The following is a 144,179-nucleotide window of genomic DNA, read 5'->3' as shown; positions in this document are numbered from 1 at the left end:
AGCCACGAAGGGCTAGATACAAACTTGCCTCATTGTACAGGGTGAGAATCAAGAATCAAAGGATGGGAAAGAGACTCTTCTCCTCCAGCTAATCGCTCTTTGAGGAGAAGGCTATCTCATATAGGGGGAGGGGGGGAACAACCACACAGGTGAGGAGAAGGCTATCTCATACAAGGGGAGAGGGGCAACAACCACACAGGTGGTTTGTAATGCCAAGTGGGGTCACCACGTCTAATAGGGAGAAAAGAGCTAGGCCGCCAGAGCCTCAAGAAAGCTTCCCACCACTTTTGCATGTGGTCAGATCCACCGTGAAACTTCCCACCACTTTCTCATGTGGTCAGATCCACCGTGAAACTTCCCCCACTTGTCGCATAGAGGGTATGTATGATATCAAGCCAAATGCTTCTGATAGACTCAGCTGGCAAAGTGTGGGTACCCTCAATGGCTTTGTTGCATCTAGCACACTATATGTGCCAGGCTACAACGCTACTGCAAATCTCCCATCTTTAGAATGAGCCTAGTTGCCAATGATATGTAGGTGGGGATATGACTAGTACCACACCAAAATGCGGTGGTGAGAGGCCTGAAGGGCTAGACCTCCCCCATCCTCCTCATAAGCCTTGACCACCTTAGCCTCTGTGGCCCAAGCGATGATGCCCCATGTAATGATCCGGGTCGATGCCCTGTCCATAGTGAAGATGCAAAGAATCCACTGCCAAACCTGCTGAGCCTTTGGGCAATCCCAAAGACAATGTCATTGAGACTCTTGGGGTGGCTGTGCACCTTAGGCAAGGTGCTAGCCTACCTCAAATTGCCAACCAAGTGCCGATCACCAAGCTTCTGTGTGCCACAATCAAAGAAAGAGGGTAATCTTTCTATGTTGAAAACTTTCCCAAAGCCTCCTCTTCCAAAAATCTGAGAGAAAATGCTATCACGTAGCCTGTAACACGGCATGCGTGAGTCGCTCGTAGCTTGGAAAGGTTCCCACCATAGTAATGTCCTTGTAGAACCTACTAGTTGCAAGGCACTAGGAAATGAGTGGATCATTACCAGTATGTGATAGGGTTACCTCCTAGTTAAAGTGAGCATGGTTATTTATTGTCATTGGATCCAACATAGTTAAATTATAAACCATGACTGTGTTTGTTAGAAAGAATTCTAAGCCAAAGAGCTTATTAGAGCATTCTAACATGTCTGTCGAGTTTAGGACTGAACATGGTGGTGGTTCAAAAGTAAACTCAAGGTTTTAAGCTAATCCAAAGAGATTAGAGGTGAACCACACTAGATTTGGCATTAATCCAGAGTGGGTACACAAATCTTGATCTTGATGCTAGTACGAAATGCCTAGCAGTTATCTTGATCGTTTTTTATACTTTGGCATGGTATCATTGTATGCACGCACACTTTCCAACAATCATCGCCTTCCTCATTTAGAAAGGTGTGCTAATCTAGAATGATTAGTTAAGGTTTCTACGAGAAGAAGAGTGAGTGCTAATCCGGAGTGATTAGGCAAATCTCTTAGGATATGTACTGAGACAAAGCACTCAAGGGTGGACCCTTCATGCCTGTTTGACCTTGTGTTAAGGGGTGATAAATTTATCAAAAGAAAGCGATAGATTCATTTAACCGATATAGGTGTTGACCTCCAATGAGCTCAAATTTTGTGGAAAGTCACAAACCTTAGGTGTTTGTTATTCTAGATAAAGACCTAACATTGTTAATTTGGTGCTAAATCAAATTGCTAAGAGTGTTTAGTGTGTAGTTGAGTATGCATGAAATTGTTTTGAGATTATGCTCAGGCATGGTAGATGGCCACCATGAGGTGGTACCACAAAGTTTTGAGCAACTTCTTTAGGGAATTTGCTATTTATATTCACATTCAAAGTTGAACTCTAAGGCTACGTGTTTTACCTCTGCCTTGGGAACTTTGGTTTGCTCAGTTCTGAACCTTCCCACTGTTAGGGCTGGGTATATTGCAAAATTTACCTCTGAGGTGAGGGAGCAGTATCTATCGATTTTGGAGAAGGGAGAGGTGATCGTGTCTCTCTCCGAACTAGAAACAATGTGCGGCGATCCTAAGATTATTGAAGAATTGATCACACGACATTACGTAAGGTTACAGCATCGAGATCTTAGGGACACTTGTTCGGGATTGATTAGAGGAGACCTTGTTCCGGATCTTTTTCGAGCTTGATCTCCACCTTCCCTAACTCGCCAGAGATGGCAGTGACATGATAGATTCCGATTTGGAATTGTGTATGGGTAGTATAACGCTATGGAGCACCCCATCCAATTGCTTGAGTCATGGGGGCCTTCTGATCCCTAACTATCATGGCCTAGGTTAGATGCTAACCGTAGAGTTTAGAGAAATGGGTGCTAGAATGCTCCATACTTCATGCCATAGTGCTAAAGGTTTTGAGTCAATCTAGACAAGCACTTCATAGCAAGTGGTGCAAGCGTCTTGTTAAATATGGTTCTATGGATATTCCAAATTGGGAAGGGTATATCCATGAGTACGAAGTTGCTTGTAAAGAGTACGGAGTTATATCCATGAGTACGGAGTTACTTAGGCAAATCGAGAAAGAATTTGGTCTTTAAGATAGACGGGATAAGTGGCAAAGTCCAACTTTACCAAAAGACATAAGTGGCGAAGTCCAACTTTACCAAAAGACATAAGAGGATTCACTTGTACAAATTTGTGTTTTGTAATATATTTATGAAGTGCGTATAAGAGCGGTTATTTTTTTGTTGTCATCGGTTACAGTTGGGTAGTATATTACCACCTACTATAAGTAGGTAATGCATTGCCACTGTAATGAGGAGGCAACGAAGATTTGTTATACGCTGAACTTCATATTAGTATTGAACACAAATTAAATGTTGTGTTATTCATGTCAACACAATCTCAAAGTACAAAGATTGATTTTGTTTGTCTATCAATGTAAGGTGTGTTGGCTAATTCACATATCGTAGCATATGTACATACAAACTGAATAAGTGATAAAAAAATTCTCGTTTATTACTTTATAGAGTAAATTATTTCCCATAATTGAAATGGTTTACGATATTGTTTCACATAGTAGAGGTGTCTAGTGAGGACACACTTGTAGAGGTGTGTCTGGATGGTGCTATTAGCTTTTGGATGTGACCATAGATAGCCCATAAACATGTCCGTAGAGACATAGATATGTATTGCCAAGCAACCAAAGTGGTTGTAGGAGTAGACATGTGGATAGGCATGTATCTACTCGTGGACTGGGATTGGTACTCTTATTGGCTCATGTTACTCCTGATTTTCTAGTAGTGCGTAGACACTGTACAACACATAGACGGTGTCTATGTGGAAATCATCTTTGTTGCAAGATGTGTAAACTATTCTTAGAAGAACGCAAGAACTTTTAGAGAGAGGAAAGTGTAGCTTTCCTTAAACTATTTATAAGGCCAATTAAACTTTACCACATTATAAAATAATTAGCTAAAGACTTGCAACAGTTACACAACTTTCTTGAATTAAAGTCCATGTGATATCTTTGTTGTCGTAGAACATACAAAGGAATTCCTTGAATGTCGGAGCACATTCATGGGATGAGGTGCTTGAGGATATGAGAACTTCTTACGTATATTAAAGGCGTGATGTTATTCGATGCCTTAGTAGCAATTTGTGTTTTATTTACATCTTTCATAGTTTTGGGCAGCTATGGTTTGGTGTTCCAGATGAAACACGAGTGTTACATGTTCCCTTGGTCATAGTACTTAAGGAAAATATGTGTTGTGTGTCCTGCTTTCCTTGTTGTAGTACGTAGGGAAGCTACAGGTATAGATGACCATATGATCTACACACAAACACTTGTTTACAACTTTCTAAGCCGTTTTTATGGATGAAAACTCTTCTTGAAGGGAAAGGTAAAAAGGTCAACATTTGACCAACTAATAAGATGTGAAAACATCTGAGTTTGAAAGGATCTTTATCAAACATCTCTACAAACTATATGGCGCTTGCCCGACAGATATAGTGTTGGGTAGAGATAGAAAGTTTGATAGTTATCTTTGAAGGAAAATCTTCAAAGCTTAAATACCACTCTAAGTAAGAGTGAGATTAACCATCCGTAGATCGATGGTGGTCAAACTAGAGACCCAACGAGGTTTTAGAGCATATGATTATGCATAGATGAATAATTTAGTGGAGAGGAGTACCTCTCACCTTTGAAACCTATTTTTTGTTGTTCATGACGAATTGCTGCATTTACGTTGTTTTATGGACTCTAGTCTAGATCTCCTATGGTCATAGAGCTATGCAAGGAGAAGAGTCAACAAGTTGGTAGCATAACATGGTAGCATAGTCTATATATATTTAGTAGCATATTCTACAAATGCTTGGTAATGTACTCTATAAACTAGAGTTGTCGGAGAGCTCTTGAGTAGTACACCTAGTTTTTCATGTCAGTGGTATGTGAAAACAATGTATCACCAAGACAATGTAATTAGTTGTAGTTAAGTCCTTGGAGTTATTTCACTTCCACATGAACCAACGAGAATTCTTAGGTTCAAAGACCGGAACACGAGGTGTACTATGTGTATCGATGAGAAATTGTTAAGTGGAAGGATAGGTTAGAAAAGGTCTCAAGTGAGAACAACTATATATGCTTACCAACAACTTTTCCCAGTTTGTTGTCATGAAGAAAACTCTTTAGAAGAGGGGCTAATGTCACGTAGCTTGTAACGGCATGCATGAGTCGCCCGTGCAGCGGCAATGCTCGATCAGACATGGAGTCCACATATCGAAACGCCTATGGTGAGTGTGTCCGGGGTTTAGGGGTAAGGCACTCGAGTCAGAGGACCGTAGGTGGCTAGGCTAGTGTGGGTAGGCATACCACTATATAAGACAATAATGTGGACACTTATCCACATTTATCTATGGTTGGGTGGTGACCAGAGATCGGAGCCCTCCTTAGCTATGGCAGGCAACTATGGTGAGACATAACAAATGCTTTAAGAGGCCCTGTGTGACTGCCAGTGTGCTGCTTTACCGGGATGCCATCAATCTCTAGTATCTGGATCTTGCGGCCTAGCTGCATTGTATATGCAAAGAAAGGGGCATCTAGAGTCTCCTCTTGATCAGTGGGGTCATGCCAAGTCCACTTGCTTGGGTCCCATTAGAGGCACGTGAGAGGTCGGCACTCCCATATCCATAGCCTAGAATCTCTCCTTGGCAACCTTGGTCATCGGTAGTGGGTCTGTGTCACTCTCGAGATTGAAATCTAATCACCCTCACCCTCTATAAGGTGTAACCACTGAAATCCTCTAAGGGGAGCTTGGATCTCTCTAATCTGCCATGGGATCCAATAGAAAAGTTGAGCAGACCACTACCCTCATCTGCTCCATAGACTGCCACAAGAATATTATGCTTGGTAAACATGCCTAGCCACACTAGGGGAGTTGGGTCTGGGATAGGAGTTGGCCACTCCTATAGTTGAGTCAATGTCGATGTTGAGCCTGTCTCTACCCCGGATCTGTGTTAGGTCTCTCGCTTGCACCTCCGAGGGTAACTATCTGTGTGTGATCTAGTCTCCAAGGGACCTGGCAAGTCCTATGCTCAACACTCCTCATGATACATGAGGTCGGTCCCCTAACATGTGGCCACTGGCATAGGACCTGGCAAGTCCTATGCTCAACGCTCCCCGTGATACATGAGGTGGGCCCCTAACATGTGGCCACTGGCATAAACAAATCACGAGGTTCCAGATCAATGGGCTACCGAAGTTGATCCTCTGAGGCTACCAGAGCTATCTGCCTAAGGGCCAGCCTGAGGTGATCCCAAGCTCAAAGTAAACTAGTTGCAAATTTATCATCAAAAGTTGGACTAAAACCGCAGGCCTGCATCTCTATGAAGATTCATCTAGTACTCTGCGGCCAAGGGCCCCCTACACTCGGGGGTGCATGCTGAAATCCAAGCCAAGAGGAAGTCCTTCCACAAGGCTCACCACCAATCCTCAAATAATCAACTTGCGTAGAAGTGCACGGCTCTAAATAGTAGGGTCAATCAGGCCTAGCCCCCCTCTACATTGTGGGCTGATTGATCACTCTCCATGCCACCTTGGCCTTGGTAGGCCTCCCATCTCTGCTAGCCCATAAGAAGTTCCAAATCAACCATCATACCTGGCCAATACAAGCTCGAGAGAAGGCCCAACACCAAGTGATGTACCACATAGTGACAAGAAGAACTTGGTGTCACGTAGGCTGTAATGCCTGTGAGACCGACGGCAGACCGGATGGCCATGTCCGGGGTTCAGTGGGAGAGGACGCCCATGCGGAGTCATGGGCGGCCAGGCTAGTGTGGACGGCAGGTCACACACTATATAGCCTGGGGGATGAGGGGCAATCCTCATTCTTCCTCTATGGCTGGGTGGTGAGCCAGAGGCCGTCCCCTCTTGTGGTAATGCCCGTAGCGGCGTTAAGAAGTAAACTCAAATTCTGGGGCTGAACTGGAGTGTTCAGAGGCAGACATATCTTTTGTTAAATCGGAGAATTTAGCAAAAAATGAGCTTGGGGTGAACCATGGTACCCAGGAAAAAAGCTCTTTACACTAAAATAGTGCACAATGATTTTAGGGTGATAAAAATCCATCGAAAGGAATGTTTTACAACTTTCCATAGATGATAGATGAAGACCATGTACTTTACGGAGTTAAAGTACATAGGTGGTGACTTCGGCGCCACATTTTTTGTAGAAAGTCACCAATGGTGTAGTTAGGTCAGCCGAGACTCCACAAGACCTATACACTAGTTTTTAAGTTGACCTCTATGATAAGGACGTCCAAAAATTCGTGTTGTAATACCAGAGATTGTACTGCAATGTGCAATGGAGGGGTCAATTTGTGTAGTCACTTCTTAGCAGCAGCAAGTGACTTAAGCATATGGTACTCCCATTGGGTACGGAGTTACTCACAGACTAGTATGGAGCTACTAGTGTGATGATAGTGGGTACGGAGTTACTCACAGACTAGTATGGAGCTACTAGTGTGATGATAGTGGGTACGTAGTTACTCACTACTAATACATAACTGCTAATAATTAAGATCCTCGAGTGAAGATACTCTAGATCAACATTTTAAATTACCGAACCACAATACATGAGTATCGAGGTACTCATAAATATGTTGACGTTGCTCAAATCGAGGGACCGATTTGTTCGATGGTATGGAAAAGCAAGGAGAGTGGAGTAACTTAAAAGTTACACATCACTAGTCCTAGTGAGTTGTCGAGGTCATCCGTAGTTTGATGATCCCCTCTACCATTCAATTTTGCAAGCCCTGGCATTTAATCCGTAGTGATTATGAGTTTGGTGTGAGATATGGTTATGAAGTTCTTACAAGAGTACTCGTTTATTTGCTTGTCATTGGTTATAGCTTGGTAGAGATTGCCACCTGTGATGGGTAGGTAGCTTTGCCGCTATAATGAGGAGGCAGCAAATAATGTTCTCATAGTTATACTTTATACCAACACCAAACAGGGATAGGATGAAATTCCTAAGTTCATCATCACGAAGTACTGTGATGTTTGCATTTATATTGAATGTATGATGTAATGAGACATTGGGCTTAATCAATTATCTAGCAACCTATGGCTTCGCAGCAAGCTCAGTCATTATCTGTGGATTGATAATGTGGTTATTAGTAGTTTGAAATTTTCTTGATAAATGGTACAACCCACCCAAATGATTCATAAGTGTGTAACCGCTTATGAAGGGTAATAATATGCAACAAGGAAGCACTTTGTTACAAGTGTGAAGCCACTGATCTGTTGCAAAGCAGTTTATCAATAGTACCACCATATGTGCGTAGACACTATACCACATCTTCGTTGCAAGATGTTTAAAAGTTTCTTGGAAGGACTCGAGATATAACATATGATATTAAACATGGTCTAGATTTGTTCTTGGACCTATGACACTAGCGCGTAGTCCGCTTGACAGTAGAGTTTTTGAGGACAAAAACCTTTCTTGAGGGAAAGGAGGGATATCCTCAAATATCACATAAACTCGAATAGTTGTGTGAGTCCAGACAATACTTGAAGGGATGTGTCTGGTAATAGCAACAAAGAGTTGTAAGTGATTGGATGTAACTCCAGACACTCGTAGTGGTGCAAGAATCTTTATCAAACATCTCCACATACTATATGGTCTACCCGCATATATAGTATGGCATAAGAGATAGGAAGTTTGATTGTTATATTTGAAGGGAAATCTTCAAAACTTACATTTACTCTGAGTTAGAGTGGAGTTTAACCATCCGTAGATTGATGGTAGTTAGAAACTCAACAAGATTCTAGAGCATATGCTTGTGCAAATGGGTTACTCTAAGAGAGAAAGTATCTCTCAGCTTTGAAACTGATCCTTGTGATGCATGATTAGATTGGCTCTAGCTTATTTCTCCTATGGCCGTAGAGCTTTCCAAGGAGAAGTTTTAAAAAGTTGGTGATGCAACATGGTAGCGTAGTCTACAAATATCTAGTAGCATAGTCTAAGAACTTGCGCTACTAGAGTGCTCTCCAGTACATTAGCTTCTGTGCTAATGACATGATGCAAAATCAAGGCATGAAATTTGCCTTGGGGTTTTGGTTGAAATACCATATCACGGCTTGTGTGAGCATGATCCTGTCTTTACAGAGGTCTGGCGCGCTGTACGCGTACGCACTTTGTCACAGCCGCGCCCACCTTCCTCGCCGGCACGTAATGCTAGTCCGGAGAGACTGGCCGTAGGTGCGGCGGATAGCGAAGCGAGAGTTAGTTCGAAGAGGCTAGCCGAGTCTTCGGGGTATAGTTTTAATAGTCCAAGTGCGGGTCACCCTGGGATTCAGAAGACCTATGCACTAGTAAAAAGACAGTTTTATTGGCCTAGTTTGTTTAAGAACGTCCAGACTTATGTGCTGAAATGCAGCAAGTGCCAAGTCAATAAACAGAACGTCTTAAAGTTGGAGGACTACTCCATCCGCTAGACATTCCTCAAGGGAAATGGGAAAGCATTTCCATGGATTTCATTACCGGTTTACCCAAGACGAGTCGAGGGAATGACTCGGTGTGGGTAGTAGTGGACAACTAAACTGGCAAAGTTTATTACCACGAAGAAAACTGTAAAAACGCCAGAGTTGGCAAAACTCTTTATTGAACATCTCTACAAGCTATATGGCCTGCCCGCAGATATAGTGTCAGATAGAGATAGAAAGTTCAATAGTCATTTTTGGAGGGAAATCTTCAAAAAGTTGGATACTACTCTGAGTATGAGTATGGTAGATCATCCAAAGTCTGATGGTCAAACTGAAAAGTTAACCAAATACTCGAGGATATGTTGCGTTCTTATATTAGTAAGAAGCAATCTAATTGGGAAGAGTACTTGCCCTTATTGGAGTTTGCCTATAACAGCTCCAAACACTCAGCGAGACTGGATTTACACCATTCATGTTAATGTATGGATTCCAGTCGAGATCTCCGATGGCTGTAGGCCTGGAAAAGGAGAAGATTCAATCTGTCAAGGAGTTCCTTGATAAATGAATGATATGCTCAAAGCTGCACGCGAGAGCATCCGTAGCGCACAGGATCGCGCTAATACATTTGCCGATAAAGGACGCAGACAAGTGACCTTTGCAGAAGGTGACTTTGTATTTTTAAAGGTTCCTGCGCAGTCAGCAACCATGCAAACGGGAAAGTGTGATAAACTTTCTCCTAGATATTGCGGTCCTTTCAAGGTCCTTAAGAAGATTGGGGACGTAGCCTACAAACTTGAGTTACCGGAGAGTTCTCAAGTTCATCCTGTCTTCCATGTCAGTAAACTGAAGAAATCAGTTCACGGGTTAGAGAACGCAGTTTTTCTAGATATTTGGTGGAATTGATCACTCCACCAAAGATACCACATGAACCGGAAAGGATTCTTGGGTATCGAGACAGACAAACCCGACATAAAATATACCAGAAGGTACTTGTTAAATGGACAGATAGGGATGAGGAGGTAGCTACCTGGGAACGCCGTAGTGCAATTTCCAAAAGGTTTCCCCAGTTTGTTTTCGAGGACGAAAACTCTTCTTAAGGGGGGGGTAATGTCACGTAGGCTGTAATGCCTGTGACCGACGGCAGACCGGATGGCCATGTCCGGGGTTCAGTGGGAGAGGACGCCCGTGCGGAGTCATGGGCGGCCAGGCTAGTGTGGACGGCAGGTCACACACTATATAGCCTGGGGGGTGAGGGGCAATCCTCATTCTTCCTCTATGGCTGGGTGGTGAGCCAGAGGCCGTCCCCTCTTGTGGTAATGCCCGTAGCGGCGTTACGGGATTGTAACACTTGGTTTGCCACCACCACTCTACCTACAAGGGAGAATCTCACAGAACTCCAGCATAAAAGATTCTTCCGAATACTCAAAAGAATAGGAGTGAGTTACTACTCAGGAGAGATATCAATGCCCACCTAGCATCCAAGATAGTAAACTAGAGTGCCCCTTGGGATCCAATGGAAATCCTCAACTAGGCGCCAAGTCAGGTGGGTGCAGAGTCTACCCAAAAACCACACGACTTGTGCTAGTTGATCAATGCTCCTGATGCACGACAAAAAAGAACTCGATCGCATCCACGAATCTTTAGAGACTCCCCACATCTCATGAAAGGTAAGCTGCTTCATCATCTACAAACTCTGAGTCAAGTAGCTGGAGTGAGTTACTACTCAGGAGAGATATCAATGCCCGCCTAGCATCCAAGATAGTAAACTAGAGTGCCCCTTGGGATCCAATGGAAATCCTCAACTAGGCGCCAAGTCAGTTGGGTGCAGAGTCTACCCAAAAACCACACGACTTGTGCTAGTTGATCAATGCTCCTGATGCACGACAAAAAAGAACTCGATCGCATCCACGAATCTTTAGAGACTCCCCACATCTCATGAAAGGTAAGCTGCTTCATCATCTACAAACTCTGAGTCAAGTAGCTCCTTTTGAGGGTGTAGGGGGAGATGCGACCCCTAAAGCCTAGTCTCCTGGGCTGAGAGAAAACTACTCATGGCCTCGATGATGAATATGAAGAGGTAAGGTGCCATAGGATAGCCCTGTTGTATTGAGCGGGAAAGGAGTAATCTGTCGCCCACCATAGGCTCCCTGAATGAGAACTTGGTTATGCGAGGCTGAGTAGAGTCTTGAAACCCCACGAATCCACTCCATGGGGAATCCCATCCAGCTCATCGTGCCCTCAAGAAAGCTCCAATCCACCCTATCATAAGCTTTCTTAAAATCTAGTAGTAGCACTATGAGTCTTGAAACCCCACAAATCCACTCCATGGGGAATCCCATCCGGCTTATCGTGCCCTCCAGAAAGCTCCAATCCACCCTATCATAAGCTTTCTTAAAATCTAGTAGTAGCACTATGAGGTCCTGCTGCCGCATCATCCTGGCCGACACTGTTGCCTCTCCCAAAAGGTGAAGATGCTGTCTAAGATGCTCCGATCCTGAACAAACCGAGTCTAAGTGTCATGGATCAAGTCAGGGAGGAAAGGCTGAAGTCTCCTACTGTGTGGCTGATGGCCTTGGCCAAGATCTTATAGGCGGTCCCTAGAAGAGTGATGGGTCTTCATAGTTGGATCTCTAATTTGTCACCAACCTCCTTAGGAATCAAATGTATCAAACCCTCTCAGAGCCTCTTTGGCATGGCACCTATGAGCATAATCTCATTGAAGGCAGCTTGAAGGCTGCCTTCTATGAGGTTACAATGACGAAGAAAGAAAAAGACTGGAAGCCCGTTTGCCCCTAGGTAATGCCATCAACGCCTTCGCCAACGCCTTTGTAGTGAATCGAGTGAATAAGAATGACCAAAGAGATGGGGAACCACTTGTGTGCCGCTAGAGACCCTCTTGCGTGCGTCCATCACATGTGGGAATAATGGGGCACTAGTGAGAAGAGATAGAAAGACGTTAGTGTGGACGATGGCTCTCACATGGGGGGGATAAAAAACAATAGCTCCATCTTGGCCACACATCTTCTGAATACCATCTCTCCTCTTGTGGGGGCCGACCATCTCAAAGAAATCCCCTGTGACTTTGTCTCACCAGCCTGGGTCAAGAATGAAGCTCTCGCGTTGTGAGACCCCCGCCCCCTCTAAGGGCGTTGGCGGTGGAAGCAGCCTCTCGCACGGGGCAGGGATCCACACTCGGGGCCTCGCCCACGTATGTCCGGACAATCGAACCTGGAAAAACTTCCCTCGCCTAGAAGGCACGGGCGATTCTTCCAGGGAAAATCTTTGAACGGGAGAATTAATCTAACGGGTCAAAGTCTTAACTATTCAAATTGATCCGATCGAACCTGAAGTCACATGGCCAGATCAAAGAAGAGAATCACCACTTTTTTCTCCTTTAACGAGGCACTGATTCCCTCCCATAGAACAAGGGTCTTCTCAGGACTTAATCTATCTAACGTAACTAATCGTAACTTAATGGTATCGCAAGAATCCCCTGATCCAGCCTAACCCCAACCGGCATGGGTTAGACCACTGTATTGGTGGGATTCCTTTATAAGGATTTGGTTATGTTTTGCTCGGGTATCGAGGAAAAGAGTTCCCAGGCCCCCTAGCCAGTGTTTCATGCAAAAATTAAGGTAGGCATACTACGTACACACCCAATATGAAATTTCCATTATAACAAAATCGGCTGTCTTTAAAATAATCCTTCAATGAAAATCATAATATTACTGATCATCATCCTCCAAAATTCTGAGTCCATTGTATTACAAAATATGTCATCTGGACTCTCCGTTGAAGACCAGCTGGCCAACCAACGAGATCTAATATCAAAATTTAATTCACAAAAGTCATTCTTTTTAGTCCATCCGAATCTTTCTCGATGCATGTATGGGTGTCCTAGCAACCGCGAGCCCGTGCATCACCTGGTCAGAACTCTCTAGGATCCTGCTTAGGTGTCCTAGCACTTCACTCAGGGACCGCTTCGTCAGTCCTCGCCCATCGTACTGGAAGCGCACCATTCTAACCGTACCAAGGCTACTCAAGACCTCGGCAGGCTTTGCCGCGAGTGGCGTCCCTGGACGACTCCCCACCAGTAGCTGTTGTAAACGAACCTCCTCTTAGCAAAACACATGCCAAATGCTTCCTCCAGCATTCTGGCATAAAACCGTCCTTTAAATGAAAACAGAGATTCTATGCAAGTAAAATTCCCAGTTTGAGATTGGTTCCACAAAACCCTTTTTCCTTAATCCATAATTTCATAATGAGAATCCCTAATCTCTCATCAGGGTAATCTACCCATCATTTGATTGACCGTCCAACTAGATTCTTGGTGATTTCAGTCAAGGAAAAACTAGTTAATTCAATGGTAGTCTATTCTTTGTATTAAGAAGTAGAATTGGTCACACGAAGTTTTTGCTTGATTCAAATCGAGAGATGGACAAGTAGATTTACTGACCGTCCCTCTCGTGGTCTAACCAAAATCATTCGGTTTAGTTCTAACAAGGATTTTCTTCAGATAAACATCTACTGAATTTCTAATCGTAAGGAAATTCCAACTTTGTGGATTTCATTCCTTCTTTTCCATAGTAGATTAAGAAATGGTTTTATTAGAGAATATTGGATTTTAATGAAAATACTCTTCTTTCATTTAATCTAATTTTGGATAAATACCAATTTGGTGATTTAACCACTTAAAATATCTAAAGATTTTCTTTCTTCCAACTTAATTTATCAACCCTGATTCTCTAGGAGGAATTCTGGTGAAAATTCCTCTTTGCCACCAAAAAGCAATTCAATTCTTTCTCTATTTAAATATCATAAGAATTCTTCTTTTAACTAAATACAAATATACATTTTCTTGAATAAGCTTAAAATTCCTCTTTTTCTCATTTAATGATTGGATTCCAATGATCATAAGAATTCCTCTTTTATCATAAAAAGAATTTATCTAAAAATTCTCTTTAAATTAAAAAAATATGCATTATTCCAAATATACCAAGAATTCCACTTTTACCATTTAAATGATTGAATTCCAAATATGATGGAAATTCCTCTTTTATCATTTAAGTTTTTTCATGCATAAAAATAAATTTAACTAAAATTTCTCTTAAAATCAAATAAAAATATCCATTAATTTAAATATGATAAGAATTTCACTTTTACCATTTAAATGATTGAATTCCAAATATGATGGGAATTACTCTTTTATCATTTAAATTTACTCATGCATAAAAATAATTTATCTAAAAATTTATCTTTATTTTAAATAAAAATATTCATTATTTTAATATACCATATTTTCTCTTTCTCCATTGAAATACATGGACCTCCATTATCATGGAAATTTCTCTTTCTGCATAAAAATGAAATTACTAAAAATTTCTCTTTTTCTCTAGTTAAGTTATTTATGCATAAATACTAAAATTTAGTTTTCCATGGATGTGATGAAAATTATTCTTTTAGCATAGGATGACTAATCCTAGAATATGGTAGGAAATCCTCTTTTCACATTATGCATAAAAATGATTTATGTATTAATTTTCTAAAAATTTTGCCATAGCTCCGCTGCTATTACTAATAATTTTTAATATTTTCTAAAAGAATAAGACTTAGTAATACGATTATGATAGAGTGACTATCATTTGGACCTAAATCCAATTTATGGAATTAATCATAAATTTTTTTTATAAAAGCATAAAAAGCCATTTTCTAACCTCTAGCTTATAGAGTTTGATCTTTGAATTGAGAATTTATCAATGAGAAGCATCATTTGAATAAGAATTGGTCATAAGAATGACCATTCTTTTGGGGAGAGAGAGATATACATAAGCATAAATGTAAACTTTTTGTGATTAATCATTAGAATTCTTTAGAAAGCTTAATTTGCATTAAAGAACCATTCATTTGAAACTTCTCAAGCTTGACAGGGATTGAGAAGTGAAAACATTGAGAATATTAGAGAAAAAACCATGAAATTACATCTTACCTCTTGATTTACTTGCTTCTCTATCTTAGAAGGAAGCCCCCAACCAATCAATTGGTTAGTGTGTTGAGAGGAAAGCTCCAAGGATGGTTGAAGAGAGAGAGAAGCTCCAATCTCTCCAAAATGTAGAGGATTGTTAAGGGATAATAGAAAATATGCTTATTTTAATGTAATACTGGCATGGTCTAGTTCACAGATGAGAATACAAAAGAATGAGGGTCTATTTATAGGTGAGGGAGGCCACTAACTGAGTCTAGCTAAGTTCTAGAATTTTCTAGGTTCAGTTTGGCTGAATTTGGACAAGATTTGGACCAGTTTGGCTCCCATTTTGATCCAGTTTGATCCAGGAGAGAGGAGAGATAAAAATATCTTAATATTTTTGAATTAAAAACTCATCCACATGTGTGAAATAGGCGCCTACCTCAAAGTCTCCCCCCTCCTTATTACCAAGGTGTCAAAAATGTATCATTATTCTAAAATATCTCATTTTTTAGTAATATCTCATAGTTTTTAACTAATAAACCTTGTACTCAGTCAACTCTTCATCTTATATGAGCATTTACTCATTTTTGGGTATTTTTTTTTATTCATTAGATTTATCTCATCTCAACACTTGGATTAATCTTATTGGCCCATAGGAACCTTAATTGGACCATAATCCAAAAATTTCAAAAAATCTTGACCCTTAAGCTAAGGTCTTTTAAATCATTTTTAATTGATTCCTAATGCACCTTGGAGAATTTATTTTGAACTTCTGTTTCAGGGAAACATATTTTTGATATTAGGAGAATTTGTTTATCCAAAAATATCTCAATATTGAATTACCTCTCTCTAGAAATTTTTTTCTCTCTAGGTAAAAACAAGGAAATATAATATTTTCTTGTGTTCAGAAATAGGGAATGATTACAGGGGATTGAAGTAAAGCTTATTCATTATTCAGGCTGAGGAGAAATCTTACACGCATGGAACCTGTACTCCACCCGCCTGTCCTCAATGGATATAATCTCCGTGTGGGTGGCAATAAGCTGACTCTCAATCCATAGGCTATCTATGGAACTCTCCTGAAGCCATTGTAAAGAGGCTAGACCTGTCCTTAGACTCCTCTCCTACTCCCAAAACCCCTCCAATCTGCTATGGGATGCCTCCTGCAAGAAACTGTTGATCTCCCCTAGCCTAATGTGCACGTAGCAGAGCAGAGTCTGAGATAAAGTCTAGTCTCGTCCATATCTGCTCTATCCTACCGTAGATCTTAGAGTCCTAAATGAGGCTTTCTAGAATCCTAGAGCTCGCATGCCTGTCGTGCCTCCCGGGGTCCTCTAGGGATAGAATAACCGGGGCATGATCTAAAAAGTTAGTGTCTGCCAAGATACCGATCATGCCCCACAGCAGCAAGCCCACTCATTCAACATAAAACCTGTCTCACAATACATCCACATTGAAAGTGTTTCAAAGCGTAAGAGATATAAAAACAAATACATCGACAAGGAGGGGAAAAAAAGTTCATTTTGTGAGTGCATATATTTGTTCAATGGGAAGGCAAAAAGGTTATCGTTGTAAATTAGTATCTTTGCCAAGGCATGCAAGTAAAGCCCCTCTCGCCCAAGAGGGTTTTTCTAGTGCAGGTCAAACAATCATGTCTGTTGGAGCTGCGCAGACTAAGGGCGAGAACTAATCTGCAATTGAAGGCGTGATAAAGTTAATTATCCCTTGTGACAAGAAGGGGTTTCTCTTCTCTCCATTACCTCCCATAAAACCTTCAATCTCTCCCCCCCTTTCAATCAGACTCAAGGACCAGTGCTATTATTGTCATTGGCTAGGTCATAAGCATACAGAGCCTGCAGATCTACTCAACTTTACACAGGTATAATCTACTCAACTTGCAGATTATATAGATACTGCTCAAGCAGAGCCTGTTGTTGTTTGTAAAGCATTAATGCTTCATGCCATGCTTTCTTGCAAAGCTCACACAAATCTGCTGCATGACATAGAATACCTGCACACAATAGAACTACGTTGCTGAAGATGGCCCATGCATTTCACAACCACAAGCATAAGTAAAATAGCTCTGCATGCATTTCACAACCACAACCACAAGCCGATTATTATGTAGCCCAAATCAACCTGCTACGCTCATATAAGGTGGCACAGAGAAGTATTGGACTAGGTGTTGCTACTACAATCGAGTACTCACAGAGGAGAGTTGGTTGCTCCTATCAGTTACTTGATGCTACCCAACTTTTTGGATTCATGTACAGATGTTTCCTATTGTTCTCATTGTTTTCCCCTTTATGCATGTTTGGTTGCTGGTTCTATTAAGTCAAGCCCTTGACAATACGAAACCATCATCTTTGCTTTCAATGTTTCTAAATTGTTTACACATAAGAGAGAGAGAGAGAGAGAGAGAGAGATATGTTGATCGAAGGTTTTGGTTCACATCCATAATCAAATAGGTGTGCAAGAGAAAATTGACTCCTATTGATGAACTCGTTCATCTTCAATCTTCTCAACTGCCCGAGACCCAAGATGTCTAGTCCCTTAATGGTTATGTATAGCCAATCTATTAACCACACTGGTTAACATCATTTTTCAAAGCGTGGTTATGCTTCTTGTAATCTATTGTTAACCATGCTAAGTGCTTAATGAAAAAGATATATGGGATGAACAAGCTTACGACTTGTGTAATTCCGGTCATAGAAATGAGCCTAGATGTAAATAGAGCAAAAAAGTCAATTCTGGGTCTCCAATTGTAAATGGGCGGTTGGCCATTGTAAAAAGTGAGCTCATGCATATAAGTGATTTATGAAATATGAAAAGGAACAATCTTATTATCACAATTGAGTCTTACCTTCTCTCTCCCTCTCCCTTTCTTGTGGCTATGGTGGTAGGCTTGTATTGGTTGATGCATGCTTGCTTGATTGTGGTGTGGGCATGAAGGAGATGATTCTTGCCTTGTCTTCTCTTCTCTCTCTTCTTGTCTTCTTCTCAAGATTTCTCTTGCATACACAAAGGCATTGGGTGGAGGTAGAGATTTCTATAGCTCCTTTCCTCTTTGCTCTCTACCTAGCTTGTGAAGCTTCATTTGAGTGACACAAGCGAAGGTGGAGTGATCCCCTAGCGGCCTCTTCTTCTCTTCTGGCTATGGTGGTAGACTTGTATTGGTTGATGCATGCTTGCTTGATTGTGGTGTGGGCATGGAGGAGATGATTCTTGCCTTGTCTTCTCTTCTTTCTCTTCTTGTCTCTTTCTCAAGATCCCTCTTGCATACATAAAGGCATTGAGTGGGAGTAGAGATTTTCATAGTTCCCTTCCTCTTTGCTCTCTGCCTAGCTTGTGAAGCTTCATTTGAGTGACACAAGTGGAGGTGGAGTGATCCCCTAGCAGCCTCTCATCGGGAGTTAATTCTCATTAGGGTTAGTTAAGTGCTAGTCTCCAAACCGATCCTTACATGGTCTTCTTCCTCTTCTTCCCTTCCTCTTTTGTGTAAGGTAGTATGTTGATTTGGTTAACATCTTTGGCGCCACTCTGCTACTGGAGATGGGCATTTAGCTTAGGGTTATCCACACTCTATCACTTGCTAGAGTCATTGCGTGGCCTCGTTGGAGAGAAAATCCATTGGTGGTTGTATGTTTGATACGTTTATTTGTTGTTTGATCTTGTCTACTTCAACCATGGAGTTCAATGGAGCATAAGGAGCTTGGGAGTCTTTATTGAAAGCAAGAGACACAAGTTAGTGTCTAAACTTTGCTCTTAAAGTTCATGAATTTTTGGTTTCTTTAACATTTATTAAACTTTGCACGGATAGATTAAACTCTTGATTAGTCTCAGGTAATTAGGTTTTATTAAGAATTCTAGGTATCATTGTGTAGTTGGAGATTAGCTCTAGTCACTCACAAAAAGAAAAACATAAAAAAATCATCAAGGAAGGACCCAAAGTCTCAGAAATCAGAGGAGGATAGGCACATTTTTTACTTTGTCTATCTTTTGAGAAGCGTATGGTCATACGCTTCTCAGAGCCATGCCTATGTCTTCTTTAGCCACACAACCATCAAAAGACACGTCTACCCTACACAATTAAGAGATCTAGTTGACCTGATACATGTATGATCGTACCTTTAGAAGCGTACGCCCATACCATTCTCTTAGCCACATCATTGTCTTCTTTAAGCCACGCTCGTGTCTTTCTCAGAGCCATGTCCGTTCCTCCTTTCAAGCGTACGCCCGTATCGTTGTCTTAGCCATATCCATGTCTTCTTCAAGCACACGCCCGTGTCTTTCTAAAAGTCGAGCCCGTTCCTCCTTCCAAGCGTCCGCCCCCATACAATTCTCTTAGCCATGTCCATGTCTTCTTTAAGTGCACACCCTTGTCTTTCTCAGAGCCACGCCCGTTACTCCTTCCAAGGGTGCACTTGTACCCTTGTGTCTAGCTACGTCGGTGTCTTCCAGGAAGTGTACACCCGTATCCTTCTATTAGCCATGTCCGTGTCTTTCTCAAATGCTCGGTCGTGTCTTGATCAGCCATGCTCGTTCCTTCTTGCAAGAGTACGCTCGTATCTTAATCAACGTACGGTCATATCTTCCCACCTAAAAAAAATAAAAACTGTCCAGAGGGGGGTCTAGCACTACCACTTCTCACATTCATGCACTTATGTTTAGGGAAATTGGTTTGAAACAACCCTCTGTTTGATGACATAAATCCTCCTGACACTCCCTTGCTTATACGATCGGACCCTTCGATCAACATAGCATGGAGCCAAATGGTGTTGGTCTCTGACAACACTAGTGAGAGTGAGGAGTATCCTATCTTACGGGGCACGCTATCCCTGACTTAGAAATAGGAGGACTGGTAGCCCAGTGTATGGACATACCACCTACCTTGGAGCAAGACCCAGAGTCCCCTATACATTCACAAAGAAGTCTTGCTTCAAGACTCCGAAACTTTATCCTGGGAAACACACAATCAGACATTCCGCACCCTAGCGATAGAGGCATGGAATGCCAGTCCAAAAGAGAGTCCATGCTGCCTCTAAACCATGGACCGAAAATGGGGCAAAGTGAAAGTAACCCAACCCAAACTAATCCACTAGTCTGGTGGGGGGTAACTGGAATGGCCAGCTCATACCAAGAGCATAGGCCAGTGCCAAACCTAGGTCAGGAACCAGCTCTCCAGGGACGTGAAACATCCTATCAAAGAGAGAGAGAGAGAGCCTACTAGGCCCAATCATATCAACCCGCTACACCAATGTACCAATAGTACTCGCCTCGTCTCGTGAGGCATAACTTGGATACCATATGGAACCTTACGAAGCATAAATCGGTCCTCCCTTGAGACAAGGGCCCTCAATGGTATATTATCCACTTGGCCTAGCTCCCCCACCTATCTTATCCCACCCAGCACCAGCACCAGCTCCAGCCATGGCATGACTAACTCGTAAAATGTTGAGTACAACCATGGAAATATGAAGGGGGTAGCTGCCGGAATCGCACCGCCAACACTAGTTCAGCCCTGGAACAAGGGCCGAGACAAGAGCGAAACAAACATGCCAACATCTCTAAGTTGGTCACCAAGTTTGTTGGAATTGGAGATCCCATATCACACTTAGAAATGTTTAATCGGATCTGTGACACATTCGGCCATGTGGATGACCAAGTCAAGGTGAGTGCCTTTGGCCGCATCCTAGATGGCAAAGTTGACCAACGGTTTGGATCCCTAAAGGTAGAGGATAAGGCCACGTTTGATGCCTTAAAATAGCTCTTCAAAATTGGATACTCTCACCAAGGAACCCGATGGAGTTTAATTGAGCAACATAATGTAAAACAAAAGGATGGGGAAACCATCAATCGGGTGAGGTATCTCCATTCCCACTGTAGTGACAGAGACAAGTTCTCTAACGAAAGGCTAATCGAGAGATTCCTTGAAGGCCTCGATGATGTACCCTTGCATAATTCCTTATACGCTCTAGCCCACACTTTCTTTAAGCAATACTGTAGAAGTGCTATGGACTTTGAGGATAATTTCAAGAAGGGAATGCATTTCCGAGAACTATATGAAGGCACGTTCGAGGCATCCTTCAAAACGACCAGCATAAGATTCGACTAGAAAGGCAAGGAGTGCACCTTAGGACATCAAATTGAACAGTTGGCCATGGCATTGATGCAGCAGATGATCCAACAATGGAGAACTGGCCAAGGCTAGGATCAATTTGGCCAACCCCATCTTTACCCCAAGAGGGAACTAGTGTGGTGCCTGATTTGTTAAGCTAACCATACTAGCACGGAGTGTCCACATTTGAGACCCCTTCCCACTCTCTATTGTGCTTATTACCAAAGATGGGGCAGTCACGAAACTGCAAATTGTTACCAACAAATAGCTACTCAAGCCTGAGTCCTACCCCAAGCCTTGCTGGTAAACCCCAGGCAACCGTTGGCCTTGCCAGCACCTACACTACATAATGCATCTCAAACACGCCATGAAGTGGCCCATAGAGGAATTCTTAGGGTACCAGAAGTGCCCTTACCACCCCCTGTACTTCCACCATAGCCTCCATTACCTCGAATCACCCCTATTCGTCATTTAATCTTGATTGAAGTATTTAAAAAAAGTGATGAGGGGGAAGCTACAGCAACTCAAGCCCCTTGAATCAAATAGTCCACCCTCTCAGATTCTAAGTCACTATGTAATAGAGGGAGACCAGATGTATCCCATTTACCTAGCCACCCTGAATCCATGGGGACAGGACTTGCATAACATAGGACATGTTCTCTGCTTTCGATGTGGCATGCAGGTTCTCCCTCATGCCCAAGAGGGTTTTTCTAGTGCAGGTCAAACAAACATGTTTGTTGGAGCTGCGCAGGCTAAGGGTGAGAACTAATCTGCAATTAAAGGCGTGATAAAGTTGATTATTCCTTGTGATAAGAAGGGGTTTCTCTTCTCTCCATTACCTCCCATAAAACCTTCAATCTCTCTCCCCCTTTCAATCAGACTCAAGGACCAGTGCTATTATTATCATTGGCTAGGTCACAATTGAGTCTTACCTTCTCTCTCCCTCTCCCTTTCTTGTGGCTATGGTGGTAGGCTTGTATCTTCTCTTCTCTCTCTTCTTGTCTTCTTCTCAAGATTTCTCTTGCATACACAAAGGCATTGGGTGGGGGTAGAGATTTCTATAGCTCCTTTTCTCTTTGCTCTCTAGCTAGCTTGTGAAGCTTCATTTGAGTGACACAAGCGAAGGTGGAGTGATCCCCTAGCGGCCTCTTCTTCTCTTCTGGCTATGGTGGTAGACTTGTATTGGTTGATGCATGCTTGCTTGATTGTGGTGTGGACATGGAGGAGATGATTCTTGCCTTGTCTTCTCTTCTTTCTCTTCTTGTCTCTTTCTCAAGATCCCTCTTGCATACATAAAGGCATTGAGTGGGAGTAGAGATTTTCATAGTTCCCTTCCTCTTTGCTCTCTACCTAGCTTGTGAAGCTTCATTTGAGTGACACAAGTGGAGGTGGAGTGATCCCCTAGCAGCCTCTCATCAGGAGTTAATTCTCATTAGGGTTAGTTGCTAGTCTCCAAACAAATCCTTACATGGTCTTCTTCCTCTTCTTCCCTTCCTCTTTTGTGTAAGGTGGTATGTTGATTTGGTTAACATCTTTGGCGCCACTCTGCTACTGGAGATGGGCATTTAGCTTAGGGTTATCCACACTCTATCACTTGCTAGAGTCATTGCGTGGCCTCGTTGGAGAGCAAATCCATTGGTGGTTGTATGTTTGATATGTTTATTTATTGTTTGATCTTGTCTACTTCAACCATGGAGTTCAATGGAGCATAAGGAGCTTGGGAGTCTTTATTGAAAGCAAGAGACACAAGTTAGTGTCTAAACTTTGCTCTTAAAGTTCATGAATTTTTGGTTTCTTTAACATTTGTTAAACTTTGCACGGATAGATTAAACTCTTGATTAGTCTTAGGTAATTAGGTTTTATTAAGAATTCTAGGTATCATTGTGTAGTTGGAGATTAGCTCTAGTCACTCACAAAAAGAAAAACATAAAAAAATCATCAAGGAAGGACCCAAAGTCTCAGAAATCAGAGGAGGATAGGCACATTTTTTACTTTGTCTATCTTTTGAGAAGCATATGGTCATACGCTTCTCAGAGCCATGCCTATGTCTTCTTTAGCCACACGACCATCAAAAGACATGTCTACCCTGCACAATTAAGAGATCTAGCTGACCTCATACATGTATGATCGTACCTTTAGAAGCGTACGCCCATACCATTCTCTTAGCCACGTCACTGTCTTCTTTAAGCCACGCTCGTGTCTTTCTCAGAGCCATGCCCGTTCCTCCTTTCAAGCGTATGCCTGTATCGTTGTCTCAGCCACATCCATGTCTTCTTCAAGCACATGCCCGTGTCTTTCTAAAAGTCAAGCCCGTTTCTCCTTCCAAGCGTCCGCCCCCATACAATTCTCTTAGCCATGTCCATGTCTTCTTTAAGTGCACACCGTTGTCTTTCTCAGAGCCACGCCCGTTACTCCTTCCAAGGGTGCACTTGTACCGTTGTCTAGCTATGTCGGTGTCTTCCAAGAAGTGCACACCCGTATCCTTCTATTAGCCATGTCCGTGTCTTTCTCAAATGCTCGGTCGTGTCTTGATCACGTGTCTTGATCAGCCATGTTCATTCCCTCTTCCAAGAGTACGCTTGTATCTTAATCAACGTACAGTCATATCTTCCCACCTAAAAAAAGTAAAACTGTCCAGAGGGGGGTCTAGCACTACCACTTCTCACATTCATGCACTTATGTTTAGGGAAATTGGTTTGAAACAACCCTCTGTTTGATGACATAAATCCTCCTGACACTCCCTTGCTTATAAGATCAGACCCTTCGATCAACATAGCGTGGAGCCAAATGGTGTTCGTCTCTGACAACACTAGTGAGAGTCAGCAGTATCCTATCTTACATGGCACGCTATCCTTGACTTAGAAATAGGAGGACTGGTAGCCCAGTGCATGCACATACCACCTACCTTGGAGCAAGACCCAGAGTCCCTTACACATTCACAAAGAAGTCTTACTTCAAGACTCTGAAACTTTATCCTGGGAAACACACAATCAGACATTCCGCACCCTAGTGATAGAGGCATGGAATGCTAGTCCAAAAGAGAGTCCATGCTGCCTCTAAACCATGGACCGAAAATGGGGCAAAGCGAAAGTAACCCAACCCAAACTAATCCACTAGTCTGGGGGCTAAATGGAATGGCTAGCTCATACCAAGAGCATAGGCCAGTACCAAACCTAGGTCAGGAACCAGCTCTCCAGGGACGTGAAACATCCTATCAAAGAGAGAGAGAGAGAGCCTACTAGGCCCAATCATATCAACCCGCTACACCAATGTATCGCCTCGTCTCGTGAGGCATAACTTGGATACCATATGGAACCTTATGAAGCATAAATCGGTCCTCCCTTGAGACAAGGGCCCTCAATGGTATATTATCCACTTGGCCTAGCTCCCCCACCTATCTTATCCCACCCAGCACCAGCACCAGCTCCAGCCATGGCATGACTAACTCGTAAAATGTTGAGTACAACCATGGAAATATGAAGGGGGTAGCTGCCGGAATCGCACCGCCAACACTAGTTCAGCCCTGGAACAAGGGCCGAGACAAGAGCGAAACAAACATGCCAACATCTCTAAGTTGGTCACCAAGTTTGTTGGAATTGGAGATCCCATATCACACTTAGAAATGTTTAATCGGATCTGTGAGACATTCGGCCACGTGGATGACCAAGTCAAGGTGAGTGCCTTTGGCCGTATCCTAGATGGCAAAGTTGACCAACGGTTTGGATCCCTAAAGGTAGAGGATAAGGCCACGTTTGATGCCTTAAAATAGCTCTTCAAAATTAGATACTCTCACCAGGGAACCCGATGGAGTTTAATTGAGCAACACAATGTAAAATAGAAGGATGGGGAAACCATCCGGGACTACATCAATCTGGTTAGGTATCTCCATTCCCACTGCAGTGACAGAGACAAGTTCTCTAACGAAAGGCTAATCGAGAGATTCCTTGAAGGCCTCGATGATGTACCCTTGCATAATTCCTTATACGCTCTAGCCCACACTTTCTTTAAGCAATATTGTAGAAGTGCTATGGACTTTGAGGATAATTTCAAGAAGGGAATGCGTTTTCGAGAACCATATGAAGGCACGTTCGAGGCATCCTTCAAAATGACCAGCATAAGATTCGACTAGAAAGGCAAGGAGTGCACCTTAGGACATCAATTTGAACAGTTGGCCATGGCATTGATGCAGCAGATGATCCAACAATGGAGAACTGGCCAAGGCTAGGATCAATTTGGCCAACCCCATCTTTACCCCAAGAGGGAACTAGTGTGGTGCCTGATTTGTCAAGCTAACCATACTAGCACGGAGTGTCCACATTTGAGACCCCTTCCCACTCTCTATTGTGCTTATTACCAAAGATGGGGCAATCACGAAACTGCAAATTGTTACCAACAAATAGCTACTCAAGCCTGAGTCCCACCCCAAGCCTTGCTGGTAAACCCCAGGCAACCGTTGGCCTTGCCAGCACCTACACTACATAATGCATCTCAAACAGGCCATGAAGTGACCCAGAGAGGAATTCTTAGGGTACTAGAAGTGCCCTTACCACCCCCTGTACTTCCACCATAGCCTCCATTACCTCAAATCACCCCTGTTCAGTTAATCTTGATTGAAGTCTTCAAAGAAAGTGATGAGGGGGAAGCTACAGCAGCTCAAGCCCCTTGAATCAAATAGTCCACCCTCTCAGATTCTAAGTCACTATGTAATAGAGGGAGACCAGATGTATCCCATTTACCTAGCCACCTTGAATCCATGGGGACAGGACTTGCATAACATGGCTAAAAGACCACCCATGCAATGCTATCATTGTGTAGGACCTCACCGAGTAGCGGAGTGTCCAATCAAAAAGGGATGGCAAGTACTCCTGTGAGTGCTTCCATCTTAACCCCTTTATGTATAGGGTGCATAATTGACCATATGTATAAGGACTGTCCGCGCTGAGAGTAGGCATAGCAAAAAAAGCCCATGAAGCTAATCCTAGCACCAACATTAATTTGCTAAGTGTAAGAGATGACTTCATCCACGAGGTCCTTGTTAATGTAGTGACAAGATTGCAAAATAGAAGAAGAGCCGCAGCTCATGTTGCTATAGTAGAGGCATAGACCTTGCAAAATCAGGGACACCCAGGACATGCAAAAGTTTTATCCCAGAGGGATGTCTCATAATAAGCACGCACAACAAGGCGCTCGCGAAAGAAGGTAGATCTCTTAGCAAGTTACTCATACGGATCTGGGCAAAGGGGATATCTGGGTGGTCATAAAAAGCAGGTCTAAAGATGGAATGACCACCATTGCATCAACCTCCTCACCTGAAGAGGAGAAATTACCACCTTTAGCCTCCCTATCCAGAGAGCCGATTTATCCTAACCAGCTGCTCAGGAAGTTAGCCGAATACCCTAACCCCATTGAAGAAAAGGAGAGGCTAAAGGCAGCTCAAGAGTTGGTCTTAGGGACTATTAAGCTCAACTAGAGGATGAGCCTCCAACGGCATACCTCGAACCATGTCCCTCAATTTTTGACATACGACCGAATGAGGAAGCTCAAGAACATAACAAAGATTTCTAAGACCGAGCACCCCCTTAGAGACCCCCTCGAGTGGTAGCACCCATCGTTGTAGATACCCTCGACTAGGGAAACTAGGTAGTAGTGTATCTCAAAAACCTAGGGGACAACCACCTCAAAAGGACGAACATAGAAATTCAAATCCCAATACCCTATACCTGTAAGAGCCTAAATACAAACAAGGGTGATCCACCTTAGGAAACTACATTCGTTCCTAGAGACATTGCAGGTCTTATAATAGTAAAAAAATGAGCCGAATTGTAAATTTGGATATGTTTTAAATCTTTTTTATTTTCTCTCTCTAAGATGAGTTGGCACTTCTTACAGGGCCCAAAATTAAGTCCACATTTCTCCTAATGCGATGAGCCCATACATGTGTTGAATAATAGCCAGTAAACCTTTCTCCTTCTTTTGATTGAACCCAAGCAACTTACCCTTCCAATGATGATTTAAAACCTCTTTTCCTCTTGATAAACATGATAATGTGGACCACATGCACTTGGCCAGATGAAAACCCAGGCACCCTTACGAAAGCTTTTTCTTACCCATTATCCCATTTCATCCTTTGTTTTGTGTAATAAGAGCTCTTCAATCTCCTCCTTTGGTCTTCTTGAAGTGCTTGATGAAGCCATAATCTAATGGAGAGAGAGACAGCGAGAGAGAGAGAGAGAGAGAGAGAGAGAGAGAGAGAGAGAGAGAGAGAGAGAGAGAGAGTTTAGGGAGGAAAACAAGATAAAGGGCTATAGAAAGAGAGCTTGGGGAGGAAGAAGAGAGAGAGCTTTGGGAGGGAGGAGAGAGGAGATCTTAGGGAGGGAGAGAGCTTAGGGAGGAAGAAGAGAGAGAGAGAGAGAGAGAGAGAGAGAGAGAGAGAGAGAGAGAGAGAGAGAGAGAGAGAGAGATTGGGGAGGGAGGAGAGAGGAGATCTTGGAGAGGAAGAGAGGAATAGATATTGGGGAGGAAGAGATCAGTGGCTATGGAAGGAAGAAGATTAATGGCTATGGAGGAAGAAGATCAGTGGGGCTATGGAGAGGTAGAGAGAGGAAGAGAGCCTAGGAAGGAAGAAGATTAGTGGCTATGGAGAAGTAGAGAAAGAGGAAGTCAGTGAGTGTTGGTGGGTAAGGGAGAAGATTAGGGGTTATGGAAGGGGAGATTAGCAAGTAGGTAGTTTGTTAGAGGTTTAGGATCTTGGAAATGAGAAATAGAGGTTGAAAAATGACTTTTGACCATAGGATTTTTTTGGGGGGGGTTCGGAGGGAAATGGGATCATTTTGGGGGGAAGTTTTTTTTTTAATTTTGGGCTTTTTGGATGCAAGAAAGTTGAAGTGGGCCCATTTGTGTATAAAATGGGAGGGGACAAGACTAGTAATTAGGGAGCCAATCCTAGCACGCCTTACTTTTCAAGTGGATAGAATGTGCATACTCCTCTTTTCCTATCGGTCCATTCCTAATGAAATGTTAATAAAAAGGGCCCTTTAGAGCCCAAATGCCTCCTAATGGATTTGATTCTAATGAAATAGGCACACTTGGGCATAGATTCCAACTGATGCATGATTGAGCTCCATGCCTATGACAGGATTAGTGAGCAATAATTGTACTCAATGCTCTGATAATTGTAAAATAACAATAATTTTTCTTGCTTGTACAATAAGTGTATGATAGGAAAATCTTTATAGGACATAGGTAGGTGTATTGTATATACCTCCTGACAACACAACAACTTGGGGAAAGCATCAGTCATCAATGGGAGGGATAAACATCACAGCTTGATGGGAGGAACAATTTCCCATGACGATAGTAGGTAGGCTCAGGGAGAAACAATCACCAACACTGACAACAAGCTTGGGGGTGTTAAAAAAACATTGAAGGCCAGGTCTAAAAGCCTAGAAGGTGGCTGGGAGGAATGGAAACAGGCGTGATGAGGGTTGAAAGCAAGAGAGGTCGCACAATGGAAGAAAACAACTGGTGTCGCTAGGTGTGTCTCTAGATGAAAGCCGAAGGAGGGCTAGTATGTGGAGGAGGCCGTTCACAACAAAGATGGAGGGCAGTGATGGAAGCAGGTGTAGGGGCTAACAGCGGGACAACAATGTGAGGGCTCTAGAGAAAGAGGGACCTAGATGGTGGTAGCAGTTTTACTAGCATAAGGAGGGTTACGTGTTAGTAGGCGAGGGGATGGTTCCATGGATTTATTGGCAAGTGTAATGGTAGTATAGCTGACCATTAGGCTAGGGAGGGGGTGTGTTTTTTTTCCTTTGTTTTCTTTTTTTCCTTTGTTTTCTTTTTTTCCTTTTAGGATTTTTGGGTTTTTCTCTTTTCATTTTCTAACTTTTTAATTTTTTGGTGTTTCCTTTTTTTAATGTTTAAAAATTAATTTTTCCATTTTTTAATTTAAATTATAAAGAAAAGAGGATTTGATTTCATAGAAGAAAAATACAAAGTGAGAACATTGTTTTATAACAAACAAAAGAAAGCGGGATTTCTTTCAAAACAAGAAAAATAGACAAGGAGGAGAGAATTTTTTAATGGTTGAATTTGCTATTAAGGAAGAAAAAATGTCATTCAAAAATTGAAAAAAAGGGATTCATTTTCAAAAGAAATCAAAAAATAAAAGAGAGTGGGAGAAAACAAGAGAGTAGGGGAAGTGGGGAATATTGTAATAGAAGTGGGGGGAATCTTGTTCATCCCAAAATCAATCTCAATTAATTCCCAATTTGACTCGAGCAATTTACACCCTAGTGGCAACCAAAGATAATTAACATTGATTAGTGAAAAAAAAGAATCTAATTAATAAAGATTATGCAAAATTGAAAGTTAGATGCATAGCAACATAATCTAACACACTTTAAACTCTAAATGCAATAACTAGCCCAAAAACTCAAGTACAGCCTCCTAGGAAAATTTCATTACCACATATTACTAATTATGTACTAATTAAGAAAAACCTATGGAAATTAAGAAAAAGAATGATGCAAACTAGTTCTAAACAATTTGCTAAATTTCAACTGAGTCTAAATACTTAGGAAAAGACCACTATTTGCTATCGAGTCTAAACACTTAAGAAAAAACAACTATTTGCTATTGAGTCTAAACACTTGAGAAAAAACCACTATTTGGTAATGAATTGAAGATTAGTAAATTTATAGGTTTTCTAATGCAAATGTTTAGAGCTTGATTAACGCTAAAATGATGGATTCTAGGATTGTATTACTAACTAAACCAAAATCTACAAAAAAACAGAGTAAAAGCAAGATTAAACATTATGAGCAGTAGCAAATTTAAAGTTCTAGATATCTAATCTAGTAAAAAGACTTGTCATTGATACTTTCTATGCTTCTATAAGATGTATTAACATCAAACAACACTCCTTTCATGCACAATGCTTTCTACTCTAATGTATGCTAAGATACTCTCAAACAATGACAAAAGTTCCTTCAATCAACTCAATCAAATTATCAACGGTACTCCAAAACATCGGGTGTATTTTGTGATAAAACATTAATTAGCACATTGGGATATTGTTAAAACCCTATAGATCTCTCTAGCGAATCACTATGCATAAACACACATAATCTAGGCATATACTCATCTGCCCGACCACCGCCGAGCCCAAGGGTGCACACATCAAAGTAATGAAGCACCATATACCTAACCTTGGTGTCCCATACCACCAAGAGGTATGCCTTCAATCCATCAACACATAGCTCTAGTATGAAATGGCAATAGAGTAGATACTATGCTCTACAAAAGAGAACATCCCTTGAGAGTGCCCCATGCTCCTATTATATAGGAGAGCTCTCAAGTGACTCTTGACTCTGCATTTCCATGTGTGACCCTTGGTTGCCTAACCCTAACCCCAACCCAAGGTTAGGTCTAAACCATGTCCCACTAGAGCATGCTCCCATGCTCACATGCCTAGGGTGGGTTAGTCTCTTGGTATATGCACATATACCACTGTTAAAACCCTATAGATCTCTCTAGCTAATCACTATGCATAAACACACACAATCCAGGCATATACTCATCCACCCGAGCCCAAGGGTGCACACATCAAAGTAATGAAGAACCACATACCTAACCTTGGTGTCCCATACCACAAAGAGGTATGCCTTCAATCCATCAACACATAGCTCTAGTATGAAATGGCAATAGAGTAGATACTATGCTCTACACAAGAGAACATCCCTTGAGAGTGCCCCATGCTCCTATTATATAGGAGAGCTCTCAAGTGACTCTTGACTCTCCATTTCCATGTGTGCCCCTTGGTTGCCTGACCCTAACCCCAACCCAAGGTTAGGTCTAACCCATGTCCCACTAGAGCATGCTCCCATGCTCACATGCCTAGGGTGGGTTAGCCTCTTGGTATATACACATATACCACTGTTAAAACCCTATAGATCTCTCTAGTTAATCACTATGCATAAACACACACAATCCAGGCATATACTCATCCACCCGAGCCCAAGGGTGCACACATCAAAGTAATGAAGAACCACATACCTAACCTTGGTGTCCCATACCACCAAGAGATATGCCTTCAATCTAGCAATGCATAGCTCTAGTATGAAATGGCAAGAGAGTAGATACTATGCTCTACACAAGAGAATATCCCTTGAGATTGCCCCTTGCTCCTATTATATAAGAGAGCTCTCAAGTGACTCTTGACTCTCCATTTCCCTATTTGACCCTTGGTTTCATGACCCTAACCCCAACCCAAGGTTAGGTCTAACCCATGTCCCACTAGAGCATATTCCCATGCTCCCATGCTCACATGCCTAGGGTGGGTCACATGCCTAGGATGGGTTACCCTCCTAGTATATGCACATAATATGATGTGCACATAACATACTTCTCCTCTCTCAAAACATTGCACTCTTGCAAATAAAAGAAGGAAACCTATGCTGAACGTTCTCAACTAACTCCTAAGTCAAATCCTCAATTTCCCTATCTTTCCACTTAATTTTAACCTCGTGGATTAAGCGATTACAAAGTTTCCTTTCCCTAAATTCAAGTACCTTTCCAGGTTCATGTGGAACATAGGATAAATCCTCGACCTCAATGAGTTCGTGGGAGTAACCATGTTATCCTCACCTCCCAGCTTCTCTTTCAGTTTGCTAACATGAAAGACTAGATGAATTCTGACATGTGGAGGTAGTTTTAGCTCATACGCAACCGTGCCAACCCAACATATAACTCGAAATAGACCACAATATCTAGGAGATAATTTTAAGCACTTTCTTGTTGATAAAGTCTGAGAATCTTTAGAACTTTTAAATAAACCAACACAAAAGTCCGAGGTGAGCGTCCCCTATTAGCATAAAACCGTGCTCTATCCTGAGCACTCCTGATAGAATCCTAAGCTTGAGTCAACATTTCTTGCATATCATGCAAGAAATCCCTCGATGTATCAAGCTCAATGTTCTTAAGACTAACATCAACAGGTGCCCTGGTTTAATACCCATACATAAGCATGAATGGACTATAACCAGTAGCAGTATGCTTAGAACTATTATAGGAAAATTCCATCATTGGAAGATACTTTTTCCAACTTGATGGTTTTCTAGAGATACACGCACGAAGCATATCCTCTAAAATCTGATTCACACACTCTGTTTGCCCATCAGACTAAGGGTGATAAGAGGAACTCATACTCAAAGTAGTTTCCAATTTCTTGAAAACTTCCTGCCAAAAATGAGCCGTGAACTTAGAGTCCCGATCGCTCACAATATCAGAAGGTGGACCATACAGTCTAAACAGATATATCTGAAAGCCAATTCCAATGCTTTGACTATTGTCTTTATGGATAAAAACCTAGCCATCTTTGTTAATCTATCCACGACTACCCAAATGGCATCGTGACCCCTACTGGTACGTGGAAGTCTCGTAATGAAATCCATGGAAATACTTTTCCACTTTCAAGATAGAATATCCAAAGGATACAATAACCCAACAGATTTAAGGCGTTCAGCCTTGTTTATCTGACATTGATGACATCGAACTACATAACTCTGAATAAAATCTTTCATTTTTTGCCAGAAAAAATATCCTTCTAACCAAAGCCAAGGTTCGTTGTATGCCAGGATGTCCTATTGATGGTGCATTATGGCACTCAAAGAGGATCCTGAGTCTAATTTCGAACACATCCGGCACACAAACCTTATCATTTTGGAATAAGAGACCATTCTAAATAAAAATTGGTTGGCTTTTCCTTGATTCACTCAGGGAAAAATGCAATACATGTATTTTCTATGGAAAGTATTAGAATTTGGCAAAATTGGGGTCTAACTCTGAGGTAGATCAAAACCTGGTGTTATATGCACATAATAGCTATAGAGGTAGCAACAAAGGAACGAAGTAACTACCTCTATTGTCCCCTATGGCATCACCAACATTATGGGGTTCTTCATCCTCATCGCTCCAACTTATGTCATGGAGCTTGAAAAAGTCCAGCGAGCTCAATCAAAGCTCAAGAACTCAACCCTCTTAGAGAGCTCGTTCATCACATCCCTCCCTCGTACATTGTCACACTTCAAACACAACAACTCTTCATCTAATGGGTGACAAATCTCCTCACTCACACACTCACTAATCTTCATGTATGAAAGAGTCAGAAAAGTAAAGACATTAGCTCAATTGTATGTATGGAGAATTGTGCCTTACAAAACATGAGAAATCAACTTCTATACTTCATAAGAAGAAAATAACCCGAGAAACCCATGATCACTTACCAAGCTTTTACGAGTTTTTGGCCTCTCTAGAAAAGTGCCTCATGTTATGACCTTGTCATAAAAGAATTGGGAGCATAGAGCGCAATGTCAAATGACATAATTATAATATTAATGAAGATGTTCTTGAATAATGAAAGAGTGAAACATAGTCAGTGAAGCTCCATGTTAACCTAGGTGGTTACAAAATGTAAAAAAATAAAAATTAAAGCTCCATGTTAACCTAGGTGGCTACAAAATGTAAAAAACAAAAATACAAAGAAGTTATGTAATGTGTGTTTTTAACAATTTTAAATTGAATATGTAATGAAAGTGAAATATCTTATTCATCAAATATATAATTAAAAAAGTGTAAAGTGATCTAATGATTAGAGAGAATATACTATAAGGTCTCTTGGATACAAGTAATAAATGTGAGAAGGTAAATAAACAAAGGGTGTTTCATCCTCCAAAAAATTTATAGTGGAGAGAAGTGCTCGAAAAAAAACATGTCCATAACTAAACTTTTTATTACTTGAATTAAAAACAATTGGTTTGAATTTCTGCTTGCCTTGGAAATTAATGCCTAATGGGTATAGCAGGCTTTTATGGGCGCATCAAATTAATCTAATGCTCTAGAATTTGTAAAATTAAAATAAGGTAAGGTTATTCACGTGTATAATGGGCCTTTTATGGGCTAATCTAATTACTTAATTCTCTAGAGTTTGTGAAAATTAAATATGGTAAGTTTATTCCTTATGTCGCTTTTACACCAGGCATGCATGATGCATGCCACCTCTCTTTCTCTCTCACGGGGCCTTTCACCCAGATGAAAAAGGTAACTGCCTAATTTTTATTCTTACGCTGAAACGGTTGAGAACATTCTAGAAATTTTTTTTTTTTTAATCTCCCTCTAACGTCCACCTGCCTAAGGTTTTTTTAAAAGCCTAAAGCCCCTCTTACCTACTAAGGTCCCTATTGCCTCACTAATTAATTCATACGAAAAGAGAATTTGCGTTTGGGAATCACAGGATGGTACATGATTTTCATCAAGGATTATGCCCTGGTAGCTGCACCCTTGACGGATCTTCTTAAGAAGGATTGCAAAATAGTGTGGCTGCCAATCCATCAAAACAGTTTTGATCAGCTCAAGGCCATTAGTACTTCTGCCCCAATCCTAAAACTTCTTGATTTCACCAAGGAGTTTGAAGTGGTTACTAATGCCAGTAGTCTAGCACTTGGTGGTGTCTTAGGCCAAGAAGAAAGACTAGTCGTTTACACTTCCCGCAAGCTGAAGAAATATGAAGCAAATTATGCCACCCATGATTTGGAGCTCTTAGCAGTTGTTCATTGCCTCAAATTATGGAGACATTATCTCTTGGGTTACAAATTCCAGCTTGTAACTGACCATAAAAGTCTGAAGTGGATCTTCACCCAGCCTAACCTCAACATGCAGCAAAGAAGATGGATTGAAATTCTATAAGAATATGACTTCGACATCAAATTCCACCCTGGGAAAGATAATGTGGTAGCAAATGCACTTAGCCGCAAATCTTTCTTAAGTGCAATTTTGTTGATGTCAAATGATCCCATACTGGTCAAGGTGAAAGAAGTCTCATCTCATGATCCAGATTATCAGAGGATGTGAAGTTAGTAGAAGAAGGGGGAAATTCAAAGAAAGAGAAAAATCTAATCAAGGGATACTCCACTTATGAAGGAAACCTCTATTTCAATCACAAGTTATGTATCCCTAAGGATCCTGCTTTAAAGAAACTAATCCTCCATGAAGCTCATGATAGTCCCGCTGCCTGCAGGACACCCAGGCTATTCAAAAACATTAAATGCCGTAAGGAGGAGATTTCATTGGGTAGGCCTGAAAAATGATGTCCTTTGGTACTTGAAGCAATGTCTCTCATGCCAAAGGATCAAAGCTGAAAGGGTCAAGATGCCTGGGAAACTTCAACCCTTGGATATTCCCCAAATGAAGTGGGAGTGCATTAGTATGGATTTTGTCACAAGTCTCCCACTATACAATGAGGATATCATTCCATTCTGGTAGTAATGGACTTACTTACCAAAGTAGCTCATCTTATACCAGCAAAGAAGACCTTCAAAGCTTCTGATGTTGCTCAATTATTCATCAAGGAAGTTTTCAAGCTTCATGGTCTCCCAAAGAGGATAATAAGTGACCGGGATTCTGACTTCACTTCAAAGATTTGGCAGTCCTTATTTCAAGCCTAGGGTACTCAACTTTGCTTTAGCACAGCTTATCATCCAGAGACTGATGGCCAGGCTGAGAGAGTCAATCAGGTAATTGAAGACATTCTCAGAGCATATTGTGGACGGGAACCAAAAAGATGGATTCAATACCTTCCTCTGGTAGAATTTGCCTACAATACATCTTATCATCAGAGCATAGGAATGTCACCATTCAAAGCACTCTACCGGCAAGAATGCTTATCTCCTCTAAATTTCTCTGATCCGACCATAAGAGTTGAGGCATCCAGGAAAATGCTCGAAGAGATGGAGGAACAGACCAAGGCAATCCAAAAGGATATTAAAGCTACTTAAGATCGGCAAAAGCATTATGCTGACACCAAGAGGTTTGAAAGGATCTTCAAGATCGGCAAAAGCATTACGCTGACACCAAGAGGTTTGAAAGGATCTTCAAGGAAGGAGACAAAGTTCTTCTATGAGTGCGACCCAAACGAAGTTCTCTATCACTTTAGGTATTGTGGTCCCTACATACAGGTGTTTAGGTAAAAGTGCCTACAAACTCCAGCTCCCAGCCCATATCAAAATCCACAATGTATTTCATGTAAGTTTGTTAAAACCTTATGTACCCAGTCTCGATCGTTTTCTTGATGATGAACAAGTTGTAATCCCTACTCAAGGAATCCTTGAATTACAGCCTAGTAGGATCATAGATTCTAGAGAAAGACAACTCCATAATAGAACTCTTGTAGAACATCTAGTACAGTGGAAAGATTATCCCCAATTCATGAGACGAGATGCAACTTGGGAAGATGAAGCTGCACTCTTAAAGGATTATCCCCAATTTATGATGAGATGAGGACATCTCGATTTCTTTATCTTCATTAATAAAGAAATGTCATTGTAATAGATGAATTTATAAGTTTTTATGATGTAAAAATCAATAATTTTACTAAACGAGCCATTTCTACTTAGAATCTTCAAATTATTTAGAATCTACGTGCAATTTTACCCTATTATAGGATTTTACAGCATCCAAAACAAACACAGATCAAGCTTATACGCGAATTTTAGTTATTTTTAGTTAAAAAACGATGGCATTTAAACCTTAATAAATGCGCGACCGGGCATCCGATTGATGGACAGTCTACAATGACCAAGGGAACATTCCAGACATTTTTGTCAGAAAAAAAATTGTGCCCCCTGAATGTCAGGACTATGGTCCTACGGAAGTCGAACCCTAGCATAAGTTAATAGCTTTCGGAGTCTCGAGAGTATTATTAGTGCTAGCGGGGTTCAGGGGTTAATGGGCGTTAGGGTTTCTCGTTGGGTTTTATACCAAAACCCTGGCCTGTGTCCACACCTCCTAGCCCGGCTGTAACGCCTCCGCTCTACGGCTGCGTCTTCCTCAAGCCGCCATAGCCTAGGCGTGGAGAAGAAGAGAGGGTGGAAGTCGGTTCACCTCCCAACCATATAATGACGAGTTAGGGTTTCTCGTTGGGTTTTATACCAAAACCCTGGCCTGTGTCTCATGTTCACTTCGATTTTGAGAATGATATGCATGATGTTAGTGAGGCACACCCTTTGGGTGGTGGTGTGGGTGATTCGCGAGACAGGCCGTTGCGCCTGATCGGGATGACAACATGACCGATGCCGAAGGGGGTGCGAGTCCCAATAGATGATTATGGTTTGGTAGACACGGTAGAGTTTGGGCGTCTCACTTCAAGGGTAGTTGCACTTGAGCACACTATAACAAATGTCAATACCAATCTCACAAACATGAGCACGCTTTTTACTGAATTTATGGCACGTTTTGCAAGTGGATCGGCGGCAAGTGGAGGGCCTATTCCGATAGTTATGCCTCTTCTTGTTCCAAATCCTATAGTAGAATCTATTGCACCATCTGCAACGCAGGAAGGGGCTATGTTGAAAAACGTGAAGCCGCCTATGTTTAAGGGAGAGGAGCACGATCGTAACAAGGATGCGGTCCATACATTTTTACACAAGTGGACGGACTTGCATCGCTTACGCCGCACTCCCGCTGCTGTTATGGTCACTGAGACGAGTCTCACACTTGAAGGTAAAGCCTACAAGTGGTGGAATAGTCCACCTATTGAAACTCGCCCTAAGACTTGGGAGGAGTTTGCGGCAGCATTTAAAAAGGAGTTCTTACCGCAAAACGAGAAAGATCGGAGTTGGACAGCCTGGGACAAGTGCAAGATGGAAGGTCTTACACTTAATCAGTATGTGTCCAAATATCGTGAAGTCATTCTCAAGCTAGATGGTTTGGACGACTTTCAAAAGATTCGTGGGTTTGTTAGAGGCCTTGATAAAGAATATCAGGCAAAGGTTAAAACCCAATATCCTAAAACTTTGGAAGCGGCTATCCAAAGTGCCCTTATCTTTGACGACACCATGGATAAGAAGGGCATGGATAGACCGGCCAAATTCAATGGCTCGCAATTTAATGCTAATAAGCGTAAACTTGCCAGCAATTCTACTAAAAACACAAAGAAGTCTAAAGGGTCAAGTGGTCCGTTGTCTCCACAAGACTTTGAACGGGCCAAGAAGGAGAAACTATGTTATCATTGCTTAGGTAGTGATCATGAGAAGAAAAATTGTCCATAGTTGCCTCGCAAGAATAAGGATAAGGAGAAGGTCAAGGAGAAGGCTGTACACATGGTGCAAACACTTCCCTTGGATGCTGATCCTAAGTATTCTGCGGTAGAGGTTTCGCACACTGCCGAGATGCATGAGTGTAATCTCACTGCATCTATGTGGCAAGAGACAGTTGGACCACATGATTTGGTCCGTATGCATGGCTCCATTTATGGTCATCGAGTACGTATTCTCATTGATGATGGTGCCACGCACAATTTCTTGAACTATGCATTAGTTAAGAAATTAAAGTTGCCGGAGACAAAGAGTTCTCATCGTTATGTGGTGTCCACCATTCAGGGGGATGATCACGATGTGTGGGATACTCTAGTATGGCAAGTGCCTGTGTTTGTGCAAGAACACACTATGGTTCTTGACTTCCAAGTGATGAATATGTCTCGTGCGGATGTCATCTTAGGACGGGAGTGGTTGTATGGGTTAGGGTCATCACTCAAAAGGAGTTATGAACATAATACGTTTACGTTTGAGGCCAATGGTAAGCATGTTTTACTTATTGGGGAACGTGATGTACCCCCAACACCACTCATATGTAATGCCGAACTCTCTTTTTTGGAGCATAGTAATCAAATAGAAGAAGTCTATTTTTGTTATTGTGTGTCTCAAACTAGTGGGTTTGATGTGCATGATGTTTCTTCTTCAAATGAATCTTCCTCAGTGATGCCTTCTTTCTCTTTACCTTCTTCTAAAATCTCTTTAAATAATCTTAAGCAACCTGTTAATGCTTTGTCTTTGCAACAACTATTACAAGAATTTAAAGATATTTTTCCTAATGAATTACCAGAGGGTTTGCCACCCGAACGAGCTTTGCCTCATCGCATTGATGTCGTTCCGGGCACCAAACCAATTAGTAAGCCGTCGTACAGGCTTAGTGCGACTGAAGCAGCTGAGGTGGAACGTCAGCTTGCTGACTACCTTAGTAAGGGCTTCATTCGCCATAGTGCTTCACCATGGGCATCGCCCATTCTTTTGGTGAAGAAAAAGGATGGATCCATGCGCATGTGTGTGGATTATCGCTCCTTGAATGCGGTAACCATTAAGAACAAATACCCGCTACCTAAGATAGATGAGTTGTTTGATCAACTCAAAGGTGCGAAGTATTTTTCTAAAATTGATTTACGTTCAGGATATCATCAAGTGCGTATTAACGCTGATGATATAACCAAGACTGCGTTCCGAACTCGCTTTGGACACTATGAGTTTTTGGTTATGCCGTTTGGGCTTACTAATGCCTCGGCAACGTTTATGACGCTTATGGATAGCGTACTAAGGCCGTACTTAGGCAAATTTGTCATTGTCTTGCTTGATGACATTTTGGTCTATAGTTCGACTTTAGAAGAGCATTTGGAACACTTACGAAAAGTTTTTCAGTTACTACGCGAGAATGCACTTTACGCGAAAGAAAGTAAGTGTGAATTTCTCAAGGATAGCATACAATACCTAGGTCATGTAATTTCTGCAGACGGAATTGCTATGGATGCTAGTAAGGTTGATGCTATTATGCGATGGCCAACACCTCGAAGTAAGGAAGAACTTCAAATCTTCTTGGGAATGGCAGGATTTTATCGCAAATATGTGAACGGTTATGCAAAGATTGCCGCTCCCATGACTGATCAATTGAAAGGTGCAGCAATTACCTTTCAATGGCGTGAGGAGCAACAACGTAGCTTTGATAAGCTTAAAGTTGCTTTGGCTACAGCTCCCATCTTGGCAATTGTGGATCCTCAAAAACCATTTGTGATTGAAACGGATGCCAGTGCTAAGGCAGTGGGTGCGGTTCTCATTCAAGATGGTCATCCTGTTGCCTATGAGAGCAAGAAGCTCAATCGTGCTCAACAAAACTACTCAGCTTACGAGCGTGAGCTCTTTGCCATCATATATGCCTTACGAAAATGGCGACATTACTTATATGGTGCGCAATTCGAGCTTGTTTTTGATCACGAAAGCATAAAGTGGTTTATGAACCAAACAGATTTGCAGGGTCGAAAGGCCAAATGGGCTGAGATCCTTCAGGAGTATGATTGCAAGCTACGCTATCGCAAAGGACGTTACAATATTGTAGCTGATGCTTTGAGTCGTATGCCGGAGATTAATTCGCTGCTATTCACAGAGTTGAAAAGCGAATTGTTAGAATCTTTACGAGGCAAATGCAAGCAGGATTCAACATACTCAAAGGTGTGGAATCATGTTCAAATGAGGGGTCCCTCTCACTCAAACGGTAGTGTTTCCAGTTCTTCCACACATGGTTCTTCTTTATCACAAGATGAACTACATCGATGGAAAAACTTTTCCATCGATGATGGATACTTACTCCACAAGGGGAGAGTTTGTGTTCCATTGGACTTAGACACTAGGCACCAAATTCTTTTTGAGTGTCATGATAGTCCAAGTGCAGGTCATGCGGGCATTCGCAAAACGTATGCTCTCGTAAGAAAGCATTTCTATTGGCCTGGACTTCACAAGGATGTTACTGACTATGTTCTGCAGTGTCAGAAGTGTCAAGTGAACAAAGCAGAACGTCTTAAAGCTGGCGGGTTACTGCATCCATTAGAGATTCCTGATGGAAAGTGGGAAAGTATCTCTATGGATTTTATAACGGGCTTGCCCACAACAAATCGTGGACATGATGCCATTTGGGTAATCGTGGATCGATTAACCAAGCTTTGTCGGTTTGTGCCTACTAAGAAAACAGTTACAACTCCAGAATTGGGACGCCTTTTCGTGGAGAATGTTTACCGACTTTATGGCTTACCATCCAATATTGTCAGTGATCGCGATCGCAAGTTTAACAGCCATTTTTGGCGAGCAATATTCAGTAAGTTGGGTACTATGTTGAACCTTAGTACAGTTGATCATCCGCAGACAGATGGTCAGACTGAACGGGTTAATCAAGTGCTGGAAGATATGCTTCGGGCATATGTCAGCAAAAAACAATCTGATTGGGAGTCTTATTTGCCTATTCTTGAGTTTGCTTACAATAGTGCAAAGCATGTCTCGACAGGCTTTAGCCCTTTCATGTTGATGTATGGTTTTCAGCCACGTTCACCAGTGTCGGTGGGACTGGCGAATGGGAAAATCAGTCAGGTTAAGGATTTTATCCAAGACCATATGGATATGTTGCGCCTTGCACGATTAAATGTTCGTCAAGCGCAAGATCGTTACAAGAAGTTTGCGGACCAAAAACGTAGGCCACTTCACTTTCAAGAAGGTGATTGGGTGTTTCTGAAGGTACCAGAAAACTCCACCAGTTTAAAAACGGGTCCCGTACCAAAATTGTCGCCCCGATTTTGTGGACCGTTTAAGATACTCAAGAAGGTGGGCCCAGTAGCCTATAAACTTGAGTTACCAGCACATTCCAAGGTTCATCCCATCTTTCACGTAAGCCGTTTGAGGAAACGCCTTATGGGTCATGAAAGGCCGGTGGATGATTCTTTCTTGGTAGAATATGTGGAACCCCCAATACTGCCTCATGAACCAGAAAGAGTATTGGATTATCACATGTTACGTACTCGCCACCAAGTTCGGAAACAAGCTCTTATCAAGTGGAAGGACCGTCCAGAGGAAGGCTCCACTTGGGAAAACATTAGTGTGATGAGGAAACGTTTCCCCACTTTTGTTTTCGAGGACGAAAACTCTTTTCGAAGGGGGGAGTAATGTCAGGACTATGGTCCTACGGAAGTCAAACCCTAGCATAAGTTAATAGCTTTCGGAGTCTCGAGAGTATTATTAGTGCTAGCGGGGTTCAGGGGTTAATGGGCGTTAGGGTTTGGTCGATGTGTGTACACATCTAAGTTAGCACGGCTCTTAAGTAAGATGGGCGGCCGAGCTAGGAGGTGTGGACACAGGCCAGGGTTTTGGTATAAAACCCAATGAGAAACCCTAACTCGTCATTATATGGTTGGGAGATGAACCGACTTCCACCCTCTCTTCTTCTCCACGCCTAGGCTATGGCGGCTTGTAAAGCTGGCGGGTTACTGCATCCATTAGAGATTCCTGACGGAAAGTGGGAAAGTATCTCTATGGATTTTATAACGGGCTTGCCCACAACGAATCGTGGACATGATGCCATTTGGGTAATCGTGGATCAATTAACCAAGCTTTGTCGGTTTGTGCCTACTAAGAAAACAGTTACAACTCCAGAATTGGGACGCCTTTTCGTGGAGAATGTTTACCGACTTTATGGCTTACCATCCAATATTGTCAGTGATCGCGATCGCAAGTTTAACAGCCATTTTTGGCGAGCAGTATTCAGTAAGTTGGGTACTATGTTGAACCTTAGTACAGTTGATCATCCGCAGACAGATGGTCAGACTGAACGGGTTAATCAAGTGCTGGAAGATATGCTTCGGGCATATGTCAGCAAAAAACAATCTGATTAGGAGTCTTATTTGCCTATTCTTGAGTTTGCTTACAATAGTGCAAAGCATGTCTCGACGGGCTTTAGCCCTTTCATGTTGATCAAGTGGGAAAGTATCTCTATGGATTTTATAACGGGCTTGCCCACAACGACTCGTGGACATGATGCCATTTGGGTAATCGTGGATCGATTAACCAAGCTTTGTCGGTTTGTGCCTACTAAGAAAACAGTTACAACTCCAGAATTGGGACGCCTTTTCGTGGAGAATGTTTACCGACTTTATGGCTTACCATCCAATATTGTCAGTGATCGCGATCGCAAGTTTAACAGCCATTTTTGGCGAGCAGTATTCAGTAAGTTGGGTACTATGTTGAACCTTAGTACAGTTGATCATCCGCAGACAGATGGTCAGACTGAACGAGTTAATCAAGTGCTGGAAGATATGCTTCGGGCATATGTCAGCAAAAAACAATCTGATTGGGAGTCTTATTTGCCTATTCTTGAGTTTGCTTACAATAGTGCAAAGCATGTCTCGACAGGCTTTAGCCCTTTCATGTTGATGTATGGTTTTCAGCCACGTTCACCAGTGTCGGTGGGACTGGCGAATGAGAAAATCAGTCAGGTTAAGGATTTTATCCAAGACCATATGGATATGTTGCGCCTTGCACGATTAAATGTTCGTCAAGCGCAAGATCGTTACAAGAAGTTTGCGGACCAGAAACGTAGGCCACTTCACTTTCAAGAAGGGGATTGGGTGTTTCTGAAGGTACCAGAAAACTCCACCAGTTTAAAAACGGGTCCCGTACCAAAATTGTCGCCCCGATTTTGTGGACCGTTTAAGATACTCAAGAAGGTGGGTCCAGTAGCCTATAAACTTGAGTTACCAGCACATTCCAAGGTTCATCCCATCTTTCACGTAAGCCGTTTGAGGAAACGCCTTATGGGTCATGAAAGGCCGGTGGATGATTCTTTCTTGGTAGAATATGTGGAACCCCCAATACTGCCTCATGAACCAGAAAGAGTATTGGATTATCACATGTTACGTACTCGCCACCAAGTTCGGAAACAAGCTCTTATCAAGTGGAAGGACCGTCCAGAGGAAGGCTCCACTTGGGAAAACATTAGTGTGATGAGGAAACGTTTCCCCACTTTTGTTTTCGAGGACGAAAACTCTTTTCGAAGGGGGGAGTAATGTCAAGATTATGGTCCTACGGAAGTCGAACCCTAGCATAAGTTAATAGCTTTCGGAGTCTCGAGAGTATTATTAGTGCTAGCGGGGTTCAGGGGTTAATGGGCGTTAGGGTTTGGTCGATGTGTGTACACATCTAAGTTAGCACGGCTCTTAAGTAAGATGGGCGGTCGGGCTAGGAGGTGTGGACACAGGCCAGGGTTTTGGTATAAAACCCAATGAGAAACCCTAACTCGTCATTATATGGTTGGGAGGTGAACCGACTTCCACCCTCTCTTCTTCTCCACGCCTAGGCTATGGCGGCTTGAGGAAGACGGAGCCGTAGGCGGAGGCGTTACACTGGGCGATCCAGCACGCAAATCAAGGCCGTGTCCCAAATTTAGGGCCTGTGTCCCAAAAAGGACCATACACACACGTAAGGACCAAAGGTCGACCACCCACTGTATGGTCCACACGTAGCGCTACGTGGACACCCATGCTACCTCTGACCAAAAAAAGGGTACATGCGTACCACTTCTTTGCCTGTGCACCGCCACCGTACCTTTTCCTAGGCCCATTCAAACCACTGATCGACACACTTTGACGGTACACCGTCCTTTCAATCATACTTTGCTTAGTGCCCACACCCATACCCCATAGCTATATAAACCCCCGAGGTACTCTGTGGCCAGCACCACACATTTTTGCATAAAGTATACCCTGCATAGGGTCGTGCCACCTATTCGTACCGCCCTTCTGCACTTGTATATTGTACTTACTATAGTACCTGCACAGCTGTCCCTTGCAGCCTTCCTCTCAGCACCCCCTAATCTGCCAACTCTCAGATAAGCCAACCCACCCTTGTGTGAGGAGAGAGTGTCCTTACCTCTTCTTCTCCTCCACCCCCCCCCCCCCACGGCGGTATGAAGAGACTTACAGAAACCCTCACCCCTCAACAAAACGTTTTTGCCTTTTCCTTAAGGACATCTCACAAATTCCCCTCCCCCATTTGTGTGGACTTTAGCAAGAGGTTTTCTACCTTAGAGAAGATTCATGTGCTACAGTTTTTTGCTCATAGAGTAAGCAAACGATCTCATCACTTCGAGAGAAGCACGCAACAATGAGATTGGAGAAGATGCTCCTAATATGCGGCTCCAACCCTCCCGTTGTAAGTTCCACAAGGGAACGGTGGCTAGGTTAGCTTGGTTATCTTTTTTTTTTTAAATTTAAATTATTCTTTGCTATTAATGTCAATAAATCAAGAAAGGAGATGCGTATCTTTTCCATTGAAAAATGTTAGAATTCTATGAAGTTATTTGAAGTGATATTGCATTTTTGTAATTAATGGTTGGTATTGAAATCTCCTCTCACCTTATATGGGCCCTATATATATTAACCACCCACAGCCTATCCTCTTCTATTTGAATCTCAACTACCAATATCCTTCCTTTCGGGTGATTAGCTACTATACTCATATTTAAATTCTTTTTAATAATAGTCAACACATAGGTAGCCTACCTTCACCCCTCCATACAAAACCACCCAATCGCAAAATCTATCTTTCTTATAACAACTCGGGCCAAAAAGATTATGTTCTTGAATAGGCATAATAGGCATAATTGGCATCCCCATTTCCCTAACTAGACCCCAAAAGGTTAAATTCTTCCTCTTATCCCTAAGGCCCTTCACATCCAAGGTACATCCTTTCATACCACTTTTCCTATTCATCCTAAAGCAGTCTCAAGGACCATATCCATATCCACTTCCTCCTTCTCTTCACCCTCTGGAGCCCCACGCTGAATGTCCCTTCATGCTGAATCCACCTGCCAATTAAATTTTCCCCCAGAGGATGTTTCGTTATCGTCTCCTCCTAAAGGACTGAAAGGGTTAGAATATAGAATTGGGCTTGAACTATTCTTGGATTTGCTACCCCCTACTTCTTTATGCAAAGGTTTGTCTTGATTCCTTCTAGCTTCCTCCTTAACTTGCCTAAGGCTAGCTCTCCCCTTAGTCCTATCACTTTGGTAAAGCCCCCTTCCTCTGATCCCCCTCCCTCAGGCTCTAGAATCTCCTTTCCCTTCACCTCTTTCCCCTTGTTTCTCACGGTCTTGTCCCTATCCCCAGCTTTACTTCCCCCATTAGATTCATCTTCCTTCCTCGCCTCACGCCCAACTCTGCATGCTTCATTACTCCACAATTTCTAGTTATATGACCAAAATCGCCACACTTGAAATAGGCCCCAAGAAAAAGACCAAACTTGACTCTCAATTCCATCTTCCCTAGCTTACCCAACTCCACTTCCAAGGTTTTGGGTGTCTCCACCAGGGTATTCCATGTAATGCAAACAATGCTCAACTGTCGACCGTTGTCTTCGTCCCTTGGGATAAACAAAACGGGGCCTAGCACACTACAGGATCCCCTAACACTGGCCTTAACCACGGTGAAAGTCCCAAAATCTCTACCCATACTAGGCAAGCCTCTTGAAGGTTTCTATTTACTTAAAAAAGTGGGTCAAAGGGTACTGCATGTGCATCAATTTCTACCCTAGAAAGAGTGGAGCACTCTTTCTAGGGTAGAGTGGAGCACTCTACCCTAGAAAGGTTTCTATTTACTTAAAAAAGTGGGTCAAAGGGTACTGCATGTGCATCAATTTCTACCCTAGAAAGAGTGGAGCACTCGCGAATAAATCAGCCACACGGATCGCCCTTTTGTGAACAAAACATTGACGAAGCCTTTACCAAGATAAAAGATATGTGAAACCACCTTCTTATGAAAAATATCATCTTGCAACCATTTTCCTGATTCCGCCTTACTCGGCGGTCTCCTTGGAGGACAGAAGAGAATAAGCCAATCTGTCTCTTCACCAACTTAGAGGAAATACTCGGCGGTCTCCTTGGAGGATAGAAGAGAATAAGCCAATCTGTCTCTTCACCAACTTAGAGGAAATACTTGTACATACCTTTCTTTGATCAGTGACCCTTCTCTGAGCCTGAGCATTCAATCCCCAAATGAAGCTTCTTCGCTTCTCTCTCCCCTCCTCCCTCGCGATTCCTCTTCATGTCTTTGTTAGGCCCCCAATCCCCCCAATCTCCAGTGCCCACCTCATCGCTTTGTTCCCATCTTTCACGCGTCACCACCTCGCCCACTTGCATGCGTGAGAGATACGGCGGCCACCCACCTATGTACAAATCCATGAACTCCCATAGCTAGCCTTACACCCCAAGAATCTTTTAATCCATTATCATTCCAAAAAGAAATGTTTTCTAACACCATTGAAAAGCTCATTCTCGGTCCACAAAACCCCTCCGGTCACACACACATACAATCTCTCTCTCTCTCTCACACACACACACACATGGATACATCTCTCTCTCTCTCTGACTGCCGCAGGATGCCCCTTTGAGGCATCAGGTTGGTCAAGGTAAAAGAGGTAAAGACGAGAGAAAGATGTTTTTTGAAAACGCTCATACTACTCGATCCTAAAAGAATCTCTGTCTCGCGCGCGCAACACTCCTTCTCTCTACTATTCCCAGTGCCCTTCAAATTGACACTTTACACCTTTCTCTCTCTCTCTCTCTCTCACACACACACATCAAAGCAGATTCAGGGTGCCCATGAGGCATCACGTGAAATCTCTATCGAGGAATGCATGCCAGGTGTGGAAACATACTGGAAGCTAGGGTTTCCCAGCGCAGCGTCGCATCATGGAACTGTGTTCTCTCAGAGAATGTCAAACAGGGCCAAGGGGAGAAAACCCTGCAACTGTACAGGCAAATGCAAGACGAAGGTGTCTGTGCAGACAGGAGGACCTTCGTCCTTGCACTTCAGGCATGTTGCACTCTTGCAGAGATGGAAGAGGGTGTTTACATGGATGGCTTATTGACCAAAGTGATGTCTCTGGACATCGGTATGGCATTGCATGCTGATGCCCGGAAAAAGGGCTTTGCTTCACATGCCTTTGTTGCTAGTACCCTCTTGAACATGTACAGCAAATGTGGCAGGATTGTGGAAGCAGAGGATGTGTTTGTTAAGTTGTACCGACGGGATGTCGTATCATGGACTGTCATGCTGTCTGCATACATTGAGCATGGCTATGGGCAGATGGCCGTGCAGATGTTTAGACAAATGCTAGAGGACAGTGTCTGCCCAAATGAGCGGACTTTTTTGATCGCCCTCCAAGCATGTTGCACCCTTGCAGAGAAGGAAGAAGGTACACTTGTTGATGGGCGATCAATTAAAGTGCTGGCTTTGAAAATTGGCCAGGCATTACATAGGGATGCCATGGGAAATGGTTTTGCTGATGTCTTCATTGGTAGTATCCTTGTGAGCATGTATGGCAAGTGTGGACACCTGGTCGAAGCGGAGAAAGTTTTCTGTGAGATGTCCCAACGTGATGTCGTGTCATGGAATGCAATGCTGTCAGCATATGTTGAGCAAGGTGAAGAAAAGAAGGCATTACTATTGTACAGAACAATGCAAAATGGAGTAGGTGTGAGCCCAAACAAACTAACCTTTGTGGTTGTCCTTCAAGCTTGTTGCATACTTGCAGAGAAGGAACAAGCTGCCATTGTTAAGGGGCAAACTACCAAAGTGATATCTCTAGAAATTGGCCAAACATTACATTTCGATGCTAGAATGTATGGCCTTGCTTCACACATCTTCGTTGGTAGCACCCTTGTGAGTATGTATGGTAAGTGTGGGAGCATTTTCAAAGCAGAGACAGTGTTTGATGGGTTGTCACAGCGCAACATTGTGACATGGAATGCGATGCTCTCAGCATATGTCAACCAGGGCCAAGGAGAAAAGGCTTTATTGCTGTACAAACAGATGCAAGAGGAAGGCGTGCCTCTGAACAATATCACACTTGGTTGCATCTTGGGTGCCTGCAGTGAGACAGGCTGTGCAGAGGTCTGTAGGCAGGCCCATTGCGAAATTGTCACCGGATATGATTTAAGTCCCCTCTTGGCAACCACTCTTGTTCATGCATATGGGAGTTGTGCCAGCATGGAAGATGCACAGGCAGTCTTTGATAGACTGTGGCATCCAGACATTGTTTTATGGAACGCACTAAGTGCTGGCTATGCTCGAGAAGGAAATTACACAGCAAGCCTGCAAATTTTTGAGGAAATGCAGATGGCAGGTGTCAAGCCAGATGATGTCAGTTTTCTTTCATTGCTGTCAGTTTGCAATCACACTGGCCTTGTTGATAGGGGTATTGAGTGCTTTGTATCCATCTCAAGATATTTTGGCATGATTCTGAATGTCAAGCATTTTGTGAGCATGATAGACCTCCTAGGGCGAGCAGGCGACTTTATAAAGATAGAGAACATGTTATTGAGAATGCAGGTACAACCTGATTTGGCGGTATGGCTATGCTTGCTCCGGGCATGCCAAACGCATGGGAATGTGACCTTGGGAAAACAGGCCTTTGATCATGCGGTGCTGTTGCAGCGCAAAGAGGCTTCTGCATATGTTTTGATGTCAAACATTTATGCAGATGCAGGACTTTGGGACCATGCATTCCAAGTGGAAAATATTCGACAGATGGAAGGTGCATGAGCAGAAGGCTTGATCAGGTCATACAGCCATCTTGTCGCAAGAGGCTCAGGCATTTACCCTGATCATGGGTGAATGACTGGAGAGAGTCTCTCAGAATCAAGGAGTCACTTCACTGCGCTTAGAACTTGGTTGTTGTCTATGCATTTACCCTTATGGCATTGACAAACCTCAGATTTTGGAGGCAAAGAACTAGGCACATTTCAGAATGTGTCAGTATGATAAGTTACAACTCATCCTAAGGGGGCTGAGTTTTGTCATGTTCTGGAAGGACAAACCAGCAGAGTGCCTACACTCTTTCTTTATCCAGCCCTATGAACTCTTATAAAGATAGAGAACATGCTGTTTAGAATGCAGGTACCTCCTGATTTGGTGGTATGGCTATGCTTGCTGTGGGCAGACCTAACGCATGGTAATGTGACCTTTGGAAAACAGACCTTTGATCATGTGGTGCTGTTGCAGCGCAAGGAGTCTTATGCATACGTTTCAATGTCAGGACTTTGGGACCATGCATTCCAAGTGGAAAATATTTGACAGATGGATGGTGCATGAGCATAAGACTTGATCAGGTCATACACCCATCTTGTTGCAGGAGCCTCAGGCATTACCTTGATCAGTATGTTGCAGGCTGTTGTGGCCTGTTGCAACAAGACGGGTGAATGAGCGGAAAGTGTCTATCGGAATCAAGGACTTGCGCTTCACTGTGCTTAGAACTCATTGTTATCTATGCATGCACCTTTATGGCACTGACAAACCTCATAGTGGAGGCAAAGAACTAGACACATAGAAACCCCTCACCCTCGCGTTCTTGCTCGACCTCTACCAAGGTAGCCTCAACACAAGAATGTCAAAATGGATCATTGGAAAATGCTACATTCCCACTTTCACAAGCAAACTGCAATTTGAAAACAACCATTTCTAATCAAATGCTCAATGTGTAATAACTTACCTTTCTTTCTCTCTTCCATCCATGTTCGGAGGTGATCGTTTCCACCCCATACGTACATCATTTTCCCACTACTACAAAACTCCCACCACTCGTCCCCTCTGATCTTAATTTGGAATGCATCAGCAAGATAAGTGGAAGGTCAAACAGTAAAGTGCCCACACTCTCCCTTTATCCAACAGCCTTAAGAACTCTTGGTGGATTGGTGCATGGGCTCACTTAAAAAGTCCATAACGTTAGCTCTTGTATGCTATTGATTGGAGTCTCTTCTTGCTAAACTTGGTTATACTTTACCTCTCAATGAAGGCTTGCAACCATGGTTGTCAGGTATGAAGGTACGAAACAAGATAAAGGTACGAAAAAATGGTACTAATACGGGACTTCTTATTTCAGAAAAATAAGTTCGATAGAGGTACGGTCCACTTTAAAAAACACTTGGAAAATAGATATTTTTACACATTTAGAGATGCAAAGTCGAGAGAAGGTGGCAAGGTAGAAAGCCCCCATTGCCCAAACGGCCATAAAAAACAGTAAAACAAACCCGCATAAAAAAAGTCACCAAAAAAACGGCCATTTAAAAAAATAAAATAAAATAAAAAACAGTTTCGTTGGCATAGTTTCATACCATAACATACTTTACATACCTCATGAATGGGATGAGTTTCACAGACAACTATGCTTGCAACAGCTAGTAACTAAGATGGTAGTGTAAATCCAAGTGCAAGGCTGAATTTCTAGTGGCACTATATCAATGCAAAGGTAATTCAAAACTGCAGGCTGTAGCTCAAGTGTTAATGCCTTGGCGTGCCAAAGCATAGCCTAAGGTTTCAACTTTGGCACCTCTATGTAATCAATCTCTAAAAAAACACAGTTGATTGTTTATTGCCTTAAGAATTTAAGACATGAAAAGTGCATACGTAGGATGGACTTGAGCTTCTTTCACCTAGAAGAGGCTGGCTTCAGGGAACCCTTTGCATGTTTGTAAATGCCAACAAATAGTAAGCATTGCTGTACCTCAAATCGAAGGTTTCTCTTCTTATCTGAGCTATGTATTGTTGGAGGGTCTGGTGCATGGTAGTTAAAGTGAAGACGTATGTACATCATTTTAACTTCATCATGTATTGCACCTATTAATGCACGCCAGAAACTGTTTAATGGTGTCCGCTTGAAATTATGGCTTGCTCCTAAGTTCGGGCTTTCATTGGGAAGTGTTGGTTGGCCGGAGAAAGCCCAGTCCTCCACCACGAACTTGCTCAACTAATCTATGCTAGTACTTTTTCATGTATGTTGAATCTTGGAGTTTTTTTTTGTATCTCCCCTGGTAGTTCTTAGGGTTCACTTCTGAGACCTTATCAATCAGTATTAATATTAGCGTTCACTATGGACTGCCCACTTGATATGGAGTGTTCTGAGTGTTGTCATACTATTCCCCCCTAAACATGGTCGCATGAGATAGGATCCCTTAGCTACCATCCTACAGTCAGTGTGTGTGTGTGTGTGTGAGAGAGAGAGAGAGAGAGAGAGAGAGAGAATACTGCTTAAAATAGTTGTTTATTGGAAAAAGAAAGTAAAGCTTAATGTGCATCTAGTGCCTACAAGGTGGGTTACAGTGAAGCTTCAAGATCTCTCACGTGTCAACAAGTCTCCCCTACCAATGTTAGAAAAAAACGGACCTGTTATAGCAATGTTCGGGAAACTCTTTTTACTGAACCTTATATGAATCTTTTTGAAAAGGAAATCTTCAAAATATAATTAAATCTTTAAATTTTTGAAGTAGTTTTTTTTCTTTTCCCATAATTTTGAAAAGGTTTTTCCTAAAGTTGAACAAGTTTTAGACTAAGTAGAACCTATCTTTTCTCGAGCCTTGTGTTGTAGGTGTACAGACAATTGGTTCCCTTTTTTGACTTACTGCCGTAGGTGAGGAGGCATCCTATGAGGACAGGTGACTCCCAACAAGACCTTAGATGATGTCGCAAGGCTTATCTAGAGATGTGGCTTCAAATAGAGGAGGATGTGCCTATGGGGGCGGGCTCTTATATATAGATGTGGCCTCGAATACTAACCATCGAGTACTTACATGTTTTTGTGCATGCCCATGTGTGTGTATATATACATATACATGTTTTTGGAGTGCCTTGAAAAAAGTTAACCACCCTTTACACACCCGTGTGTATATGTACATGTATATGTATGTATGTATGTATGTATGTGTGTGTGTGTGTGTGTGTGTGTGTGTGTGTGTGTGTGTATATATATATATATATATATATATATATTTGCATAGGTACATATACATATATATACACACACACCTTTTGCATGCCCATGTGTGTGTGTGTGTGTGTGTGTGTGTGTGTGTGTGTGTGTGTATGTATATATACACACTTTTTCTTTGGTAAAAGGCTATGTTTTATTGCTTCACTACTGTACAAAGCACAGAAGCTAAAGGCACTAAAAAACGAAGCCAACTAGCCATCATCAATCTAATCCAAGTGGATGGAGTCAAATAAAGGCTCATGCAAGGATTGAAGAAAGTAGGGATAGCGTGCAATCATTACGGAATGAAAAACCAACTGATTTCTTGCATATCATATTGTCCACAAAGCCCAATATCTAGTCCATATTAGAAAGGGTTGTGCATGAACCAACGTAGAAGGCCACCTACCGAAGAAACAAAAAAATCTAGAAAAGGAATACCCTGGAAATCTGAGTCAAAGAAAATGTGAAATTTGGCAAAGGAAACTTTTGGTCTATGGACGTCACCAAAGAAGATGCATCATTGTTTCCTTTATGCGATGGCAAGAAGGGCATTTCAGTGCAGTTATGTGTCTTTTTTCAAGAAGTTCTCCAACTGGGAGCACTCCCACAACAAGCATCGCCATAAAAACAATCTAGATTTAAGTGGCAATTTACTTACTATACCAAATTTCCTTTAGATTTTGTTTCCACCAATGGGTTGTCTTAGTGAGGAGCCAAATCTTATTAACTCAATCGACAAACCAAGGTGCATGAATAATCAACATGTATATCAAAGCAGTCGAAACCTGAGGGAAAGAGAATCTAGGATAAGGTGCGGGAATAACCAACATGTATATTGATCAAAGCAGTCAAAACCTGAGGAGGGAAAGAGAATCTAGGATAAGTTCCAATATTTTCCCTATGGAAAATCCAATCCTTCGTTCTTTCACCATCCAGAACAACCGTAAGAGAAGTAAAAGGCTGTAATTAACGCCATAAGGTTTGTAGTGCATACCCAATTGCCAATGGCTTTGAAAGGACATTTCCTTCAACATCAAACAACATATTGGCAAACGTGAATGCTTATTGAAGAAACAAAGTAAGCTCGCCGAGGGGAACATAGAGCCAAAGGAGTAGGAAATGCACGACTCCAAAAGATGTTTTCTTGTCTCAAAGTATTGGCAATCTCAATAGGTCTACCAAACCACTAAATATATTACAGAACAAGCTTCCAGTCTGCAAGGAGACGAGAGACATACGGGCAAAGAGTTGCAATCATAAGCATCCAGGGTTGCTACTGCATAATAAAAGTTAGAAGTAGAGTGGCTTTGCGTGCCAACACATGATAATGGATATTCAGAATGTTAAGCCCTCCATGCATTTTCGGTGAGCATATAAACTCATACTTTACGGAGTCACAAGGCCTTCTTATAATGATAATTTTACTAAGAGATCTCAATGCTTTTTGTCATAAAAGAAAAGATTTGGTTCTTAAACCATGCCAGAAGAGGGAGAAAAAACTAAATGTATGCCACCAAAATCGATTGAACTATTCTCAATTTGACATGAAGTGGCCAAGTAGAAAGTTTCCAATATTCCAATTTAAACATAAGTTTTTGCAACACCTAATATATAGCATCACGAAATGAAAGACTCCATCGCACTAGATATCCCAAATGTTTGACATGTTGTGTAGGTGATATGATTTGCCCATGTCATAGAATGTTGTGCCATTGAACTTTATTAAGGGGCAATAGTTTTGATTTTTTAAAATTGATAAAAAGACATGTTCCAATCCAAACATATACAAAGCATTCATGAGACATTTCAGAAATGGAAAGAGTCATCAATATATGCCTGAGCAACCAAATGCGGACCATTAGAGAGACAAAGCCCATGTAATCTGAGTAGAAATAACATCGAGCAAGGCACTGAGAGGGCAACCTTTTCGAAGAGATCTAACCAAAACCCATCAAGAGGATAAGCCTTTTCCCAAAATGCATCTAGTAGTGCTATCTCGATACAGCTAGTAAATTATGTTTGACATTTTTGGACCAAAGCCCAACTTTGCCATAACTTTTACAATGTAATCCCATTGGACTGTATCAAAAGCCTTAGCAATATCAACCTGTCATAACTTCTGCAATGTAATCCCATTGGACTATATCAACCTGTCATAACTTCTACAATGTAATCCCATTGGACTATATCAAAAGCCTTAGCAATATCACCCTACAAAAAGAGCACATCCTGCTTGGTATATTTTGCATACTCTATGCTAACATAGACATTAGCAATGTTATCTATGAGGCATAAAACCATATTGTATTGAATGGATACCACTATTTAAAATATTTTGAAGTCGATTAGTGATCATGTTAGTGATCAATTTATCGATCAATGGCATCAAGGTAATAGGGTGCCAATCATAATGTTTTTGACACAAATCCTTTTTTGGCACCAATCTTATTAGTTCCTCCTACCAAAGCAGAAGGCATGATGCCCGAATTCCAAGATGCATTGATCATAAGAAAAGTGTTTCTTCAAGCATAGGCCAAAAATACAAAAAGAACTCCATAATTAATCTATCCCATCCTCGAGTCTTCCATTTACCAAGTGTCTTTAGTGCCTTGTTTAGTTCCACAACTAAAAACATGGACTCCAAATCAACTGCTTCATCCATATCCACAATGTTAGAAACACGAGACATAAGCTCCTACCTAGCCCTATGAATATCAAGCGTCATGTTGGGCGGTATTGCAAAAACATGATGAAAATGCATCACACATTCATGCTCTAGTTGGTATATGTCCTATCTCCAATTGCCATCCTGTTTCATCACTCTAGATATACATTGTTTTTGTAAGGAACCATGTAAGCTTTGGATGAACAACCCTTATTCAAAAGGGGTTTTTAGCTTGATCTAACTTAGCATTTTTGTAATTTTCGATGATCATTGAGAGCCAACGCATGTCTTGCATAGACAATATGATCCTCATCTTGCTCGAGATAGCATGTGAGTATGATTGGCCTCCTCCAGAAATTGTAGCATATTCTTCAGCTGATATATACGTTGTCTTTCATCCCCCGAATACCATTTTCTATATTCATTAATAACCGTTTGCATACGGGAAACAAAATGATACCATGCAGTGTCTATGTTCTCATACATTTCAACCTATAAGGTGTCCATAACATCAATAGTCATATCCTGAAATAGTGCATGTGAGAGATAGGCATTGGTCACCAATAGAAACCGTTTAGTGGGTAAGGAAATCTCATTAAGAGGCATACCAAAGTATAAACCCAACCAAACCAGCACATGACCCCGAGTGTTGTCTTGAGGAGAAGGGGAGTTATTAAAATCCCCATAGATAAGTGCATTGGACAACCAAGGATACCGACTCATAAAATGCCACAAATGAGTTCAATGGGCTGAAACTATAGGGGCATATACAAAGCCAAACTTATAGAGCTCTCCATTGAGCATGCAATGCAAAATAATTAGTCTGCCATCTAGATCATTATAAGCCATTGCAGGCTGTAAAATTTGCTTGACTAGCACACAAACACCAAAGAAAGCATAGCATAGTATATACAGTAACCACCAAAGAAACTTATCTTACCATAAAATTCATGCTAGTTATGTTCTTAAAAAAACATGATATCATGATCCATCTCATGTACATATTCCCAAACAAGTCTCCATTTGTCAGAGAAACACAAACCCTATACATTGTATGATACACATTTTATAGGTGCATTCATCATTATGAAACAGGATACAAGAGATGATTAAGTAACCATCATATCTATATCACCCTGCAAAGCCCAAATGCCACCTTTCACAACATTTAACCAGCATCTATCTATGTAGCAAAGGTAGATGCAGTACCAAAAGATGAAGCATAAGTCTATGTAGAGAGAAGGAACAGACTAGTGTGACAGAGTTGTAGCTGATGTGGCCATATAATCTTTTTGGCATTAGGGGTTTGCAAGCCATCCTTATCAAAAGAAGGTATGCGGACATCTACTGCAGCTTTGTCCTTAGAAGACATGTTTTTTTGCACTCCTACTTGTTGTTCTTGTTGCGGGCACTAATTGTGGGGGGTTGTAGAATGCCTTTTCCTCTAGTCTGTATACCAATCATAGGTCATGTTTGACATTTAAGATGGAGGGGCATTATCATTAACCAAAGCTACCGGCAGCAAGGAATCAGCAGGCGGGTGTAATTTGAGGGTAGGGCAATCATCTGTAAAGTGTCCAAATTTATGATAGCGAAAACAAGCTCTTACAAATGAGCCCCATTTAAGCTCAAAACATTTTTCACCCATATGCACATCATCTACTTCCATACTAATCAATTTAGGGGGTGGTTTATCCATATCCCACAAAACATAGAACTTATTACGATTACCCCATGACATTGTGGGGGAAGATAATATGACTTTGTGCCAAGTATGGAAGAGCATCACAAAAAATCACAGGGAAGCCAACAACTTCCACCCAAACTAGACAACAACTTCCACCCAAACTAGACAACGATGCTGCCCAAGCCCCTGATAGTCAGTGGTAGGGGTCCAAGGTAGCACATGGATCATCTTCTAACCATAGAACAAAGGAGACTTTTGAAATAACTGCTGCTTGAGTGACCACTTCATAAAAACCACAGGTTACATAGTAAACACCTTCTACTTGTAAACCAATAAGTACTGTGTTCAACCACAATCCAACATCCTCTATAGAGGGCACCTGGCCAGGAAAGAAGATAATTTAGCTTGTTCAGAGAACTTTTCTACTTTGGGGAGAATTATATTCTTCGGAATAGTGCACTTTAGTAGAGTAGCTTTGGGCTTCTCCCACTTTGCACCTTGAAAATACTGATGTAGCACATCATAAAGAAACTACGCAGTAGGATCCTCATTTCTTGGCTTCTTGGAATGGCGTCAACAGATTTTTCATGTCTTCTTTCATAATGGATTACATGTTCCTGTTGTCTCATGGTGTCAACAGATTTTTCATGTCTTCTTTCATAGCGGATTACACGTTGCTACCGTCTCATGGTGCCAAGAGAAAAACCAGCCACCACAGCCATAGTAGCTGATGGAGAGTGCTTGGAGAAGATGCTCACAGTAAAAAGAGATGAAGCTAAAGATTTGTGAACTAACAATTCACAGAAAATAGAAGGAAAACTATAAACTCTCGTCGAGCAGGTGAGCAAGTCGAGAAAGTCCATAGGCGAGCACCATGTCAACAGACGAGCCACACACATAAACACACCACACACAGGCAAGCAGCATGTCAACGGATGAGCCATACACAGACACACACACACAAGCAAGCAGCATGTCAACAGACGAGCCATACACAGACACACACACACACAAGCAAGCAGCATGTCAACAGACGAGCCATACACAGACACACACACAAGCAAGCAGCATGTCAACAGATGAGCCACACACACACACACACACATATATATATATATATAGAGAGAGAGAGAGTTATATTAGCTTGACCAAAAGGATTACATCATGTCCACGGAATACATCATCATGGCACTAAAATGAAATGAAAGAAAATGACAAAGCTAAAATGCTAGAGGTGAGATGCTAGAGCTGATCCATGTACAAAGAGCATAGGCTCCCATATCATCCTAAGATATCCCGCAAAGGGGGTGCTACAACATGACACTCATAGTGGTAAAGCTGAGCTAGTGTGGGGGAGTCCTGTGATGGTGTAAAATGATGGCTCTGATCCTCTTATGGTGATGCAAGCATGGGCAAGGATGAGGTCGTCGACCTCTGCAAGCATAGCTCAGTGTCTCTATCTAGTGTCACTCCTCTCGGCCGGGCTCCTACATCAGCTTGGGGTCTAGGTAGAGTGGGTAGGTTTGCCCTTGAAGCTCAAGTCTAGAAGAAATCAGTGAGAGCGGTCCTTGGGTAGGTGCTGCTGGTCTGGACCGTAATAGTGATTCCGTAATAGTGATTCCTTGTGTCTGCGAAGTTCTAGAAGGAAAAGCCCTAGGCATCTTTGATCTGGGAAGTCCATGATCCTGGAATGTGGTCCAAACCCACCTCAAAAGAGGCAATGGAACCTCCCCCTAATATCATAGTATACCAAACAGCGTCAACATCTGTAGTGCTCCATTGTCTCGGCCTCTATATGGCAAAGATGACACATCATATCCTCTGGTGCAACCATCACCACAACCAAAACACCATACAAGGAAAAAAATTAGGGGCAAAATTTAGCCCAAAGGCTAATTTTCAAGTGTTTTCCAAAAGCCTTGAGCTATTTTAGACCCAAAAAATGGTGACTTTTTTAATATATTAGCCCAAGCTAGCATTTTTTGGGTAAATTTTACAGAAAAAATGGCTAAATTTACACTAAAAGTGAGCGTATATCCTGAAAATTTTCAAACATTCGGCAAAGTTTCCTACATACTCTACCTTTTATCAAAGAAAGATTCACCAACCCATCTCTACTTTGACCATAGGATATACTCCTTATTTTTTACCCTAACACCATATCACAAAACTCAACCATCCACTCATAACAACAGGTTAAAACCCAAGCACTCTGTTTTCTTCATATATGCAAAATCAAAACCAGCCTCAATAACTCGGAGACTCTGGGCTTAAACAAGAAAAAAAACATGAAAAACAGAGGGAACCTATACAAGTAGTTCCCTGTAGAGCAGCTTTCCAAGTCTTCATCTTCATCTCCACAGCTTCAAATCGTTTTGTTGGATTCTGTAGCCATTTTTTGCAGATTTCTCTCTCTCTCTTTCACTCACTCTCTCTATCTTCTTCTTCAAACACAAACTGCAGTTGAGCATGTCCTAGTAGCACCAAGTTCTAACAGAGATTTAGTTAGAGATACTAGGCTTGCCTCCTGCAACCCTCAGTTGATCCTCTGACTCACACTCACTCTCTCTACTCTCGCCCAGCCCACACCTACTCACACTGCTCTGAGCTCCTCACTCTAAGCTCTTCTTCCTGTCCACTCTTTCTCCTCTCTCTATCTCAGTTCTCTGTCAACACCCTTATCCCTATGTGTAGTCCACGACGCCTCCAAGATGGCAAGTTTCTCCAAAAAGGACACCTAGCACACTGATTGCTAAATCCAGCTATCCAACCCATGTCTTTCTAAAGCCACATGTACATACCTGTCCAACCCATATTGTAGCCAATACACCATTTCCAGCCCCTTTTCATATGCTTTTGGGATTCTTTTTCTTGGCCTATCATATTATCCCTCCCCCTACAACAAAACATTCATGTTTTTCACCTCTGCATGTGCATGCACACTTCACTACTGCCACCATCTGCCTGATACTGCCTAGCCCTCCCCCCTGTTTGACTTCATATTGCACACCCTACTCAAGCTGCTAAACTTAGCACACTATGTACAAGAACTCTATTAAACCAACACCACATTCCCTTGATCTCCACTTGGATCAAAAGAAAAAGAAGCTACTCCATATTTGATGGGCAAGGGCACCTGTAGCCCTCCCCCTAGATCAAAAACCATATATTCTTGCTAAACATCTGCATTGAACCCAAAAATTATACTTGCATAATTCAAACAATCATCCATTCCTGCATTCAACCCAAAAACTATACTTCGAAATTGCCAACCTGGCATGAGCCTTTTCCACATTCACTTGCATATACAAATCTTCATACATGTCTGGCTCTTGACTGTCTAAACTGGCAATTCTCATATCATCCGAGCCCTTATACATATCCTTACCATGAACATCATTCCAAGCTTCATCAACCTCATCACCAACAACCTATCCTAGCACATTGTTTTCTACACAATCTTCACTAAAACAATCTTCAACAGTAGGAAAATCTTTAAATAAATGTTTCTGCACTACCAACCAAACAAGAGGCATCCAACCCATTACCTTCAACATCTTGATCAGCACTCACCTGGGCATCTTCATGGTTGGATTTCTCCATCACATCACCTAAACCATCCTCCTCACAAAACAAACTTGTTTGAGAAACTCAAAGCACTCACCCTATCCTTCCTCTCTGTTAACAGACTCTTCCCCAAGGAAACACCATCAGTATCTTCTTCATTTCACAATCTGGTCACTGCATCCAAAAACTCATCATCCTCCATACATTCTCTAGAATCCACCTCTGCTCCAGACTGTCCAAAAGATACACTTTCCCTTGTTTGGGTATCATCAGACATCACTGCATCCCAACTCTCCTTCTCAAAGACCATTGGTCCTTCAGCCTAAAGGAGCACATCATCAACCTCCTCATCTCCCTTGTCTCTGCCTTGTTACTCTCTCTTAATGATGACAATATCATTATAACCTAACATAGGCTAACATCCTCAACCGAACTCTACATATCCTCAAAAACTTCATACAATTTCTCCTCAGCACCTGTATCCTAGTCATGCAACTCCTTTAAACTATTGGGACTATCACCATCTGAAATCCCTGATACCTCTTTACAACAACTACCTTCTGAAGAATGTACCACATTGGTACTACACCTGGCAGGGACATTCATACCTTCATCAACTTCTGATATAAAAAAAATTGAACCTACTCAGCTCTTTCCAAACTTCTGGTGATGATGTCTCCTTCCTTGCAAAATTTCTGAACAACCAATTTTTCACCCCTATCCAATCCTACTTTTGATCCCATCTGAGATCATCCCACCACCATGTAGCTAATCCTGTCATCAATAACAAATCGATGTCCCTAAAAACTCCACCAAGCTAACTTACAACATGGCTTAAACTGTTGACCCGATTACCCAAAAGGCTTGAGCTAACTTCAGGCCTCAACCAAAACGCCAATTAGATCCTTAGTGGGGGCACCAAATCATGGGGAAGAGTGAAAAGAATCCGGCCTCTACACCATCCAAATCACTCAAAACACCCAGCTCAAGACACGTAGCAACCCTGTAGCTGTCCTCTGACTCTCTGTTGATAGTCGGACACCTAAACTCCCTCAGTTTGAATCAGTTGACCCACCAAATGTCCACAAGGGTCAAATCTAACTCCCAACAACCTTGATCTAACGCCTCAAATGACCTCCTCTGATTAGCTGCTAACCTTATCGGACCACCTACCTTATCCCTTATTAATCCTCCTTAATTTCTAGTAGCTTCTGGTCCTCTAGACTCCCATATTTTTCTCTAGAACCAACAATCCTCAAATCTCTTGCTCCAGAATCCTACTGATCATGTCAACACCCCTCTATCGATTGCCTATTGACTCTTGTTTGATTCAGCCCTTACTCAGCTGACTCAGTTGACTTCGGACCTTCCCACTTCTATGTCCACTAACACATTTAAAACCTCAAACACCTTAGATCCCACAATGATTCAGCACTACAACCCCTTATATGACATCAGTAGAGTAGATCACCTCAAGGTGACCATGTTGGACATCCTCTAACTCACAAAACTTTATCAGACTTCTGGATTCAGATTTGATCCTAATTGGCTTTCTCTCAGCCAAAAAAGATTTGATCCTAATTGGCTTTCTCTCAGATTTGATCCTAACTGGCTTTCTCTCAGCCCAAAAAGATTATTTCTACCCTTCTACACTTTGTCGACACAAACTGACCACTATTGACCCTTAGTAGACCTTGTCCCCAGTCGGTGGCCAACTCCCAACACTAACTTAGACATCACTCACAATTGATCTTCTCAGTAATCTCCATCAAAACATCATAACCACCACAACCAAAACACCATATCACAAAACTCAACCATCCACTCACACAACAAGTTCAAACCCAAGCACTCTATTTTCTTCATATTTGAAAAATTAAAATCAATCTTAATAGCCCTGAGACCCTAGGCTCAAACAAGAAAAAAACATAAAAAATAAAGAGAACCTATATAGGTGGCTCCCTGCATAGCTCTCCAAGTCCTCATCTTCATCTCCACAGCTTCAAATCTTTTTTGTTGGATTCTACAACCATATTTTGTAGATGTCTCTCTCTATCTTCTTCTTCAATTACAAACTGCAATTGGCCATGTCCTGGGTAGCACCAAGTTCTAATAGAAATTCAATCAGAGATCCTAGGCTTGCCTCCTACAACCCTCGGCTGATCCTTTGATTCACACTCACTCTCTCTGCTCTCACCCACCCCTACTCACACTGCTCTGAGCTCCTCACTCAGAGCTCTTCTCTCTCTCTCTCTCTCTCTCTCTCTCTCTCTCTCTCTCTCTCTCTCTCTCTCTCTCTCTCTCTCTCTCTCTCTCTCTCTCTCTCTACTCTATCGACACCCTTATCACTATCTGCAATCCACATCACCTCCAAGATGGCAAGTTTCTCCAAAAAGTGACACCTTGCACAATTGCTAAATCTAGCTATCCAGCCCATGCCTTTCCAAAGCCTCATGTACATACATATCCATCCCATATTGTAGTCAATACACCATTTCAATCCCCTATTCACATGCTTTTGGGATTCTTTTTCTTGGCCTATCACCGTCCTAACAACACATCGTAAGACACATGCTTTTGGGATTCTTTTTCTTGGCCTATCACCGTCCTAACAACACATCGTAAGACACATGCTGCAAAAATTCCATGGTTATAAAATCATATGAGAATTTCAACCTATGGGAGGTGACATGCGCTCCCTAAAGAAGTCCCATTGGCTTATTGTTACGCCCATTAGCTAGTTTGATTTGCAAGTTAGTTGAGATTAATGCCGGCTTATTCCATTTCTAACATAATTCCTTGGTAGCAATACTAACACATGCCCCACCTTCCAATATTGTGGTTGTTGTGACCCTTTAATCGTTACCTATGCTAATGATGGATGATTAGCTTAATGACAACATAAACAAGGCATAATGAGTAGAATGAGAGAGATGATTTCCATTAGATGTGTGCCTCTTATATGCTAAGTACAAGATGTTTGAGTCAATGCTAATCAAGCTTAAGTGCTAATAAAGTTCCATGATTCTCTCACAAATTCTCTCCATGATTCTCTCCCTAGAATCTCTCCATGATTGTAGACTCCACATGCCCTAGATTCTAACTTCCAAAGTCAACTAAGAAGACTACTTTTAATGCTCCTGGCTCCTAGTACACCTCATGGATTCTTTCACTTATAGGTGATTCCAAAAAGGTTCCTGTGCGCATGCAGGATCCTTTGTAAGCTCATAAACTGCCCACAAGTATGGAACATTAAGACCCAAGAGGAAAGGTTATTTGACTTATGGGTTAAGACCCAAGACCAGTTGGGAGACCCTCCTCTGACCTCTCCTCTGACTCCTCCTTTGACTCTTCTTTTGTCTCCTCTAACTCCCCTCCTATGACCCCTTCTGACTCCCCTCCTCTGACCCCTTCTAACTCCTCTCTTCTACCTCATCTAACTCCTCTCTGACTCCTCTCTTCTACCTCATCTGACTCCTCTCTTCTACCTCATCTAACTCCTCTGAATCCCCTTATCTAACTTCTACCTCATCTAACTCCTCTCTTCTACCTCATCTAACTCCTCTGAATCCCCTTATCTGACATCTCTGACTCCTCTCTTCTACCTAGTGCCTCTTCCTCTGCCTCCTCTAACTCCTCACTTCTGCCTTCCTTGGCTCCTCTGAGTCCCCTCCTCTTACTCCTTTCCTTTTCCTCCTCTGACTCCTCTGAGCCTTCCTCTACCTCCTCCTCTGACTCCTCTATTCTCCCTCCTTTACCTCCTCCTTCGACTCCTCTATTGTACCTCCTCTGACCCCTCCTCCCCTCCTATGACACTCCTCTGACTCCCCTCCTCTAACTCCTCCTTTGACTCCTCTATTTTGCCTCCTCCGACTCCTCTATTCTACCTCCTCTATTATGATTCCTCTGACTCCTCTCTTTTGAATCCTCTAACTCTTCTATTTTGCCTCCTTTGGCTCCTCTATTCTACCTCCTCTGGCTCCTCTGACTCCTCTCTTCTAACTCCTCTGACCCATCCTCTGAATCCTCTATTCTACCTCCTCTATTCTAACTCCTCTGACTCCTCTGAATCCTCTCTTCTGACTCCATTGACTCCTCTGAATCCTCTCTTCTGACTCCATAGACTCCTTTGCCTCCTCTGACTCCTCTCTTTGACTCCTCTAACTCTTCTATTCTGCCTTCTCTGACCCCTTCTTTGACTCCTCTATTCTGCCTCCTCTGACTCCTCTATTCTGCCTCCTCTGACTCCTCTCGCGCGCGCGCGCGTGCACACACACACACACACACACACACACACACAAAAGCCCCCATACATAGTCGAACTAGCAAGGAGGACCAGCTTTTCATTTCCAAGATAGGCGTGGAGAAAGTGAGGAAGTTGGAGGATGAGGGGAAGGAGGTAGTGGCTTTGGGGCAAGGGTAGGAAAACATAGAAGGAAGGAAATACCTTAGGTTAATTAAGCATTCTCTTTACTAAAAACAGGAGATATCGATGTTAGTGTGAGTATAGGTCTATTTCAATAAAATGTAAGTCTTGTCTTTGTAAATAGGGTTATGTATTTTGAAACAATTATTCCATCATTAATAATGTGTTCCATAACGTTATATTACTTTTAATTTTTAGTATGAAATCAAGGCACACTTTTTTTATTGCTATGTTTGACTAAGGTCACATATGTGGTAGTTTCGCTCTACATAGCATCGTATCACTCTCTATCAGGACTGTATGCACCACCCCCCGCTCCCCCCCTCCCCCCCCTCCCTCTCTCTCCCTCTCTCTCCCTCCTTTAACCCTATCATTAGCTTTTTTCCATGTATGAAATCAAGGCACACCTTTTTTTTTGGGCCACGTTTGACTAAGGTCGCATATGTGACAATCTCACTCTACACAGCATTGTATTACTCTCTGTCAGGACTACATGTCCCCCCCCCCCCCCTCTCTCTCTCTCTCTCTCTCTCTCTCTCTCTCTCTCTCTCTCTCTCTCTCTCTCTCTCTCTCTCCCAACTTTAACTTTTTTTCCATGAAGAGGATGGTAGATGTTTTGTGAGAAACAACATTGTCTTGTCTTTCCATGCTTTCATTCAAATTCATGCTTTTCCTTCCCTCTCCAATTCAACAGTATGGTAGCTACTATTCATGAGGTTAGCCTCATCGTTCACCTTGGATTTGTGTATTACCTATACTATAAAATGGTAGAGGTTAATTAAAATAGGAGATATTGATGTTCGTGCAAATAGGAGATATCAATACCTTAGGTTAATTCAAAAGGCCCTTTAATTAAAATAGAAAATAGGAGATATTGATGTTTGTGCAAATAGGAGATATTAATACCTTAGGTTAATTTAGCAAGCCCTTTAATTAAAATAGAAAATATTGATGCTAGTGTGAATAGGAGATATTAATACCTTAGGTTATCAGTGACCCCTTTAATTAAAATAGGAGATATCAATGTTAGTGCGAATAGGAGATATCGATGTAAATATGCAATCAAAATCATTTTTTTCGTCGATGCTACAATTATCTTCACATATTCAAGGCTTCTTTTGAATTAGATATTGTAATTTGATAGCACAAATGGAAATAAATGAAACTAAAAATAAGCACCTATGTGTAAATATTCAGTACAAAATTGGAACCCACATTCCACATCAACATAATGCAATATCCACATCATAATTACCATTCATATAACCACTTGATGTAACACGTGTTACCACATTGTTAACTTCACACTTCCCTTCTCATGCCATCATAATTACCATTCATATAACCACATGATGTAACACGTGTTACCACATTCTTAACTTCACACTTCCCTTCTTATTCCATCATCTTGAAGTCAACACCATCATACCAACACTTGCTCGTTTGAACATACATATGAACTATGACTACCTAAGGTGTCACATGTAAACACATAACGATGACGTACTAGCATGTAGGAAGAAAACACAACAACAATGCACACATATATGTTTATGGGTTTGTGCAAAGGGGAAATTTATCCTCCTACATGACTCAAACCGACCCCACCTCGAACTCCAACATCACTAGTGGAGAGTGACTAAGGATTCCTATAGCAATACAACGTTATGGAACACATTATTAATGAAAGAATAATTATTTCAAAACACAGTGCCCTATTTACAAAAACAAGACCTACATTTTATTGAAATAGAGCTATATTCACACTAACACCAATATCTCCTATTTTTATTAAATATCCTCCTTAATTAACCTAAGGTATTGCCTTCCTTCCATGTTTAACTGCTTTAGATATCAAAAGGGAAGTCACGAAGATACGATCTGAGAGGAGAACAAAGAAATACAAAGATCTACAAGCCCTTAAGAAGAAAATCAATCAAGGATAGGTGCACCTTCAGGTGCACCTTCAAGGGGAATGGATAACAGTAAGAGAAGACTTAAAGAAGGAAGAAGAAATACAATGTCAACATAGCAAACTCTTTTTCAGAGAATGGTGTGCTGGGAAGGTGGATGTTCTCCATCCTTAAAAAGAAGGCTGCCATTGACCACATCCCTATGTTAAAAGATAGCAATGGACATCTTGCAAAAACAGTGGCCAAGAACATGGACATTATAAAGGATCACTTCTCCTCCATTTTCAATGCTCCAAAGGTCTCTACAGAGGAAAGGTAAGCCACCATGAAAGTCATCTTAGATTGTAGAAAAAGCATAGTATCCCAGAGCCTTGTAGGTATTGTAGAAGAAGATATTTCTCTAGGAGAATTAGTGGATGCTATTATGGTTATGCAAAAAGATAAGAGCCCGGGGCTTGATGGTCTTCTAGTAGATTTCTTTAAAGACTTCCTTCTCAGCCCCTTACTCAGAGTATGGAGTGAATTAGTGAGGTATGGTGCCCTTCCCTTATCTATAAATGAAGGGGTCATCAAACTTATTCACAAGAGAGGACCCAAAGAAGAAATCTCTAATTGGAGACAGATAACCATTCTAACCATAGCTTATAAAATCTATGCAAAAACTTTAGCCAAAAGGCTCTCTTATCATATGAAGGAGTGGATAAGACATGAACAGAATGGGTTCATTAAATGGAGATAAATACTTAATGCTATCATAGCTCTCTAGGAGGGAATGGACCATGCCCACCAAACACAACATGATTTTATTTTTTCAAGATAGCTTATGACATATTAGAGTGGGATTTTGTTGTACAATCTCTAAAAGATATGGGGCTGGGTCCTAACTTCATAAAAATGGTTTAAGTGTTGTTTGGTAATGCTATGGCCAGCGTAACAGTGATTGGCAACCTTACAGAATCATTTGTTTTAAACATATCTATTAGACAGGGATGCCCCCCAGCTCCCCTGTTATTTACTATAGATGCACTTGGGATGGTTGGTTTAGAATGCTATGGACAAGGGTCATATGGAGCGCATTTCCCTTCCAAATAATAAAGGGCAAACTTGTCTGCAACAATTTGCAGACGATACTAATGGACTCATCCACAATGACCAATCATCTATTCAAGCATTTTGGGAATGTCTCAAATTTTTATGTCTGCTGGCATCAGGGTCTGTCATTAATCACTCTAAAACAGGGATCAGCACAATGCTGAAAGAGCCACCACGGTGGCTTTTAGATCAAGGATGTAAGGTCATTAATCACTCTAAAATAGGGATCAAGGATGTAAGGTCATTAATCACTCTAAAACAGGGATCATCGCAATGCTGAAAGAGCCACCGCAGTGGCTTTTAGATCAAGGATGTAAGGTCATAAAAGAAGGGTAAATTTTTAGACTTCTAGGTATACTGATGCGATTCGGGGTTTCCATACATCAAAGGTGGTTGTGGGTACTAGATAGAGTACAAGACAAGACAAGTTCAGACGCTGGTATGGTATGCAACAGAGTTTTGCAAGAAGAATGGTGGTTCCCAAACACATCCTTTTCCCTACTACTATCTACTTCCTTTCTTGTTGGCACCCATCAAATACAGATCTTAAACAGTAAGAGAGAATATGTAGGAATTTCCTTTGGCTTGGAAATGTAGATGAGTAAAAAATCCCTAAAGTTGCATGAAATGTATGTGTGCAAGGCCCAAAAGCAATGGTGGGTTGAGCATATCAAACATTTTTGACGTAGTAGATCGGATGTGAGAAACTTCTTAAATCCTCAAGAAGAGCGTGCAATCCTACTCAACCAGAATGTGGATAACTTTAGGCTTGCAGAATGCCAACAATGGAAAAGGCTCCCTAAAATGATGCTTTTCTTTAGTCCAATGAAAATAAAATCTCAAGGCAGCGCTCTAGTCAAACTCCAAAATCAGGAAACATGCGCATATACTACACTTGGACTCCATCAGGTTTTCCATGGCAACGGGAATAATATCTCTGTTAACTTATATAAACATCCCATAAATTGCACAAAAAGGGTATTAGAACATGGGATGATGTATGGTGTAGGACAAATCAGAATTGGAGGACGGTTTAGGACCTCAAAGTTAGCTATAGATTGTCCGAGGTAGAGCTTCAACTAAGCCTTGACAGGACTAAGCTGTGGCCTAATGATAAATTAGCTTTGCTCTAGATGAACGACCTTTGACACATAAAGCTTTTTCTTAGAAAACCAAACATAATCTTCTGCCAATCCCACCTCTTCCCTCTAAAAGGCCCTCCTCTCCACTGCAAACTCAATAATAGATGGAATCTTTTATGGGATAGAAAACAATGGGGCTTCAAGTTTTCAAAAATTTGGTCGTTAACGAAATCTTGCCTGCTTTGGTTGATTATGTAGAAAGCCTTGTGGACTAATGAGAGGGCACAACAAATAGGGTATGGGGATGGTGTTTGCCCTAGATGTAAAAGGGAACCAGAAACTATGGTTCATTTATTCATTGGGTGCTCCCATAACAAAGAAGCTTTCCAGTTCTTGAACCAATGCGTCTCTCTTGTCCAGAACTGGGTTCTCACATGGCAATAAATTTTGTTAGGGCAACAGATTAAATACTTTGAAGAGCTACTTTGCCCTAGATGTAAAAGGGAACCAGAAACTATGGTTCATTTATTCATTGGGTGCTCCCATAACAAAGAAGCTTTCCAGTTCTTGAACCAATGCGTCTCTCTTGTCCAGAACTGGGTTCTCACATGGCAATAAATTTTGTTAGGGCAACAGATTAAATACTTTGAAGAGCTATGGAACATTATCCGTGCTGAATACTTGTGGGCTGTTTGGATTCATAGAAATAATTACATGTTTAAACATGCAAAAACCAATTAGCTACATGGTCTGAGATGTGAGTTGTATTTGCAGATGAAAGTACTGCACAAAGCAAGCCTCAAGGCGTGTGAAGCTCAATATACGAAGAATGATATAGAAGAAATGCTGCAAATGGGTAAGGCCAAAGAGGAGTTTCAAGAAATGATTAGCCAAATTCAGAAGGAGCGTTTGGAACAAGGTGGACAGGTGGCTAGTGGAGATAATTCATAAGGATTCTGAGTTGACAAATTACATCTAGAACCTCACTGCATTGAAGTATGAGCTTGCCTAAGGAGAAAGTTATGGTTCTTGGATCAAAAGCATATTTTGTAAATGGACTTGTTTCACTTTTTAATATAATTTAAAAAAAGAAAGAAAAGTGTGCCTCCATTTCATACTTAAAATGAAAGTAATATAACTTTATGGAACACATTATTAATGATGCAATAAATAATTGTACATTATTAATGATGGAATAATTGTTTCAAAAGAGAGAACCCTATTTTACTTTTTATTGTTCTCGGAGTCAGCGGACTGGTGTGAAGTAGTCCGTATAATTAAGACGATATATTCGCCTATCTGCAAGGAAGGGCAGTGTGTATGAAGTGTAGAGAAGAGAAGAAGGGCAACTTGAGTAAGCAGGTCATTTTCTTGGTTCAATTACACTAGTAAAATCAAATTAGCTTCTGGTTAAGATCATTCATTGCATTTGGAACCCTAATGTCGTACATCGCTGATTTATTTTGCATTGTAACTTAACCCCATTTCACAACTTTGCATGCATAGCTGATGGTGCATTTGGCATGTTCGCCCATTGCAAGCATCCCTTCATGCATACTGGTAAAAACCCAACAAGCCTACCCTAAGTTACCCTGTAACTAATAGCTAGGTCTGGTTAGAAAGCCAAGTTTGCTTTGGGTCTGCTGCAATGGTAGGGGGGCATCAAGAGGCCACCCTCGGAGATTTTCCCAGAGATAAGGCTGGTTACAGAGCACTTCTTGGTGGTGGGGGTAGTGGGTACAGATCAAGAATAGTTTTGTTCCTGTACTCAACAAGAGGGTATGAGGGCAGGGAAGGACCCCGTGATCGAGATTGACCCATCGTTCTATATACAAGATATTTCAAATATATGGCAACTTTGGTTTTCCGATAGCTACCCACGGGTGGGGAGTTGGACAGCTGTCTAAACCTGACAGGTGGCGATCATGGGGCCCCCTGCTGAGGGGTGGCCATGTTCCTCAACCAGCCTAAATCAAAAAGTGCAAAAGTCAGGAGTTCTCAGCTACTTCATTTCATCTAAATCATCTTAGTATTGATGTTCAAGCAGCTGCGAGCATCATTAAAGTTGTCTTTGACCATCTGACTGTGGGTGACAACCACTGCAGTCTTGTCCCAGAAACAAAGCATGCTAAAATTGTCTAGTGAATTTAGTAGCCCTATCAGATACAAGGGTCCTTGGAATGCATGCTATAGGATAGCGGAACATGATAATCAACCTTGTGCAATTCTAACATTACCCCTTGCAAGGAGGAATCATCATGAACTTAGGTTATCCATAGGTCAGGCATGCAGTGTTCCTTTTGCTGTCACTTGGGAATAGAATAAGTTGGTGACAAGATTTGCTGCTCAAAAAGGCCATATAAAGGTATTGATGATCTTGGCATTTTGTTATGCTGCACCTTAACTTTCTGGCTTACTTGACACTGACTTAACATAATCGTATGGTTGGCTACGTGCATGTGGTCAAAAATATTTGTGTTCAACTGAAGAAGATTGTGGTTTTGGGAGTAGTGAATAAGGTGGAAGTGGTGGTTGTGAAGCCACTTGTTTGGCTGCTTGGGCAGCCAAAGCACGGGCTACTGCCGCGTCCAAGTATTGATCAATGATTTGTGGTGTCGTGATAGTAGCCAGAGTCAGAGTTGCTATTGTAGTAGCGTAGAGTTAATATTGTGGTAGTGTAATGCAAGTCGGTGTAAAGGGCATGTCTTGAGATTCACTAGTCTCTCAATCTCTTTCATCTCCTCTTACTTGTCCATAGAGGGAACGCTTAGGATTTTTCTAGAACACAATGAAACCATCCACTATGTGTGTGGGATTGCTTCTTATAGGTTCTCCTTGGAGCAAAAACAAACCGTCCATATTTTTTAATAGCTCTGCATAAGGTGATCAGGCTCAAAGCTTTGATACCAATGGTACATGTGTAGCTTAAGTAGCCTTTTACTTGTTTGATAGGTATCACAGTCACAAGAAACGTTTTGAGGTTTCGAAGATTTTCTTTCGAAAGGTTTTGTCCATCGCTAAAAAAACTGGAGGCACACACACACACACACACACACACACACACATACATATATATATATATATATGTGTGTGTGTGTGTGTGTGTGTGTGTCTAGAGAGAGAGAGAGAGAGAGAGAGAGAGAGAGAGAGAGAGAGATTTCAAAAACCACTAGAATATGGTGTCATCCCACACATTCTAGATATTGTCATTTTTGTTATTACTAGGCATTGTAGAATGTGGGATTGTGATAATGGGATTAAGGAGACGAAGAAGATATGAATTGGGATTAGGAAGAAAAAGAGATGGGAGAAGAAGAGATGAAAAGAAAAGAAGAAGAGGAAGAGAAGACTAGGAAAAGAAGGGGAGCATGTGGAAGAAGGGAGGAAGGAGAAGAAAAGGGGAAGGAAGGAGAGGAAGAGGAGAAGGAGAGGGCCAATTGGCACTCAAGTTGCTACTATAGAAGGATCTTCTCAAGGAAAAAAGGGGAAAAAAAAGAGACTTTTTTTTTCTTTCGAAACTTCTCTAGCGAAGAGGTTTCGAGGTTTTTTAGCAATGTTTCGCTTCGAAGCATTTTGTAGGTTTCGAAGCAGTGAAACACGTTTTTTTGTAACCATGATTGCCATAGATCGTTAAAACTGAATTTATGAGAGAGAGAGAGAGAGAGAGAGAGAGAGAGAGAGAGAGATGGAGTGCAATGAGAGAGAGAAAGAAAGAAAGTAATATTAACGCCTACAAAAGACCTCAAGGGTCTATGAGACTGTACATGGCCCTCTAAAAGGTTCTGTACAAGGCATTAATAAATAATACATCCACCTTGCTCTGAAATTTGGACTTTTCAGCTACAAGCTGTACCACCTCAGCTTCCAATTGAGCAATGCGCTTCAAATTCACCTCTTGCTCCATTGTGTTCACAACGCCTTTGAGGTTCTGATATGGCTTGAAAACAAACTGCCCAATTCTCTCTGAGATCTTTCCATACCACACATAAGCTCTGAATTTCCTCTGTTCCCTTATCTTTTACTCCACCCTGATCTGAACATGTACTCTGAACTGCAGGGGGAGTGCCCACAAATGGCTTAAGTCTAAACCCATTTACCCCCTTTGGTACCAATGTTCCAAAGGCATCTGAAAGCATAAAGGTTCCTTGTCCCAAGTCTTTTTCAATTCTGTAGGGCCCAATGTACCTGAGCCTCAACTTCCCTAGGTGTGGCCCTAACTTGGAATTGTAAAGCATGACCCAATCTCCCACTTTGAAGACTTTGAACTTGACATTCGTATTTACCCAAGCTTGTCTCCTCTTTTGAATGATCTCTGAAACATAAGCACTCATTGCTCTGTCTTCCTCCAACTGATTCAAATTGTGCTGTCTATAGATCAGAGACTCCCTGAGTGGGAGTCTGCTTTCTGCAACAACTCTCAAGCTAGGCACCACAAACTCCATGGGTACTACTGCTTCTAACCCATAAACAAGCCTAAAAGGAGTCATTCCAGTGGTTACTTTAAAAGCTGTTCGAAATGACCATAAAGCTGAGTCCAATTTCATATCCCAATCAGACTTGTTGTCCTGAAGAATCTTCTTGATGATTTTAAGCAGGATTTTGTTTGAACTCTCAGCCTGTCCATTTGCCTGAGGATGATAGGGAGTGGACTTCTTATGCAAAATCATATGGGTTTGAGTCAGCTCTCTGATAACATCATTCAAGAAGTGTGTTCCTTGATCACTAACAAGCTCAATGGGACATCCAAACCTTGTCATGATGTTACTATACAAGAATTTGGCCACACTAGTTGCTTTATTCTCTGAGAGCCACTGCTTCCACCCATTTAGTACAGTAATCTGTAGCCACCAGAACATAGCTCTTACCTGTCTTGCTCTTTGGCTTAATAGGATCCACAAAATCTAATCCCCATTTCTGAAATGGATCTAAAGGTAGCACAGGGTGGTCTGACATCCTATCTTTAGAATTAGGTTGGCCCACTTGCTGACAAACCAAACATTCCTTGGCATATGTGTGAGCATCCTTCAAAACTGTTGGCCACCATAGACGTGATTGTAAAATCTTCTTTCTTGTTATTTCCCGTGAGAAATGACCTCCAGACAACCCTGCATGTGCCTCTTGTACCACTACTGCTTGTTCAAAATCAGGAACAAATCTCCTTATTATCTGATCTATCCCCTTTCTATATAATGCTCCAGCAATGACTAAAAATGGCTTGCTTTTCACACAAACTTTCTTTTCTGATCCACACTCATCTCTTCTGGTAACAATCCATCAGTGAGAAACAGCAACATTTGATCATAAAAGGATTTAGAGCTCCAGCTCTGAACAACAAACAGATTAGAATCAGGGAAATAATCATTAACTCCTGCAGCATCTTCTTTACTTTCAAGGCTGCTTAAATAATCTGCCACAGCATGCTGATTCCCTGGAGTATGTACTATCACAAAGTCAAATTCTTGCAACAACAACATCCATCTTGCTAACCTTCCTGTCAACTGTGGTTTCTTCACAAGAAATAACAGAGCTTGATGGTCAACATGGAAGAAGACTTTGTTAGCCAAGAGATAATGTCGAAATTTCTGTAAAGAGAACACCATGCCCAAAGCTTCTCTCTCTATAACTGAGTAATTCCTCTCAGCTGAAGTAAGCATTCTACTTGCATAGTAGACAGGTCTGAACCAATTTTTGATTTTTGCCTGCATAAGAACAGCTCCTACTGCAATGTCTGAAGCATCAACAAATACATGGAATGGTAAAGACCAATCAAGGGGCTGCAAAATTGGAGCTCCCACCATCATCTTCTTTAAAAATCTGACCACCTGAATTCTACTCCTTTCTTGGTTAAATGTGACAAGGGTGCACATACATCTGACAAATATCTTAAATGTCTACTGTGCCACTTGATCTGACCCACAAACCTAGATGTTTCCTTCAGATTCACTTGGCTCTTGGACTTTATGATGCTCTGAATTTTTCTTGGATCCACCTGTATACCTTCCTCTGAAATTATGTGGCCCAACAATTTTAACTGCAATTGCACATTTGTATGGATTCAATGACATACCATACTTCCTGCATCTCTCAAAACCTTTCCTCAAGTGCTCCAAATGCATCTCTTTGGATCCAAACACACAGAAATCATCCATAAATACCCTCATAAAAGAAGACAAATAGGGCTCAAACACTCTACTTGCCGCCTCTGAGAAAGCTGGTGGTCCATTTTTTAATCCAAAGCTCATTACTGTGAACACAAATGCTCCCCACTCTGTAATGAAGGCTGTTTTGTGTTCATCATCAGGGCGCATCTTGATTTGATTATATCCTGAGAACCCATCCAGAAAACTATACATTTGATGCCCTGCAACTGAATCTAGCAGAGTATCTGCAAAAGGTAATGGAAAAGGATCTGTGATGGGTCTGCATTGAGCTTTCTATAATCCACACAAACTCTGATTCTTTCATTTTTCTTGGGGACTACCACAATTGGAGATAGCCATGTTGCTTCATGTACAGGCTTAATGAATCCCACCCTGAGCAGCTTGTCAATTTCATCTTTAACCTGCTTTGCATAATTGGGATTTAGTCTGTACCTCTGTTGGATAACAAGCTTAGCATCTTGCTTCAAATTAATCCTATGGGAATAAAATGCAGGATCAATCCCCTTCATATCTGAATATTCCCATACAAAAATATCCTTGTATTCCATTAATAATTTCAAAAGGTTGTCTTTGAATTCTCCTTCCACATGAACACTAACTTTGAAAACTTTAGGGTCATTCTCTGTTCCCAAATTCCATTCATTCAGATCATCCTCCATAACTCTAGCTGATTTCTTCATACTGTTTTCATATCTTTGCTCTGCTATTGCAATAGCCTGATCTGTTGATAGATCATTCTGCATCTCCACAGCTCTGATTCATGTAGAACTCTGAACTGTTCCTTAGTCATCTCAGTCCTTGTTTGAATATCCTGTAATTGCTAGTCTCTCTCCTCTTCTGTAGCTACAGCAAAAACAATCCTCATAATCTCCCAAAATAGTCATCACATTTATATCAAACACTGGGACAAGTGCTGGATTGGCCTTCAAATATTCCTCTTCTTCATCATCTTCTACTTCATCTGCCAGGTGTATGCCTTGTGCCCACAAAGCTCTTTGCTCCTTTGGCATAAATATAGTAGATGTCATGGGTAAAGTCTGTTTCTGGTTCCCCTGTTTCAAGATCACCATATTAGCTCCCCAATCTTGCTGTAACTTAGCCTGCCCGAACCAGGGTCTTCCAAGGAGCATTGGGTAGGCCAAATTCCCTGATTGCATCCTGAGTACTACAAAGTTGACCATAAACTTCAATCCTGCAATGAAGATCTCGTGGTTTTTTAGCAAACCTAAAGGTTGTAATCTCCTCTGATCAGCCATTTTAACTTGAAAAGGTGCTGGATGCAACTTTTGGCTCCCAAATTGAATATAAACTGACTCAGGAAGTATATTAACTCCTGATCCACCATCCAAAAGAACTCCATGTATGGGTTGGCCCTGATATTTGACTGATATGGCAGGAACTTTGAAATCAACATCTTCCACCTGAACAATATTACTCATTGAAAAATTACTTTGAGGTGAATCAACACCTTTTCTCTGAAGAATTCTTTGAAACAGCAAATCTCTGAACCCTGGTACTAATGTCAGCAATTGGTCAAGAGAAATCTGAATTTCTGAATGTAACATAGCTTCATAGAGTGAGTCAACCATAGAAGTTTTCTCTTCTCCTTTGTCCTGTCCTTGTTCTTCACAAACCCCTTCAATTTGTTCTAACATTAGTTCTTCCAAAGCTGGCTTCTTCTTGTCCAACTTCCTCTGAACCTTGCTTCTAACTTTCTCCTGATCTGCCCATTGAATTGGACCTTTATTCAACTTTGCAGCTCTTGTCACTGCCAAGGCAGGCCAAGGCAGGAATCTGTTGTTTTCCATCCTTATCATTTGCATGGACTACACATCCAAAACAATCACAAGCAACATTCTCAACCATATCAGAGTTACTCTGAAACTGGTCCTCTATCACTGTCACTGCATTTAACTGTGTTATTTGTTGGTTTTGCTGCATCTTTCCTCTCTGATTTTGATTTGCTACAGGGTACCTTACAATTGGGATACCCCTCTCTGTCCTATGCTTGCACCATAACTCACAAGCTGGACCCTGTCTATGACCCTCTTTGTCACAATAAGTGCACTTCAATTCTCCTCTGAAATCTGATTGCCATGTTTGTCTAGGCTGTGATCTGAACTGTCTATTTGGTCCTCTAGCTTGACCAGGGAAAACTTGATTAGATGAAGTTTCGTTCTACTGCTGCTTTGACCTTTGTACACCGAGGGGAACTCTTCCTCTGAAATTTGGGTTATACCAGCAATTGGTTGCTAAATGTCCTTCCTTGGAGCATATCTGACACACTGGTCTGTCATTTGTTAATACTGAGGCATACTTCAATGCTTTAAGCCTCTTTAACAGTTGTTCATCATCCAATCCTTTCTTCTTCTTTTTGCCCTTATCTTTGGACTTAGAAGATTTCTTCTTCTTTTTCCTTTTCTGGCTAGTTGATTCATCATTTGAGTCTGAGTCACTATTATATTCTGAATTATCATCAGAGCTCTCTGAGTCTGTGTCTCCATCAGAGTCAGATTCCAGGTCTGAATCAGACCTCTTTTTCTTTTCCTTCTTCCTGGTAACACCCAACCTCTTTTCTACTCTTACTGCTGCTTGCACCAAAGCATCAAAACCTGCAGCAATGTCTACATTAGCCAGTGCTGATCTGATTGTCTTCCTTAATCCATTCAGGAAATAAGAAGCTAAAATTTCATTGGAAAGCCTATCTGCTCCTTCCAATCTTCGAGAGAGAACCCTGAACTTCTGAGCATAGTCCTCTACTAGCATTTCTTTTTGTTGAAGATCTTTAATTTTATTTATGATGTCATTGGCTGTTTTCTCCCTTCTGAACCTAGCCAGAAAACTCTCTCTCAAAGCATCACAGTTTCCAAAATGTCCCAAACCATACTGGCTAAACCAATCCATTGCTGAGCCTTCTAAGGTAGCAGCAAACTGTTAGAAGTCATCTCCTGTCTATTTGTATACACCAGGGCCTCTGTTGTGGGTGTGCCCGCCCGTATATCATTTTTCCACACTCCCCGTATTTTTTCCCTATTTTTCCCATTTTTTCCTAGTGGCTGGAGGGCTGCCAGGTGATGCCAGGACCACTCTGAGGCTGGCCGACTGCATCTGTAGCAGTCGTGGGCTATCTGAGTGCTGGCCGACTTGTTCTGTGCAGATGTGGGGCACCAGATGCTGGCCGACTGCTGGTTTTCAGCAGTCGTGGACATTTTGTCAGTCGTGGGCCTGTTCCAGAGCTGGCCGACTGCCCTCGTGGGCTTGTATATATTCCCCCCCATCCTCCTCCACTTTCTCATTCAGTTATCTCCGGGATCTTGTGTATAGAGAAGAGTTTACACACATCTCTCAGTGTTTCTTGTGCTGATTATTTTCTGCAGTCTACTTGCTCTTGTCTACCCAAGTTTGGATATCATTTCCGCTGCATATTCTGACATGGTATCAGAGCCTAGGCTCTAGGAGATCTTGGGCGTTTTTCTGAGCAAGAGGGGGAGCAACAGGTTGCTGATCGGTGGACTGTTTCGGGCTGAACGGGAAGTGAAGGTGCAAGAGGAAGGCGGGCAGAGGGGCTGGACAGCCACTTGCATATATTCTGATTTTCAGATTTTTCCCACCCACCCACCCTTTCAGGTTACTCTCCGAGATGGCGGATTTACTCGAGATGGCAGAGAAGCACGTGAAGATTCCGACTCTTCCCACGTTCCCAGTGGATCGGCAGTTGGACGGGTCCAATTATGGCATCTGGAAGGTCATGATGGAGTCAGTTCTGGAGTCATATGATCTTGCTGATTTTATTATCAAAGGGGTGCCAAGGCCGGAAGCTGAGGAAGGGGAGGTTTTATCAGCGAGGAAGGACCGAGAGGCACAGGCACAAATGTGGGACCGTGTCAACGCCAGGGTCCGGTCATTTATATTCCTCAATTGCACACCACAGGTGATCAACCATGTGAAGCACATGACGCTGGCAAGAGGCATATGGGAGCACTTGGCTTCTTTGTACAACAGGGTGTCACCCATGAAGCGGATATCCTTGGAAGTGCAGATGCGGGTTATGAACCCTGCAAAGTCTTCGACGATGCGGGAACACATTAACAAGCTGCAGGCCCTTCAGCAGGAAGTCCTTCAAGCTGGGAAAGAGATATCGTCCGAAGATATGGCCATCACGTTACTTTCCCACTTGCTTGGTCAGTATTCCGCTTTCTATTCCTCGTTGATCACGAGTGGCAGGCTCAGCACCATTACTTGGGAGGAGCTTGTGCCAATGGTCTTGGACCAGGAGGAACGTTTTACGAACCCTCCTCACGGCGGAGGTTCGGAGGCCTTAACTGGTCAACGGTCGAAAGGCCGTAATACCAACAAGGGCAAAGGGAAGGCTTCACCAGATAAGTCTTCCGAGAAGAAGCCTGATCCAGAACGAGAGAAGCTGAAGGCCGAAAGATCTTGTAATGATTGTGGCGAGAAAGGCCACTACTGGAGGAAGTGCCCTAAGCGGACAGGGAAGAGTGCTGAGTCCTCAGCCTCAGCTGCGAAGACTCCGGCATTTGTGCACTTGGAGATGGTGGACTCCGATGATTCATCGTCTTCGAGCGAGGAGGCAGCTGGCTTCACCGCAAAGGATACTCGGGAATGGATTCTCGACAGTGGTGCTTCCAGGCACATGACTCCATCCCGTGACTTCTTCTTCGATCTGAAGCGGCAGTCAGGTCGTATCTTTATTGGTGATAACTCCACTATTCCGATTCATAGTGAGGGCCGGATGGAGATCATTCCCGACGGCAAAGGGGGCAAGCATGCTTCCCGTGTTCTTTACGTCCCTGCTCTGGGCTTTCATCTTTTGTCAGTGCATGAGGTATGCAAGACTGGCTTTCGGGTGGAATTTGAGGAGCATTCAGTTGCTCTAAGGGACCGTGAGACAGGCAAAGTTGTTTGGGAAGGCGGTGTGGAGAACGGTATCTACAAACTCTCTGCACTCTCCTCACTGACAGGCTCTCAGGTCGGAGACTTGTGGCACTTTCGTTTTGGCCACTTGAATGTGGATGCTTTGCGGCGCGCCTTCCGGGACCAGATGGTGGTTGGCTTGCTAGATGTTGGTAGTAGGCAAGGACGCTGCAGTTCTTGCATACGTGGTAAGCAGTACAGGGAATCCTTTCCGAAGCAGGCTTCCAGGCGGGCTTCGAAACCTTTGGAGTTGATTCACACTGACTTGTGTGGACCACAGCAGATACCATCCTTGGGAGGATCTCTCTACTTTATGCTGCTTGTTGATGATTGTACCAGATTCACGTGGGTCTACTTTCTTTCACAGAAGGACCAGGCTTTTGCTCGGTTCAAGGATTGGCACGTGATGGTGGAGAAAGAGTCTGGATTTCAGGTCAAGACTCTCAGGGCTGACAAAGGAGGGGAATTCTCCTCGACTGTATTCTTTCGGTTTTGTGCAGATCATGGCATCAAGAGGGAATTGGCCAATACCGGATCGCCTTCGGAGAATGGAGTTGTTGAACGTAAGAACAGGACTGTGGTGGAGATGGCGAGGACCATGCTGGAGCATCGAGATCTTCCTCGTCCACTGTGGGGTGAGGCTGTGGCGACAGCTGTCCATACCATTAACCGCTCTCCGACGACTTCTGTACCCCATATGACTCCATTTGAGGCATATTTTGGCAGGAAACCCGATGTCTCGCACTTTCGTGTCTTTGGGAGTGACGCGTATGTACATATTCCGAAGAAGCAGAGGGGGAAGCTTGACTTCAAGTCCCGCAAGCTGGTATTTGTGGGGTATAACTCTCTTTCCAAGGGATACAGGTTGTATGATCCAGAGAGGAACGAGATTGTTGTCAGCCGGGATGTGGTCTTTGACGAGCATGTTCCAGCATCCACTGTTGAGGAGCCGCCACTTCTTGGAGATCCAGAGTCTGATGATGATTCCCAGTCTACCACTCCAGTTGATCCACCTCAGTCATCACAGGAGGTTGAGCCCGCAGCTGGAGTTGAGCCCCCGCGACCACAGGAGGCTCCACGATCTGTTCGAGTACCTAGGTGGTTGATGGACACCCTTCGGGAGTCAGGTGTCACGGAGCTACCCTCCGAATGGACCACAGAGGACGGCAGTCGAAGATCACATCGAGTTCGAGATAAAAGCAACACGGCGGAGCTTCTTCAGGTGAACTATGCTCTTATGTCTCGTATCATGCGGGATAAAGAGCCCACTTCCGTAAAGGAAGCCCTTTCACAGGATACTTGGAGGGAAGCCATGCAGGTTGAACTTACGCCATCGAGAAGAACAACACTTGGGAGTTGGTACCGAGGCCGTCGAAGCGGTCAGTCATTGGTGTCAAATGGGTCTTTAAGACCAAGTACGCGGCTGATGGGTCGGTGGACAAACACAAAGCCAGGCTCGTGGCTAAGGGTTATGCTCAGCGGCCAGGCATCGACTACGAGGATACCTTTGCACCGACAGCGCGGATGACCACGATTCGGACCGTTCTTGCCCTTGCTTCTTCTCAGAGGTGGCCCGTGTACCAGATGGATGTAAAATCGGCGTTCCTTAATGGTGACCTGCAGGAGGAGGTGTACGTTGAGCAGCCTCCAGGCTTCATTGTTCCAGGATCGGAAGGGATGGTTTACAGGTTACGTAAGGCCTTGTATGGTCTTAAGCAGGCTCCGCGGGCTTGGAATCAGAAGATTGATTCCTTCTTTATTCGGACTGGATTCCAGAGATCGGTTGCAGATCCGAACCTGTATCTCTTTCGGGAACGCGGCATGGTCACACTCATCATCCTTTATGTGGATGATCTCATTCTCACCGGCGGTCATGTGGAGCACATTGGAGTGACGAAGGCTGCCTTGTCAAAGGAGTTTGAGATGACCGACTTAGGCTTACTCCACTTCTTCTTGGGATTGGAGATCTGGCAGACCCAGAGGGGGTTTTTCGTCTCTCAGCAGCGGTATGTTCATGAGTTGCTTGAGGCCTTTGGGATGGAGAACTGCAAGCCTATTACTTCGCCGATGGACCCGAACACAAAGTTAACCGTTACAGATCCTTGTGAGCCAGTTGATGCCTCGCAGTACCGGAAGTTGGTTGGTTCATTGATCTGGTTGCTGAACACCAGATTGGACTTGAGCTTCTCCGTGGGGCTGTTGAGCTCTTTTATGCAGACGCCATTGAAGACTCATTGGGACGCAGGATTGCGGATCTTGCGGTATCTGCAGAGTACGAAGGATCTGGGACTCTTTTACACAGGAGGGAATGGAGTCAAGCTCCAAGGATGGAGTGACTCAGATTGGGGAGGAGATCCAGACACGAGGAGATCTACTTCAAGATACACTTTTACCCTCGGCTCAGGAGCGGTTTCGTGGAGCAGCAAGAAGCAGCCGACTATTGCTCTTTCTTCGACAGAGGCAGAGTATCGGGCTGCTTGTGGTGCTGCTTGTGAGGTTGTATGGCTGCGGAGGCTGCTTGGCGAGATGGGGTTTCCACAGAGGGAGCCCACAGTCATCCAGTGTGATAACCAGAGTTGTATAGCTATTGCTCGGAACCCGGTTTTCCATGCCCGGACCAAGCATATAGAGATACAGTATCACTTTGTTCGTGAGAAGATCTTGGTGGGTGACATCTTGCTACTTTATTGTTCGACGGAGGACAATGCGGCGGACCTCTTCACGAAGTCTCTACCTCAGGCTACGCTCAGGCGGCACTCCAGCTCCCTGGGGTTGGTTTCACAGCCAGGAGCTGAGAGGGGGTGTTAGAAGTCATCTCCTGTCTATTTGTATACACCAGGGCCTCTGTTGTGGGTGTGCCCGCCCGTATATCATTTTTCCACACTCCCCGTATTTTTTCCCTATTTTTCCCATTTTTTCCTAGTGGCTGGAGGGCTGCCAGGTGATGCCAGGACCACTCTGAGGCTGGCCGACTGCATCTGTAGCAGTCGTGGGCTATCTGAGTGCTGGCCGACTTGTTCTGTGCAGATGTGGGGCACCAGATGCTGGCCGACTGCTGTTTTTCAGCAGTCGTGGACATTTTGTCAGTCGTGGGCCTGTTCCAGAGCTGGCCGACTGCCCTCATGGGCTTGTATATATTCCCCCCCATCCTCCTCCACTTTTCTCATTCAGTTATCTCCGGGATCTTGTGTATAGAGAAGAGTTTACACACATCTCTCAGTGTTTCTTGTGCTGATTATTTTCTGCAGTCTACTTGCTCTTGTCTACCCAAGTTTGGATATCATTTCCGCTGCATATTCTGACACAAACTGCCTCTTCTTCACCTCTCCCCCATAAAGTGTGTCATAGCCACTAGCCTCCCACCTTGTTTGGAATTGGGCTACATGGCAGTCAGGGTCCTCCTTGGGTTTCCCCCTGAACTTTGCTGATCTCACCTTTGGGTTCTGTGTTGGTGGATTTTGAGGATTCATTGCTGCCCCTCTAACTGGCCTCCTTGCTAAGATTGGTAATGGTTGAAACTGCAACCTTCTCCTACTACTTCCCCTAATAACTCTATTCAACAAGGTTCCCCCAAGAAATGTCCTGAAAGTGCTTGAGAATACTGGTGGATTTTGAGCATCCCCAACACTTCCTGCTTCTCCATTAGCATTTGAATCACCCTCTAAAATTGGAATACCCAAATCAGATTCAGATTGTACTGAACCTGTCGGAATCCCTTCTCCTTGAATAGCATCCACAAACTGATCATGTACTTCTTCCTCATCATCAATATCCTCTGCTTCTTGATCCAATGTTTCCTCCTCTACATCTTCTTCCAAAACAGTTTCCAATGCTCCACTTGTTCCCGGAGGAACTTCATAATCTGAATCATAATCATCACCTTCTTCATCATCATTTTTGCCTGTTAAAGCAGCATTAGCATCTCTGGCCCTTGACCTTGGATAATATCGTCTTGAATTCCCCGAATTATCTTCAGACATCCAAGGCTAGCGGTCCTCTGAATATGTCATATCCTCCCAAAACTCAGGGCATTCGAACTCGCAAGATCGCCAATGTGTACGTGGCCCTCTAAAAGGTTCTGTACAAGGCATTAATAAATAATACATCACTCAACACCACTCAGAGCACAGACTCTGATTTATCACGACAACATAATGATTGCACAAACATCAAGAAAGACATAATAAAACACTGCGCAAAGACATAGCAGAACTTCTCCTTCATTCATTAGCGATCAGAATCAACGTTCCATCTCTCTCTTCCCTAGATACAATTGTCAGGGTAATAACTACTCGGTTCAGATCCCAAAGGGTATATTCACACGTAACTAACCCCCAAACCTTTTGACTAAGGTCTAAGAATTACATAAGAAAGCCTTAACAGAGACCATAAGTGGGGCCCTTTTGAGGGCTATTGGCTGAGGAGGGCATCCTTATTAGTTGATCATGGCTAGTTTCTCCCGTATAGGGTCACATGTGGACATCACTTTGTGGACCTTTCACATGGGTGCTTGGCCTATGGACCATGGGCCTCGATTGTGGGCATCCAAATATCCCATGGCCACCAAAATGGGTGGCAAGGGGGCTGCCCAAAGCCCTATGGATGACTCTATGCATGCCCCCTTAAAGGATGGCGTTACTAGTTCCTTTTTCAAGGGTTTACACACATTGGGACTGGTACATTTGATTCTGACTACGTGACAAGAAGAACTCAACCACTGGCCTAATAAGTGCCAGGGAGGACATGCGGCATTACATTATACAAGAGGGTTACAAATGAGTGTGGGACGGGCATGACACTGACATGTGCGGGGTGTGCACGACTTTGACTACCCCTTGGTGGTACACTAGCGACTCATCCTTGGACAAGGGCTCACAAAATTCCTAGTGTTCAGCCTTAAGGCCTTGCACTTGAGTTGGTGTAGTATGTCCATGATATCCAACCGTGGGATGCATGTAACATTCCTTGATGCGTAGCTTGATGACAGGGTCAGCAATGTCATTGGATAAACCTTCAAGAATGTGGGATTTTTGAGATAGAATCTTGTATTTGCGTAAGGAATGTTGAAGCTGGAATGTGGTACCGCTTTTGAATGTCGGGAGGTCCAGTGGTCTTGTGCTTTGGTTTCCATGCAAATGTGGCCTTTGGTTAATTAGGTGGGTGACGAAACGTCCTTGCAACTGTTGCAATCTAACAAGACCACGATGGACTGTCTTGCTAAAGTGCCATGACACTTAAGGAGCCGTGCTTCTTCCGTACTGGAGTCCCCTTTTGTTGAGCTTCTAGCTCTACGATAGTTCTTGGCAGCTTAAATTGGAGTGTTCTACAAATGACGGTACTAACAATAGGCTTGGGCGAGGGAGACTGTAGTTGAAACCGGCCTGACGGGCGGTGAAACAAACACTCGCACATAAAACACTTCAACGCCATTGAGGACCTAGAAAAGGAAAACAAACAGGGGGAGCTAGAGTGCTCCTGCAAACAATACACGGACACCGATTGGCCCCAAATTGCAGTGGCGCCCCTTGCGGTATTTCTTTAATTGAATATAAGAGCTTTGATTACAATATAAGGCTGGGAACTCAGCCGTCGCAGTAGAACCCTTGAAGCCTGCAAAGAACTTGCATTTGGCTTCTTGTCCACTCGGCATCCACAAACAAGTCCAGCCATTGTTCGCATCGAAAGACTCTTCTCACATTGAGTCTGCATACAGAAGCTTTCTCCCATGATCAAGGCTGCCACAACCATCCATAGCCTCTCACACTATGAACAGCATCACACCCTGACACATCCAGTGCTCCTGTATCACAACACAGACTCCCAAACTGTCTCTCAGAAGAGTATCACAGCACAACATAACATACAGTCGACACACCTGTACAAACCCTCTCTACCATCCAAGGGTACTATCCATCTCTGTCATGGATTCCCTGTCCCCTGCCCAATCAGTAGCAAGGCTGTACCAAACATGTGTCCATTCCTGTACCTTCTGCTTGCATGTGACCTATCTCCTGGAGAAACCCAAAAACATGTCTCTTCGAGAAAACCTACGACCTGTTTCCACATGAAACCCTTAGGCCTGTTTCCCTTTGAAGCTTCTGTCCTGTTTCCATACATCTAGTTACCTGTTCCCTCATGAAACATCTGGCAACATAGAGATGCCCATAACTGTAGGTCCCACTGTTCCTTTCTAGCAGGAAGAAAACAATCTGCTCCATGAGCACGCAGCCATGCGAGCTTGCATCACTCCCATGCCAAGAAACATAACCAAATGACCTTGTACTTGCAGCCAAAAACCCAAGCACATAGCTGAATTTGCAACCAAACAAAAACAGCCCATAAACTGTCCTGTTTCCACCCTCTGAACTGCCAAACCCTTCCTCTCACAAAGGGCTAGAGAGAACCACTCTGGAACAGTCTTGAGCCAGTGAAAAGAGAGACTCCGAAAGACATCACTTGCAGTCCCACTTGCTCACAAAGAAAGAGAGACTTACAGTCTTTATGTCGCTTTCCTCAAGGAAGAAAAGATTCGAGGAAAAGCCCCGAATTGTCTTGTCCTCTTGTCTTGCAGCCGGAAGAGGGAGAATACTTGTGAGAGAACCTGCTGTCCAGCCTTGTGTTCCCTTCTCACAACTCACACTTCCCAACTGACAACCATCTTCTTGCCAAAAGCAAAGGAGAGAGAAAAGAAAGAACCTGCTGGCGCCTGTACCTTCTGCAATTCAGCAACCAACTAGCTCTTCAAGAACTAATGAGAGAGAGAGAGAGGAAAGAGTCTCGAGTCTCTGTTCTGTAGCACAGCCAGCAATCAGCCTTTGACTTTTCCCCCATGAAACCAGTCGCCTGTATCTTCTGCAGATCTGCGCAGGTGTTCACCATAGAAAGGGGGAGGTCCATACACTATTCAGCCCCTGCCCGCCAGTCGCTCCAAGATGAAGTACACCTCTGTGTATGCATGCAGTTAACAGACAGAGAAAGGGAAGAAACTCTGTGGCTGTTTTTCCAGGCTTCAGAACAACGCTGCCCTCCTACAGTCTCTCCAAAGGCAAGAGGAAGCGAGGAGCAGCCCTGCAACCAGCTTGTATGCCTTGTTTTCAGAAAAGCTTCCCTCTCCCTTGTGCTGCCCGCCAGCATCTCCTCTTCCGAAAAGCACACACGTGGCCCCAAAATAACATAAGGGCCACGATTATCCCCAAAAAGGGGTTCTTTTATTTTTAAAGGATTTTAAACCTTTGTCCCCTCCAAAATCCTTTGTCCCCATGAGTTATGAGAGAGAACTTTAATCACTTGGCCCCCTTCACACTTGGGGTTGTCCACACATGGGCTTCCTCTTTCACTCCAACCTGATGCCATTCACACTGTCCACCATGTCCCCGTGCACACCTGCATCTTGTCCAGAGAAAAAAACAGGGTCGTGACAGTAGTGGGGAGGCCTCGAAATAAGTGTGGGGGTTGAGTCCGAGGAGAAACAATGGTTTTTGCGCCAATATAATGCTCATTCTGTTTGGTCTAAGTGACCACTAATCCCTCCTTGACTAGAGTGGTTTTGGTGTAGGTGTGGCTTTCATGGAAGTAGAATTTTTGGAAGACTGTCTTGGGGTTGGCCTTGAGATTGCCCCTTATTCCTTATATTCTTGGCCTTGGGAGGGTGGGGTCGGTGGGTTTTGGGCTTCCCAATATTTGCTTCATTTCTACGTTTTGGGCAAGCGAGACCGCATGGTCAAATGAAGTGGGCTGAAACATTTGTACATCCCAATGGATGTTTGAATCGAGTGATGAGTCCATACAGAAAACCCCCCTTCTTGTTGGCATCTTTTTTGGAAAACTGGATGATGGGCTGCAAATTATGTCGCAAGCCTCGAATCTTATTGTTGAATCTCTCAAGGTAGTGTGTTTTTAGGACTCGCTTTTAAGTTAGCTATAAGTTGGTTCCATTCATGAGTGGCCTCGCCGTCCTTGGAACCAGGGTTGCCACCAGATTGCTAGTGAGGTGATAGTTAGCCAATGCAACCTTTTCCCTATGTGACCTACCAATCCATGAATGTAAAGCGGAGGGAATCTCACCATCATAGTTATTGAAGGTGTAACATGCGGAAGCTTATAGACTAGGATTATACTTTGATTAACAGAATTCAACACCTTCAATTTTGACGATATCATCCACACACTTACCTATCAAGTCCCTAAAGACACACATCATCATATGGTTAAATGTTGCGGGAGTATTTGTCAAACTGAAGGGCATGAACACAAACTCATAGTGGGCCTGTATGTTGTTTTGGGGATGTCCCCCCTCTACTATCTGTACTTGATGGTATAACCACCCTTTAGGTCAAGTTTTGAGAAAACCTTTGCTTTGTTTAGCCTCTCTAAGATAAATCAATCGGAGGCATCGAGAACTTGCTCTTAACTCAAGTTTATTGAGAGTACGGTGATCCACACAAAGTTGGGAGGATCCATCCTTTTTATTGACGAAAAAGGATGCGTTGTGAAAGGACACACACTAGAACGTACGAAACGAGACTACAGGAATTCGTGGAGTTGACAATCCAACTCCATTTCCATAGCGTTGCTCAAGTGGTACGGAAACTTGCTAGGGCTTGGAGATCAATCTTGTGATTCTCCAGTCTAGACGGGGGGAGCTTGGGAGGGAGGTTGTCCCGAAGAAAGATCTTTTGGAAGTGATTGTGTAGGGCCTTGTACTTCTCAGAAGCACTGGCAATTGCGTGGGTGGTACGAACATAGATCACTGCACAGTGTGCACCTTTTTGCATCTCTCGTTTAGCATGCATATGGCTTATGAACGGAAAGTTAGGTATTCCTGGCTCACACTTGATGACCACATGAGCCTTGGACACGTCTTGGAGAATTTGAAAAATGTGCCGCTCCTAGTCAATTGCGGGGGGGAACTTGTGAAACCAACGAATCCCTAGGATTATGTCTACCCCTCCTACAAAAGGGACAACCATGAAATCCCGCGCAATTGTAAAGCTTTACTTTTGTTATAAAAGGTGATCTTGTCCAACTCTCTCAATCTCCTTCGCACTCTCTCATAAGTTCTACTGTTTATGCTTCTGCCTGTGCATTCTCCATCACTTAGCATAAGTGCGAATGCCCGTTTAAAGGTCATGGGCTCAAACATACACATCCCATTGGATGTCACATGCATCCTGCACTTGGATGCCACGTGGAGATATATGTGTAAACCGGCCTTCAGAAAGCAAAGGGCAGTGGAACAAACACTCGCACATAAAACACTTCAACGCCATTGAGGACCTAGAAAAGGAAAACAAACAGGGCGAGCTAGAGTGCTCCTGCAAATAGTACACGGACACCGATTGGCCCCAAATCGCAGTGGCGCCCCTTGCGGTATTTCTTTAATTGATTATAAGAGCTTTGATTACAATATAAGGCTGGGAACTCAGCCGTCGCAATAGAACCCCTGAAGCCTGCAAAGAACCTGCATCTGGCTTCTAGTCCACACGGCATCCACAAACAAGTCCAGCCATTGTTCATATCAAAAGACTCTCTCACATTGAGTCTGCATACAGAAGCTTTCTCCCATGATCAAGGCTGCCACAACCATCCATAGCCTCTCACACTATGAACAGCATCACACCCTGACACATCCAGTGCTCCTGTATCACAACACAGACTCCCAAACTGTCTCTCAGAAGAGTATCACAGCACAACATAACATACAGTCGACACACCTGTACAAACCCTCTCTACCATCCAAGGGTACTATCCATCTCTGTCATGGATTCCCTGTCCCCTGTCTAACCAGTAGCAAGGCTGTACCATACATGTGTCCATTCCTGTACCTTTTGCCTGCATGTGACCTATCTCCTGGAGAAACCCAAAAACATGTCTCTTCGAGAAACCTACGACCTGTTTCCACATGAAACCCTTAGGCCTGTTTCCCTTTGAAAACTCCTGTTCTGTTTCCCATACATCTAGTTACTTGTTCCCTCATGAAACATCTGGCAACATAGAGATGCCCATAACTGTAGGTCCCACTGTTCCTTTCTAGCAAGAAGAAAACAATCTCCTCCATGAGCACGCAGCCATGCGAGCTTGCATCACTCCCATGCCAAGAAACATTACCAAATGACTTGTACTTGAAGTCAAAAACCCAAGCACATAGCTGAATTTGCAACCAAACAAAAACAGCCCATAAACTGTCCCAAAACAGTCCTGAATCCAAAGCTGAGAGAAGCTGAAAGTTCCATCAGATGAACGCCATCGACATGATGTCTATGTTCATGAATAACCAGCCTCTGTTCACCTTTGTGTCAAGAGAAACCAACCCTTGTCTACTCTTCAGCAGAGGGAGAGAGAGAAAGAAGGCCTGTGACTTTGTCTTGTAGCGCAGCATAGCAGTCTCCAAAAAGCATGCATAAATAGACACCCAGATGCGCCTAAATTGCCTGTAGCGCAGCCCGCCAGCAGTACCCTCCTGCTGTCCATACAGGCTTGCATCTACCACCTGGACCAGCCGCCAACCAATCTGCAGCAGCCGTACAGATCTGCCACGTGGACTGTACCTGCACAAGCGCCGCCTCCAATCTGCAGCAACCTGACCTGCGCCGCCTGTACCTTTATCGCCTGAATCTGCACCTGCAGCAGTCTGACCTGCCACGTGGGCTGTACCTGCAAACAGCAGCCGTACACTACCTGCAGCAATCGTACAGTTCTGCACAGGCCCTTCTGTGCGCAGCCAGCATGCAGTCCACCTCTCCCCAGAAAAGCACACGCTTCCTCTAGACACAGGCGCCTCCTCCTTTTTCTGCCCAACAGCCCCTCTTCTACCAAAAAGCTCACACGTGGCCCCAAAATAGCTTATGGGCCACGTTTCTTTAATGAAAGGCTTTATAAATAATTACAAAGGTTTTTAAACCTTTTAAGCTAAAATCTCTTTGCCCCCTTTCACACATGGGGTTATCCACACATGGGCTCCCTTTTTGACTCCAACCTGATGCCATTCACACTGTCCACCATGTCCCCGTGCACATCTGCATCTTGTCCAGAGAAAAACACGGGGTCGTGACATACCCCCCTCTTGAAAAATGGCAAGCGTCCTCGATTGCACTCAATGGCACAGTAAAGCATCTTATGAGCAAAGACACCCCATATGAGAAAAACAATGGCCTTCCAATGCATCTGGATGATAGAACAATCATCCTGCACAATAAGCCACACTGTCCTCTTGCTTGTTCCTTCAGAACCTACAGCAAAAGTCTAAAACCAAATGGAAACACGTTAACTGTGTTAGCCAAAAACAAAACCATGCATCATTCTACATATGACACACATATGCATGACACACATATGCATTCGCAAACAATATGCTCCTCAAAATGCTCTACCTACTCCAAAGTAACAATCTAAGGACTGCTCGCAAGCCTTACGCCCATGGACATCCCGCAGGACCCACGACTTATGGTAGAACATGAGCATATGCAAGCACTCAATGCATCCAAACACTACATCCAGTAAGCACTTTCCCACATATGTCTCATGGCCATCCCGCAGGAGTCACACCCATGAACATAATAAAGCACTTGATGTATCATACTAACATACATGCAGCACTCAACACAATGCAGAGTATTTCCCAATGTATTCTCAATGGTACCAGGATCCAATGGCACCAGAATACAAAAATACCTCTACGTCAAAAAGTGTATGCATACATGCACAAATAGAGTTCGATCCATATTTCCATGAACCAAACCAACTCTAGGACTGCTCGCAAGACTTATGCCCTTCATAGAGTTATCCATAGTTGCAGTTAGAGTTCCAGGTGCGCGCGATTGTGAACCATACTCAACCATCATCTCATGTGTCTAGAACACAAGATCATAGAAGTCCCATAAGCAGATGTACTGTCAGCCTCAGTACCTTCGGGTGAATACAAAGATGTCACCAAGCGACTCCTAGATAACAACTGAGCCTGTCTGTAACAACAAGGGAGCGGAGGTGCTACCCCCCTCTTGAGCATCAGGCAATGCTCCAGACCTATGCTCTGCTGAACCTGAATGAGCCGTAACAAGAGTCGACTCCAACTCATAGGCATCAAGATAAAGCTGCAACTCCTGAGGTGAATCTGCTAAGTCACCCTCCTCCATCCACCTCGCATCCATCAGTGAACCTCCTCCATCCACTTCGTATCCATCAGTGAACAGCTCTTGAACTTCACAGGATAGCGACGAGAAACTTTACCATGTACCTAATGTGCCAGTATCTGCTCGGGAATAAGAACCTCGTCAAGTTCCTCCACTTCCATCTGAGCCTCATCTGATACATCCTCAGGCACCCAAAACCTGCTTGCACTCCACCCAAGTGATAAGCACAAGTCCTCGATGAAGCATAGTAGATCACCACTGCTAAACATAGAAGGAAACTGTCTTCCGAACCCATGAAGCCTCTATGAAGATACCACTGGTGACAAACTGTCGAAAGCCATAGCCTTCAACGCATCTCCTGCACCATAACACTTCAACTGCTTCTTGTTCCTGGCCGACTACTTCTTGTCCTTGGTGTCTTTTCTCCTGAACTTCATCTTCAGCTCTTGCTCTTCACCTCATATAGGCAAAGACACAAAATCTTGCACTGTGTCCTGCACTTCCTTTTCACTTTCCTCATGTTGAAGCTTTTGATGTGACTCTCATGAGACAACCACGAGCTCGCCCCCTTAGGAAAGTTGACGATTGTCCCAACCAAAGCAACCACGGACTCGCCTCCTTGAGAAAGTCGACGATGTGTCCCGGCAACGGAACCTTGAAAACCGGCCTTCAGAAAGCAAAGGGCGGTGGAACAAACACTCGCACATAAAACACTTCAACGCCATTGAGGACCTAGAAAAGGAAAACAAACAGGGGGAGCTAGAGTGCTCCTGTAAATAGTACACGGACACCGATTGGCCCCAAATCGCAGTGGCGCCCCTTGCGGTATTTCTTTAATTGATTATAAGAGCTTTGATTACAATATAAGGCTGGGAACTTAGCCGTTGCAGTAGAACCCCTGAAGGCTGCAAAGAACCTGCATCTGGCTTCTAGTCCACACGGCATCCACAAACAAGTCCAGCCATTGTTCATATCAAAAGACTCTCTCACATTGAGTTTGCATACAGAAGCTTTCTCCCATGATCAAGGCTGCCACAACCATCCATAGCCTCTCACACTATGAACAGCATCACACCCTGACACATCCAGTGCTCTTGTATCACAACACAGACTCCCAAACTGTCTCTCAGAAGAGTATCACAGCACAGCATAACATACAGTCGACACACCTGTACAAACCCTCTCTACCATCCAAGGGTACTATCCATCTCTGTCATGGATTCCCTGTCCCCTGTCTAACCAGTAGCAAGGCTGTACCATACATGTGTCCATTCCTGTACCTTCTGCCTGCATGTGACCTATCTCCTGGAGAAACCCAAAAACATGTCTCTTCGAGAAACCTACGACATGTTTACATGAAACCCTTAGGCCTGTTTCCCTTTGAAAACTCTTGTTCTGTTTCCCATACATCTAGTTACCTGTTCCCTCATGAAACATCTGGCAACATAGAGATGCCCATAACTGTAGGTCCCACTGTTCCTTTCTAGCAGGAAGAAAACAATCTGCTCCATGAGCACGCAGCCATGCGAGCTTGCATCACTCCCATGCCAAGAAACATTACCAAATGACTTGTACTTGAAGTCAAAAACCCAAGCACATAGCTGAATTTGCAACCAAACAAGAACAGCCCATAAACTGTCCCAAAACAGTCCCGAATGCAAAGCTAAGAGAAGCTGAAAGTTCCATCAGATGAACGCCATCGACATGATGTCTATGTTCATGAATAACCAGCCTCTGTTCACCTTTGTGTCAAGAGAAACCAACCCTTGTCTACTCTTCAGCAGAGGGAGAGAGAGAAAGAAGGCCTGTGACTCTGTCTTGTAGCGCAGCACAGCAGTCTCCAAAAAGCATGCATAAATAGACACCCAGATGCGCCTAAATTGCCTGTAGCGCAGCCCGCCAGTAGTACCCTCCTGCTGTCCATACAGGCCTGCATCTACCACCTGGACCAGCCGCCAACCAATCTGCAGCAGCCGTACAGATCTGCCACGTGGACTGTACCTGCACAAGCGCTGCCTCCAATCTGCAGCAACCTGACCTGCGCCGCCTGTACCTTTATCGCCTGAATCTGCACTTGCAGTAGTCTGACCTGCCACGTGGGCTGTACCTGCAAACAGCAGCCGTACACTACCTGCAGCAATCGTACAGTTCTGCACAGGCCCTTCTGTGCGCAGCCAGCATGCAGTCCACCTCTCCCCAGAAAAGCACACGCTTCCTCCAGACACAGGCGCCTCCTCCTTTTTCTGCCCAACAGCCCCTCTTTTACCAAAAAGCTCACACGTGGCCCCAAAATAGCTTATGGGCCACGTTTCTTTAATGAAAGGCTTTATAAATAATTACAAAGGTTTTTAAACCTTTTAAACTAAAATCTCTGCCCCCTTTCACACATGGGGTTATCCACACATGGGCTCCCTTTTTGACTCCAACCTGATGCCATTCACACTGTCCACCATGTCCCCGTGCACATCTGCATCTTGTCGAGAGAAAAACACAGGGTCGTGACATACCCCCCTCTTGAAAAACGGCAAGCGTCCTCAATTGCACTCAATGGCACAGTAAAGCATCTTATGAGCAAAGATACCCCATATGACAAAAACAATGGCCTTCCAATGCATCTGGATGATAGAACAATCATCCTACACAATAAGCCACACTGTCCTCTTGCTTGTTCCTTCAGAACCTACAGCAAAAGTCTAAAACCAAATGGAAACACGTTAACTGTGTTAGCCAAAAACAAAACCATGGATCATTCTACATATGACACACATATGCATTCGCAAACAATATGCTCCTCAAAATGCTCTACCTACTCCAAAGTAACAGTCTAAGGGCTGCTCGCAAGCCTTACGCCCATGGACATCCCGCAGGACCCACGACTGATGGTAGAACATGAGCATATGCAAGCACTCAATGCATCCAAACACTACATCCAGTAAGCACTTTCCCACATATGTCTCATGGCCATCCCGCAGGAGTCACACCCATGAACATAATAAAGCACTTGATGTATCATACTAACATACATGCAGCACTCAACACAATGCAGAGTATTTCCCAATGTATTCTCAATGGTACCAGGATCCAATGGCACCAGAATACAAAAATACCTCTACGTCAAAAAGTGTATGCATACATGCACAAATAGAGTTCGATCCATATTTCCATGAACCAAACCAACTCTAGGACTGCTCGCAAGACTTATGCCCTTCATAGAGTTATCCATAGTTGCAGTTAGAGTTCCAGGTGCGCGCGACTGTGAACCATACTCAACCATCATCTCATGTGTCTAGAACACAAGATCATAGAAGTCCCATAAGCAGATGTATTGTCAGCCTCAGTACCTTCGGGTGAATACAAAGATGTCACCAAGCGACTCCTAGATAACAACTGAGCCTGTCTGTAACAACAAGGGAGCGGAGGTGCTACCCCCCTCTTGAGCATCAGGCAATGCTCCAGACCTATGCTCTGCTGAACCTGAATGAGCCGTAACAAGAGTCGACTCCAACTCATAGGCATCAAGATAAAGCTACAACTCCTGAGGTGAATCTGCTCAGTCACACTCCTCCATCCACTTCGCATCCATCAGTGAACCTCCTCCATCCACTTCGTATCCATCAGTGAACAGCCCTTGAACTTCACAGGATAGCGACGGGAAACTTTACCATGTACCTAATGTGCCAGTATCTGCTCGGGAATAAGAACCTCGTCAAGTTCCTCCACTTCCATCTGAGCCTCATCTGATACATCCTCAGGCACCCAAAACCTGCTTGCACTCCACCCAAGTGATAAGCACAAGTCCTCGATGAAGCATAGTAGATCACCACTGCTAAACATAGAAGGAAACTGTCTTCCGAACCCATGAAGCCTCTATGAAGATACCACTGGTGACAAACTGTCGAAAGCCATAGCCTTCAACGCATCTCCTGGACCATAACACTTCAACTGCTTCTTGTTCCTGGCCGACTACTTCTTGTCCTTGGTGTCTTTTCTCCTGAACTTCATCTTCAGCTCTTGCTCTTCACCTCATATAGGCAAAGACACAAAATCTTGCACTGTGTCCTGCACTTCCTTTTCACTTTCCTCATGTTGAAGCTTTTGATGTGACTCTCATGAGACAACCACGAGCTCGCCCCCTTAGGAAAGTTGGCGATTGTCCCAACCAAAGCAACCACGGACTCGCCTCCTTGAGAAAGTCGACGATGTGTCCCGGCAACGGAACCTTGAAAACCGGCCTTCAGAAAGCAAAGGGCGGTGGAACAAACACTCGCACATAAAACACTTCAACGCCATTGAGGACCTAGAAAAGGAAAACAAACAGGGGGAGCTAGAGTGCTCCTGCAAATAGTACACGGACACCGATTGGCCCCAAATCGCAGTGGCGCCCCTTGCGGTATTTCTTTAATTGATTATAAGAGCTTTGATTACAATATAAGGTTGGGAACTCAGCCGTCGCAGTAGAACCCCTGAAGCCTGCAAAGAACCTGCATCTGGCTTCTAGTCCACACGGCATCCACAAACAAGTCCAGCCATTGTTCATATCAAAAGACTCTCTCACATTGAGTCTGCATACAGAAGCTTTCTCCCATGATCAAGGCTGCCACAACCATCCATAGCCTCTCACACTATGAACAGCATCACACCCTGACACATCCAGTGCTCCTGTATCACAACACAGACTCCCAAACTTGTTGGGGTAAAGGCACTATGCCCACCCTTATAGTGTGTACAAGCCCATAAGTTATAGTACATAGTACACTTAGTACTTTTAATGTACTAAGTGCACTATGTGTACTAGTGCAATATACATGTGTGATAGGGGAGTCACACACTCATCTTGATGAGTTGACTTATCCCCACAACTCTCTCTCTCTCCCTTGTTGTTTCTCTGTGTATGTCTCCCACATGAATAACCTAACCCTAAATCTCTCCCATTCAACTGGTATCAGAGCATAGTGATCCCTCCCTCTTCCCTCTTCTCCTTGATAGCTGAACGAGCTGTACTGTAGCTGGCTGTCACCCTCATTAGGTGAGTCGTACTGTTCCATGCACTCAGCCCTTGTTTTGCTGCTGTCATACTACAGCTGTGGTCGCCTTGCTTTGTCCAGCCAACTGGCGGGAGCTTGTGCTTCTCTGAATTGAGTAATTGGTGCTGGACTTGGTGCTGGTCGTCGCTGCACAGTCTGCAGCGCTGTCCAGCACCTCCTATTGCTGGTCGTCCTGCTCTTCCAGCAGACCCTGGCTGCCCAGCGTAGGCAGCCAACAGAGCTGCTGCCTAGTCAGCTTACAGCCACGCTGCCCAGCTAATTAGAGCAGTGCAGTCATAACGGCCAGGTGATGCAACTCGCAGCAGCCAGGCGCACTTCACAGCAGCACACGAACCAGCACGCAGCCATTCAGCAACATCAGCTCCAGCACAGCACTCGGCAGCAGCTCCCAGAAGCTCCGTACAGTCAGCAGCAGCAGCATCCGACGCAGCACCAGCATTAGAATTGTCCCCCTCTCCTGCAACAGCATCTGCAATCATCATTCAGCCTGCAAGTCTCAACAAAAATCAGAAAATTACAAGGTATCTTGCTTCAAATTTTTTTTTGGGATTTGCAATTGAGCAGGTACAATCATCAATTGAGCAAATACAGGTGCCGAATTGCTCAATTTTTGAGCAAAATTGGCAAAATTGGGTGACATTGGTCACAATCAGGATTAATTTGCAGGAAATTGGATGTCGAAATTTGGGACTTTTGATGCATTTGTGCAATTAAGCATTCATACATGCTGTATGATGTGAGAAATCGCACATACGGGCAAAATTGCAGCAAATTGCAGTGCAAATCAAGGGGCTTTTGTGCCGATTGGATTGATTTGCATGCAGGCAATTTCATTTGATGCTGTGGATAATGTGTTGATGCCTTACAAGCACTCAATATGCCTGTAAATCAAGGGGCTTTCATGTATTGGATGTATATGTGGCCAGGGGAAAGCATCGTGAAGACTCCGCTTTCGTGTGTCACTCCATCCATCTGCAATGAGTGACACTCCATTCTTTGCCCATAGTCGCTTTGTGTTCTCTGCAGCTTGCTTGACAAGGCGCTTCTCCTTGTCGAGCAATGTGGTGCGCAGAGACTCTGATGATGGGGGGATGTAGTTTGGACCATACTCCCCAATCCTCTTCACCATAGCCTTGAAGTACTCGGATCTTATTACAAAAAGAAACAAGTGAACTTTCAAGAATGAAACTTAGAAAAATCATGTTAAGAGGGAAGAGTCAAGGCTTACCTAGCAGTATGGAAAGCAATATGGTCATGGAAGAAGAAACGAGCCACAGCTGTATCAACCTCTTCCTTCTTCTTAGGATCCCAACTTCCCTCAAGTGTACTCTGTCGCTGCGCGGGTGTGGGCATCGCAAAGGAACCTACACCATGTGGCCGTGGTGTAGATGTGGTAGATGCACCCCCTGACCCTGAAACAGACCCCTCAAGTGGTGTCACAAATGCTCCAGGATCCACAGCCACATGTGCCGCCTTGTAGCCCTCAAAGCCTCATGCCCAGCAATGTGCTCAAGAAGCTCCCTTCTCTGCTCGGATGTGATTCCCGTGCAAAATCGAACCTCGTGCCCGGACTCATGCATAAGGTGGGCTCTCACTTTGTCTGACCCACTCGTTTGCCTATAGGGGCAAAGCTTGCGAGACCACGGGCGTGAACCTCCTCCACTTCCTGGGCGGTTGGCATTAACCTCTTCCCACCATGACCAACCATCGGTTCTTCTAGCACCACCACGACGTGCGGAGCCGATGGTTGCTTGTGAAGAAGATGCCATGAGAGAGGGTGAAAGTTGAGAAAGAGAGAGAGAGAGAGAGAAAGAGAGAGAGAGAGAGAGTGAGGGAGTGGGAGAGGCTAGAGCCTAGAGAAAGCTTGCGGGTTGAGACTCGAGAGAGAGAGAGAGGGAGTGAGTGGGAGAGAGAAAGAGAGAGAGAGAGAGTGGCCCGTGGGAGAGGGAGTGGGAGAGAGAGAGTGAGGGAGTGGGGTTTGGCCCTGGGCACTGGGAGAGAGAGAGAGAGAGAGAGAGAGAGAGAGAGAGGCTAGAGCGCTTGTTGCTTAAGCCTTAAGTTCTAGACTGGGGCGGCTGGCCAAGAGTGAGAGAGTGGGAGAGAGAGAGAGGAGAGCACTCAGCACAAGCCTTATAGGCTCAGGTCACGAGTGATGGCAGCCAGGCCAGCCTTTGCACGGAAATGTATATGCAGCTGCCAGCCACCAACGGGAGGAAAGCAACGGGCAAAAGCAAAAAAAACAAGGTGAAAAAAAGTGAAGGGAACGGCGGAAAAAAACAGCGAAAAAAAACCGCGTCCTGTTCCAGTCTCGTCCCCGACCTGCCCGTATCGTTCTGCCGTTCCCGGGACGGCGTCCCCTTGTGACGCATCTGCCCGAGGCGTCCTCTCTGTCCCCAGCCCGCGCCGGAACGAATCGCTGACTCGGGACGGCGTTTTTGCGTCTCGGCCCTCCGTCCCCTGTTACTATGCAGGTCCTGCCAGATGTCTAATGCTTGGAACTACGAATCATGGTCCCCATGCACCAGTAAGCGGAGTTGTAATCAGCCCCCTCTCCCGCCCACAAGCCTCTTTTGGCTGGAAGCACATGGGGGGAACCTACATGTGTACTAGAGAAGCACATCATCTGGGGTCTCTTGAGCCGGAAGCGCCCTGGGAGCCCTAGAAGTGGTATCGGAATCTGTATCACTATCCTGTGTCATGTCTGCCTTTTCGCTGAGATGAAGCCTTGCCCTTGGTCTTGTCCTTCTTCTTGGACAAACAATCCTTGGACAGATGTCTTCTTTTCCCGCAAGAGAAACAGCGACTCTGACCTTTCTTTTGAACGGAGGAAAGTGCGTGGTTAGAATTGTTGACTGACACCTTCAACTTACCATGTGAGATGAGAACGGACTCCTCCTCCAAAAGTAGGGAGCGAAGAGCATCGAAATCCAACTGAGTGGAAGTGACATGGCACCACAAAGATCGAGAAATAACATCATAGTCCGGAGGAAGCTTGGTGAGGATAAGAGCAGCCAGCTGAGAAGAGGACAAAGCAGCACCCATAGCTAGTAACTGGTCATGGATAACCTTGGTCTTCATGAGAAAAGATTGCATGGAATTGCCTTCAGGAAATAACAAACTGTAGAGCTGCCCTGCAAGGTAATTGCCCTCATCGATGAATCTCGTGCAATGAGATCCTCCAACTTTGACCATACTTGATGAGCACTGGAGAGAGTTTGCACTGCCGGTGAGACCTCCTCGGGGATGGTCCGCACAAGCACAGAATGCGCCTTTGAGTCCCGATTCTCCTAGTCTTGTAATTCCACAGCAAATTCATCCTCTTGATCCTAAGTCCATCTCTTGGAGTTTTGGGGACGCTCGGGCTTCCTTTCAGTGGCCTGAACAATGTCCCACAAACCCTTGTGCATGAACCAGACCCGCATCTGAAGCTTCCAATGAGTGTAGTTGGGTCCTTTCAACTTGTCATCTTTGTTCGTACAAGGGGGAGCCATATCCACAACAACAAAGAACGAATCTCAGCTCTCAAACACTTCTCTCAAGTGCTTTCCAACGAAGCGAGGCACTAGGAACAATCAGCCCCCTCTCAAACGGTAGAGAGAAAGAGGCGGGACAGCAACAAAACAGTCCAAGATCCACCGGAACTGCCTACCGGAAGGGCAGGGACTCTGCACCTTTATCTTGGACCGAATCAGTGTTTATCCTTGCTGAGCCTGATGCTCTAATACCAATGTCACATGCGAAAGCTCTCGGATTCTTCTTTCAGCCCTAAACACCATCCTGGAACAACCTAATGCAAAATGCAAGCAAGAGAGATGGAGAGAAGAGAGGGAGATAGCTGAGTTTTAGTATATTCATATAGTACAAAAAGATGTACATGTCTTGGCCAGCCTTGGGCTGCCATCAAAAGGTTCTTGACTCATCAAAAGTCCTACATCTAGTGACTCAGCCCCTATTGGACTAAATGATCTAAACAATGAGCAAGCTATGCCTTATATAGGCCTTGGGAGACCCTATGGACTGGCCAACCTAATGTCGCCCAGGTCTTGGACAAATAATTGCCCATTTACTGCAGTTGATAGAAGTGTCCTTTGCTTGCCGACAGCCATCTTGTTCTCTCGACAAGCCTCCCTTGCGCATACAAGCAGCACAAGCTCTTGAGTTTGGTCCAAAACTGGTTCTTTATTTGTTGCGCTTCAAGGATCAGCCTTGGGAATGAGCATGCACATGTCTTGCACATGACAAGAAGGGTCAGGACAATGTGAAGAAAGCACCATTTTCTTTTGGTCGCCACCTTGATACTGCCCCATATGCTTGTTTGCCCCCATGTGCGGCAAGCTGCTGCCCATCACCATCCCTCTGCTCTGCCTTGCCGTGCGCATAGCGCTTGAACACCTTGGCAATGCGAGCACCCCCCAACATGGCTCACATGAATCTGCACTGCTCCGTTTATGCTCAGCCTTGTGTGCCGCTTAGCCTAGCATTGTGCGTCCCCTTCTAGTCCTGTGTGCGTTCTCTGCAATGCCTGTTCCAGCCTTTGCTTACCACAGCTGCGCTCAGCTCAACCAGTGCGCACCTGCGCAGCACTCAGTCTATCTTGCTCTGCCTCTTCACAGCAAGTTGCACCTTTGTTGCAGCGCATGTGCCATGTCACGATTGTGACTTAATTTCTCTTAATTACCCTTAATTACTCTTAATCATTGAAGGGACACCAGTGAAGGGTGACACCTTGTCACATGGGTCATCATGAAAGGACACGTCTATTCAAAGGACACCTCTCTACGTCCAAAGGACATAACTATTCATTCAAGAGTCACACCCTTTTATCAAGGTTGTACCTCTTCAGGCCCTATTTAACAAGGTCTTGTGTCTCAATGCAAACAACATAGCTTTCCGCTCTTTGCCTCATGTTTACTCTAGTATTTAAACATTAAAATATTATAATTATGTTTAATTAAGCTGAAAGCTTAACAGTGGTATCAGAGCAAACAAACTCCAACTTGTAGGATGCCCGTAACCAAACCCTAATCCTAAAAATCAGCCAACCCTAACTCTAAAATCAGCCTTAGCAAGTGTTGTATGGAAGAACTAGAGAGAATGTCTCTTTATATTTTTCCCAAAATGCCCAATTTTTTCTAATTTAAGATTTTTCCAAAATTTTTTAAAGACTGTACTACACAACAAAAAACATGATGGGGTGTTGAAAAGATACCCAAGTACACATGGCCATGCCAGGGAGCAAATCGGTACCATCAAAATCCTCTTCTAGCCTTTGATTTGTCTCCACGGCACCTTTTGGGCTGAATCGTCACCTTCAAAGAGCATGCTAGAGGGTGGAGGGTCAGGACTCTTCACAAACATTATAAGTGAATGTTTTAAAAGCCAAACATTATATTATAAGGTTTTGTTTTCAAAACCTAGACCATATTAAAAGAGCCCGACTCTAAATGGGCTAGCCCACATACAAAAAAAAAACGTTGGCTGGTCTATATAGAACAATGAATAGCAAAAAAAAGAGAAGTGTGGTGAATCGGCCAGCCCCTTGACAGCCACCCAAGACTAGCCATCACATGCACTTGCAAACGGCCAACGAAAAAAAAAACAAAGGGGTCTTCGTAGCAAACCGCCCCCCCTTTGCAATGCAGCCAGCCCAGAGAGAGAAAAAAACCCACCTGCACCACGACACTGTGCTTCTACACGAACTTAAAAAAAAAGCGTGTCCCTGGCTTGCCACATACATAGCACAAGTTTTTCCCAAGTCTTCATTATTTGTAGCTTGTGCTTAGTGCCTGACTCTTGAAGTACCTGCATTTAGCCAGGCTTCTTCAAACACACGCATCTCACGTGATCAACCCATATACCTTGGTGTTTTCATCATTAAAAAAAACACAAAATACAGCACAAACAACTGTCAACAGCTAAAACAATGTGGCACTTTGATGTTCAAGAAACCCACAATTCATCATCATACGGGTACCACACACTTGAGGTGTGCAAATTGGGATATATGGTTTACATAGAAATGTAAACCCCCTCTACTCCCTCTTCATCGACAACAACCAATCCCAATGCTTTCAATTCCAGTTGAACTTTCTCCTTATATAGGATGGTATATAACAATATTGCTAGCTTGCAACCTACCCTTTCAAGTTCAGAGTATGCCTCTATCTCACTCACCTGTTGATGGTTCTCACTAGGGCCCAAAGTTGTCAGTACCCACAACCCTCGGAGCCTCAACTTGCAGAGCCTTCATCTCAGCTTACTAGTATGGAGGACCAAACCCACCAGCCTGGCAATCCAGCTCTAGCGCATTGGCAACAGCTTTGCAGCAGCAGTTTCAATAGCAACTTCAAGAGTCCATGGCCACATTGGCTTCTTAGATCTAAGAGTTGCAGATGGATTGCCATTCTCATACCAGTTTTTGTAGACGGATTGCCATTCTCATACCAGTTTTGTACCAACAATCGACATTACAGCATCAGTACCAGACAATGAAGACAACATTGCCCCTGAGGTACACTTGAACAATGGCTTTACAAACTTCACCTGTATTTTGACTCGATGGTCCTTACTGATGCCAAGAAGATTACATTTGCCACGTCCTTACTTAAGGATATTGCCTTACTCTGGTGGCAACGACGACAACATGTTGAAAAAAACAGAAACGACGTGGGAAAAATGTGGGCGGGTCATTCGTAAGCAGTTCATTCTTGCCAATGCGAATTTCCAAGCCCAAACTCGTTTATGCCACTTAGACCAAAGTGGTTCTTTGGCTTCTTATATCTCGCAGTTCACTAATCTGATATTGGAGATTGATTCTTTGTCCCCAGTGGACGAGCTTCTTCGTTGAAGATTTAAACCCCACACTTCGTAGCGATGTGCAGAAGTACAACCCTGTCGACCTTGCTTCTGCCATTCATTATGCTGAGCGCTAGCGGATCTGAATCCGAATTCTCAAACATCGGTCTCTCAAGGTTATTATGGCAATCGTTCACATATGGTTCGTGAAGGTTATCAACAATCCTCATCGGATAACTTTCAAATCCGACCCAACTCCCCTTGGCAACATTCGCAGCAACCTCGGTGACAAGAAGGGTCATCTTTTAATCATTCTCAACGTCAGCAGCTACTTCAACCACGTGCATTTGATCGTGGACGGGACTCTGGACATGACCAATCTCGCACTCTCGTCCTGTAGTAGCTTCACCTTCTCGTGAGCAGCAAAAGACTGGATTGTGCACAATTTGCAATGGCAACCATAGATGGTTTGAATGCCCTAAACGATCCAATGCTCCTCAAAACCGTAATGTGGAATCTTCAACTTTAGAAGACTATTCCGATAATTCAAAAAGAAAACATGCAATAGCTCATGCACTTCATGTTAGTCCTAACCTTGGGACATCTATGGCAAACTTTATTGAGTCACTTAATGACAACACCGAGAATTCTTCCAACATGACTTCACAAGAACAACAAGATGATATTGAAAAGTCCTTGCATTCTTTATCTCAAGATGACGAGTCACCAGTGATGGACTTCTTTGAAGACAGAGAGATGACAAAAGCGGATATAACAATTGTATCAACCTTACCCACTGTTAGACATCATCATCCCCTTGCTGTTGGCTTCCCGTGTGGTCCTATTTTAGCCTTTAGGGCTAACCATGTTAGCTAGAGGGGCCCCTCACATCTTTTCCCATATTTTATCCCCATTTTATGGAGTCTTGGACATGTATCCTAGTCGTGGAGGTCTAGTCGGCTGCCTCTACATGGGCATATATATAGCCGGTCCTCCCCTCACTCATATTCATTACTTAGCATTGTTTGCTGCTCCCTCACATACGAGGCCTTCTCCCCTCTTGCTTGGGACTTGTATTCTTGGTTGGTGATATTGAGAGCAGGTCTATCTTGTGTTTCCTCTCCATCTCTCTCTCTCACTATCTCTGCTGTGTTTCCACTTTCCATCTTCCGCTGTGCATTCTATCATGGTATCAGTGCGTCGGTGATGATTAGCAGTGTTGGATGTTCCCTCCTCTCCCTCTTGTGTTTTTCTTCTCAGTCTTGATGTTGGTTGGTTTGCCTCTTCCAGGGGCTTCTCCATAGCAGCTTGAGGTCTTCCATTGCCGGTTTTGACCCCTGAGATCCCTTCTTCGCCTGTTGCTGCTCTGTTTCAGGGCAGCAGCACCTTGTGTGCTGCGTTTTTCTTTTCTACAGGTGGTTTTGCAGCAGTTTTCAGTATTCATCTTCTGCTTTAGTGTTGGCGGTGTGTTCTGTGTAGGACAGCAGCAGCATACGTGCTGTGCATTTTTCTCCTATAGGTTTTCTGATGCTGATTTATTGATCTGAGGCTTCGTGGTACCATACACCTTTGCGTTTCTAGAATCTGCCCTATCTACAGCTTTTTTTTACCTTTGCCTTTTTGAGAATTCTAGCCTTGGTTGCTATGGTTTCTCTGGCCTGATCTTGCTGGTAGCTCTACCTTCACTTGGGCTTCATCAGTTGGACCCGAAGGTACCTTCTCTTCAGTGTTTTTCCTCATATGAGGTGTGGAACCTGGTTGGCTTGAATTTTCAGGTTTGCAGCCCTTTGGTTGGCTGCGTTTTCTTCTCCTGTGGACACATATCACTTGCAGAGGGGGTTTTGTTTGGATTGTGGCTTTGGAGGCAGTTTGGTACTTGAGGAGGACACAGAATTTCTGATTTCAGTCAGCGTTTTGCTGATTTTGGAGCATCTATACCTGCGTTTTGTTCTTGGCCTACACAGTTACCCGGTTTCTTCATGTTCCTTGCCTTTTGTTGGCAGTGGAGTGCTGTTTTTTTGCTGGACAACAGTGTTTTGGCTGCGTTTTACTTCCCAAAGGAGTTTTCTACACTCAAAGGGGGCTCATCTCCAACTACTTCACTTGAGGATCAGTTTTTCGGGAGCTGTTTTGTATCTGTGGAGACTTTCTTATGTGACAGGAGTTTACAGATTTTGGAAGAGAGTAGTGATCTTTTCAGAGATCCTGAGTAGAGTTTATTTTGTCCGAGCCTGTGTTCTTTGCAGTGTTTGCCGAGAAAGGATGGTGTTTTCCCTTTGAGGTGTGATCCTTTCACATGGATCATTTGTTTGTTGCTGATTCTTGGGATCTGATTCTACTTATGGAAGAGTGTTCTGCTATCAGTGATGCTTTGAGGACTTTATTACCACTGCAGTTTATATTCTTGCTTCCCTTCCTCATTGTGAGGAGTCTACCTCTACCTCTCTTTGTGATGCTTCTGAGGATGCCTCTGTTAGAATATGCAGTGGAGATGACCAAATCTGGGAACACAAGAGCAAAACGCAATGCAGAAAATAACAGCACAAGAGAGAGAGAGAGAGAGAGGTAGAGGCGTGTAACTTTGCTCTATATACACAAGAAGATCCCGGGAATGATACAATAGTGACAAGGGGGCGGGGGGCGCCCCTACAGCAGTCGGCCATTTTATATGGCCCTCCTACAACAGTCGGCTTGCTGTAGGGCAGCCGACAGGGCCTGAAGCACTCCACGACCAGCAGCAGCACCAGTCGGCCAGCTGAGCACTGTCAGCCAGTAGCTGTGAGGTCCACGACTTGTCATACACAGTCAGCCACCTCCAGCAAGTAGACTTAATGCAAACAGCTGCAGTTGGCTACAGACAAGGACATCCTTCCACCTCTCAGGGCTGCCTCCCAAGCCACAGAAAAAATGGGAAAAAATGTGGGAAAAAATACGGAGAGTGGGGAAAAATGAGAAAACACCTAATAAGGGCAGGCACACCCACAACAAAGGCCATGGTGTCAACATAAAGACAGGAGATGACTTCTAACACCCCCTCTCAGCTCCTGGCTGTGAAACCAACCCCACAGGGAGCTGGGGTGCGGCTTGAGCAAATCCTGAGATAGCGACTTCGTTAAGAGGTCCACCGTACTATCCTCCGTCGAATAGAACTCTAGCAAGATGTCATCAGCAACGATCTGTTCACGAACAAAGTGCCTTTGGATGACCATGGGTTCCTCCAGTGGAAGCCCATTCCTGCAATGCAATCTCTGCATGCTCACCACCTCACAAGCAGCACCACAAGCAGCCCGGTACTCTGCCTCTGTCGTCGACAAGGCAAAAGATGACTGCCTCTTACTGCTCCGTAAAACTGCTCCTAGGCCTGAAGTAGATCTCCTCGTGTCCGGATCTCCTCCCCAAATTGAGTCACTCCAACCGTGGAGTCGGACTCCATCCAACAATCCCCCTCCTGTGTAAAAGAGTCCATGATCCTTCGCTTGCCGCAGAAACCACAGGATACGCAATCCTGCCTCCCAAAGAGTCACCTGCAACCATGAGCTTCTACCTATTTTGGCTTAGAGAGAGAAAATGTTCTAGAGAGAGGTTATTCAGATTTTAGATATTTTTGGATGGAACATCAGGAAGCTCCCGTCCAATCTGGTGTCCATCAACCAAGTCAATGAACCATTTTGCTTCTGAGTCAAAGAGGCATCACACTGCTCACAAGAATCAAGACCTGTTACGGTGCAAAGCCAAGTCCTGGAAACCTGCTGAAGGCCACGCAAGGCCTTCTGAAACCTGTCAACCACCCCCTCTGAATCTAGAACCACTAAACCTGGAGAATCCACCTCCTTCTGCAAGTAATCAGCTGCCACCTGCCTGGCTTTCCGAAAGGTCCCCGTGGAAAGAACATCCTCATCTACAGGAATTTCTTTGTCTCGAATACTACGAGACATCAGAGCATAAGTTACCTGTTCAGTTTCCTCAGACTGACGAACACAAGAACCACCAACATCAGTATTGGAAAGTTCCTGCCAACTGCCGCCATCAACTGGCAAGCTATCCACCATCTGGTCCTGGAGAGCCTTCACCTGCAGCGTATCCACACTTAAGTGGCCATTACCAGACTGCCACTTATCACAAACCTGAGGACCTGGGAGAGAGAGTGCTGAAAGCTTGTAAACTCCATTCTCCACTCCGCCTTCCCAAACTACCTGGCCTGTTGCCTTGTCCCGGAGAGCAACATGTTGCCTTGTCCCGGAGAGCAACAAAATGCTCATCAAACTCCACCCGTACGCCAGTCTTGCAAACTTGATGCACTGACAACAGATGAAAACCAAGTGACGGAACATACAACACCTGGGAGGAATGCTTCCCCCCTCTGCCATCAGGAACTATCTCCAACCTGCTCTCACTGTGAACTGGGATAGTGGATGTATCCCAGTAAGAATGACCAGAATACCTGCAGAGATCTTGTAAATCTGAACGGGAAGGAGTCGTGTGCCTGGAAGCACCACTGTCTAGCATCCACTCCCGAGTATTTGTTGCGGAGAATCCTCCAACCTCCTCCCTGCCTGAAGAAAATGAAGCATCGGTGTCCATCACCTCCAGGTGCACAAAAGCCGGAGTCTTAATGATTGCTGCTGAGGAATCTTCACCCTTCTCGGTCTTCCGCTTGGGACACTGTCTCCAATAGTGGCCTTTCTCACCACAATCATTACAGGTCCTCTTTGCCTTTAGTTTCTCGCGGTCAGTAATGGACTTCTTCTTAGAAGACGTCTCCGACGAAGCCTTCCCTTTGCCCGTGTTACGGTTTTTCGACCGTTGGCCAGTTAAGGCCTCTGAACCTCCACCCTGAGGAGGGTTCGTGAATCGTTCCTCCTGGTCCAAGACCATGGACACAAGCTCCTCCCATGTGATCGTGCTGAGCCTGCCACTGGTAATCAAAGACGAGTAAAATGCTGAGTACTGAGAGGGCAAATGTGACAGCAACGTTATGGCCATGTCCTCTGACGATATCTCCTTCCCAGCTTGAAGAACTTCCTGCTGAAGAGCCTACAGCTTGTTAATATGCTCCCGCATCATGGACAACTTTGCAGGGCTCATAACCTGCATCTGTACTTCCAAGGAAATCCTCTTCATGGGCAATACCCTATTGTAAAGAGAAGCCAAATGCTGCCATAAATCTCTGGCTAGCGTCATATGCTTTACATGATTGATTACCTGCGGTGTGCACTTGAGAAAGATAAACGAACAGACCCTGGCGTTGACATGATCCCACAATTGTGCTTGCGCCTCCCGGTCCTTTCGGATCGACGGTAACTCCCCTTCCTCTACTTCCGGCCGTGGAACCCCAACAATGACGAAATCAGCGAGGTCGTAAGGCTCCAGAATAGATTCCATCATAACCTTCCATATGCCGTAGTTGTTCCCGTCCAACTAGCGGTCCACCGGGAACGTGGGAAGTGTCGGGATCTTCACATGCCTCTTGGCCATCTCTAACAGATCTGCCATTGCGGGGATGTACTCTGAAAAAGGGTGGGTGGGTGGGAACAAAGAAAAACTTACACCTGCAAGTGGCTGTCCAGCTAATCAGCCCGCCGTCCTCTTGCTTCTCCTCTTCCCGAACAGTCCCAAACAGTCCACCAATCAGCAACACAACAGCCCCCCTCTTGCTCACACAAATCCCAAGAACTATCTAGAGCCTAGGCTTTTATACCATGTGAGAATACGCAGGGGAGATGATGACCAGATCTGGGAACACGAGCAAAACGCAATGCAAAAAATAACAGCACAAGAGAGAGAGAGGTAGAGGCGTGTAACTCTGCTCTATATACACAAGAAGATCCCGGGAATGATACAATAGTGACAAGGGGGCTGGGGCCATTTTATATGGCCCCCCTAAAGCACTCGGCCTGCTGTAGGGCAGCCGACAGGGCCTGAAGAACTCCACGACCAGTAGCACCAGTCGGCCAGCTGAGCACTGTTGGCCAGCAACTGTGAGGTCCACGACTTGTCATACACAGTCGGCCACCTCCAGCAAGTAGACTTAATGCAAACAGCTGCAGTCGGCTACAGACAAGGACATCCTTCCACCTCAAGGCTGCCTCCCAAGCCACAGAAAAAATGGGAAAAAATGTGGACCCTAGTGTCAACATAAAGACAGGAGATGACTTGTCATGTGCATCACAGATGCCATGGACATTTCTAGGGCTAGATCCAGAAGAGGCAAACAGATAAAGACCATGAACCAGTAGAAGATGGACATGGAGCAGGACTTGGAGCAAAGCATGGATCAGAGGGGCTGTCGGCTGCAAGAAAGAGGATGCTGGTTGCCAGAGTAGCTGTCGGCTGATGTCAGCAGAGTGGGCAGTAGCAGGCGCATCAAGGAAATGGAAGAGATCCAGTCGGCTGCATTAAATGGATTTTAATGAACTATTAACTGGCCGACCAGCAGTCGGCCAGTTCCCCATGTAATCCAAGGGGCTATAAATAGCCCCCCTTGCTCTATGGTTTATTCATTCAAACCCACTAGGGGTTGGGATCACTAGAGGTCCCATAGGAGGGGACAGGTTTTGGTGTTTTACCACCTTTTCAAGGAGGCAGCCAAGGGCTGCAAGATATGTACCTTTTTGTACCATAGTATATACTGAAATTCCAGCACTTCTTACTCTCTCTCTCTACTCTCTCTCTACCTGCGTTTTTGCATCAGAAGGTTTCCAAGAGTGTTTAGGGCTGAAAGAAGACTACCCAGAGCTTCCGCGTGTTACATTGGTATCAGAGCATCAGGCTCAGCAAAGCTAAACGCTGAATCAGTCCCAGATGGTGTATAGGTCCAAGGTACAGGAAAGTACACGGATTCGAAGCCCAAGGCGAGGAGCACAGAAGCGGGAAGAACTCCTAGGAGGTTTGTTGGTGGTGTTCCACAGTGCCAGATGGGGATGGCAGTTCTGTGAGCCAAATAGGTTCTCAGGTAACGGTCCCAAGGGAGGTTGATCCTTCAAGGGTGATGTGAGAGTGCCAGACTCAGTTCCAGGAAAGAAGACCAAGACGGTGTTCAGAGTCAGGGCAGGAATGGATTGTGGACAAGAGGAAGACCAGATGCATAGATCTTCATCAGAGACAGACTGGTTTGGAGAACAGATCGGATTTTCAGAGAAAAAGGTTTGCTAGGGATGGAAGATGACAGAGGGACTTCGGGACAGGATTGGGATGATGACAGTCATCCAAGAGCAGGTTGGACTCCCGTCATCAAGTTTAGCAGAGGGGGATGTCATGTGCATCACAGATGCCATGGACATTTCTAGGGCTAGATCCAGAAGAGGCAAACAGATAAAGACCATGAACCAGTAGAAGATGGACATGGAGCAGGACTTGGAGCAAAGCATGGATCAGAGGGGCTGTCGGCTGCAAGAAAGAGGATGCTGGTTGCCAGAGTAGCTGTCGGCTGATGTCAGCAGAGTGGGCAGCAGCAGGCGCATCAAGGAAATGGAAGAGATCCAGTCGGCTGCATTAAATGGATTTTAATGAACTATTAACTGGCCGACCAGCAGTCGGCCAGTTCCCCATGTAATCCAAGGGGCTATAAATAGCCCCCCTTGCTCTATGGTTTATTCATTCAAACCCACTAGGGGTTGGGATCACTAGAGGTCCCATAGGGGACAGGTTTTGGTGTTTTACCACCTTTTCAAGGAGGCAGCCAAGGGCTGCAAGATATGTACCTTTTTGTACCATAGTATATACTGAAATTCCAGCACTTCTTACTCTCTCTCTCTACTCTCTCTCTACCTGCGTTTTTGCATCAGAAGGTTTCCAAGAGTGTTTAGGGCTGAAAGAAGACTACCCAGAGCTTCCGCGTGTTACATGACTTCTAACAGCCTCTCCCCCTACCAGTTTGATGCGGTGTGCAGGTTTGTTGTTTTGGAGGATGGACTTTTGGACCCGGTGGGACTTTGGATGTGTGGTTGTTAACTGTGCCTAGGACACAGTGGTACTTACAGAGTTTTTTGGATTTGGATCAGAATCAGGTTGGGCTTGTACCAGTCCGACGACATCATTTTTCAGAGGGGGATGTGGAGTCCTTTCATCTGGTGATGCCCGCCTCAGTGGAGTGTGCTTATGTACAACATTGGGTGACTCATGGTACGGAGTTTGAGGAGATGGATCCCATCTTTTCTACAGAGTCTTTGCATCTTGCGATGTCGATCTTTTCAGAGGATGCTTGTTTTCAGCATTTGGCAACTCTTATTATAGAGTTTGAGTAGATGGACTCAGAGGGTTCCAATGAGTAGCAGCTTGCTTCTCCCAAGATTGATTATCTACAGTATCTGATCTTGGTTGGTTTTGAGGTTTTACATACCTTCTCCAGGCTGGAAACACGACATACGACTTCGGGGAGTGTTCTTATACTTGGGTTTGGCACCATTTTTTGGAGTAGCACGTCGCAGCCTACATGGTTGTTTTCTTCCAAAGGAGCGGTGTACCTGGCAGCTTGTTCTGTTGCTTTTGTAGCTGAGTTGCTGAGGAGATTGTTTGTGGAGCTTTCTTGGTGCATGTTTTTACAGTTTTTCATCTATGATCGAGGACGGTGTCTTTGGCTTCTTGGAGTTCACTCAGCATCCGGTATTGAGAGGGGGTGTTAGACATCATCATCCCCTTGCTGCTGGCTTCCTGTGTGGTGTCCTATTTTAGCCTTTAGGACTGACCATGTTAGCTAGAGGGACTAGTCACCCCTCACATCTTTTCCCATATTTTATCCCCATTTTATGGAGTCTTGGACATTTATCCTAGTCGTGTAGGTGTAGTTGGCTGCCTCTACATGGGCATATATATAGCCGGTCCTCCCCTCACTCATATGCATTGCTTAGCATTGTTTGCTGCAGTCCCTCACATACGAGGCCTTCTTCCCTCTTGCTCGGGACTTGTATTCTTGGTTGGTGATATTGAGAGCATGTCTATACCTGTGTTTTCTCTCCATCTCTCTCTCTCACTCTCTCTCTTGTGTTTCTTCTGTTGTGCATAATCGATATCAAGCAAGAGGATAAAGTTTTCAACATTGGAGAGAATTTCAAGCATTCTTTTAACAACTTGGATGAGTACTTCACTACTATGAAGCGGAACACTTCAACAGATACTATTTAAGTATCATCGAGAGAATTCATGGTTGCACCTTTAGATTCTTCTACATCACAACATAGCCAAGTCAACTTCAAGCCCAACATTTGGAAGCAGACAAAGATGAAGACATTAAAGAATGATGCTACAACTTGGGATTTAGCATTTAAAGCACGACAACAAGACAATAAAGGAAACTTCATCGATAATTCTTAGTGCAAGCTTCACCACAAGCATAAATGGCCTAATGACGAAGATCTTCAGCAACATTAGAAGTCTCTTATTTAGCCGGGGTCTTATTTTAAGTGGGAGGGAATGTCACGATTGTGAATTAATCTCCCTTAATTACCCTTAATTACTCTTAATCATTGAAGGGACACCAGTGAAGGGTCACACCCTGTCACATGGGTCATCACGAATGGACACGTCTATTCAAATGGACACATCTATTGATCAATGGATACTTCTCTACGTCCAAAGGACATATTTATTCATTCAAGAGTCACACCCTTTCATCAAGGATGTGCCTCTTTATTTGTATCTCTTTAGGTCCTATTTAATAAGGCATTGTGTCTCAATGCAAACAACATAACTTTCCGCTCTTTGCCTCATGTTTACTCAAGTATTTAAGCATTAAGATATTATAATCATGTTTAATCAAGCTAACAGCTTAACATACCAGCTTTATAGTAGGTTTGCATCATTGGAGTTGCCACTTGATCAGCATACATGAAGACCTCCCTTGAGTAGGCGTCATTGTTATTGACCAGCCTGGTTTTCTCCCCGTAGTGTACAACATCCAACAAAGGTGAAAGGCTCCTAGGAAGTGGGTCATTATGGAGTGGTAATCGGTGGGATCATCTTGCTTGCCTAGCCTAAAAGGAATTTTGAAACTGGGGAAATCTAGGGTGTTTCTGGCCTAGGTTTTGTTGCCTTCTGAGCATAGTGACGTGGGACGGGGGGGACGGACCCTAGGGACGGGGAACGCGTGGGACGGGGGCGGGACGTCCGCGGGATGGAGGGACGGGGACGGCTTCCTGACGGCGGGACGGGGATGCCGGGAACGTTCCGGGAACGGCGTTCCCTGTCCGTACGGGGACGGTCAAACTGACCGTTGGTGGCAGTTTTTGACCGTTGGCGGGGCGCCAACGGCTATCTGTCCTGGCCGTTTGGTGATGCGCAACTCCTCCAAGGCTCCAAGGCTTCTTGAATCTTCCTTGAGTCTCTCTCTCCCACATGGCTCCCCTCTTCTTCTATATAAGAGACCTCTACCTCCATGCTCTCCTCAAGCCCTCTCCTCTCCAAGCTCTCCCTCTCCAAGACCCAAGGCTCAGCTCCCCCTCTCCAAGCTCTCCTTCTCCAAGCTCACCCTCTCCAACCTCTCCAAGCTCACCTCTCCAAGCTCTCCTTCTCCAACATCCAAGCTCTCTCTCTCCAAGCTCACCCTCTTCAAGCTCTTCGTCTCCAACATCCAAGCTCTCCCTCTCCAAGCTCACCCTCTCCATTGTCCAAGCTCTCCTTCTCCAACATCTCCATCCCGATTCTCCGTCTTGACTCTTTCTCAAGCTCTACCATCCATCTCAAGCTCTACTCTATCACTATGGCATCCTCTTCTCAAACCCCTTCCTCTCCTCAACCCGGGTCCGCCGCCGCGTCCACCACTTCAACACCTGCTCCATCACGAAGAAGGGGGCCCGCCGTACATCGATGGAGTTGGTGGGATGAGGTAGAGTGCTCGCAATACGGTCAAGGGGGTGGTTCAAGACCTTGGGTATGTAAGCTTTGCGGCTACAAGCGAACCGGCGGTGCCCACAAAGTGCGTGCTCACTTCTTGCATGAGCCCGGCAACGAAGTGCAATTTTGCAAGGAGGTTTCGGCCGAGAAGAAGAAGGAGCTCCTTGAAAAGCTTGTGGTTTATGAGGCGGCCGAGTTGGCAAAACGCAATCCTCAAGTGGCCGTCGACCCCACATCCTTTGTGAGGACATCAACGCCGCATGTACCTCGTTCATCAAGAGAGGCATCTGCTTCCCGGGGACGCCAAAGTACTCTTGATGAGAATTGGAACTCTCAATTGAAAGAGGAGGTGGACATGGCGGTGGCACGATTCTTCTTTCATGACCACATAGCATTTCGGGCGGCACGGTAAGTCCTTGGCACTATGCTCATGTACTATTCAAATATCATGCTCTAAAGACTAAAACTTAAAAGAGTAAACGATGGTAAAAATCTGAATTTTGTTTGTGTTTTGCATATGGTGTTTTGGATAGATCTCCATACTTTCGGGCCATGTGCAAATTGATAGCGGAGTATGGACCCTCTTATGTTCCCCCCTCTTCGGAGACCATCCGCACCTCTCTCCTTGAGAAGGAGAAGGCAAGCGTGGAGGTGGCGGCCAACCACATGAAAGAGCAATGGGCTGAAAATGGTGTTACCCTCGTCGTTGATGGGTGGAGTGACACTAGAAAGCGCTCCATCCATGGAGTTGTTGCCTACTCACGAGGGGAGACATACTTTGTCGACTCCCATGATGCTTCCGGGACAGGGAAGAGTGCCGAGATACTTGCTACGGAGTGGGCAACAACACTAGAGACGGTGGGGGCGGAGAATGTCATTGCCATAAGTGCGGATGGAGAACCGGCAAATAGGGCGGCGGGGATAATTCTCCGAGCAACTTATCCTCGCATCACCGTGTGCTTTTGCATGGCCCATTGCCTCAACAACCTTATCAAAGACATAGGGGCCTTGGATTGGGTTGCACCTGTCATTGAGGGTGCCAACAAAATAGTGACCTTTGTCCTCAACCATCAAAGGGTGCAGCACGAGTTTTCCAAGAAGTCAAGCCTCTCTCTTCTTAAGTATTCCGAGACGAGATTTGCATTCAACTTTCTCATGCTAGGCCGCTTGTGTACATGTAGCGGGGCATTGAGGGGACTCTTCCTCAGTGATGAGTTTGCACGCACTTCAGAGGCTTCCACGACGGTCGGCAAATTTTGCAGGGAAAGGGCGGACGATGTGGCATGGTGGGAGGAGGCCAAGGCGCTTGTGGAGATGGTGCAACCGATTATTGATCTCCTTAGGGTAGTGGATTCCACTCAACCATGCATTGGCAAAGTGTACGAGGCAATGGATCGCATGACAGAGAAGCTAAAAGCAATGTTCAAAGTCAAGCCTCACTATAAACAGGTCAAATCCCTATGTTTGAAAAGGTGGCAAGCCTACCACTCTCCCCTCCATGCTGCTGCCTACATTGTTGATCCTAAGTTTCAAGGCAAAGGGCAACACAAGGACAAAGAGGTGAGCAAAGGCCTTCGACAAACCTTGGATCGCCTTTACATTAGTGAGGAGGATCGCCGCACAATCAAGGACCAATTGCAGATTTATAGAGAGAAGCGGGGGGCTTTTGGTTTGGCAGATGCACACGTGGACCGCTTCAAGGTAGGCGGAAACTCCAAAGTTGCAGGAATTTGCTGTGCGCGTACTCTCACAGGCTTGCAGTAGCAGTTGCCTAGAGCAACTCTGGTCAGTTTATAGCCACATTGCCTCTAAGAAGAGGAACCGCCTTGGTGTACAGCGTGCAAATGATTTGGTATTTGTCAGTGCCAACTTGCGAATGCTTTGCAAGGGCTTGACAAAGAAGGCAGATCCTTTCACCGAATGGGAGCAGGCATAGCAGGACCCACATCTCTCTGATCAGCAGAGGGCCGAGATTTTAGAGGAGCTTGAGGTTGTGTCCGAGGCATTGTCCCCCCCACCTCCCCCTCCCCTCCCACTCGAGGACCAGCCTATGGAGGACTTTACTGAGGAGGTCACGATTGATCTTCACCCTTTTCAGCCTCTTGTCTAGTCTCTTGAGTCTAGAGTCTCGAGTCTCGACTCTTGCCCCACTTTTTTGCTAGCAATCTTGTATCTTGGCACTTAGTCATTTTGCCTTGAGTATACACCCACCTTGGGCCTTTCATTATGCCATTTGGCATTTTTGTTTAGATTGTACACTCACTTTTGTTTATCACGCCATCGGCGCCCCATTATAGTTTTTTGCTAATACGACTATGCATTTCTCCTCTTTTTGGTGCAATTTTGTGCTTAATGTCTTGGTTTCTAAGTGTAAATCAAGTGTGTTAAAAAAATTTGCAAAAAAACAATCGTTTTCAGATTGCCGTTTTTTCCACCGTCCCCGGGACGGCCTTTTGCCCCGTTCCCTGTCCCCGTCCCCGTTCCCCGTTCCCCGTTCCCATGTTTCTATGCTTCTGAGTCCTAGTGGGGAAAGACCTTTTGATTTGGCTGTTGGGGATTTGGGTAATCCTTGCCTTTTGAGAGGTGTTCTGTAGGCTACTCTATGGGCTATCCATAGGTACCGCACATTCCTTGGTATGTGCCTTGTAGGTCTAGTTATTAGACTTATTAGACTTTAGGTTACATGGTACAGTTAGTACATGTACCTGTTATGACACCTAGTTGTGTTGGGACACCCATCCTAGGGTTTCATCATATTGGGTGTAGTCTTTGTACTTTCTATGATTCTACAGTTAACTCTACTTTAGCAGCACGTTTTGCTTCTTGCTTCTGTCTCCTTTGCTTCCGTTGTCTACTCCACCCAACATGCTCGTCATCGGCATCATTGTTGGTATTTGTTTTCATGTGAAGTTGTGTTTCAGAATTTGGCCTTTAAAGCTTGTGCCAAAAGTACTCCTTTGGAAATAATTTTTTCTCAAAAGGAGAGGGGGGTGGGTGTGGGCCCATTCCAGCACTAGTGCTGTTAATCACGTTAGTAGTTAAGTGGTTCCAAGATCCATGCCTTGTATTTTAATGTGAGCTCATGGAGCCGTTGGCTAAAGGAGTTATATGGGTGAGCTTCTCTTGATTTGGGGCATCTGATATGTGGGTGGAAGAGGATGGGAGTATGCATCTTTGTGTGGACTACGTAGCCCTCAACAAGGTGACTGTCGAGAACAAGTTCCTCAACCGTGAATTGATGATCCATTGGACTAGCTAGTAGATGTGGTGGTGGTTGATAAAATTGGAATTGAAGTTACGGTACTGTGAGGTATCCCAGTGAACTCAGAAGACATCTGTCTTTTGGGTTGTTTGAATTGTTGATGGTGCAGTTTAACAAAATGACGTCCCAGATATTTTGGGAGTATCTAGTATCTTCAACATTGTGTTCTTGGATGACATCTTGGTCTTTCTACAGTTAAAGTCTTTTGCTGAGCATGATGAGCATGTGATCTTGTCATGAAGTTGATAAGGGAGAACAAATTTCTCCATCATCTGTAGTCCGATTTCTATTTTCTGAGGTCACATTTCTTGGTTACATCGTTTTATGTGGCAATGGATTTAGCCAAGGTGGAGGCCATTTTGCTTTGGCTGATTTCTGTGGATGTGTGTAACTTTTTGGGATAGGCAATGCTTTACTACAGGTTTGTGGAGCATAGTTACAGGTGACTGTTGGTGTTGGACTCACACACTCACACACACAAACCTGCACATTAGGGTTAGGTGCAGGATAGAGAAGCTCACACACAGAAATGAGAGAGAGAGAGAGAGAGCCAAAAGTGTGGTATCCACAAAATGCAAGTCAACTCTGTGTGCCACATCCATATAATATAGAAGTACAAAATATTATAGGTAGAGTGTCCTTTCACACTTGATATCCAAGGGGAAAAACCACATGGGAAAAATTGCCCTTGGTTAAGCCCTGTTCACACATAGCACTACCATAAGTGAGCATATGCCTACAAATCCCCCCTGTAGTGGAAGTGTGAACCTGTACAAGGTAGCAGATCGCTCTCTTTATGAGAGTAAGCCCAAAGCTTTGCGGAAAGCTTCAAACTTTTCTCGAGGTAAAGCCTTTGGGAATAGATCTGCAACATTATCCTGTGTAGGGCAGTAAGATAAACTGATCTCCCCTGCATGTAGCCTCTCTTTGACATAGTGATAATGAATCTCAATGTGCTTGGTACGTGCATGAAATACTGGATTTTGTGCCAAGGCCATAGCACTCTGGCTATCAGTGAGAATGGTGGTGGGTGTTTGTTGACACTCACGAAGATCAGCCAATAGTCTCCTCAACCATACACAATCTATTGTAGCTGTGAAGATTGCCCTGTACGCAGCCTCACAAGTAGATGTGGCAACAGTGGGTTGCTTTTTACTCAACCAAGATATGCTTGAACTGCCAAGAAAAAACCCACTGGTGGATTGCCTGGTATCATAACCACCAGCCCAATCTGAATCACTGTATGCATAAAGCTGCAAGTTGCCCCCCGTGGGAAAGAACAAACCAAGATCCAGGGTACCCTTAAGATAACGAAAAATACGTTTGACTGCTTGCCAATGCTTTGTGCCTGGGCTATGCATGAATTTGCTCAACAAAGACACCCCAAAAGATATGTCTGGCCTCGTGTTACATAAGTAAATGAGACATCCCACTGCTTGGCTGTAAATGCCGGCCTCAAAAGGCTCTCCAATATCATGCATAGTAAGCCGTACACCTGGTTCTACGGGAGTAGAAATGGGCTTACATTCATCCATGTGAAACCTTTTTAGCAAACTTTTTATGTACTTAGTTTGCTGCATAACAATGCCATCATTTGTATGCATAAAAATTATGCCGAGATAGTAGTGTAAAGGCCCCAAATCTGACATATCAAATTCAGCTTTCAAATCAGCTTTGAAATCTGAAATTTGTGCTTTGCTAGTACCTGTAATGAGCATGTCATCTACATACAAGATGACTATGAGAATATCGGCATCGGTTTTCTTCACATACAATGTGCTTTCAGCTGGACTATTCACATAACCTTGGCTGGTTAGATGAGCATGTATCCTATCATACCAAGCTCTTGGAGCTTGCTTTAACCCATACAATGCTTTGTGTAACCTGCATACTTTATGTTCCTCACCAGGAACTACAAAACCAATGGGCTGATTTACATGTACTTCCTCCTGTAAATCCCCATTTAAGAATGCAGTTTTGATGTCCAATTGATGCACTTTCCATCCTTTATGTGCAGCCAATGCAATCACTGATCTTATTGTGGTCATTCTCGAAGTAGGAGCAAAAGTCTCTTCATAATCTATTCCCTTTTTCTGGGAGTAGCCTTTAGCCACAAGTCTTGCTTTGTACCTGTCAATAGTACCATCAGACTTTCTTTTGACTTTGTACACCCACTTTGTTCCAGTGACATGCTTGCCTTTAGGCAATTCCACAAGATCCCAAGTATTGTTCTTCATGATAGAAGAGATTTCAGCTTGCATAGCTTGCACCCAATGCTCATTCTCATGTGCTTCTTCATAAGACGAAGGCTCTTCTGAATCAAAGAGACCACCCATTGCTAATGCAAACTCCCCACGATGTATATTCAAAGCATGGCTGGAACTAGCCCTTGTTCTACTTGTGAGTGGAGCTGCAAGTTTGCTTCCTTGCAAAGTTTTCAGCAACCATCTTGGCACTGACTTGGCTATGTCTATGGCTGTTTGCTCTTCCCCTGACAAGATCTTCCACTTCTTCCATAGAAGGGGACTGAATGGCTGGCTGTTCCACATGTTCTACATGAGGATTTTCTTGTGTGGGGGCTGGCTGATCTGAATCCCCCCTAATTGCAATGGGTAAAAGTCCATCAAACATGTCCTGTATGCCTGTATCATTACTTTTATACAAGCTGTACATGGGCTGTTCTGAATTTTCAGCAAATACCACATCTCTACTGACAAAAATCCTTTGTGTAGTTGGATTATAAATATGGTATCCTTTGCTCTCATTGCTGTAGCCCACAAAAATGCATTTTATTGCTTTGTCATCTAGCTTTGTTCGGAGTTGTTCTGGCACATGTGCATATGCCAAACACCCAAATGTACGCATATAATCCACTGTTGGCTTTCGGCTATACCAAGCCTCAAATGGTGTTATGGTTTTCAAAGCTTTTGTTGGACACCTCAACACATGAGTTGCACACATTATAGCTTCCATCCAAAATTTGTGAGGCAACTTTTGTGCTTTTCACCATGCATCTTGCCATCTCCATGAGAGATCTATTTTTCCTTTCAGCTACACCATTTTGCTGCGGTGTAGAAGGCACAGTACATTGGTGTTTGATGCCCTTTTAAAGCATATAATCCTTGAATGCATTTGACATGTATTCTCCACCTCTATCTGAGCGGAGTGTTTGGACTTTACATCCACACATATTTTCAGCCATTGCTACAAAGTGTCGAAAGCATGTAAACACATCTGCTTTCGCTTTCAAGGGGTAAGCCCAAGCAAACCTGGAGTAGTTTTCAATGAATGTGACGAAGTAAAGATACCCCCCTATGGATTGTGTCCGCATTGGACCACATACATCACTATGTATGAGCTGTAATTTACTTTCAGCTCTAACAGCTCCATCTTTGGGGAATGGTTTTCGTTGCATCTTTCCCAAAATACTCCCCTCACATACATGTCTTGTTGGAGACTCAAGAGGCGGCATATTATCAACCATATGATGCTTCTGCATAAGCATCAAACTCCGAAAATTTACATGCCCAAAACGAGCATGCCATAGCTCTGCATCATGCATAGCAGGAGTGTGGGCAGCCACTGTATTTGCATCATAATTACACTTGTCATAGCTGTCCAGCTTATACAAGCCTTTGTATCGTGTTCTAGAAGTGACTATTTCATAACCCTTTGATGGGTCTTTTACCAAACACTTCCCATCTTCAAATTTAACCTTTAAACCTTGGTCGTTTATGGCTGAGAGACGGAGAGCAGATTTTTCTTTATCCCTGGAACATACAATACATTTTTCATACAAATATTGGCACCATTGGCTGCAATAAGTATGACATTGCCAATTCCCTTTACTAGATATGTAGTATGATCTGCATATGATACAGTGCGGCCATTTGAAGCATAAACCAAGTGCTGAAATACATCTTTGCATGAAGTGATGTGGCTCGAAGCACCACTATCAAAATACCATGATGCATTCTGTCTGTCAGATGCAATGCAAGACATATCATTGTCTGAAGCACTTGGTGTGCCACTAGTGCATGTGACCAAAAAAGTGTACTCTTCCTGGATTACATTAGCTGATTGCTGTGCTTTGTTATCAGAAGAGTCTGCTACTGCATTGCCTGCGTCTTTCCTTTTCTCTTTTGCTATCCGCTTCCTACATTCACTGATGTAGTGTCCAGGCTTATGGCAGTAGTGACATTTGCCCTTCTTTTTGGGCTTGTTTGCATCCCCTTTGTCAGAATTTTCACCACCAGAAGAGGGCTGTCCATGACCAGCCTTGCTAGATTGTTGTCCCCCATGCTTAAAGCTCTTTGCTTTACCCTTATCCTTGGCTGTAAATGCCTTGTCTTCACCACGGTTGCTCGATAAGTTTGCTCTTGTTTTCTCTTCCTACAAGAGTAAACCCACTAGCTCTTCAAAAGTGACGGGATCACCACCTCCTCTCATTGAGAGGTTGAGAGAAGTGTGAAAGCCCAAGTAGGAAGGTGGTAAAGAATGAAGAGTGTTGGTGACCATCTGTCTGTCTGGGATAACCTCATTAATGTTGAGCAATTGTTCCTGCAAATCTTTCACTTTGGTGAGATGATCTGCCATGGAGTCATCCTCATCCATAGAAAGAAGATCCAGTTGCCTCTTCAAGTAGGCAACTCTTGCCTCGTTGCGTACTTGATACATTGCTTCCAATGTGTCCCATGCAAGCTTCAATGTCTTGCAAGAACGAATGTGTGGAATAATAGTCCTTTTCACTGAAAGGGCTATCAATGACATGGCCTGTGCATCTCTAGAGTCCCATCTCTTCTACTCTTGTGTGGGAGCAGGTTCTACATCAGGAGCTCTTTGAGCACCTCCCCTTTGAGGCGTGGCTGGCTGTATGGTAAGTGGGCGTGTGTCATCACCACACACGATGCCCCAAAGCCCTTTGGCTACCAGCAAATTACGGATCATGAAACTCCAAAGAGGGAGTAGTTAGATCCATCCAACTTGTCCTCCTGGGTGAGCACACCAAATACATCTGTAGCATTTTGTGCCATGTCAACAAAATATACCTGCAAGCAAACCAAACACCAATGTGCACTGCCAGGCAACCAAATGTCCTGTGCAAATGTATGCCTGCAAATCGAAGCAAGTGTAAACTTGCACCAAATTGTCCAATTACACACAATGTGTATACATACGCGACAAATCACAGCTGTAATACCCAATGACATGCTCCAATCTGAAAAGCCCCAATTTTTATGCACTCCAATTGCTTCAATGTGCATTTAATTTGCCAATTTTCACAAAAGCCCCAAATTTTTGCAACTGAAAGAGGCTCAATTTGCTGATTTTGACCTCAATTTTGAAAACCTCCAAATTGCAAGCAAAGCAACATGCCCAATTTTTCAATTTGGCCTCAAATTGAGAAATCCCCCAAATTGCCTGAACCCTTTACCACATGCAACCTTTCTTTGAATCTGACCTGCACTGTAGTGTCTACAAAATTTGCATATTTTTATGTGAACAGAATTCTGTCAAAAGAGTACCTGCAGTACGGATGGCACAAACGTGTAAAGAAGGTGTCAGTCGGGGAGCACACAGTAGCGATGAAGAGTGGCGTAGGCGTACAGGTTGACGTGCACTGCCAGAGTCGACGGGCGTGGAGGCGGCGGCGCACAGAGCCGACGGGGGCAGGCGGAGACGGCCAAGCGGGCGTAGCTGCGCCAAGGACCCGGCGGCGGCGGAGGGCTGCCCACTATCGCAGCCGGCTGGGTGGGGGCGGGGGCGGCTCCCTGCGCAGTAAGAGTGCCGGCGGGGCTGGGCGGAGGCGGAGAGCTGAGCACTGTGGAAGGCGGCGGGCTGGGCGGCGAAAACCAGGAAATGGCCGGAACGTCAGTTCTCGACGGAATTTCGCCGGCGGTACTCCACAGTGAGCTGCAGGCCCTGGACAGAAGCTCTGATACCAATTGTTGGTGTTGGACTCACAACAAACCTGCACATTTGGGTTAGGTGCAGGATAGAGAAGCTCACACACAGAAATGAGAGAGAGAGAGAGAGAGAGCCAAATGTGTGGTATCCACAAAATGCAAGTTAACTCTTGCATGTGTGCCACATCCATATAATATAGAAGTACAAAATATTATAGGTAGAGTGTCCTTTCACACTTGATATCCAAGGGGAAAACCACATGGGAAAAAGTGCCCTTGGTTAAGCCCTGTTCACACATAGCACTACCATAAGTGAGCATATCCCTACAGTGACAAACCCTTCCATAGATGCAACCAAATGTTGGACGTGAGTGGAGCCAGCATATTTTGAGATACTAGTGTTCAAACTTCATGTGGCTGTGTCTTCCAGACCTTGGGGACCTTTTTCAGTTATTTGTGATGCAAATGGAGGTCGGAATGGTATGGTGCTGTAGTAGCATGGCCATCCAATGGCAGGTGAAAGCAAGAAACTCCTGGAGCTGAAACCTGATGTGTGGTATTCTACATATGACCCGTAGTCACTTAGCAGTTGTGCATGCTTTGCTCAAATGGAGACACTATATGGTTGGTATTGATTTTTGGATTTGGACTGACTATTGATTTCATGTATCTTGATTCTTGTGACTCAAATCTTTGGAGGATTTATTGCCTTGACAGTTAAGATGGTTGCACTTTCTTTCATAGTTTGCATAATATACCCGACTACAAGGACACCGGCTGTGATCTGTGTTCTGCTCTCAGCTCTATGAGCTATTTCAAGCACTGTTGCTGCTCCAGTGGCTTTGTCCTGCTCCAGAGGCTTCTAGCTCGTCCAGTTACTGCTCCACCGGCTTCCCCAACTCCAGCTTGATCAATTTCTACTCTCAGCTGTTGCTGCTGTCACTTGGCTCAGCTCCAGCCAAAGGTGCCTCTCCAGCCAGAGGGCTCAACTAGGACTTGGCTGAGACCACTTGAGCCGCCTCACTCAGCTTGTGTCCAGATGAGATCAGCCAAAGAGACGAGGTAGATAGCTCACAGGACTTGACACCCACATAGTCAGACACTAGGGTACTTGCCTAATTGGGTCTCATAGGCCGTATTCAGCCTTAGAAGATAGTACATGCTGCATGCTGATAAGACAAGGGCCAACTGGTGCAATTTATGTGTACTAGTCAAACGTTTTTGTTAATCTACTAACTGCCACACTCAGCATTAACTGCGATTGATTGTTGGTTTTTTTCAATGCAGGGTGTTAAACTGCTAGCTTGATTGCTTACTGGAAACAATCATGGTGGAGTTGCTCTTTGAAGACATCTTTACCATTGTAAGAATGGATCCAGATGGGAAAAAGTTTGACAAAGGTAGTATTTTTCTGAGTGTTAACATGCATGCATACATATATACTTAAAGACATATGTAGTTGAATGCAAACATGTGTGTGTATTGGATGCATGCATGCATGTGTGTACGTATGTACTTATGGATGCATTCTTCTATGTATGTATGCATGTATACTTTGTGATTCAAGTAACGCTCTTTGTCCATTGGCTATATAGCATAGAGGAACTGACAGTGCTGTACGATGTGGCAGTTTCAAGGATTGAGGCACGAAGTGAACAGTTTGACATGCATATGTTACTAGATGTGAATACAGATATCTACCCTTTGCAAGTTGATGACAAGTTTACTATGGCCCTATCAAGCACTCTTAGCCTGGATGGCACTCCTGATGATGCTACCTTTGATCAGGTGAGTTTTGCTTCTAAGAATTAAAAAAGAAGGTTGTCCAATTGGCGAGTCAATTTCACCCAGGCCTAGAGTTTTTTTTAAGGGTAACTACACAACCATCCTTGCTCGTCATGGGGCCCTTCTCGTCATGGGGCCTCATCCATGCTGCTCGTCAGGAATGGATGGGTAATCTTGCCTTTCTTAACTCACTGTGGCTTTGCATGGGTGGGGAATGTTGTGTAACCAGCGGTGGTCTCTTTATTCGAGTTCATGTACGTGAGGCACTGAGACACTACCTCAGATTATACATGTCATGCTTCCTTTTTTTTGGCAGAGTGGAAGAAAATCTCTTGCGGACAAGTACGAATATGTCATGTATGGGAAGCTTTACAAGTTTTCGGACCGAGAGTTGGATGGCGCCGTAAAAATGTATTCTCAATCTTAAGATCTCTAAGGGGTTGCATTGTGAGGTGGTGGTGCTGTGGAAGCAACCATGCCTTCATGCATTTTACCTGTTAGGCTTGTTAAGCACATCCATCGATATGTCTTATTGTGTGTAAGCACGAAGGGATTCCACCAGCTATTACAAGCCACCTGTGTGACAAGCTGGTGCAGACGTGTGCACGTGTGTGCACCCTGCATGTGCGTGGGTGTATTTGTGCATATAATCTGGATTTCATGAGATATGAGCGCACTTGTGTGGTGGCGTGTGTGCATGTGTGGCATCAGGTGTCTACTACTGTGAAAGGGTGTTACCAGCTAATATGAGCCACTCGTGTGTTGGGTTGGTGCAGGCCTGTGTGCATGTGCATGTGTGGCATGTGTGCATGTGCATGTGTGGATCATCTACAAGCAGCTAGTATGAGCCAGCCACTTCTGTGGTGGCTGGTGCCCGTGTGATCTCACCAGATATTATAAGTCGCTTGTGTAGTGGGCTGGTGTGTGCGTGTGTGCGTGTGGGCGTGCAGTGATGGGTTTGGGTTCCTACATGTACCATTGAACGGATATCTACACTTCTTTAATAACTATATGACTTGATACCCTATGCCGCTTGTGCAGAGAGGTTTTTGTATCTTTTGGAGGCCTTTTGATGTTGCTGAAAGGAGATCCCAGCAACCTAGGAAAGTTAATGTTGGATCAAAGGCTCTACCTACTTATGAGGAAGGTAGGCTAGTAAAGGTAATCTCAAGTCCTTTTGTCATGTGAAGCTTGCTTCCTCACTTGGCAAACTAGCATTATGCTGTGTGCAGTCCAAGCTTGTTGAACAACAGAGGCAGAAGGGTCAATGCAATTTAACACAGCTGCTACTGTGTGGCCCTTGTATCTGGGGTCTTAGAAATTCAATTTTGCCCATAGCAAAACATAAACCTTTGACATGAACTAAAAGTTTCTAGCTATATCAAACCTCAGACAAGGTGGTGAAATAATGTTCTCTTTTTTTGTTGGGAGTAATTATATTTTACATTTAGGTGTCAGTGTAGCTTTTTTGTTGTGCTCTGCAAATGGTCAAAGGTCTCGTCACTTTTGTACAAGGATGCTTTAATGTTGGCATTAAAAGCTTTGTTGTTAGTCTGCTTGACTTGCTATCAACAGTGCCTTTCGCGTAGGCCTATTAAATGTTGCACAAGTTCGTTTTTATGCAGTGCCAAAAGCTAGGTGCAGTCCTTTGGGAAAAAAAAAAGCTCGATGAAGTCAGCGTCTTGTGAGTGACACAGATTTGGGGGATTTTTCCTGAGTGCTTTAGAGGCTTGTGTAGGAATAGATCAACAAAATTGTTGTAACATACATAATCATCATGAATTGTGTACCAATTCGTTAGTAGTGTAAGGTGATTAATTTCTATGGGTATATCTTAGTGAAGCTTGCCTTATTTTAAAGGGACCCACCCCTCTTAATCAGGTGGCATGAGTATGATATAAACCTCTCATGTAAGAAAGGGATCTAGCCTCCATACGAAGGAAGGTTTCATGTCTATGCAAGCATCCTAACTACCTTTGAGATGGTGAATGACGTCTATCCAAATGAAGTGAATGATCTCCACCAAGGTGGTAACTGTACCTTCTACGGCTCGGTTACAACACGTATGGTAGATGATGAGCTCCTACCTCTAATCCGTGCAGGTCAATGTGGTTCTAGTAAAGATGATGGTGATGTTGAGATGAAGTGAGTTTCAGGGTGTGACCTTCGCGGGCGGAGCCCCATCTGTGCCTCCATGTTCCAATCAATGGTGCCCTGTAGCAAACTGCTGTCGCCTGGTCTATTATGAACATGTTCAATTCCAAAGGTGGTGTAGGTGGGGCTGTTGGAGGTGGTGGTATCTTTTGTAAGAGGTGAGAAAACTTGCTATTGCTAACTCCTATGTTTAGCAGCCAAAGAAAAAGATAGATCTTTATCGGGTGAAACTATTTTAAAGCCTCTTTCAAAAATCTAAGAGATGAAGGATGAAAAGCCATGTGATTTCTAATGTTGGGCAGCACTCTCAGTCTCATGAAGCTAAATTCTCCCTCCCAATCAAGCATAGTAGGTAAGGAAAGGGTAATGGAGATGCTTTGGGTTGCCATGGGATACCTCTAATGTCGGTGTTTAGCTTGTAGAAGTTGAATACTAGGAGAAGGGGGAGTTGCAATCCTTAGATAGGGGGCTTGGAAACTATTGGTCAATGGTTGGTTTCTTTCGGAGGAGGAATAGATTCTTGGGAGGGGGGAAAGCCACATTGGGAGACTTGTAATACCCAATAAGAATGTTATCTCATGTGAAAGTAATCAAGCTTCACGTTGAAAGGAAGGCCATATGCCTATGTTGCATGATTTTTGAGTCACCTTGTAAGCATTCACATCGGCCTTGGAGCATTGTTCACCCATATGAACACTCTCCTTGCATGAGAGAAGAGGGAGAGAAGAGAAGAGAGGAGATGCAAGGGTCGGTTTGGGAACATGCACTTAGCTAACTCTAAGAGGGTTAACTCCTCGATGTGAAGTTGCTAGGTGCTCACTCCACCATCAATTGTGGCACCCAAGTGGAGCTTTTCATAAGCTAGGTAGAGAGTAATGAGAGAAGGAGCTATCGAAAGCTCAACTCCTATCTTAATGTTTTCATGTGTGCAAGGAGGTAGAAAAAGACAGGTAGGAAAGATAAGAGGATGGAAAGAAGATAGAGAGCATCACCTACAAGCATACACTTACAATCAAGCAAGCAAGCATGCATTAACACACAAGCTCACCATTGTCACCACAAGAGAGCAAGAAAGAAAAAGAAGAAGATTCAAATGTGATAATGGGATTGTGTTCTTTTCATATTTCATTAAGTCACATATATACATGAGTTTCTTTTTTACAATGGTTGATCGACCATTAACAATTAGGGGTCCAAAACTGGTTCTCTAGCTCTATGTATACCTAGGCTTTGTAGCTCATTGTTGGCATTACACATGTCGTAGGCGTAATCATCCCAGTTTTAAATAAGAATGAATTACATAAAGTGTAACCACACTTTGATAAAAAATGGTAGGAGTAATGCTAACCATCATGTTTAACATATCTCCCTCCTTGATTCGGGTCCGTTCTCGGAACCGGCAAGAAAGCTCAGTGGCGGTAGTAGAGGGGAGTAGGTGCAGGCGAAATCGTACCACGATTTGGGGTATTGGGGGGGGGGGGTAGCTTGTCCAGAAGATTGTTTCCATCATGTCTTAAAAAGTTTGGAGGTGCTAGGTTGGCATTCACCGTATGTGCTCGTAGTACCTGAATAGTTGCTCGAGGGTAGGGCCTTTGTTGATATTGAAGGCGAGGCCTTGGGCTCCTTCGTCATAGTGGTGCCATATAGAGAATTATGTCAAGAGGGTGATGATTAGGTTGAAGAAGCGGATGGTGGCGATGATGGTTGGGTCAAGCACTTGCTGATATTTGGTGATTATTCGAGCGATCATGCTTTCTTCAATGTATGTACTGTCAGAAGTGCAGGGGAGGGGGGTGAACCAAGGGAAGTTAAATTGGATTTTAGGGTTCTGCTTCTATTCTTGGTGGAACAGGTCCCATGTCTATTGACGACATATGGGGAGATATGCGGGGTTAATGCGGAGGTGGCGTGGGGTGTTGCAGTGTTTTGCCCAGATGTGGCTTGAGGATGAAGGAGTGCCGCCAGATAGATTGTTCACCCATGAGATTGAACGTGATGGGCTGGGCTTTTGGGTTGGGCCGATGTATCCTCCGCGTTGGCGGTGCGGGTACTTCCCTTTTCAGGCATCCTGTTCTGCGCGTCGATGTAAAGTCCGAGGACATGGATATCCATGCAATCAGTGACTTTCATCAAAGGCGTTAAGTTGGTGGCCAATCAAGATTCAGATTGCCTGTTCCAATTTTGTGCAATCTAAAGAGTCGCGCTAGTTGAGGGGATTGAGTGGAGGATCCACCTCGTCCTTTTCTTGTGGGGGATGGGGAGGAATTTCGTCTTTCTCCAGGGGAATAGGGGTAGGGAGTGCGGAGGATTGGGGTTCCTGGTGAGGATGGGCTTTTGATGTACAGGGTGTGGTGTTGAGTGAGGCAGTAAGGAAGGTAGGTGGGCACGTTGATGAAGAAGGTTGGTCATGGGGGAGTTGCGGCGGTGGGCCCAATCCAAGATAAAGGAAGGAGGCCAAGGTGGTGGCGTTGGAGAAGGAGGTGGCGAGGGTATGTGACGTAGGGTGGCATGTAGTGAAGGAAATAGGGAAAGGGTGGTCGAGGAGGAGGTTGGGTGGGGTGCCGGAGAGGAGTTTGGCGTCGAGGAGGGTGGGGGGCTCGAGTGGATGTTGGTGGCGCTAGTGGGCAGTGGGTTGGGTGGTTGCTAAGAGGAGGAAGCAGGGTGTTGGGGGTGAGGTTGCGGGGCATGTGGGTCACTAGGGGTGGGGGGGTTGTTGCTTTTGTCATCATTGTCATCATTATCATCTTCCATGGGGGCTTTTTGGAGAAGAAGAAGGCCTTGACCTATCAAGCCTCTTTGATGGTGGTGAAGTCTTGGGGTAACGTCACATGTGAGTTGTCAAATTGGATTATGGTGCTGGGTGCATTGATGTCCAATCGGTGGTAGACCCTGCTGGATAGTACAAGGAGGCCTTGGGGGGCGTAGGGTTCGATGGCGTGGACGTGAAGAGCTTTGTAGGCCATGTATATGTCGGGCCATCCTTGCCGTTCCATGTAGGAGAGGGCAGTAAGTGACTTGGAGGAAGCATATGGGTACGGATAGAGGCCAGGGGCACCGTGAGCTCGATGGATGCGTCGATTTCGGTCGCTTGTCCGTGCTCCAGGAGGTGGGCCCAAGTGTAGAGGTTGGTAGTGAGAAAATAGATGGGGAGGGTGAAGAGGATTGAGGGTTTGTCGAAGGAGATTTGGATCTGGAGGAAGAGGGTGACAAGTAGGTTGATGGAGTGGGGAGGGATTTTGGTGATGAGGTAGGAGAGGATAGAGGCAATGAGGGGCTCCTCCAAAAAGATATTGAGTTGGAGAAGGTTGAGATGGAGGGCCCGGAAGTTGAGCCCAAGGATGTTGGCGGGGTTTTGGGGTGGATAGGAGAGCGTGGGAAGCTCGGTGGTGGTATCCATCACTATGTCGACCTTGCGTTCGCATTCGATGGATGCCTGCCTCGGAGCTATTGGTTGCACTTGGCTAGCGTGCTCCTCTGCCGCAGTAGCTGCGCATCCTTTTGCATCATCGTATTCTCCATGACATGCTTGTAGGCCTTGCAGGAGGTGCGGATACGGTCGTGGCTGTCTTGGACAACTTGGGCGATGTTGCACCTATAGATGGTCGAGAGCGTTGAGGGGGGCTTCCGCAAGGCTTCTCTCCCGATCGATCAGCAAGGCCTGCATTTGGGCGTTGGCGTGTAGAGAAGCCTGGAGGTCTTGCTGGCATTGGATAGGATCAGCTTGAGCCAGGAGCATGGCCGACTGTGAGGCCGTGACCTACTTGTGTTGGCACTGCAGATAATCGATCATAGAAGTAAGGAGCTCCCTAGCGAGATTTGAGAAGTCTATCGGGAAATTCAGGAGAGCACACTGGGAGGAGCGGATACCTTTGAAACATTCGGCCTGGAGCTAGTAGAATGTGTCCATGTTATGACGAGACACGCTGGCAAGGGTGAGCGAAGGGGATGACCGCTTGGGGTGTTAGGCGAGGAGTGTAGCAGCGTTTCCTCCAGAAATTGGGAGGTCTTGCGAAGCTCATCAATTCGACGGCCTTCGGTTGTGCCTCTTCTTCTCGAGTGTTGAGGTAGAATTCTTGTAGTAGAAAATCGTATTACCTCATTTATGAAATGGGTGCCATTGTCACTAACAAGCTTTAGAAGGCACCCAGATCGAGTGATTACACTCTTGTAAAGGAATTTGGCTGTAGACATCGACATCGCGTCGGCCTTCCTTGTGGCTCTGGCTTTGACCCATTTTGTGTAGTAGTTCGTTGCCGCTTGATATACCGTGCTTGGGGGTTTTGGGCAGCTCGGCTAATGGCGTCAACGAAATCGATGCTGCATTTCTCGAATGGTTCCAAGAACATTACTGGATAGAGGGGCACCCTGTCCTTATTGTGCAGAATTACGGTCCATTTTGGCATTCATCACATCATTTGACATATTTAGTTGCATCTCCAAACAAGATTAGCCACCATAAGCTTGCTTGAAGAATCTTTCGAATAGTGGTATACGCTGTAAAGTGTCCACATGTAGCCCCGGAGTAGGCTATTTCAAAATAGAGACATATTCATCCTTGCTGCAGACTCCTCGTCTCAGTATTTCGTCTTTTCCTTATTGCCCCGTGATTAATTGATAGGGGGCCACCTTCTTAATAAGGCATCTTGCTTGATCCTTGTTGATTGGCATTTTGGTGGGTAGGCCATTAGTGAGGAAATGTGTAACTTCCTCCCCCCATTCAGGAATCGAACATAGTTAGAATAGGGGAGCATTTGGCAAGTGGTTATCGACTCCCATCGGCGGTTCTCCATTAGGGATGTGCAACATGTGGTCGTTTTGCGTATCGTGAGACGATAAAATTTAACTCTAGAAAAATTAGGAGCCATCTTGTGATTCTACTCGTGGTGCAAGGCTTATTCGCTAGGTAAAGAAGAGCTTGATGGTCTACAAAGAAAACGAGTTTAGTCACCAAAAGATAATGAACTTTTTGACTATAAAGACCATGGCTGACCCTTCTCTTTTTTCTGTGGTGGTGAAATTTCATTTTGATTTATTTAATTGGTGACTTGCAAAGCTAATGGGAAAGTCCTTGTTGTGTTCCGTGGGTTGAGTCAATACACAACCAATTACGAAAGCCAAAGCATCTATATGGACGGGAAATATTATTTCCCGATTGGGGGATCTCAAAAAAGGAGCACTCGCTGCCGCCGATGCTTTCTTGAGGGTATCAAACGTTTGCTGGCACTCCTTTTGTCCATTTGAAAATAATGAGGAGCCCATAAAGGGGACGAGCTATGTTTGCATACATGAAGATAAAACGTTGATAATAACCAACATGTCCCATGAATCCTTGGACTCCGTTAAAGTTGGTAGGGGGTGGCAACTCAAGAATGAGTCACACCTTACTGTCATCTATGGAAATGCCATGTTCTGAGATAATATGTCCCAAGACTACTCTATGCCGGAACTAAAACTGGCATTTCACGGAGTTAAGAGAGATTTTGTAGAGTCGGCAGCTCTCTAGCACTTTTCTCAAACACCATAGATGTGTTTTCTATGTATAATTGACACAAAGATCGTCCATAAAGACTTCAAGGAATTTTCGTAGATACTCCTTGTAGGCTATGCACATTAGGCATTGGAAGGTTCCTAGGGCATTGGTCAAACCGAACGGCATGACACGATATGCATATCTACCTCATTCAGTGGCAAAAGACATTTTATGTTGATCCTTTGGGTCTATTAACACTTGGTTGTAGTCGAAAAACCCGTCAAGGAAGCTGTAGGCCTCCTTTCTTGTTACATGCTCCAACACATGCTCTCTGAAGGGTAACGGATAGTGATCTCGTATCGGGCAGCATTGACCTTTTTGAGGTCCACACACTCACTTCTCTGTTTTTCTTGGGTATTATCACGATGGGTGAGACCCATTTGGTGTGCTCTATTTCCAAGATGAATTTGGCATCTATGAGTCAAACGATCTCTTCTCATGAACCATCTTGGAGTACATAGGATTCATAGGATATGCTCTTTATTGGCCTTGCCCCTTCCACCACGGGGATGGTGTGTTTGACCACGTCAGGAGGTACACCTTTCATATCAGTGTGCTTCCAGGTGAAGCAATCTTGGAATTCAGTGGAGGAGGTCCGTAAGGTCTCCCTCTTCTTCTACAAAGAGGTCTTCTCCATAGAGATAGGTTTTGGATCTTCCCCTAGACCTGCCAGGTTTATATCCTTAATCTTGGACGGACTATCATAAGACGTTCCAGGCTTTCCATCATGGATTCTTTGGGCCTTATCATATTGTACAAAGTGGTCTCCCACCTTGTGGGCTATGAAGCGTTTAGGAACTTGTTTGGTCTCCTCACCTTTAGCGCTTTCCTCATCCATTCTCTTCTTGGCCTCTTGCTCGGCTTGTGCCACCTTTTTGTTTCGTGTCCCGGGGCGAGTGGAGCGACAGAGTTTTCAGGGTTGTGATTGTGAGTCAGGTGACTCTTCCCTTTTAGTGGTTACCTTGTCGGGAAGAATGGGACACTCATCGAGCTCCTTGGTGAGCCATAACATTTTAAGCGCCGCTACACTGGGGAGCCAGCCCTTGGCTTTTTTCATCGTTTTTCTCTGATTTATGCATTACCCATTGCCCATGGTCTTGATTAATGGTTTTCCATGAAAAAGATGCGGATTTGATGGAGATTTGTGTGTGATTTAGTGTAGAATAGCTCTCTTTTTTGTTTTAGAAAAAATGCTATTTTGCTTAATTTTTTGCTTAATTTGTTGTTAATGTTGTTTTTAATCTTCTTAGGGATTGCACATAGAGTGTATTAGGCTTAGTTTGCATCCATTGTATCAAACAATGCAATTTTTAGTAGTTTTTAGCTCTCTTTAGAGTTAAACATAGAACTAGAATCATTAATTTTAGCTCTCTTTAGAGTTAAACATAGAACTAGAATCATTAATTTTAGCTTAATTTGTGTGTTTTTTGTTGGAATTGTATGCATTAGGATGTTAGAAAGTATTAGGAGTAGCTTAATCATTGAAAAAATTTCTCAAAAATATCAAAAAACTTTTGAAAATGACTAATCTTCTGGTTTTTGTCATTAAGGGTGATTAATCTTATTCAAGAGGTAAAAATTTTAGAAAATGTATTATTTGGGATCCAAATTGATCATGGAAGTAGTTGAAATTAGTGTTATTGAGTGTTTTGAGAGCATCTAGATGCATCAAAACACCTAATTACATCAATCTCTTCATCAATTGGAGGAATTTGACTCTCTTTTGTTTAAGTTTGCCTTAAAAGAAGGGACCAAAATTAAGAGTCTAATTAATCTCTAATTATACATTTATTTATACATTAGTTGATACACATGCCTTAGCAATGCCTTGCTCTATCCAATGATGTGCTTAATTGTGTGAATTAAGTAGCGATTAAGAGTTAATTAGAGCTCTTAATTAGTCTAAAAGAGAGAAAGATTAGTGAAAGAATTAATCTTTGATTAATTTTTAATCACTGTTTTACATAACTCTTTAAGGCTAATGAGCATTGAATAAGTAGATGCTCATGAGTTGTCAAATTATCCATTTTGAGAGTCATTTATGAGGGGTGTAAGGGAGTGTCATTTATGAGGGGTGTAAGGGGGTGTAAGGGGGTGTCATAAAAAGGTTGACTTTTTTTTTTCCACTTGCCTTTTTGAGATAATGCCCATATCTCCTTAATTTAAAATTCAAAAAATATTCCCCCCAAATAAGAAAATTTAAATTTTTTCACTAGACTTAAAAAAAAAATCATTTCATGCGTGAACCATTTCTGCACTATCACGGCTTAAGGTCTCACGTCCTAGGGTACCGCACCCAAAATAATAATAATAAAATCGCATAAGCCACGCGGCTCATTTTGTGAACCATTTCTGCACTTTCATGGCTTAAGGTTTCACATCCTAGGATTCTGCGCTAAAAAAAAATCGTGAGTTGCATAGCTCACGTCGTGAACCATTTCTGCACTTTCACGACTTAAGGTCTCACGTCCTAGGGTTTTGCACCAAAAACAATTTGTGTGAACCACGTGGCTCACACCGTGAACCATTTCTACACTTTTACGGCTTAAGGTCTCACGTCCTAGGGTTCCGTGTGCCAAAGAAAATTCGTGTGAGACATGTCTCATGGTTCACGGCTTAAGCATCTCACGGCCTAAGCGTCTCACGGCCTAAGCATATCATGGCCTAAGGGTCTCACACCTTAAGACCTCATGTAAATAAAATAAAAAAATTGATAAAATCCGTGAAGTCATCTTCTCGCCATGAACTGCATCCTGCTAGTTCAGGACGTGAAAGGGGGTTTGTCGGCAAAAAAAGACTCTGGAAAACACCTCTGTTCGGAGGCCGGCATCTCCTAAACCATGAATCCAATGAACGTGCTCTAGCGCTCATCGAAAAGCTGACATCGAGCTCTTCGAATTTGGTCCTAACTGTCCGAAGGTAAAATCAAACATTTTGGCCTTTGACTAGCATCCACAAAATTCGACCCGAAAAGCGAGGCAAAAAACAACTTGAAAGCTTTGAAATTCATCAAAAACATCGCGAATGACTGTGAATCATATTCAAGATACTTTTTGAGGGTCTAAACAACAAAATCATGAAAGACTCAGACAGACAAAGTTGTAGTACTCCAGAAATACTACAACTCTCTCATACAGAGTTTTTTCAAATTCCTTTTAGAACACCTTGAAAATCGGGCTGCGAAACAGGGAAAAAATTCTCAAAATTTTTTTTCATCTTCAAATAGTGATGGAAAATAGGTTTTAGGACCTCCTCTTTCATCTGGAAAGCTACTAGCATGCACCGCTTCCGAAAAAATATATCTAAGGTCGTTCACGTCATGCGTGTAGCACCTAAGCTAATTAGGACAAACGGACATGTTTGACCCAACAAAGAGTACGCCATGCCTCTCCTGAGGCTGTAACGGGCTGTGAGAAAATATAAAAAGCAAAAAAAAAAAACACGTGTGCTTGCTCATTAAGGAGAAATTGACAACATCAGACATGGCAACGATAGAGGGACTACATGGGCCAACACTCTCACTGAACCCAATGGTTGACATCTTCAAGCCATTGAGATCCATGCCGCAAATGCACCTCCCAATACCATTCGCCATGCCAATAACAAGAGTGTCATCGGGTTTTCCACCCCCTGTCACTTTAATCCTACTGGGCTTTGTTGGTCCTTTACCTAACATTTCCACAAATTCTATAAGTACCAACCTTGAATGTCCACATCTTGGACATATTGACTAGTCTAGGAAGGGAGGTTGCCCAAGGACTAAGTGAGTACCAACAACAGCACTCACATACGGCCTCAGTGACTCATACAAAAACACAGCCGTACAATTTCCAAAATCATGGGCAAATACGACGCAACAAGTGATTCTATTCAATTCATAAAAATGTTTGAACAGCGATGTGAAGCCTTTGGAAATCCAAACTGCCTCTTCAAGGTATATGCGTTGAACCTATGCTTAGTGGAAAAAGCTAGTCGATGGTTCATCACATTGATGTCGGTGATTAAGAAGAACTTTAGAACCTTGAAGTCAACCTTTGTCCATAGCTTTTTAAGACAAGGTGATCGATGGAGTGAAACAATAGAACTCTATTCAATTGAGCATAAACCAAATGAATCCATTAGAGACTTTATCCTTCATATAAAACTCTTGGACTCATGATGTGAGTCATGGAAAAAACTAAATGATACTCAATTGAAGAGATGTTTCATGATGGACTTGAAGAATAACAGCTTACACAACTTGATCATTGTATCCAATCCAGAAACATTTGATCAATGTTGTAAAGAAGCAATACGTTTAGATGACAACATGATGCAAGATGACCATGATACGAGATGTGCCTCATCTAAACCAAGTGCAGCAATGGCTAAAGAAAAAATGATCTTAGAATTACCATTCCCTGAATTCTATGCAGCCTTGCTTAAAATCTCACAACCAACATCTCTAAGAGAGAATGAGATCCTTTAAAATCAACCATCCTTAATGCCTCTCCAAGGGACGGGAGAAATGCCTTGTGTTCAGTGCAATCACTATAATCATCTCAATCCCCCATTGTGCATACAAGGCACCTATCTTTCTGTATTGCATACTTGTAAAACCTTTGGTCATGACATGACTCAATGTCCCAGTACATCTACAATTAACTCACAAGCCACATCTCCCGTGCAACAAACAGAAACTGTCCAAAGGGTAGGAACTGCTCAGGAAGCAATTAATCAAATACTTCTGTGTTTCGATTGTCATCGTGGACCGCACAAAGTAGCAAACTGCACAATCTGGAATACTTTCATGCCAAAATCATTGACACCTTGCAACCCATATGTGAACAATGTGGCATTGATCACATGTTCCGAGATTTCCCGAGGCGAGTTGCTTCAATGCAACCTGTCTCGCAAAATACTACTCTTAACGTCTTGAGTGTGCAAAATGGGCAATTCTCCACGGTACCCTTGAATGTGCTTACACGCTTGCAAGCCAAGGCATAAGAACTAATAAAAAAGAATGCAAAAGAAAACACTTCAAAATGGGTAGAAGAACATGCTTTAAAGCAGCAAAAACCAAAAGAAAAAGCAAAACCTTCCAAACCCAAGAAAAACAAGGGGCCAATAAATTGTTGAAACCAAAGCTGAATTAAAGGATAGGGAAAAGGGAAAAGGAGCCTACGGAGGACATAAACCCAAAAGAGCCAAAAGCTACACATGATGCAAAGGCATCCACCTCAAAGGCTACCACACAAACCACAACACCTACATGTGCAACACAAAATACAAAAGCCCAAAGGAAAGTCCGTTCACGTTGCATGGGCAAACATAATGAAATTCTGACGATCCAAAGAAAGTCGAAAAATGAAACAAGTTCTAGTACGTCACTATTATGTTTACCATTGTTGAGTGTCATGTTTACCATTGTTGAGTGTCATACAGGATCATCGGTTATGATTGAACCTCATAATGATAAACCTAAAAAAGCAATCAAAATACAAGAACTTGAGGAGTATCCTTCGCCTTTCAAGAGGAGGACGTATTTTCTACAGAAGAGTCACTAGAGGTAGATTGCACAAATTATGCATTTGAAAAAGCACGTGAGAAATTTGATGAATCCCTTACAAAATTCAAGCAATCTCTCAAATACTCATTTGGAGGAGTGCTCTTCTCTCATGGTGGTGAAGCCAACATAGCATCAGCACTTGCACCTTTAAAGGCTCCACATGAGTTATAACAAGACATCAAGAGCTCCATAGAATAGAACTGTATGGATTCACAAGTTTCCAAACATACCTCAATCAAAATTGTCAAAGGACCGAGTGTGCCATTATACACGTTGCGTAATCTAAGAAAAGCTGAGAGCCAAAAAGAGGATGAAAGTGAATGGGAATATGAAATAGAAATGCCCGTTGATTAGCCCTCAAGCTAAGCATAACATCCTGACAATGTCTACACTTGGGTGCATTGGGGTAACCTAAACTCATCCCTAAAGACAATGGTCTTGCAAGAGGAGCCAATGAACAAAGCATTGAAGTTCTAGGTTACTTTAGCTATGCTACTCAAACAATCAATAGAGATGTGGAATTTAGATTCCATGTTACCATAGATCCCCTTGAGTATGATGTCATCCTTGGTGGAACTTGGATACGTGACTCATTGTATTCACTTGATGAATCCATGTAAACAGACACCTTGAACACTCCTGGAGGCATTGTACAATTGCTCTTACGGGAGGATGAGACCTTGGAAGAGTTGGAATTTCCAACATATCTTACTAAGAATATCCCAAGAATTATGGTTACATTAGATCTTTCCAATAAAATCACCACAGTCCAAGCACAGCTTTATCCAACATGAGAACACAATCTCATGACCCTTGAGTTATGGGATTTATTAAGTCAACCAACACTCACACGGCTCATCCTAAAAGAATTCCATTCACATAAGACTTGAACATGCCATGTTTGGGGTACTTTGAACATACAATGTATATTGAAACTAATCCCCTTACTTGCAAGTTTTTTGTGGTGGTTAAGTATGTGTTGAAAGAAGATTTGATGGCACTTGGGCATAAATGGATTGTTGCTGCCCAAGTGCCACTGTGCTTTGCCAACAATAGGGTCATCATGATAGTCAACGACACAAAGTTGACAATACCATACTGCAAGAAAGAGGAACCGACCCTAATGGATTCCTATGATGCTGGAACGCAAAAAAGTTACAAGCCTCTTCCTCGAAAGCCCCTCTACACAAAGACCTATCCTCTACCTCAATGACCAACTCGGACAAAGCATCTACTCCTTTCACTCCATCCCCACCAAAAAACTCCAATGCCAAAAACTCGCAATCATCAGCTATTCCTGAAGAAGATCCCCAACCGACACCATCTATCTCTAAAATGGAACTCAAAGGAAAAACCTCAAAGCCTATGCCTCTTCATCAAAAAACCTCACCAAATAAGATCGCTACATACTCAAAAGCATCATCATCGAGACAGCCACTCCACAAGAAACTCTAGCCTCATCATCGACAACAATGCACACATGAGTCCCAAACTTGTAACCTCAGTGCCAACCAATGTCAAGGAGGTCCCCAAACCTTCCGCAGCAACCAAAAAGAAAACTCCACCAAGACAACCAAAATCAAGGTATCTTAATAGTATCAAGATGTGGGTGGAGAAGCAGCTACTTATAGCTCAAGGCTACTACGAAGGTGCCAATAAGATTTAGGTGCCTCGATCATCAAAGCCTCTTCCTCGACGCAACACTTAGAGGCCAAGGAAAAGGAAAAGTACTCCACAACACCGTCCACAAAATCCTATGCGAGTTCCTCAGTGAACTCCCAACATCTCAACAAGTGTGGGTACCCAAAAGATTACTGCAAGCACAAGGGTACTACCAAGGAAATACCAATGCTTGGATTTCCAAGCGCATCACAAAGTTCCCTAAGCTTGCACAAACAAGAAAGCCTCAGCACACCAAAAGCATCAACCACCAATTTATAATGTTCATCAAAGATGGGTGCCTATGCACGTGCTCCAATAACAAGGATACTATGATGGTAATCCCATCATATGGTTGACAAAATCGAACAAAGTGAAGAGAGACAGCCTCACCACCAACTTTAACCCCAATAGCTTCACCTACCACCTCGACAACAATTGCACCACAAATTCAATATTCAATTCTCTCTTCTGCAAAGGACACTTATAAGCGCATCAAAGACAAACTCACAATGTTATTTTCACCCCTCTAGATGTGAAGCATAAGTGCAAACACTACACGGCAGACATAAGAACCTCTTCTCTCAAAAAGGATAGTAGCCAAGAACCTATTGCTCGAAAGGTGGTTTTTATATTTAAAAAACACACCCACAAACACAAGGGAGCCACACATATGGCCTACCTAAAAATGGTAGAATATCACAAGCAACTCCCAAGATCTTCAATAGCCAATACTTTTTTGTGAAGCTTATAGCTTACTTTTCTTTTGGCTAAGTTAATGTAGCAGCTTCTCCATGAGTACATATCCATACTGATGAATTGGAGGACATTTGTACAAAAGCCTCACCATCGACAATTTATAGGTACATATATGGCTAGGAGGGCCATGGTGGGCAAAAGCCTGGTCAATGGTACAACCCATCGCCTGGAATTTTCCTTCAAATTACAACCTCTCCAAACCAAGCTAGAATCTTCAAAAAATAATGATCTCCAATCCTTCATGAAGATATCTATCTAAACCTCGCAAGTCAAAGTAATTCTTTCAAGCCTCGCCACCAACAAGTGGCTACTTCAATAAGTAGCACCTCAATAAGAGTCTATGTGACTCAATTCTTGTACTTCATGTATATCTATTTATTGGAGCACTTAAATATACATAAAAGCATAAAAAGCACATGAAAAGAAGTATGTAGGAATAGGTCCTACTCAACAACATTTGACAAGAATCTTGCAACAAAAAGAAACTTAAATATACATAAAAGCATAAAAAGCACATGAAAAGAAGTATGTAGGAATAGGTCCTACTCAACAACATTTGACAAGAATCTTGCAACAAAAAGAAACTTCATCGAATTCCAATTTCTTCAAATGATGAATGTCACTTCAATGAATCAAATGAGGAATTGAGAAACACAATCTTGTTCTGATGATTAAGTCTACGTTCCTGTGGATCCTTTCTTCTCTTTCTCCCCATTATTAATATCTCTTAGTTTCCCCACTAACACAATTCACATGTAACATTGCTTATGATTGCCAAAAACAAAGTGAGCCCAAAAAAAAAACATGCTCACAAAAATATAAAAATCCAATCATTCACAAAAACCCTACCCCCCCAACCCGTTAAAAATTCCCAATACACAACTAACCTATTCCTTTACTATAACTAATCTTTTTCATTCCTTCCGAAGGAATAACAACTATTGAACATCACTCAGCATCAAGCCATCGACAAAGCTTGTCAATTCTCCCCACACAAAGGTCTTTAACACAATCACAAGGATGCGATCGCCACCCATCAGGAAGGGGGGAATGTTAACCCATTCCTAGGGTTAACAAGAGCTACTACCATTATCTTATATCAAGGAGTCAAGGTAGATATACTAAAAGGTCATACATTCAAGTATGAAGCAATGGTGTCCAAATCTACATCTTGGACGAGCGCCCGTAATGGTGTGACGGAGTATTTATGGCGATTCTCGCTTCAAGAGCGTGTGATAGTAAGTTAGGATGAAGTCCTAAGTGATGTACTTCATGGATATATTATGAGAGTAGCATTGTAATAGCATTAGGCCTCTTATGAGCCGAAAGTGCCGAGCCGATCACAGTTTAAGTGAGTGTGAACACTTATGGCCATATATATAAGTGGATATCTCTCATAATACAAGATACTCTCCCATTATGCAATAGAGTCTTTCTCTTGCTAATCCTCTTGCTAATCTCTCTCCCTAATACATGCTAGTGAGTGTGTGTGAGTGAAGTGAGGTGAGAGAATGGACGAGTACCCGTAGTGCAACGTGACGATGTGACAACACTCGTGGGAGGCATGGTAGAATTTCTTCTCAAGGAATTGTAGAGCTTGGAGACCTCAACGGTTACAAGCTCGACCATTGGAAAGATCCTCATGACAATTGTGGTTTACCAGGTAATCTCTTGTTGGATGTGTTTCAAGGGGGGTTATGGTGAGCCATAACAATTAAGAAAAAGGATATGTTAACCACTTCATAGGTTAACATATTTTCACCCCCGCTCAACCTACCGCTCAATCTACCGTAAGAGGCTTTGCCATCTTACATACTTAAACGAGCACTTATTCTTTTGTAAGATGGTGCTACAACATATAAAGCAACTTTACCTTGTGCTTAATGTCAAATAGGGAAAGTCTATAGATTGCATATACATAATTGCTTAAGACTAGTAATATGATAAAAAACAGGTAGAGGGAGAGGAGACACACACACAGGAGCAAACCCTAATGTATTAAGAAAAACCTAACCATAGAGGGAAGCCATCTCCCTTCTCACACAATGCATAAAGCCATAATCCATAAGCTACAACACACTACATGTGTTGTGTCCACACATTGCTAACCCTAGCTAATGTCCACACACTATGACCAGCTGGACACTGTCATTTATGTCTCACACATGTTACTACCTAACATGCCAGCACATAGTGCAACTGGCACAAGCTGACATCATCGAGCTTGAATCTCAACAGCCCCTCTCAAGCTCATGATGTACTGCCAATAGATGAAGATGTAGATGAGCTTGGGCTATCAAATCTCTCAACACTCCCCCGCAAGCTCATTCCGTGTACTAACATAGTACGGAAGTACTCAAACTTCTCCCTGCTAAGTGGCTTTGTAAAGATGTCGGCCACCTGCTCTTCAATCTTCACATACTGCAAATCCATTGTACCATCCAACACTTTCTCTCTGACAAAATGATAGTGGACCTCTATGTGTTTGGTCCGCACATGAAAAGCTGGATTCTTGGCCAACTGTATGCTGCTCATGTTGTCACAATGAATGACAGCCTTGCCATCAATAGGCTCACCCAAATCAGCCAAGAGACTCTTTAACCATACTCCTTCACATGTAGCAATGGCTGCACCCTTGTATTCAGTCTCTGTACTAGATAAAGCAACAATAGGTTGCTTCTTGGTGCTCCAACTCACCACTGCACTTCCAAATGTAAAGGCATAACCACTAGTAGACCTCCTGTCATACGAGC

The 144,179-nt window shown here is 43.7% G+C and overlaps 3 protein-coding genes across 4 annotated transcripts; all 3 read left to right on the top strand.

The window, feature by feature from the left end:
* The first annotated feature begins 47,050 nt into the window (after positions 1-47,050).
* LOC147625587 (pentatricopeptide repeat-containing protein At4g35130, chloroplastic-like) lies at positions 47,051-50,214 on the top strand. Its single transcript, XM_086817103.1, has one exon. The coding sequence runs from the start codon at positions 47,385-47,387 to the stop codon at positions 49,296-49,298; it is 1,914 nt and encodes a 637-aa protein (XP_086673229.1). The 5' UTR covers positions 47,051-47,384; the 3' UTR covers positions 49,299-50,214.
* A 19,947-nt stretch (positions 50,215-70,161) lies between these two features.
* On the top strand, positions 70,162-127,233 carry LOC147625585 (DNA-directed RNA polymerases II, IV and V subunit 8B-like). Of its 2 annotated transcripts, none has more exons than XM_086817101.1 (5): positions 70,162-70,294; positions 125,279-125,391; positions 125,622-125,779; positions 126,093-126,187; positions 126,818-127,233. In XM_086817101.1, the coding sequence occupies exons 2-5, from the start codon at positions 125,319-125,321 to the stop codon at positions 126,930-126,932; spliced, it is 441 nt and encodes a 146-aa protein (XP_086673227.1). In that variant the 5' UTR covers positions 70,162-70,294; positions 125,279-125,318; the 3' UTR covers positions 126,933-127,233. The 2 variants fall into 2 exon arrangements, with proteins under 2 accessions (XP_086673227.1, XP_086673228.1); XM_086817102.1 differs by having other exon boundaries at positions 70,259-70,286.
* Positions 114,853-116,587, top strand: LOC147625586 (uncharacterized). Its single transcript, XM_086817006.1, has one exon. The coding sequence runs from the start codon at positions 115,376-115,378 to the stop codon at positions 116,585-116,587; it is 1,212 nt and encodes a 403-aa protein (XP_086673132.1). The 5' UTR covers positions 114,853-115,375.
* Positions 127,234-144,179: the final 16,946 nt, after the last annotated feature.

Source organism: Cibotium barometz, chromosome 23 (genome assembly GCF_041138505.1).
Source record: "Cibotium barometz isolate CiBa-2024 chromosome 23, ASM4113850v1, whole genome shotgun sequence".
NCBI classification, from domain to species: domain Eukaryota; kingdom Viridiplantae; phylum Streptophyta; class Polypodiopsida; order Cyatheales; family Cibotiaceae; genus Cibotium; species Cibotium barometz.
The sequence above is the reverse complement of the archived record's forward strand: the minus strand, read 5'-3'. Positions and strand labels throughout refer to the sequence as shown.

Excerpts from the sequence above, each read along its gene's own strand:
- LOC147625587 (XM_086817103.1), top strand. The coding sequence starts at position 47,385 with ATGCATGCCAGGTGTGGAAACATACTGGAAGCTAGGGTTTCCCAGCGC.
- LOC147625586 (XM_086817006.1), top strand. The coding sequence starts at position 115,376 with ATGTGCAAATTGATAGCGGAGTATGGACCCTCTTATGTTCCCCCCTCT.
- LOC147625585 (XM_086817101.1), top strand. The coding sequence starts at position 125,319 with ATGGTGGAGTTGCTCTTTGAAGACATCTTTACCATTGTAAGAATGGAT. Across the intron at positions 125,392-125,621 it reads TGGGAAAAAGTTTGACAAAG|TTTCAAGGATTGAGGCACGA; the intron begins GTAGTATTTTTC and ends ACGATGTGGCAG. Across the intron at positions 125,780-126,092 it reads ATGATGCTACCTTTGATCAG|AGTGGAAGAAAATCTCTTGC; the intron begins GTGAGTTTTGCT and ends TTTTTTTGGCAG.